Source organism: Xenopus tropicalis, chromosome 3, assembly GCF_000004195.4.
Source record: "Xenopus tropicalis strain Nigerian chromosome 3, UCB_Xtro_10.0, whole genome shotgun sequence".
NCBI lineage: Eukaryota > Metazoa > Chordata > Amphibia > Anura > Pipidae > Xenopus > Xenopus tropicalis.
Window position 1 is genome coordinate 75075810 of NC_030679.2, and position 117785 is coordinate 75193594.

Here is a 117785-nt window from a genome sequence, read left to right on the forward strand (position 1 = left end):
ATTACATTAAAATATCATTCACTTGTATGCTACTATACCCTATTCATATGTAAGGTTATAGCATCATTTCCATTTATTATTATTAAGCAAAGAACTGTTAAGGCAAGGGTATTGCACATTCAAAACGTTTTTCCATTCAGCAGTAAAGTCAATGCTGAAACAATCAATAGAGCTGCAAATATGCACAGAAGCATAAAACAGGCTTTGCATGGGTACTTAGCTGTCTAATTATGCAAAAGAAATTATAAGATAAATGACTTATCAACTAGTTATTGCTCACGTTTAATAAAATACTGCCTGCCTTAGAGGATTTTACTGCCCTTTATATAGATTTTGAGGTGTAAGGGATGGACTAGGTGTAACTAGTGGTTATCACGTGCATTCTATATACTGGATTCTCCATCAATATGCCATTGCACTTTATGGGCTATATAGACAGTAATAACAGAAGATATCTTTCTTTTTATGCTCTTACTCATAAAAAGGGCTCATTTACAAAGCAAGTGCAAATTGCAAAATGAAGACACAAATTGCAGTATTTACCCAGCATTCCAGTAAAACAGCAGGTTCTGCAACTTGTTCAAATGTTTGGTTCTATTGGTTCTAGGTGCTATCTGTATTTTTTAAACAAAAACACAAGAACAAATGGTGGGGTGGATGAAATCTCTGTCACTTCACCCTCACATCCATTTAATCCACAGAGTAAATTTAAAAGTTCGCCTTTTAGACAAGTGACTGAAAGTTCTAGTTATGTTATTAAAGGGGTGGATCACTTTCAGGTTAAATTTTAGTATGTTATAGAATGGCATATTCTTTGCAACCTTTCAATTGGTCTTAATTTTTTATACTTTTTGAATTATTCTGACTCTTTGCAGCTTTCAAACTGGGGGTCACTGACCCCAGCAGCTATAAAACTTGCTTTTTTTTTTACTTATCTTTCTATGTATGGCCTCCTCTATTGATATTCCAGCTTCTCTTTCAAATCATTGCCTGGTTGCTAGGTTAAAGGAATACTGTCATGGGAAAACATATTGTTTTCAAAAGGCATCAGTTAATAAACCTCCTCCAGCAGAATCCTGCATTGAAATCCATTTTTCAAAAACACAAAGAGTTTTGTTATATTTCATTTTGAAATTTCACATGGGACTAGCCATATTCTTCATTTCCCAGGGTGCCATGTGACCTGTACTCTGATAAACTTCAGTCATGCTTTTCTGCTGAGCTGCAAGTTTGAGTGATATCACTCTCCTCCCAGTAGCAAATCAGCTGAGCAATGGGAAGGGAGCAAGATAGCAGCTCCCAGTAAATATCAGAATAACACTCAACAGTAGGAAATCCAAGTCCGGCTTGGGACTCCTCCAGTTACATGGGAGTAGGAGAAACAATAGGTTACCTGAAAGCAGTTCTAATGTGTAGTGCTGGCTTCTTCTGAAAGCTCAGACTCAGGCACAATGCACTGAGATGGCGCCTAAACACCAATATTACAACTAAAAAATAAAATACATTTGTTGGTTCAAAAAAACTGCAAATAAAAACAATGATGGCCAATTGCACAACTCTCCACATTATACTAAAAGTTTGTTTAAAGGTGAACAGCCCCTTTAAAATTACGCCAGTTATTCATCTTCAGTCACTTATCTGACAGGTGAACATTCCCTTTAAAATTATCTGTAAATGAAATTACATTAAATCAGAGCAATTTTTGAAAGGAGCAAAATGATTGGTTTAAAGCCTAATGTCCTTGTTAGTTGCTCATATAGGAAAATTGCTACTTAGCCACTCAGTAGGACAGCAGAGCAGCTATACCTCCCCTATGCCATGGCTATATAACTGATATCACTGGGTCAGCAAGGTACAAGATACAGAAATAATCCTAGAGGGAAATCACAGCTGCAAAAACATGAACATGAAATTTAAAAAAATGGTTCTATAATTTGCCTTTGAAAGACTGCCTTGCAAATCATGCCTCTATTGCAGCAACCACTTATCCTCCACTCCCCCCAGTTTAGGTTTTTTTAGTTACTCCTTAGGTTTTCTGCATTCCCTGCAGGCGAATCTGTTGTTATTTGCAAATGATAGACACAGATTTCCTTTTTGGAAGTCCACAGCTCTGTTCATCATCCCCTTACAACTTTGAACTCTTTTCTGCCACATCCATGGCTAGAATAAAAAGCAGCAGTTTATACTGTACTGTGTGCCGCTTCCTGTTCTATCCATTTTTCCCCACATGGCCAATTTTATCAGGAGCCAGTTTACTTGCCTGTAAGTTTTTGGAGTGAGCGAGAGAAAGTACAAACTAATTGCAGATAGTGTTCAAGCCAGTATCAAACTCAGGACCCCAGCGCCTCTAGGCTGGAATGCTACCCACTAAGCTACCATGTTGGCCACAAAATAGGCAACCTGTTAAGGCTGATAGTTGCTATGGGTTACTAAAACAGATGCAAATTCTGCTCTATTTATAACATTACCCTGCATGAGCTTTAGTGAGGAGACGTACTCACTGTACCTAGAATTGATTGTAGGCTATTTGCCACTTAGCAGCATTATTAGACATTGTCATGATCTACTGCAACAGCAATCTAGTACATAACACCATCAGTGGTTGTATTGTTACAGTCACACAGCATGGACACCACACAAGTGGCTTTTTGGAGTTTTTAACTGCAATCCAGCCAGGATCATTTAGGCTCTGATGTGCTTTGTTTTCAGTCGCATTGTGCCACCTAGTGGATCACATGGATATTTTGTAGATGAACATGTACAGAAAACTATAGCAGAATTTTTGTATAATATAATAAAAAGACCTACTTTTACCTACATATTCTTTTTTTAATAACTTTTCTGTGCATAAAGAGTTAAGGTAGTGTCAGCGACTGAACATGCGCTATTGCCTCTTCACTTGGAGCCAACAGTAGCACTTGAACTTGCTCTGCCCAGGTTCTTCCTGGCAAAATAATGCCAAACCCTGCACCTAGGCTATAAAGAGGGAGGTGGTAACCCCCCCCCCATCTCCAGTGGGAATGCAGAACCCCAGGATTAGGTAAGTGTTTGCTTATGCACAAGCCTTTATTCGGATTTGTTGGATGGAAGTACTAAGAGACGAATGTAGATTTTTTTTCCCTTTGCGAATATACCCCAGGCTTGTGTAAATGCAGTACTGGCTCAGCTTGCAATTTCAGCCTAGCCTAAAGAAATATTTTCTATAAGGCTGATGCCACACATAGCGTATGGTGTATATTTTCGGCAAGCGGAAAAGCTCCTACCTGTGCCTGCACCCGAATGAATGAAATACGCTCAGGTGCAGGCACATGTAGCCAATATCAGCCGAAGATATGAAGTCTCGCGTTTTTTGCCGGATATTGTGCCTGCACCCGAGCGTATTTCATTCATTCGGGTGCAGGCACAGGTAGGAGCGTATGGCGATATATTGCTGAAAATACACGCAATACGCTATGTGTAGCATCAGCCTAAGGGTAAAAAAATTGCAATCCCTCTTTTATAAACCCTAACAAGAAGCCAAAGGCCTAACATCAGTAGGGCCCAAACAAAACACTCAACAGCAACAACCTGCTAGGTTTTCTAATAGCCTGTAAAGAGAGACAACATGAATAAATGCTGTCCAATGTATTATTCTGTACTAATCATAGCTCTGCTGAACAATTGAAGGTTATAGCAGAATAAAGGGTTCATTTACTAATGGGATTATGATGCAAAGCACCTGCTCCCCATATTTGTGTCTGCCTGTGAAGACAAGGTGAATACAAACATGAATACAAACATAAATACAAACCCTGATCTGGGTGCATCTTGGCAGAAAGTTGCAAGGTGTATGGCATAATAATGAGCACAATTTTGTACCAGCCAGCAAACTAATGCTTTTACCTGACCGACCATAAATGATAACTTGTGTCTTTACACTTTAAACACACCATGTAGCACATACTTTTGTCTCCGGTCTGAGCACCTACAGGCAAGCATTCACTTTTTTTCTATGTTCACTTGCCCCAATACTTTTACATTCTGCACGCATCAACTCATTCAAACTCGCCGGCACTTCTTTTCTATAACTATGTGATGGAGCATTCTCCAAAATGTATTTAAGGATGTAAACTCAATGAACACCTCTTACCATATTTACTGTGTGTTTATTGTAAAGTGAAGAACATCAACAAACATCAGATGTTTTCCAGAGAAATTTGTTATTCAGTTTAACATTCATTTTCAATGTCCCTGCCAGGGACATAAGAAGAGTCTGCGATAAGAGAACTCATTCTGGGGTGTTTTAATTACATTATGTTTTTCTGAAACATGTGGAAACTATAGAATTATTATGGTGCTGCAAGGGATGACAGCAGTCAAGAAGAAAGAGGCACTTGTGTAGCACTATAATAAGATGTCTGGAAAACAGAAAATTTTGATGACAAAAAAAAATTATATATTTATGTAGATATAAATGTTATATATGTATGTATCTATGATTATCTGATGTTATTTATAGAGTTGTTTGTGATGAGACAGTAGAAAATGGGATCCATGGAAACCTGGTTATTCAGACATTTGTACAGTTCTAAATTAAATACATGTAAATGCTAAGGATTGATGTTATAACTGAACTCTGTATTTCATTAAAGGCATAGCATTCCTTATTCATAAGTAGGCTTTCATTTTTTATTTGCCCTCTATATTGGAGTCTACAGAGAGAGAGAGATTATTATTACAGCAAACTCCTTTAGAGCATCCTCATAGAGCAGAGAATGTTTAAGAATCCCTGCCATAGTTTAATGTAATGATGTGCTGTGTTTTGGTGGTTTCCTTTTCAAAAGTTCCTAAAGATTTCCCATATGAGTGAGGCCTGATAAAAAAAAAGAAAGCCATGTACAATATATCACCATTGCTTGCTCTTTCTTGGACTTCAGATGCTTTTGGTACAATTTCGGCGCTAAGAATTAGTATTCTGTATGAAAATAAAAGCTACACAGTACAATATAAAACAATATGGATAACAATATATAATCTGCAGAAGAGTAGGACTTCTCTTTGGTCAGTGTGTATCAGATTTTGTTCCTGTTATTTATTAATGTAGCACCTATATAAATAAATAATAGGGGTTTATATATCATTCACATCAGTCCCTACCCGAGAGGCTTACAATCTCTGGTACCAATCACATTCACACACTAAGGTCAATTTAGTCAGAAGCCAATTAATCTGCCTGTATGTTTTTGGAGTGTGGGAGGAAACCACTGTACAAACAGACACAGGGAGAATAGACTCCTTGTAGATATTGCCCTGGGCTGAGATTGGAGCCCAGTAAGGCATGGCAGAAGCGCTACACACAGAGCTAACGTACTGCCCCATCCAGTATAAAGTGGCCATACACAGTCGATAAAAGCTGCAGACTTGGTCATTACATGGCAGCATGTATGGAGCCTACCAAAAGGCCTTCCCAACTGATATCTGGCAGAAAATCTTCCAAATATCAATCAAGCAGGTTTGATTTTCCCATCCAATAAGGACCCAATAAGCATGCTGTAAGTCCCTCTGTTTTATTCTGTAAAGAAGACCTTCTAAATATTACAACTTTCAACCAGTGGTTTAAATTTATTGTCACTGGAAAAGTGGAATGGAAACTGCTACTATCCTATGGCAGATACTGAGTTACCTAATCATGGACATACTCCATGGGTATAACAAAGCAAAATATTTTTTCTCCTTACTTTATTACAGACATACAAACACTGACCATAAAGACCATTTTGTTATTGGGGAGAGAAAGATTCACCTAATCATGGGAGTTCCAGCTTGGGGATGTGCAACATTGTGTATGTCTTGATTTTTTGCCCTGTGATCATACCTCCTTGCAATAACTGCTTTGTTACATAAGGAGCACCAACATGCATATTTATAAATCGCCAGATTACTTTTATTAAGTGATTTGTTGCAATCTTTCAGATTTACATGATTTGCCAGTTTCTGTTGATATTGGAAATTGTTTTTATTGTAGCAATTTGTTGCTGAAATCCCAGTGTTTAACTAGCATTGCTGCAACAGTTATATTTACTAAAGATCAGTAAAATATTGTTGATTTCTTCTCACTTTCTGCCCAGAAGAACTTCTCCATATCCCCCAAAAGGTACAATGGAATTTTGCCAGCTCTGTTCCGGTAAAGTAATTTCAGTGACATTTTGGGCAGTTAAGAATGAAATGATGCTCTTTTTTGAAGTTCTGACTAAAGGTCCCCAAGGAGAGAGATGGATGAAATGGCCACAGCATTTATTCTCCATTTGTACAGGTACATGTACTAGACTGAAATAATTGCTTCTATACAACACTGTTTTTCATTGAATGGGTACAGGTATGGGACCAGTTATCCAGAATGCTCGGGACCTGGGGTTTTCCAGATAAGGGGTCTTTCCTTAATTTGGATCTCCTACCTTAAGTCTACAAAAAAATTATTTAAACAGTAAATTAAACCCAATAGGATTGTTTTTCCTCCTATAAAGCTATATCATATCTTATTTGGGATCACGTACAAGGTACTGTTTTATTATTACAGAGAAAAAGGAAATAATTTTAAAAAATTTAAATTATTTGATTAAAATTAAGTCTATGGCCTTCCCATAATTTGAAACTTTCTGGATAATGGGTTTCCGGACAAGGGGTCCTATACTTCAGCACTAATTTGAATTAGGCTGAGAAAACCAGTTGTTTGCAATTCATTCCCCCAACCAAAACCTAACTCATAAATATTTAAACGTATCAAACAACTTCTCTATCCTTTCAAATACAGTCATGAAGCATTTTTATCATCCCTTACCTGTTCATCCACATACCACTAACCACTTTGCAGTGAGCTCCCACTTGGGGCAAATCTAAGGAATAAATTAGAGACTGAATAGTCAGGAATAGCAACGGCTGGATGAGTTAGGAAAGGCACTGGAATGAAGAATACTCTCTTCAGTTTCCAACGTGCTATTTCTAGGGTAAAATCTAAATGGAAAAAGCCATTATGCATGCCCAGGAGCAATAAGGGTTGTCTGGCAGCCCATCATAACAACCCGTTTATAAGATTCAGACAGTGCTAAGTGTTATGGGTTTGATATAAGATTACAGTAAAAAGGATTATTTAAGACCCATTTGGGCCTGGGCATACCAAGCCTTCCACTGGTATTCTGTCAGGCCAGGGCAGAAAGTATGGGTAGTCAGAAAAGGCAAATAGCTAGGGTGCAATGGTTGAGGGGCTCCAGGACCCTAACCATATACTGTACTTCTTCTGCATCTGTTACATGCATGTGCTCAAATACTACTTGGTCCAGCTTTGTGTCAGGCAAAGCCAATCCCATAAAAAATAAACCTGGAAATCTACTCAGGTTCTAGGTGTAGAACCAAAGGGTAATACAAAGGACTAAATGTCCAGGAACAGTCAGGCTAGGCAGGATTGGAAAAACCTTTGGACCTGGAAATCCACCCTACAACTTCCAGGTTGCCAGTAGGACAAGAAAGGAATTGGCCTAAATAACCATAAAGGACCACTAAGGAGAGACCCAAAGGGAAAAAGTCAGGATAAAATGCAGGAATGAGAGCTAGGTGGCTGAGAGAAAAAAGGTAGGTTGGGAGGAGAAACAATAAACAAAGGGAAAGGAGTGAGAATATACTGGAAAGGCGTTACATATGAAGGACTCTCCCCGTACTGTGCTCCTTAACAATGCTAGTTAGTTGGTAGGATTATTTTAGGGAAAAGCTATTTCTTTCCCAACACACACTTTTTGTTTCACAGATTCTCCTAATTCCCAGATACATATATTCATTCAGTTTCAACTCTTTGTATTTGTGCATGTGTTTATTCATGCATTAGCTTTGCAGAACTTAACAAGCTATTTTGCAACCATTGACAGAATTAAAATGTGAAAAATTTACAAAAATAAGATTTAAAAAAATCATCAATTAAGTCTTTTCTCTAAGACACTACAGTATATTAAGATAAAAATCAGAAGCAACAAATTATCTTTTTACAACCAAATAATTTACATAGCTTTCTACCACAGGTAAAGTTCTACTAGGAACTCTTCAGTAAGGAACAGTTTTTAAAATATATTTAGCAGCATATTAAATAAGATAAAAGCAAGATTATGCAGCTGTGAAGAAAATAAACTTTCGGAACAAATAAGTTAGACAGTAACAAGCACACAGCAAGGCATATCCTCCCAACAGTTAGGGTGTAGCAGTCCGACGGAAAACATGAAGACATAATACACATCACATCTTGCTCTTAATGCTAGAAAGTAGAGCTTTGGTCCAACACCACAGCATTAGGCAGTTGCTGATTTTCAAAGCCACAGGCACACAGTTTGAACTCAATTTCAGGTGTGATGTTGGAAAGAAGAAAAGAACTTCAAGTAAACAGTATGCTATACTTGCTTAAATACAACATTGCTTCACATAATACAGTTGAGCTATGGTTAAATAGCAAACTTCCTGCTTCTAAAGAGGAAGGTTGAGACGCCGAGATTATATTTTCCCCTTCACGGGGTGATTCTGTCCTAAAGGGTAAGCAAGCAGCAGAGTTGTTAACCTTTTGGCAGGTTATTAAACACGGCTTAAATGGGCCTTTATATTTAAAAACTTTCTTTAGATATTTTTCAACAGCTCAAGAATTTCAGAGCATTTTTACTTAGCAAATCCTTTTATTGGCTATGCACAATAGCTAGTGTCTGATGAATGTACCATGGCAAATGTTTTCTTAAAGGAACAGTAACACCAAAATATGGCAGTGTTTTAAAGTAATTAAAATATAACATATTGTTGCCCTACACTGTTAACACTGGTCTGCTTGCTTTAGAAACTGTACTATAGTTTATATAAATACCCTACTGTATAGTCATAGGAGCAGCCATTCAAGCTGGAATGGAGAAAAGGCACAGTAGATAACAGATAAAACACAATTTTATTCTACATGACTTATTTGTTAGCTACTATGTAAACTGTGCCTTTTCTCCTTTTTTCTAGTTTAAATGGCTGCCCCCATGACTATACATTTTCATTTCTTGGTGTTACTGTTCCTTTAAGCTAACTTCTGCAACAGTTTAATCTGAGTGATGGATTTGAATGAACTACACATTAAGGGGCAGATTTATCAAAATGTGAGTTTAAAGCTTAATACATAAAAAGTCACCCACGTTTTATTCATTCCTATGTGGTTTTCGAAAGGTGTTTATAAAATGGTGAGTTCTAACTTTCACCCATTGAATTGATAAATATGCTTCTAAAAATCCCATAGAAATGAATAGAACATGGGTGAGTTTTTATATATTAAGCTCTAAACTCACATGTTGATAAATCTGCCCCTAAGGTTGCAAATACATTTTTTCCCCATTATGCCTTAGCGTTAGGGTGCATTACTTGGCTACTCCGTAGGTATTTGTATAAGTATGTTATGAATAGTAGAGTTTTATAATACTTTGATACTTATAATTGCTTAAATATTTCCAGCTACTTCCTTTAACCAAAATGCCCAAATTAGTTTAAATTGTAAACAGTTACAAATATATGTTGTAAATCATTAAGTCTCCAGGATTTTTGGCTTCCAACTGGTGAAGGAAAGCAATCATCACTGAAAATGAGGTCATAGCTTCAGTAAGTCCAGCGCAACAAGGTGCCGATTCTTGGCCTGAGAATAAATGCAGGCCGGAAATTAGCCCCTACACTCAGAAAAGCTTTTGGCTGTGCCTGTACGCGCAGCCATTGCATCGGCCCGGGTGCAGGCAGACTGAGTGGAATTTAGCCTGAAACTGCTTATGTGAACAGTTTTGTGCCTGCACCAAGGCGGATGCCATGGCTCCCATTGTAGGCACAGCCAAAAGCTTTTCTTTTGGTTGAAGAAATTGATTTTTGGCCAAGAATCCACCCTGTGTGGCACTGGCCTAATTGTCTTGTAATGACACAGGACATGTTATAGGCAACTACTATGGCCTAACAGTCTGAAAGCTGGAGCGACCGGCTATGTGAGGATGATTTCATAAGTGTCTGACAAAAGATACTTTTGTCTGTGGATCGGTTTATTAGATCCACACCTCAATAAATGCAGAGACCATCATAAGAATTATTCTCTATAACCAGGTTAGAAGCATATAACGTAATAAAGCAAGTTTTGCACATCTTCTTCCTGTTCTGAGGAGTTCAGTTCTGGTTATTTTATACTTTCTGCTCCAAAGAGATCAGCTCCACTTCCTTATACTCTGATCTTTTAGCTGCTTTCAAAACTAAACTTAAAAAATCAGCTTCAGTTGCTGGCTACATCTTCACTCGTATCGCCAGTATCCGACATCTGTCCATCCAATGAACCATGAGCCTTCCAAATTCGTACAGTCTGATCACTGCATTACAGACAAAACATAGAACATAATTAACTTTTACTGAAACACAAGACATAAAAGTAACATCAGCAAATATCCTTGAAAATTATTATATCCTTTCCCATTTAACACTGGTATCAATCATTATTTTCACTGGCTCAGCTGGTATAATATCAGCCAAATACAAACCCTGTTTAGCAGGTATTGTCAACATTTAGTCCTTGACATGTGGCAGGTGGAAATCTGATAACACTTCCAGAATTAAAAGTTTCCAGACATAGAAATATGCCTCTTGCAGGGGATACTACAGTTTTACATAGTTTCGCTTTTTTGACATTTTTATTTTCATCTATTTCATCTGAGTTTCACTCAGAACCAACAAAAATATACTGTTATAACAAATTTTTCATTGAAGGCAGCAATGCACAGTATGTTTGTAAACACACAACGTTTGTATAGATTTCTAGCAACCATCCTAAAGTTAAACTGCTTTGTTTATTTTTATGCAATAGCATTACAAATTCCTTACTCTGATGCTGTGAAAATGTGACTCGAATTTGTACAAATTGCATTAATGGGACTATCATGTCCTTTGATTTCTCCAATAGCAAAGAATGTGTCCACATTCCAAAGTTTCAGAATGCCTCCACGACAGCCGCTCAAAAGGACAGGGCAACCAGGCACTAAACCGAGGGCACACACCCAGTCTTTGTGTGCGTTTGGTACTTGCTGAAAAAGAAAAGACATTTTTTTTTCTTTCACAAAACTTTTTAAACCAAAGCAAACAGTTATTATCTGTAAAGTAACAATTGTGATTTAGAGTTGTATCCTATGCTTTGTTAAAACATTTCAGCTAATTCTTTCTTTCCTGTTCTTAGCAAGATTAAAAGGGCATTTTATGGATGCTTTTATAATAGGAATTGTGCTGGCATTTATTGATAATAGGGCTGGGCGATATACCGTTTAATACCGAATACCGGTGTTTTTTTAAAAAACTATATTAATTTTTCAGATACTGCAATACCGGGGTGTCAGGGTACTCACCCGTGCGGCCTGGTCTCGCGCGCCTCCTTGCATGCGCGCGCGTCCTGTTGTCCGCGGGACGTTGCACACGCGCGTCCAGGTGCGCGTGCGTCAAAGCGCACGTACATGTCAAAGCGTGCACGTCCGTTACACGCTGACGGCGCCGGTTCTGCGCATGCGTGGGGGGTATTTAAAGCTATCAAACGCCTCCTCCTGTGCTATGTTGTCTGCGGCCTTGCCTGGGAAACTAAGCCTGCCTGATTTACCTTACGACTTTCTGTTGCCGATCCTTCGCTTGCCTGACTCTGATTTTCAATACTGCAGTAATTATTCTCTAATTTATTAGGAAATGGGGTTAACACCGAATCATGCATGGAAAAAAAAATACCGTCAAATACCGTGACACCGATATAATTTTGAAAAATACCGTGATATAAATTTTTGGTCATACCGCCCAGCTCTAATTGATAAGTGACAATTACAAATCAAATACACATTTTTAATACTACAAGTATGGCATTCCTTATTCTGGCACCAGTTGAAGGCAACGCCATATAAGGGAAGGCCCAAACACGCTGGGCTTGTTGATTGACTGCTTTTATTCTGCTGTACATTGTAAGTAGCCTGCTTTGTGCAGGGGATTTATCCTATTAAATGGTTTTACACTATTTTTGTTTTCCTCTCTATTACTGTATACATTGAGGATTGAGGTTTCACTGCAATCAACATCTGATTTGACCTAATACACGTTCCATCCCTACTATGTCTGGTGAGCATACATATTGGACATATTGAGTGGGAACACACATTTATTCATTTAATTTCAAGCACTATTGGTGTTTGGTTTATATTGTATTTATACGTTTTGCACTAGATTTTTGTTTTTCAATTTTATGCGCTTCCATCAACGTTTTCGTACACATCTCCATGGATTCCATTTTAAGGAAAGAATTCTAATTTGTAAAACGATTTCGTTTTTCCCTGTATCAACAAAACAGTACCTTGTACTTGATCCTAACCAACCCACATGAATCCATATTGGTGGCAAAACAATCCTACCGGGTTTAATTAATATTTAAATTACTTTTAGCAGAGTTAAGTATGGTGAACCCTAAATCCAAAGCACCCTGGATATTAGATACTATACCTGTACTCGATACTTCTGGAACCCAGCTTAAAGGTCATTTAAGGTGAAGACACGCAGACCTACTTAGTAGCAGCTACTTGTCACAGCTACTAAATGCCAGAAACACCCTGCCATAGACAATACTGAGAATTGCCTCTGCTAAACACGAAGAGACAGTTATCAGTAAATAATCAGTATTGTCTATTTCTGTATCAGTGACAAGTGACACACGGGAAGATTAGCCGCCGTGCGACAAATCTTCATTGTCGTGGGCGACTAATCTCCCCGCAATGCCATCCCACCGGCTATAAGGTAAATCGCCGGTGGGATAGCATACGCGGCAGTGTGATTTGCCTAAGTCGCCCAAAGTTTCCTCTCAAGGCAACTTCGGCCAATTGCGGCGCCGCGTATGCTATCCCACCAGTGATTTACATTCTAGCCGGTGGGATGGCACTGCGGGGAGATTAGTTGCCCGCGACAACGAAGTGTGTCACTGCCCTTAGAGGGAGATTTGGAGTAAACAATGTTTTGATATCCTAGATATTCTTGGAACTATGGCTGAATGAATGAAAAATACATTTACCTTTGTATCAGCTGCTGTGCCTACTCAAAAGTAGACACATATTTAGAGGAAAAATACAGCTAGCCTGCTAGTATTTATAATATTTTTCTGCTGAAATAAGCACAAAACACTCAAAAGATATTTAAGTCAAAACACTTGTTCCCAAAACTACATACCTGTAGAAGGTCTTTGCGTGATAAATCCCATTTCTTAATTCCATTGTCTCGGGATCCACTAAACAAGTTATCTCCACTGATGATTAGAGCTTCAATACCATCATAATGAGGCGGTTCAAAACAATATGTGGGACTGACAGAACCCAAAGCCCCTTCTGTAATGTCAAACATCTTTGTGCAAACAATAAAAATATATTAGTATAATAAAAACAGTTACACTGCAGCAGTGAAATAGCCATGGCAGCCAGCATCTTTCATTTAACTGATCAAACTAAGTTGCTGGTTGGTTACTAGGGATTTCTACAATGGTGGAATATAGCAAATATATTAGTTTTAGTCCTACTATGCTATACTATGCCCTACCTGATATTTCAAGCGAGAAAGATCCCAGTTGGGACTGAACCGCCACATTGGCTTTACATAAATACACTGATTTTTTACAAATTTCTAGTGTTGCTGGTCATTTTAAGAAATATGTATATTTTTTACCTTGCTTTTATATAAATAATAAAATATTTCTCTGCCAGCTAAAATACGCTGTGGAAAAACTGCCCCATGTGCCATTAGCCTCAATTAGCTTGTACAGTAAAGGATATATAGGTATACACACACACAGATCCTAAACACATTATACAGTCAGGGGCAAAAAAAAAAAAAAAAGTGGCAGCCAAAATACATTAAAATACAGTGAGGGGCAGAAGAAGTGGCAACCAAAATACATTAAATACAGTAAGAGACAAAGGGTAGCGGCACCCAAAAAAACAGTGAGAAGCAGTGGGAACCTTAGCCCTAAACATATTAAATACAATAAAAGGCAATGACACCCCAGCCCCCCTACACTTCCAAAAAGTTTCTTGAAGGCTGGAAAAGATTTTAGCACCTTTGCCTTGCTAAACATGGTCCCATGTCTCACTTAGTGGTAGACTTGAGAATAGCACCTGTTTGCTATAACGCAACTTGGGTGATATTGACTGTACAAGGAGAAACAATATAGCTTATCTGAAAGCAGTTCTTTTGTACAGCGCTGGCTCTTTCTGAATGGTCAGAATCAGGCACAATGCACTGAGATGGCTGTCTATGCTCCAATATTACAGCAAAAAAAATTAAAAATAAAAAAATGATTGGTTTAAGAATAACATTGTAAATGGCAGAGTGAATTGTTTGCAGTGTAAAAACTGAAATTTAGAAATAAAAATTACAACCTAAAAATCATGACAGAATCCCTTTAAAGGAAAACTATACCACCAAAATGAATATGTAACCAACAGATAATATATATTTTAAGTAAGTGACATATTGATTTCCAAATTGGAATATATATTGGTAAATCTTGCCCTTTTATATAGTTAACCTTGTATCACTATTTTGTGATTGCTCTCTCAGAGATCACCTGACAGGAAGACAGACTTCTGTCAATTAATTGGCTGATGTAACCTAGCAGCTATGTCTGCCCATGGTTTGTTTGTGTGTCCTGTTAATTGTATGAGCCAAGGGACAGCTCTTTACACTTAAAATGGCACTTTTCTATTTAGGATAACCCAATTGTACATTACTGCTAAAAAAGTAGATTTTTGGGATATTTATTTAGATGAAGTAGGGTTTCACATATGCACTTTTATGCAATGCAATTTTATAGAGGCCTTCACTGTTCAGGGGTATAGTTTTGCTTTAATGTTTACGTGCCTTAACAAATCTTATTTTGTACCATTATATTTCTAACATGCGTATATAAAAATTCATATAGCTATTGAATTTAATTGTGACAACACTTCAGTTCTAGAAGTTATATTACCTTAATGTAATGGTCCTTTGAGCCTGAAATAATTAGGTCTTGCCCATTGGCACTCTGATCCACAGTAAGACACATAACGGGCCCAAGATGTCCAGTTAATTTCCCTGTTGATTGAAACCTTTAAAGACACAGTTAAGCTTTTCTGTTACAATGTAAGTAGTATGGCAACTTGAAAGGTAAATATTCTAAAACTTAATAAAAATATAACATTTATAATGAAAGATATTTATCACTGTACAGACAAGAGCATGAAAGCCTCTCACACTAAAGCTTAAATATTAAAAAGAACTAATACCTCCCCCATTGCCTTTATGACATAAGCACATTCAAGTAAATAAACACTGTCTGAGCTGCCAAAAATAAATAAATATATATTTGTTCATTCTTATACAGGTATAGGACCCATTATCCAGAATGCTCGGGACCAAGGGTATTCCGGATAAGGGGTCTTTCCGTAATTTGGATCTCAATACCTTAAGTCTACTAAAAAATCAATAAAACATTAATTAAACCCAATAGGATTGTTTTGCATCCAATACGGATTAATTATATCTTAATTGGAATCAATTACAAGGTACTGTTTTATTTCTACATAGAAAAAGGAAATCAGTTTTAAAATTCTGAATTATTTGATTAAAATGGAGTCTATGGGAGACGGGCATTCCGTAATTCGGAGCTTTCTGATAACGGGTCCGATACCTGTACAATACCACTGGCAGGAAAACAATGCTAGTCTGTTTTTAAAATAAAGGTACCATTTCTACCCAAATGCCACCCCCCCCCCCCTCCTCTTTGGCTTGTAGAGTTATTCAACAACAGGCACACTGGCAGATGCTTTATAGCAGGCCTAAATTGGCAATATAGATATTCTAGCAGCTGTAAGCTGCCACAGAACTGTAGTTTTAGTATGTCGTCTACATATTTCAGTCTGTGGGACATATAGGTCATTATTGTTAAGAGAGCGTGTTAAGCAAGAACTTAGAAACATATGACTTCATTCCACACAGGGGTTGGATAGGAAAGAGAGGCTGCAAACAGATAGATAGTATTCCCTTTTTTTTACCTTATAGGGCCTCTCGAGTTTTCTTGAAAACTTTTCACCACTCATCTATGTAGAAGCCACTCGGATGAGTGGTGAAACATTTTCAAGAAAACTCAGAAAAGTCCAGTTTTTTTACACTTAATTTTACTAGATACTGTATATCATGACCTGGATGAATGAGAATCTATATAGACATACATCTAGTATAAATAAATCTAAAAGCAACTAGACTTGTTAAGTAATCATTGAAGACGTTTCACTACTAATCCGAGCAGCTTCTTCAGTTCAAATGACATATATACTCTTCCACTAATCCAATCACAATGGCACTTTGTAACTCTTCAGAAAGGTGACATCTTTGAACACCAACAAGAAAAGGATACTTACTAAATGTCCAGTTTTATGTTAAGTACATGCATATGATTAAAATTAGTAATAAGTAGCCTACATATACATGGAAGTAGCTGCATCTGAATATAGATGTTAAATCATTTGCACTTAAATAAATACCTTTTAAGGTCCCACATTCTCACAGAATTTCCAGCTGCTGCATATAAGAAAGTGCCTGTTGGGTTTAGTGCAATTTGATTGATTTGATTTTCACCCGGTGGAATGGTTACGGTCCTGCTTTGACTTCCAGCACAAGAATCCCAAGTCATGACTTGCCCAGATGACCTAAAGCATAAGTACATATAATAAACATATTAATATATATAATATAATAAACAAATAAAAAAAATGAGTACCAATTGAACATAAGTATTATCACCTCATCTTGAAATATTAAGTATGTCAGCTTTAAGTAAATGGTGGCAAGCTTAAAATGTCATATTTGTATATCAAGTGTGAATGTTAGTTAAAGTAAGTCCTTTATTACAATATCTAACAAGTTAAGAATACAAGAACCATACCATATAGTTAAAAGAGAGTAAAAAGTATTAAAAGGATTGTCGAAATAAAAATGCAGAAGAAGTAAAAGCACACTTATGCATTGCTTATTAGAACTATTCTCTTCCAATTCCCTCCCAAACTATACTGCAAAGAAAAAACTTTGTCTGGCTCCATATCACAGGCAAGAAATGCAGAAATTGGCAGCCTTTGTCACATTTTCAATCTTAGGTACATTAGAGTAGTTCCAGAAGTGACAATACAAAACATCTAAAAAGGGACCTGTCACCCATTTAAAAAGTCCTTTGCAAATTAAGCATGAAACCCAAATTCTATTTTTTTCCATACTTATTTTAAATATATTTAAAAATCTGAGCGGTCAATCATATATTTCCTGCCCCACCTCTATGTCTCAGACATAAAGGTGGAGCAGGCAATTACTTTTACTTTCCATTCAGCACTTCCTAGATGTCATTGCATTTATGTATGCTGTATATGGGCATAGGCATAGGCATCAGATGCCAGACTGTGGAGCATAAGCAAGATTTTGGGATGATACAGCTTGTCTTAATAAGTGTTTACAAAATGGCAGCTGCCTGCTTGGTGTGATTGTTACTTACAAGACTGAGCACAAGACGAACATAATTTATGTAGAGTAAGTAAAGTTTATTTTGCTCAACTAAAGTGATAAGAAAGGTTTTGTAAATATTGTGACAGGTCCACTTTAACCCTTTAAGTGCCACAGGACGTAGAATCTACGTCCTGCTGCACTTCCAGGTTTGGGATCGGAGGAGCAGCTTTTCAACGAGTGGCCCCTGGGGCGCGATCGCCCAGGGGCCCCATAGCAAAAGCCTGGCACGTGCATTCTATGTGCCAGGCTTTCCCTGCTCTCCCTTCCTCCACTCCACCTCTGCTCTCACCCCCCCTTTCTGCACTGCCCACTCACGATCGTCTGCAGCTGCCTCTCCTGTGTCTCCTCTCCCTTACACACACATACATTTTTGGGGGGGTTGGGGGTTTTCACACATTCACAGCACTTACAGCACTCACACTTACTTGCACACACAAAACACATTTTACCTAGTGTACACACATACTTACACACTTATGTAATATTTTTTTTTTTTATCGCATAGTTTTTATTCTTGCCTGAAAAAAATGTTTTATTGCCATTGCGGATAGCGTATTCGCTAACCGCACTGCGCAATACCTTTTGTGTATTATTTTGGTGTTTTTACTATATTTTCTGTGATTTTGGTGCATTTTTAACCATTTTATTGCATTTTTAACCATTATATTGCATTTTCAGTTGTGCATCATTGTTGTTCGCTTGACTTTGTCTGTAAAACTTATTTGCCCAACCAAAATACTCAAACTGTTATTCTGACCGCAGATATTACTAGGAAAAAAAAACCCATTGATTTTATTTTTAGCAATTTTATTGCATTTCACATTGTTCTTTGTTACTTGTCTTTGCACATGGACATCTTGTCTGCTGTATTTCACTTTGGCTTCCTCTGTACCCAACATAGTTTGATATATCTATGCATATTGGGCACCAAACTGTTCAGTAGACCCCTGGCGTTCATACTTAGAGTGTTTTATGTTGGTACATCACTAAATGTGGGGTACATAATGGGGCAACATGCAAGCTTTGTGACGATTTTCAGAAATGTCACAAAAACCGTTCTGTTTAGCATAGCTTTGTAGTTTGGTAGTTTGCAGTAGAAAGATGTATTTACCCATTTTTGTTTTGTCAGAATGTGTACTTTCGGAAAATGTATAGTTTTCTAGGGTCTCCGTACTGTTAGGGGGTCTTATGGCACATAATGCACATACCGGTAGCTTATATTGCAGCGTATACACTTTGTATGCACTAACTTTCTTTTGGGGTCTCTAAATGCCATATACATTGGTGATCCTATGCACAATGGGCATCAAACTGTTCAGTGGACCCTTGGCTTTCATTTTTAAAACCTAAACTTAACCCTTCCCCTAGTAAAAGCCCCTAAATTGAGAGAGCACAGAATGTTTACAAAACGTCTGGCACTGAGCGGAACCGAAATGTCAAATTCTGCTGGCACTTAAAGGGTTAATTCCTGCAAATAATTTGGTGGAGATGGAAGTGTCCTGGCAGCTTATTCTAACCAAATGCTCCATTTGCAGGTTCATGTTTACAATGGGACTAAACAACTTCAAGGTACATTTCTTGTTCTTCACCTGCCATGGCTGTTGAATGGTGAAGACAAAGCTTGGACTTTAGACTATCAAACCATTCATCCTCATAATAATTTCTATAACATTTTCAATGTCAAAAGTGTTTTACAGACACACATCCATCATAAGTCAGAACTGTGAGGAAAGAAATTAAACAAGCATGGCTTCAAGCAATGCACCTAATAAAGCAGAGGTGAAAGCTACAGTGGCCACCTGCTCTTGCTTTCTGTCAAATTCTGTGTTTTTAAAATGAATTAGCTTATGTCTTCACATTCTTGATGCTGCTCTTTACTAGCCCATGAACATATTTCTTAAGGCATGAAACAAACTGTCAGATGCAATACTGCATCTGGCATCTCAAAAGCAATTTCACCTTTTTTAACTCAAGCTACCTAAAGGTGTAAATAAATGTTCACTTTATCATTAATGTACAGCGTCTTCATGGAACAGAAAAATGAAAGCATAAACATGACTGTGCATGTGTTACTGAGACTGAAATTTGCAGTTCTTATAACTAATTCCTAATAATAATGTAACACTACTTACGTAAGTGTTCGAATACATTTAGCAGAGTCTCTGATGTCCCACACCTTAATGTAAGATGTGGAAACAGTAAACACTAGGCTTGTGTAGTTACAATACTTTACAGACACAACATTATTGGGGTGGCCTCCAAGGGACATAATTTCTTGCCCAGTAACAAGATTCCATACTTTACAAGTACGATCTACAACAGAGAGTGTGAAACAAAAAAAAAAAAACAACATTAAGAGTTCTTATAAATTTAACAATCATGAGTATATATATATATATATGCACCATACTAAATGTTTTGTCACAAAATCTTAAGTCTAGTGTTTGAAAACATCACAACGTGGTTATATAAAGACATGACATTATAAGCAAAGTCATAATTATTTCTTACTATTTCAAGTAGGGATGCACCAAAACCACTATTTTTGGGCATTTTATTAAGGACATTTAGGAGCTGATTTACTAATCCGCGAATCCGAATGGGAAAAAATCGGATTGGAAACGAACATTTTGCGACTTTTTCGTATTTTTTTCGTCACAGTTGCGACTTTTTCGTGAATTGTCGCGACTTTTTCGTAGCCGTTACGACTTGCGCGAATTGTCGCGACTTTTTCATAGCCATTACGACTTTCGTGAATACCGATCATTATGAAAAAAACGCATTCGGACGCTTTTCGGACGTTCGTGGATTAGTAAATGTGCCACTTAGTCTTCATTATGGTCTTGGGTGTAGCAGTTCCAACTAAAAATCTTGCTTCTGTGTTACCCTGCGACTTTCCCTAAAATATAGACCTCAGGTCTGATCACTGGATGGTCCAGATATATTTTAGGACTAAAACCCTGTCAGGCAATTAAGCTTATTATTGTCTAGGAGGCCATAGTTGCTGCATCTACCTGTAATTTGGCCTGAAGGCAAGCAGATCATGGTAACCAAACAAATCAAACCCATTTTACAATGCATGTGCAAACTTTTAGACTGTAAGCTCTTTTGGACAGGGCCCTCTTTAACTATTGTATTGGTTCTAATTTGTTTGTACATCTGGAGTTGGAGGAATGGATGAAATATAATCAGAAAAACAATATATGGCAAGCTACTTTAGTTAATATACACAGAAATCAATATTTTAGATTATATGCTTTATTGAGCAGGGCCCTCTTTCCCTCATTTATCAGTCAATATTAGTTACTACTAATATTACTACTCAGCAACTGCAGAATATGTTGCCTTTTTTATAGCTATTAATAATAACAAAATATTTAAGCGCTGTCTAATAAATATAGTAAGGAATATTCTGTTTTAGGCTTCATTCCCAAAAAAAACATGTTTCCCTTCCATTTACAGGAAAAGTAAACCCTCAGTACTTATTTAAGATCGTAAAAAAAATCCTTTTTTTCTGTTTTCAAGATATTTGCAGCTTTTACACCACTAAAAATTTTTTTTTAAAAAAAATCACTTGCTGGTCATTTTGGCCACCTGTCTACAGTCAGCAATAAATTAAATCCAACAAAAGAAATCTGTGATGTTGCTCTGCTGAGAACTGATCAGGAAAACACCAGAAAGCTCTTCCAACTTAAGCAGAGCAACATCACAACAATCATTTCCTGATGGAAAAAAATGCATTTGGCCAGAAAGAGTAAGGTATATAAGGAAAATTAAAAGTGACAACATAAATAAAATATAAACACAGTGGCGATAGCATGCAACACTGATATGTCTGACCTTTGGAACCAGTGAATAATAGATCATCAGTAGCGTCCACACACAGCACAGCCTTGTTGTGCCCTTCAGCTATATGAATGCATTGTAGAAGTGATGTCTTACTGCTTTTAGCTGCAGGAAATGGGTTAATAACGCCCCTAGATATAAGGACAAACATAAAAGTCGTAAATTGACACATTAAAAAACGTATACTTGTAAGCCTTATTTGTCTATATAAGTAACACAACAGTGAAACTACTCCAATGTTCCCCAACCAGTGGCTCCTGAGCAACATGTGGCTCACCGATCCCTTGGATGTTGCTCCCAGTGGCCTCAAAGCAGGAGCTCATTTTTGAATTTCTGGCTTGGAGGCAAGTTTTGGTTGCATAAAAACCAAGTAAACTGCAAAACAGAACCTTCTGTAGGCTGCCAGTCCACATAGGGGCTATTAAGTGGCCAATTATAGCTCTTATTGGCACCCCCAGGAACATCTTTCATGCTTGTGTTGCTCTCCAACACTTTTCCATTTAAATGTGGCTCCCTGGTATAAAAGGTTGGGGATCCCTACTCCATACCACTGAGTGGAGTACTGCTGAAACTGAATTAACAGCATTAACTTTGTGGCTGCTCCCCAAACTGTGCAATCACCAATATTCCTTAAAAATACATTCAAAGAAAATCAATCATATGCATGTTACTGTAAATTAAATCATGCATGAAATGTGTGTAAGCGGGCAAAACTAAACAGTGACAGGTAGTGTAGCAAGAAGGTAAATGTGACACTTTTATGAGACAAAGTGCCCTATTTTGTGTCAAAAGCATTGCATACATTGTAGTTTCTAAGTTTCACTTTTACATAGAAAGCAGTACAGCATATTACCCCAGTATTTCACAAGAAGTATCTCCATGCATATTTTGAAATGTAAATTGCATTAATATGAATTTAAAAAATAAACATGCAAAACAGAGTACAAGCTGCCAAAAAAAGAAAATATGAAACTGAATGGTTAAATTGCTTTGATTTTGAAACAAAAAATGCAAATAAAAAAAAAATGTAGCTTTAAAAGGTGTTTATGCCATTTCTCCTCACAAAGAATGGATTAAATGACAAAAGCAGTTATAAACACAAGTAAGCATGCAGGTAAAAAAAAGCATTACTTGCGATGGGAACAAGTTCTACAAAGAAGAATTCTGTACCTGTGTACCTCGGACATAGAGGAATCACTTTCATCAGACCTATAAAGAACAGTAGTCAAGTGCAAGAGGAAAGAACATAGAGATCAGCAGGGTACAGTTTCTTTACTTAAAACTCATCAGTATACAGATGGAGCAAACTTTGTTCTGACATCACCACATTTATTTTAGTGAAGAAATGTGTGACAACTGTTTAACTGGAATGATTTGATGAGACATGATGAGCAATCTGAGCCAAATGTCACCCTACATAAAGTATGCTCCATCTGTAGGCCAGGCACCTTCAACCCATTCAGTGGGCTGAACTACAACTCTTGCATTTTAAGCTAACCAGTGGAGGTCAAACACAAATGTAGAGCAACAGATCAGCTTTCTGTGGATTAGGGGGCACAGAAACAATTAAAGATAAAGTAATATGTTCATAGTTTTGAACTGGCTTAGTGACCTATAGAAACCAAGCGCTGGCATGTCTGTGTGTGTGGGAGGGGGGGATGATTTATTAGCATTTGGATTTTTGTGGTTTTATATATATTTTTTAAACCACGACTAAACTCATTTCCATGAATGGCAGTCATTTACTAAAAAATTTTAAAAAGCACAAACAAATAGAACCCATGGAAAAAACAGAAAACCGCTCCTTTCTGGACTTGACATGCGAAAAAACAAAACTTTTTAGTTTTGTCGCACAAAAGTTTGCATCAAAAAAACCCAAAAACCTCTAAAACCATAAAGCAAAGAAAGATCTTCCAATTGTAAAAGTGGTACGTGCCGTCAAATTCTACATAGTCTCAACAGGTTTTTTAGCAGGCGTATTTTTGCACTCAGTTTTGTCGCATAATAAATTGCAACAAATTCCTGCTTTTTTTTCCGAGACAAAAAACCCAAACCGAAAAAAACAAGCATTAGTAAATACCCCCTTGGTATCATTAACTTGTCATTAACATCAAATTAAATGTTATGTGTTACTGCAACTGGTAAAACTGTGCGTTTTGATCTGCATATGGTGAAATGTTTTGAAAGAGTGCATCACAGAGGTTACTAGGTATTAGTGACACCAGCCTCCATTAACTAAGAGCAGGGCTCCCTATGTTAGTGATTTTACAGAGAATGATATGTTTTTAGTACAGATTTAAATTGAGGTCTTGGTGACAGAATAACACATCTTTCAAATGAACAGTCACTTAATGTTCTGACCAATAAAAACAATGGGCAAGGTATCAAATCATGATAATGTGATTAGTAGCACAGCATTATATAATATTATAAACCGCAGCATTCCCTGAAGTCTTTATTTTTTTATTTTCCCCAAATATGTTAAAATACTGGTTAAATCAAAAGTCAGTAAAGGGCATATTTATTAAAGGGAGAATGTAAAAAAGATATCACTTTCTGCAAAATATGCCAACTGGTGTAAGAGATACCCTGCTGTAGCATTCATACTATATATAAGCCATACACATGTAACTAGTGATGAGTGAATTTTTTTTTACCAGTCATGGATTCACATTAAAAATTTGTGGTTGTGTCAAAAAGTAACGAGGTACCCGCAAATGTTTTGCCACAAATTCGCTCATCACTACATGTAATAGACCCAAAAAGAGAGTTTGGTGTTTGAGCTGTTGCTGTACATGTCCCAACATAAAGTACATTTTATCATCTTGCTAAAAGATGTAGTTCTGCACAAGCTGAAGTGTTGAACATTATTGAGCACTGGCATTTTCAAAGAGAGAGAAAAAAGCACTTTGAACATATCTGAATATTCCAATAGGATATTTCAAATAATTCCAACCACAGACAGGCTTTAATGCATCTTTAAACCTCAGTAGACTCTAAACAACACTTTGCTGAGGTACCAATATTCTGTTACACGGAAATACATTCTAGAAGTTATCTCTTATCAAGGCTTCAGTCAATATAATGGTAAACTGCCTTCATTATTAATACTTAACATTAATTAAGTGTATAGGACTAAGGTCAGTCATGGTAGCAGACACATATAGTGCAAAACAGTCTAATCCCTTGTGAATGGCTTAATTTTTCTAGTTCAAATATTCCTTGTGTATGCCTCATAGGTAAAACCGAGAAGTGCTCTGCACATCGATATTTTCTCTAAGTGAAAAATCCAATGTAATGAGCAATAAAGCTGGTTCGGGTAAGAAATGGGTTTATAGCCTTATAGTGCACAGCAAGCACAGAACAAATCAATTATTCACAGTTTCAAAGAAAGCCATGACAGATATATAGGAAATATATTTATTTCTGAAAATATAAGTAAGAGAAGGGGAGTAAATTTGTTAAAATGTAGTATTAGTAATAGCTAAATTTTGAAAATCTAAAATGAATAAATTAGCAATGGCTGAAATGATCTAATTCTGAATTAGTATGAGTTAATTAGACATACATGCTCACTTTTAGAACAGTACAGAAACATTGTATAAGAAAGCAAACTAAGAAAATCCATTAGAACACATCACAAATACAGTCTTCCTTCTTTCTCCTTTCTATCAGTCAATATGACCCAATATGACCCATAAAATATCTGTCCTTCCCTATGAAAGATAGGGTGATCCAGTAAGAGAGTGCCAGTAAGGAGGTGGATAAATGGACTTTAGCAGCATGCCTCAGGCTGATAAGAAACTAAACTAATTGAAATATGTGAAAAAAGCATGCCAACTTGAGTGGGCTCTTTTATGCAATAAATAAACGAATTCTTTTAAATGCATACTAAAAAGTAATTTCATACTTAAATGGGTACATGCTGGTTACAGTGTTGTGTTAGCTATTTAAGTAGGTTTTTTAAATGTAGGAAGAAAAAAAGATATTTATTTGTGTGTTTCAATTCAATGGCAATATTCTTTAACGCTTTATTTACCAGTATGTCTTTCAAACTGACACGAGGGCACCCATTCTGATTAGAAGTTTAAATATATGTAAAGGATTTTTTACTGTGAGAGCTGTGAAGTTCTGAAATTCCCTCCCTGAATCAGTCGTGCTGGCTGATACATTAGATAGCTTCAAGAAGGGGTTGGATGGCCTTTTAGCAAATGAGGGAATACAAGGTTATGGGAGATAGCTCTTAGTACAAGTTGATCCAGGGACTGGTCAGATTGCCATCTTGGAGACAGGAAGGAATTTTTCCCCCTCTGCAGCAAATTAGAGGCAACAGATGGGGTTTTTGCCTTAAGGTGTGTCTTTTTTTCAAGCTAACTTACTATGTTACACGAGACACTGTGGAAAACAGAGGGGTAGATACAACATAATGGTTAGATGGCTAAGACTTCATGAGAATATTTAAAAAGATAGCCACATGATTTGAGAAATTTGAGGCACGTCAACCCTGCAACAAAAACTTAAAGCAGCCTTTAGAAGGGCCTACCTACCTCCTCCTTTTGGCTTTAAGGAAACCAAGCCCACAGTTGGGAAACCTATGCTCAATCAAAACTAACTTATTCATGATCAGGTATTAAAGCCTATGGATCGATTGACACTATTATGGGCTTATTTGTAGGTACCTTCAAACAGAAAACTCTCAATTCATTGCAAGTTTAGTTTACTGATACTGAACATTCTTTTCATGACTAATTTTTAGCCTGTTTCTGACACTTAATCACCAGCAACTATGTGGACATAGTGACTATACCTTTAATTGTATGGTTGTTTACTAAGGCATTTTTGTTTATTTCTGAAGAGTACTCCTATAACTGACATTTTACAAACAAAAAACAATTTTGCAAAACAAAAAAAAAAAAATTGATCCTATTTTGTTAAAGATGTAACAACACATTCACAGGCAAATGCCAGGTACATCAGCTAGTAGACAGTTGTGAACATGAAGTCTGAGAAGCATTCAATAAAATGCATAAATAAGGACAAGGGTACAAACAATATCCAGGTTTGTAGATGTCCCAGTGAGAACCATGGGTTAGAAAGTGGAATTTACTGAAATACCTTCCATATACTGCATCAAGACTGGAAGGAGCTTTCATGTAAGCCTAGTTTGAGCTGCCTGAAATTGCCAGCTCCACCGCTCACACCTTGTACCACTTAAATCTGAAAGACGTGAGCTACACTGTGTAATTTGGAGGCAGGAGGCATGACAGCTGTTTAACTCTACAGCCAGGCCTTTGAATATAAAATGCCAAAAATGTTCCTTATAGATTAACTATACTTATTAAAACATACAATGCAAAACAAACAAACAACCCAAACAAATAGGGGTTTCATTATTATGTAATAATTATTTAAAATGCAACATTAGTCTGTAAAACTTAGATACAACAACAGAGGTTGGAAAGACTAAATCCAACAGATTATCAAACTAAATTAATACAAAATAGTTTCATATAAGGCACTTACTAGTAATATATTTAACAAGTAGATAGTCAATCATTTGCCCATGCATCTAACAACCCTATGGGGCTTAAAGCTATTAATATATTTAACAAAAAATACTTAGTTCCAGTAATTGCCTTGAGAGCAGCTGGAGTTTTACGCCAGTTAAAGTTTTAGACAATCATTTGCCCATACATCTACTTGTTTTCTAAGAAGAACGTTCACTCCTAAAGGATCGATTGCTCTAAAATATGCTATGACGCTGTTTAAATCTTACAGAATTTATTGCCATAAAGTTAAGAATTTTAACTTTTAAATAGTTTATTTCAGGTTTTAATATAAATAAACGTTCAATTTATGGGTTGGGAGATTTTTGCCCCTACAATTCCATTACAGACTGAATATTATTAAAATATTTGAGGTAAGCTTAATTTCTTACCTTATTAAAAAACAATATATTTTATGATATCTTATACTGTATATGCATCTTGCCAGTTTGGCAAAATATTTTAAAAATTAATTGCATGTTAAAAATTCTCCTTTGTGTCTTCTAATTTTACAGAATTGAATCTTTCTCCTGTCACTTACTTATCCTGCTGAAATGCTGTGTCTGCCTGAGAAACTGTGAGACGGCTAAAAACATTCTTTTCATTACGGGGCCGGCTTGTTGGGGAAGAAGGAGGAGACAAACTAGCCTCCGAGGTTCCAGAATCTGAGCTACAAGAAAAAAGAACATTGAATGCTCAGTGCAACGTGTCATGCAATATTCAAGTCAGTAGTGATTTAGCGATAACTGGTGTGCCCTCCAAATGATTTGCACATGCATGTCTGGTGAATGGCATATGATCAAGCCTATGAATGAATATTAGAGATAGGCTAAAGAAGCAGAGGCTTACACAAGGATAAATATACCAAAATGAATCTGCAAGGTAATTCCACACACTGGGCAAAAGCAGAAACGAAATGTCCCTTATGACATAATGATGTCCAGCCTTGGAGATAACTTTCAGTGCAACACATTACCTGAGCTATATTTAATTGTTCAAATACTCAAGTGTAAAATACACAAATTCTAATACACATATCTCTATTGTGACAGTTTGGCATACTGGTATACTTACAACTTTTGTTCTTTGTTTTTTATTGATTTATCACCACCTTTGTCATATACTCTCCTTCTTGTTGCTGGTGATTGTTCTGGAATTCTTTTGTCAGTCAAAGTTACCGGTTTTGATCTTAAGAAAATAGATCTTTAAGTCAATAGGGAGCAGAGAATTACAGTTACATGAAAACAATGATGCAGCAGGCAACTGGCAGGGCTTTCAGCATCATGTAATGTCAGTAGGTGACTTCAGTAAAGCTATAGCTTGCTACAATATTTCACTAATCGAACCATGGCAATCTCCATAAAGGAGCAGAATATGTAAGGGCTCAGTTTTCAAATCTGTAGATGATGGGGATAGTTTTTTTAAAGGATATTATAAAGAAACAGTGCATGCTAGGTTAATGCAAGGACAGACTTACATGCTGCCTGTTCTAGAAGGTATGCCAGAATGCAGCATCTCTTTCTCCTTAACAGTATTGACACTTGATTCTATATTCAGCCCAGACACTTGCATTTCTGAAACAGGGGGGAGGGAAGTTGGTATACATGTCTCTCCAGTGCCAGCATCTGGAGTAGACTCGCTGCTGTCTGCATAGAGTAACTCAAGCTGGGTTGTGGTTCTTCTCCGTGCCTGGTAACAAATGAGAAAAATCTTATCAATAAATATTCTTAATTTACTTTAAGATATTGTTTATCTTAATAATCTTAAATAACGTTAATTTACCATGGATATTTTACAAAGGCTTGTTTCTCTTTCTTTAACATATATATTTCTATCTTGATGTGCAATGAAATGTAACCATAATTATGAAATTGATACTGATATTGTTATTAAACGATGGATAAAATTTCTCCATAGGAAAGAATCTACACCTATGGTCAATAAAAGCACTAGAATAGTTGCTAATATTTTTCAAGTAAAAAAGCTTCAGACATGTGGTGTCTCACAATGGAAAAAATAAATGATAAACCTAAGACTGAATGGATGTTTTTAGGAAACAAATTTAGAATCATCTGCTGTACTGCTACTTCCACTTGGAAAGCATTTGCTTGAGACTTTTATCAAAACTGCGCACTTACACTGTGGTTAAAAAAAGGGGGAAAACAGATGCTTCCTGCTTTCTGACAATTAAATCTAACCTACAGATAAGCCTATAAAGTGTAAGAAAATTAGAACTACTTCTAAATTCTCTTGAAAACAAACTTTGAGCAAAGTTTATAGTCTGTTAATTTACTATAGATCCAATGAACATACACATATGCAAAGACTGTAGAAATCTTACCTTGCTTTTTGGCTTGACTTCACCACACAGTTTCATGAGATCAGAGGTCAAGGAACTTTATAAAAAGGAAAAAAAGATATTGATATTTTGTGTGTATAATATCTATCATCCAAAAATACATTATTCACAGAGCCAGCATTGATTATATTTCCCATTGTGCAGTATAAACTGATTCCTCAAAAAAGATAGTACAGGTATGGGACCCGTTATCCAAAATGTTCAGGGCCTGGGGTTTTCCAAATAAGAAATCTTTACATAATTTATATTTCCATACTTTGAGTCTACTAAAAAATTATTTAAACATTAAATAAACCCAACAGAATTGTTTTGCCTCCAATAATACATTGTTCACACCTTAGGCTCAGATTTTAATCGTCCACATTATTCACCTGTTCACACAGATCACTGTCACTGTATATACTGCCTGCCCTATGCTGCCTGTATGTGCCATACTCTGCCTGCCCTATGCTGCCTGTGTGTGCCATACACAGGCTAGCTGAATACTTTGGTGGGTTTTATTTCGCTTTCTAGGGTAAGGGCACATGGGTCTATCAATAATCATCTGCATTAAACTGTTTCTTGTTCTTCTACCCCTGCAGTTAAAAAATGCTCCAAATTACCACATGACCAAATCACACCCTTAAACTAAAATACTTACAAAAGGACAATAAAAACTGAATACTAAAAAAACAGTACATACCCGCCTTCTGTACTGGGACTCTGTAATGATCCATCATCATCACTGCTGTTTTCTGCATTTTCTGTCAAAAATATGCAAAACAAAAATGAAAAACTGATAAACAGAATGCATTAATGAACTTTTGTACTTACAATAAAAAGAAAAATTTGACAATACACAATTTGTGTAAGTGCAACATGTTAAGACCATTAATTGGGGCCACTATACCCTCAAAACTTACAGCAGGGTTTTGTTTAGTTAGGTTTTTGTTTAGTTTTGTTAAGAGTAATACTTGGCTTAGATTTATAGAATCTCCCATTTGAAAAACCTAGAGAGAGAAAACCTAGTCACTCTGTTTTAGTTTGTAAAAGTCTATTATACGTTCTCTATACCTATATAGATAAAGCACCTTGCTTCTAAAATGAAAAGTAAAAATGTTCTAGTTAATGGATAATTATAAAAAAAACAAATAAATACAGAATTGTAAAATATTAAATCACATCAAAAATAAGTAACAAGAAAGACAAATATGTAAATATGAAATAATCATTACAAGCAGATGCCATTTCAACATAAGAATCAATGAATGTGCCTGCGGCTGAAATTAACATCAACTATAAACTTAGCAAAGGCTACAAAGTCAGGATTTGTCTGCATTTGAAAATGCAACACTGCAATTACCACTAAAAACAAGACTGAAAGCATACCTGGGCATAAATCATGCCTTGAATTTATACTTAGTTAAATCTTAGAAACTGGGTGACACCTTACCTTTTGAGAACACACATGAAGACAAAATGTAGAGCAATGTCCACATTATAACCCATATGCAATGTGATAAAAAAAAATATAAATTATTTTTGTTCTGATATGCAACTATGCTGAGTTTAATTTTAAAAAAACAGGAGATAGCAGACACTTGGGCAGGTTGTTTATTTACAGCAAACACTAAGCAAAAGAGCCCAGGAGACTTCACACCACAGACCCTGTACCCCACCCAGAATCTGTTTTATGATATCCCTACATCTTTCTTCCACTATTTGAGAGGGGGAGTTTGCTCTAGATTATTATACAGGAATATGGGAGGGATTATCAGTTTGTTCTGATAGGTCCCTATGTTACAGGCAGAGTTAGCGTGCTTAGATTGTGATGTTAGATTGGTTCAGAGTACCCAAGAAACGAACTTGCACATGATTGTTCAGTGGAATCCCATTTAGGACTTTAAGAGTGCCTAGACAATTAATCTTCCATTGAAGTTTACTATTTTGACCAAAGGCCCAAGGGATTCTAACTTCATATAAAGACTGCAGCTCTTCTGGAAACGTGTTGAACTTCACTACCTAAACAAAGGTAAGTATTAGGTGTTAATAACTGTTTAGCATTAGTGTTGTTTTGTTTAGGATTGTTTGTCGGTAGCCATTTTGCTTAGTAAAGTAGTAGTGTTATAAGTGTGTGGGGTTTATCTCAACATATTACTTAACAAATTATTTAACATATTACTTCAATTTCTGAACTTAATAGTGCTTAGCACAATACCATAACATCAAGAAAGCTTGCATTTGGCCCCTCTGTGTTATCATTTCTGAAGTGGCATAGCTGTGGTACATCTGTTTTTTTTTCAAAGCAAGTCTGAATGCCAAATGAGCACATTTCTAATACTGTTTGGTGGGAAAAATACTTGTGTTTCTTCAAGTAACTGAAGGAGCCAACTTTGCCTTTATAAAAATAGTGTTGATTAAATCTCAATCCATAATAAGAAAGAATTAGGAACAGATTTGTCTAAACAAAACATGTTACAGGAAGAAAATAGCAAAACTCCCTAAATGCTCCTCACTCCACAGTGATCGCATACATAATAGGGCAGTTGAAAGTACACAGTGGGGTTACTTAAATATGGTTTACTTAAATGAACAAGTGATTTACAAGGCTTTTATTGCAACAAATTTGTTGGAGGAGAGCAACTGGAGAGTGTGGCCAGCATTAGAAATGTAAACAAATCTGTGTTAGTTTATTGGGCAGTCCAATATTACACAACTAAGTGTACCACAAGTTCACACACACTTATTTCAGGAGCACAGTAGCTTTTGTATCATGCTACATCTAGTAAGGATCTATGTTGGAATGTATTTTATGGCACACTGCAACTCTTATTTTTTTTCTCTAATGCAAATATATATGCCAATATCCTCAGCTCTGTGGAGCCGCATCTAATTCTAAAAGAACAATGTGCCATTGTTCTATTTCTGACATGTATTTCTAGTTTTCTTGCAGTCATGTATGGCAAACCTATGCAAATTCATAACTGCATATCATAGTTATGGTAAAGCTACAAGCAGGCCTCTAAGTTTTCTAACAGCCTGTACTTACAGAGAATGTATATATTTAGTTGTATTTAATCTGTAACTATGGAAGCAGAGAATACACAGCAATGCTTTAACAATCTGTACTAGAAGAAACTCAGTAATGTAGCTCATGACCTCTCATACAGTAGAAAGTATCAGTAGTAATCTGTAACATTCAGTCCCACTCCATAACTGCTTTACTGTCACAGACTGGTCCTATCCTAGCAATACCTGACCAGTCAAATCAATCAAACTCCAGCCCAGTAATCCATAGCATACATGCAAGGTAGCTTTTTTATGCAGTGAAGCCTTCTGATGTGTGACAAACATAGTCGCCATTTTCTACACCACATAGTAAATCTGCCTCTTCGGGTACTTAAAGCACAAGGCAGGCCTGTGAGGCAGTGAAAGGCATTTTTGACTATAGTAGACACTTGATATTTATTCATGAGGCAAGTTAAAAAAAAAAACGAAGCACCACGTGTGCTTTCCGTCCTGCAATAATGTAAATCAACAGTGAGAAAGCATTTCGTGGTGATTAGTGGCGCACGGTAGTAAAAAATTATCACGGGCGACTAATCTCCCCCTGTGCGCCAGTACCCTAAGTGAATCAATGCACTGCCAATTCACACTGACACTACTGCAATGGTATTTTTCTAACATTTTTATCTCCTGCTCTGGAGGAGTTGCAACAAGTAACATGAGAAAGAAACTGCAACTTCATATACAAAACACTTTAAAACATTGCAAATTTAAGATTTTAAACATATTTAAGATTGTAATATATTGGTGTAATGATCTAGTGGACCAGTGGTTAACGTCACATAGGGGTACATTCATCAAAGTACAGGTTTAAATCCCAAAATGGGTAATATTCGGATTGGATACGATAATTTCTGATTATCTCAAATATCACAAAATGGTTATGAAAAAATCGGAATAGTCACGATAATATCGTATTGGCGATCCGAAAGTCACAAAATTTTCATATCGAACTATCGTAAACGGTGGGAAAACCTTTCCGACTTTGATCCTTCTGTGCATGATTTTGGAAGCCTCCCATAGGCCTCAATAGCACTCTACTTTGGTACAAAAAAGTCGCGCAAAGGTACAAAATTGTCACAGAAAATACGCTCAGTACAAAAAGTCGGATTCGGACCGATCATACATTAATAAATCTGCCCCATAGTGTCAGATTTTTTTCTTGATGAGTAAGGCCAATAAAATGAGAACCAAAATAATGAACATTAATGGGCCATGACATATTCATCTATGAAAGTGATTGCACACACCATTATACACAGTTTGATCAAAAGTGTAAAGTACAGCTGTCTCCATTTAATAATCTGGGGGACTAGAATATCTCTTGCTAGCACTCGTGCTAGGTAGGGATATTCAGTGAAATAATAAGCATTTGTGCTATGAAGTAAGAAAAAAAATAGAATTTTACTCAATACACTTTGCCAACTGTTCACGGATTTGGCTTACCTTAAATGAAATTTGGTTTGCCTTACATGTTAACAAATACAGATACATTGGAGCAAGACACTAGTATTATTTGTTAAAGAGAGAGATGGTGCTTTTTTGGCAAAAGGATTATTTAAGGAAAAACCTAATGTTATGGAGTATAGCTGTTATAAATTTCACGTTAACAATTGTTAATGGTATGTATAATCTATTATAAGGGCAATAATAATTAGCATTTAACAGTTAACGTGTTCTGCATTTCAAGAGAAATGAAGTTCATAGACTATGAGTTAAGAATGCTTTCCATAAAAATACATGCAGAATGTGCACATGGTCAGAAACTCTGCGTGGTCTTCTAGTTAGTGCTTATGAAAAATTAGTAAGTCATGCATCTGCATAACATGGAGTAAGCTAAAATACTTACCTAGCGGTATGCTATCTAGATCTGTGTAAGTTTGAGCAACAAGGGAACAAAAACACTGCAATCAAAATCTAATCAGCCAAACAATACAAAGCACAATTTAACAAATTTTAATTAAAGATCACATGAAAGGAATACTGCAAGAAAATATTTATTCTGAAAAGGACAGAAACCAACACACTGCTTCTGCAATAAAGTAGGTATGGATAGTATTAGTGCATAAAACTGGCTATACACAGCCAGATACACCCAATCTGGCCACCCACAAGCTTGGCCAAATTGGGCTGATACAATCTTTACAGCCAATGACTGGATCACCCAGTGGGGCCTAAGGAGACCCGTTGGATAAGGGCTGCATCAGCGTGCTAATGTTCTTATTGTCCAACAGGATTTTTAAACCTGTCCAAATCATATATTGCGGATTTTGGACCAAATATTGATCAGGCAGGTCTGTTAGTGGGCCCCATGCACTGGCCTATAGGTTGCCAACTTGGCCTAGAGGGACAAAGTAAACAACTTTTTTTGGACCGTGTTTGGAGTGTAGACAGTGACTTAACTTGTGTGCAGCAGACCCCATCACCATGGGGCCCAGACATGCATCCCTCGCGTTTGCTGCATGCTGAGAGCGAGACAACACAGAGCATGAGGCAGGGCAGAAGGAAGTAAGTGACACTGAGGATAACAAGAAGTAGAGGGGGCCTGAAAATCTTTTTGCAAGGTGGCCCAACTGCAGTATGTCACCAAGTTGTTGAGAAGCACCACAACAGAAACATGTCTTCTTTAAACAATGTAACCACAACCCAAAAATAAACTTATATATATATATATATATATAATATACACACACACACACACACAGGTATGGGATCTCTTATCCGGCAACCCATTATCCAGAAAGCTCCGAATTACAGAAAGTCTGTCTCCCATTTTAATCAAATAATTCACAATTTTTAAACTGATTTTCTTTTTTCTGTAGTAATAAAACAGTGCCTTGTAATTCATCCCAATTAAGATATAAATAATTCTTATTGGATGCAAAACAATCCTATTGGGTTTAATTAATGGTTTATTGATTTTTTTAGTAGACTTAAGGTATGGAGATCCAAATTACGGAAAGACCCCTTATCCGGAATTTCCTTGGTCCCAAACATTCTGGATAATGGGTCCATTACCTGTAATACATTTCACCAATATCTGTTAAATAAATGCCATCTGTACTATTTCCTGAACTGCTCACTGTCCCCGAAAGTCCCTTAAGGGGGGATTGATAACATTATTAACAGGCTCTAATCCCACTAGTTCCAGTTTTCAGTTCATCAATCACATTTTTTCTCTATTCCCTAAGGTGGCTGTATTTTAGTTCCTGCCAAACTGTTTTATGAACTGCTACATTTAGATGAACTTTATCCTTGATGAACTGCTGTAACTATTTTAATATTTTTCAACCTCTCTTTTTTAAAAGCACAATTTATTATTATTATATGAATTTAAGACCTAGTTATGTTTTAATCAGACTTTTTAATGTAAGGGTAGGCTAGCTAATCACTTTTTTAATGTAATACATTTTGATAAAATTTAAGAATTATATGGTAGTGTGCAGGATATATTTAATTTCACCTTTTACAGCTTCAAAACAAATTACAGCATATTAAAATGCTAAAACCAAATTTTTTGTGCAACATTTTGCAATTCTGTTTGACTTTGCATAGTCCATTGAGGTGCAAAATTCTGAAGTAAATTTTTTTCTCCTTTAAAGAAAACCAAATAAACCAAGGGTGTCCTCTCTAAAAAAAAATATATATATATAATAAAGTTGATCATTTAATGTTGGATTCAGTGGTAGTTTTAACATTTAAACTGGTTCAAATTTTAGTAAATTTATTAACACTTCCCAATGAAATGTCTTTCATATGATCTTTAATAAAACAAGGAGTAGATGCTAGAAGGTTATTTACTTAATATCGCTTAAAAAATAAATGTATACAGGTATAAATGTCAGATTTCTGACTACAAATAAAGCTAAATCTATTTTTAGAATAACAGATTTCCAGCGAAGCTACATATGTACAATTTTCTGATTTAATTAATAAAACTCTGTAAAGACCTATTGCTAGCCCCTTTAAAAGTATAAACAATAAGTAAATAAAAAGGAGAAAAAAAAAAGCTTCTTATACATAATACTAATGTTAGGGACGAGGGAACTACCAAATGTGATACTAGCCTTAGGGGCAAATTTCTTAAAATATAAGATTAGAGCTCATATACTGCAAAACAGAAGCAACTAAATTATGATTAAAGGATAAATGTCCCTTTGCACTGCCAATATAACATGCGGTAATTTACACTAGCATGCATAAAAACATAACTACAAAAGTAATAACCTTGTAAGGCATGACCAAGAAGCGCATCAAGTTCTGGATTTAGTTCTGCTTTTTCTTTTAACATATGAAACAAGAGCTGATTTTGGGTTGCACTTGTTATTTCTGTTTGTTTAAGACGTCCTTCAAGAACTTTAATTTGAGCCTCTCTTTGTGCTGCTTGAAGACTCTGAAAGAAAAGTATTAATCAAATTGAACTGATTGCCTTTGTCTATCAGAAATAATCAAATATTTCAGTTAGTGTCACATTGTTAAGGGACATTAATAAAAATGGTAGATGAAATTTCCTTGGCTGTTGACATATGCAGACTGAAATGTGTATACTGATAGTAAAAAAGAAATCAATCATGGCACTCAAATGATTCAAATGATGCACCTTTTTATGTTCTAATAATTCTTGAGAAAATGTATTTTTTTTTTCTCAAATATTTTCCTGCAATCCCAGTATTGCTTTCTTTTTCTGGCTTCTGCATCCCCTTGTCCAATGAGTAACCTCCCTCTTGCTTTCTTTCTCGCTGCCTATATTCAGCTACTACTCGGATTTACTTCCACTATAACCTTGCTTGCTTCATTTTGAGTCATCCCTCTTGCATGCTTGCTACCTGTTTTCTTGCTCTTTGCCAATTAGTTTTTCCTTTCCATTGACTATATTAGCCCATGGTTACTCTGTTGCAGAATTTGTTTACTTGTTTTTTTTATCCCTAAGTTTGTTATATTTCTCTGCCTCTCTGCTTATTTGCTTATTCTTATTTTCAACAGCTTCTCTCTCTCTTTCTTTCTACCAAAGCCGAGATATATTGTTCTGTTTCTAAATATAATTTCTCCTAGGCTGCCCAAATATTGTTAGTCTCTCTCACACCTCCTCACTGGTATCATGTATAATAATAAGAGTAAAACATTTTCTTTACCTTACTAACAGCCATGTTCAGAAAATGATCAAGAAGATAACGTGCTTCAGTTAAAGTGCAGGAACTAATCACTGCTGTTACATCCAGTGTATCACCTTCTTCCTGTAAAACACCACAGGCAGAATAGATAATGAGGGTAAAAGGTTTATATCAGGTAAACAGTTTGTAATCCAAATAAGTCCTTCTAAAAGTCTGGGCTTTCAGAAGGACTTATTTAAATGTTACCCAAAAATGCTTTGTTACCAAGATAGCTAGAATCTCAGTCATAAAACTTGTCTGGATGGCTCCTGTCTGAAAAAAGGAAGCATACAGAGAAGCGGAATAACTGGAAATTCAAGTCCATAAGTGACATTTGAAAATAAGAGTAGGTATATTCATATAGCCCTTTACTCTATAATCAATTGTTTTCAGACACAAAAACAAACATATGTCTTAAAGACAATGACACATGGGACATTTTCTTGCCAACATCTTAACGCTCTTCCATTGGTAAGCCTCAAGTACATACATAAAAATGTATAATCATGCACAAACGCAGGGGTAAGCATTTAATGGAATGCTTTTGATGTTTCCAATGCTAACTTACATAAGGGTATTTTCTGTGTTTTGTTGCCCTTATATAGTATTTAACTACTTATCCTTCAGTTGCAATCAAGCAAATATCTTATGCATTCTAAAATATATTTACATTTTTCAGACTTTGTACTTAATGAACTATATTACACCTATTCTGTTTCTAAACTTTTGTTCCATTTTCGTGCACAGCCATAATGGTTTTTAAGCACTCCTCGCTTGCATTTTATTTACATTTTAAAATAAATGTTAAAGAAACCTATGCTGTTGTTGTTGTCATATAATGGCTCCACAAAATGGTCCCCGAGAATTACACTACACTCTGTTAACATGGTATGTTGGGCAATCAGTCAGCTCTATTATTGAGATTATAATGACTAGGGATGCACCAAATCCACTGTTTTGGGATTCAGCTGAACCATAAATCCTTAGTTTGCTTAGCTGGAGAAGCTCTATTAACTGATGCGTTTAAAAAAAAAAAAAAAAAAAAAAATTATATATATATATATATATATATATATATGCTTTTCCATGACAGTATTTCTGTAAGAATTGGGTTTGTCCAGGCACATGGATTTGGCCTTAACTGACAGGTTGAGAAGGGATAGTAAGGTTGGCAAAACAGGTTTAGGAAGTAAAAGTAACAATTACTTACAAAAGCAACCCTATCAGAGAAAAAAAGACCAATACATCAGGTAACTTTTCATGTACATTTATATTTTGAAACATAGTTTTTTTGTCTTAATATCACTAAAAAAAAAAAAAAAAAAAAAACATTCAAAGGCCGAAAGATTTCAGCATCAGATTTGGTCTTAAACATGAAGAAAATACAATTAAAGGTAGAATGTTAACTAGTACAAACCAAAATTGAAAACAGTTACAAATACAAAGCTTGTCTCCACTGATGATCATCTGACATCACTAACTTGTGTGCATGTACAATAACATGTGGAATGCAAATGCTTTTCATGGTCAAGTTTGCATGCATGTAAAATTTTGGGCAGCTCTGTCACAAGCACTTGCTAACAAATCCAATCCTGTGTAAGTGCACTTGACTGATGTGTGTTCCATACAGTACATTATTGTGCATGCACACAAGCCTACCATGGAGATAGGAAACAATAACTGTCACACGCTATCATTGTGTCGCAGGCTTTTTATTTATAAAAGTAAACATTTTGGTTAGTACTACTGTACATTCTGCAGTTCTTTTAATGTATTCCCTTAATGAAGTTCTCATTTAAGGAAGACATTTGTTGGCATTGGTATGTGGCAATTATACAGTATATTCTCAGTAGCATTGACCCAGCAAAATACATCTTATTTAATAAGACAGCACTATAACTAAGGATCTGTAGTTTCCAGTATTCCATTACAGACTGAAAATTAAAAATGCAAGGAGTCTTCATATAAATATTGAAAAAGCTTGTGAATAAAAACTTTCATTACACTGTAATAATAAAACAGAACCTTGTACTTGATCCCAACTACAATATAATTAATCTTTATAGGGGGCAAAACAAGCCTATTGGGTTTATTAAATATTTAAATGATTTTTAGCAGACTTTTTTAGCAGACTTAAAGTGGACCTGTCACCCAGACATAAAAAAGCTGTATAATAAAAGCCCTTTTCAAATGAAACATGAAACCCAAATTCATTTTTATATTAACACATCCAAACCCATTATAAAGGCATTTAAATATCCCAGCTGTCAATCACATATTGCTTGCCCCGCCTCTATGCCTTAGGCATAGAGGCGGGGCAGGCAATAACTTTAGCTTTCTGTTCAGCACTACCTAGATGTCACTGCACATCTCACATTCCCCCTCCCTCCTCATCATCTAATTGTGTAGCCAGTGCATTGATTCTGGCACAGAAACAAGATTTTGGCAGGATGCACAGCTTGCCTTACTAACAGTGCCCACAAAATGGCAGCTGCCTGCTTGCTTTGATTGAGTAATTCCAAGACGAAAGGAAACAAGATTTATATTATTTATATAGAGTAAGTAAAGTTTATTTTGCTTAACTAACAATATATAAAATAATTTGAAGTTATGTCTTAGGGTGACAGGTCCCCTTTAAGTTATGGAGATCCAAATTACGGAAAGATCCCTTATCCGGAAAACCCCAGGTTCCCAGCATTCTGGATAACAGGTCCTATACCGGAACTAATAAAATAAATTAATAGTATACCTTTGCCTCCTCCATTTGCATAATGCTAGCTTGGCAGTCAGATATGCTATCATTAAGGTAGTCAATATTTGCATTAAGGGACTCCATTTCTTCACTGAGGCTATGAATATTTTTGTCTGCATCTCCAGATTCCTTTAAAATGCGATCTCTTTTTTTTGACACCTTTTCCTTCCTTTTTGTGAGTTCCTCCCGTTGCTATAAAGACAAAAATATATAGATGAAGCCATTTTATATAAACAGTTACAACTCATACAGCATTACATTATAGCTCACTGACAGGCCATTAAGTTGACCAGGGATTGCCAACCTAATAGGCTACTATGTTAACATTCAAAGCTAATGCAGTTACATGCAGTTAATGCAGTTTTATAATCTATTATATATATAGCTGAAAACAGTTAGTTATATATATTGCTGAAAACACATTCTGTTCATAGTTTTTACTGCATGAATTAATTGTATTTGCGTTAATTCTTAGGGCATGTTGTGTGGATCAATATATAAAAAATTTATGACAGTTAACTGCAGCTTAAAGAGAAAAAATATCCCCTTTTGACATAAACTTATGCAAAAAGTGCATAAACATATGAACTTCCAAAATTAATAGAATGTATTTACATACTGCATTTTTCACACAGACATACATGATTCCACAGATTGAAAGGAAACCATGATAGTCTAACTCCAAGGAACTAATTCCCAATCCCCCTTAGACTCACAGGGTCATTCACCCCCTTCCTCAACTTAGTGACTTTTGAGGTGATGGACTCTGGGACTTGAGAGACTTAAATTCTGAAAACCAATTATGTCACAAGAAAAGTGAGGGAGATAAAGAAGCATCTCTTAACATGAGAGTATCCTTGTTTTACAATAGAAGAAAACTCATACATGCCACAAACTTATTTACCTTTAGTAGTCTGTTCATATCAACTTCCATATTGGAAATAGTCATTCTCTGCATCACAATGTCTGTTATTCTGCGCTCCAGTGATTGCCATTTCTGTCTGGCTGCCTTTGAAGTGTAACTACTTACTCCTTTTCTCTGATATTTCTTCCTGTTAACAAAAGATGAGGGGCAATTGCAATTAGAAAATACATTTTAGACAAAATTAAGCGTCTGTAGCACAATCTATGATCATCTATGATGTAAGTCTGCTCCACAGACAGCTAAGAAACATCTTGCAGTGCTATCGCATACACAAGCAGGGTCGGACTGGGGGGTGGTGGGCCCAACGGGACTACCGCCCCTGGGGCCCCACACTCCCCAAGTTATCCTCCCTGGCAGTGTAATAGCAATTCAATAGTAAAAAATCCAAGTCCAACTCATGACTCCTTCAGTTACATAGGCGTAGGAGAAAGAATAGGTTAACTAAAAACAGTTCTAATGTGTAGCGCTGGCTCCTTCCAAAAGCTCAGACTCGGGCACAATGCACCGAGATTAAGCTGTAGATATATTAATTATTTAAATAGATAACCATATGGTTATCTGCAAATTGAGAGGATTAATGAGCACACCTAGAGTTATATGTTGAATGAACTTGATACATATTCAATATTTTGGTTTTATTAGGGGTCATAACAGATAGTTATTCTATGGCATTGTGCATAGGCAGTTATTAACAGTGTTGTAATTTACATTTTTGCCCACTTTTTCAGTTTCAGTCCTATACAAACTGTTGTGACTTCATTTTTATGAGCCTACGATTAAGGGCATGACGCCGAAACGCGTTAGGCCCATGTCTGCAGTATTTCCATAATAATCTTTTCATGGCTTTTTACTCTGGAGTGCTGCTCATTGATCTTTCATCATGACAATGCCCATAACTTAGCCTATCAGCCCTACAACTTCTATTGCAGCTTTGCATTGGTTTCTCCTTTTAATAGTATGTGCTTATTAGAGAGTATTACTTGTCCCAGCTGGCAATTCTACAAGTGTAGAATAACAACTACTTCGAAGAAGTGGTGCTTCCAAATGTGCTATATGCCATCACTGCAATATCTTTGCTTGTCATGGAAACACAGGACACATATTCATGCCAAACTTTTTCTGTAGCTAAAAGCAACAGTCAGGTTGTCAGACTCAATGCAATATAGTCACCAACAAACAGCATTAGTCTCTTTGCTGTACAAGGAGTACATGAGGATGGTGTTGTTGTAAGGGGGGTTTTAACTCAAAATTAGAATGAATTAGTTTAAATAGGCTGTTGTTTATGTATTTGAATTCTGTTCTATAACACAGAATTTTCATTCTGGTAACTGCTACCCTTTACAATGAAGTCTTTTTGCCCATATCTCACCAAAAGGAATAAGGAGGCCTGTATGTACATAGGCAGGCACTCAATATAATGACAACCAAGGCAGGAAGTAAAATCAATGTAAGTGTATTGGTACCAACAGCAGAGACAAGACAGCCTTATGTTTTTTGTGTTGTCATATGCTCCTGCCGTAACGGATGGCTCACTGAGTGTCTGCCTATCTGCATACTGAGTGTCTGCCTATCTACATACAGTGCGTACAGTTACCCTTTAAATTAATTTTAATAATACTGGTTGAAATTGTATACATTATCTTATGTTAAATACACACCCAGGAGAATACAATACATTCTAAAGGGGCATGTGAACAACAGAACAATATGCAGAGGTGTCATAAGCTTTGAAATATGGTGCTGTTTTAAACACAAAAACATAAGGGTTGAGGGATAATATTTATATAATATTTGTAGACTTTAATTTTAGACTTTTACCTTGTCCCATTTAAGGCAGTTGACGTGGCAGGCTGGACTCTGGCAACAGGAATTCTTGGTTTCTGCTGTAACCCATGTTTGGTTGAATCCAGTTCCTCAGGCATATTTGAAATATGTTCGGCAATAGGCTCAGGCAAACTTATTTTACGGCCTACCCTTCCTGCAACCCTATCAGACATGGGTCTTACTTGGCGACGAAGTGCTGTAACCTATGGGAAAATAAGTGATATTTTACGTCTACAGGATTAAAAAATTATGTAATTAAAAACTGTATCAAGAGCAAATATAATACCATGCATTTCTATTAAATAAAAAATAACATCACCTCTTCAGTTTTACGACGCAGCACAACTTCTTGTTGTTTTTTCTGGGCTTCTAAAAGTCGTAACTGACTCTGTAGGGGAAAATAAAAGTCATCACCATCTTGAATTATTTCAGTATCATAAATGGGACACCCTAAAAAAGAAGTATCACAAGCATTTGATACAGTTCCCCACAAATGACTGCTTTCTAAACTAAGGTCTGTTGGTCTTAGTGAAGTTGTTTTCACGTGGGTAGGAAACTGGCTACAGGATCGGGTTGTTAATGGTAAATTCTCTACTTGGAGTAAGGTTATCAGTGGGGTCCCTCAGGGTTCTGTACTGTTCATAGATGACTTAGGGGAGGGCATTGTAAGTAATGTATCGGTGTTTTCAGATGACACAAAACTCTGCAGCACAGTCAATTCTATCCAGGATGTGGCATCCTGGCATCAAGATCTTGACAAACTAGCAATCTGGGTGGCTAAGTGGCAGATTAAATTTAATGTGGATAAATGTAAGGTCATGCACCTGGGATGTAAAAATATGCAAGCCACTTATACCCTTAATGGGACTGCACTAGGCAAATCCATAATGGAAAAGGACCTTGGAGTCCTTGTGGATAATAAACTTGGCTGTAGAAAGCAATACCAGGCAGCAGCTGGCTGCTAGCAGCAGCTAGGGCAAACAAGGTTTTTAGCTGTATTAAAAAAGACACAGATTCGCAGGAGGAGGGTGTTATTCTTCCCCTTTACAGAGCGCTGGTAAGGCCCCATCTAGAATATGCTGTTTAGTTTTGGTCTCCAGTGCTCAAACTAACTAAGCTGGTAAAGGGTATGGAAAGTCTCAGTTATGGAGAAAGACCGGCCAAGTTGGGTTTGTTTACTCTGGAGAAGAGACGCTTAAGAGGTGACATGATAACTATGTCTAAATATATAAGGGGATCATATAATAACCTCTCTAATGCTGTATTTACCAGTAGGTCCATCCAACTGACACGAGGGCACCCATTACGTTTAGAAGAAAGGAGGTTCCGTTTAAATATTCGGAAAGGATTTTTTACTGCGAGAGCTGTGAAGCTGTGGAATTCCCTCCCTGAACTAGTACTGGCTGATACATTATATAGCTTTAACAAGGGGTTGGATGACTTTTAGCAAGTAAGGGAATACAGGGTTATGTGTGATAGCTCTTAGTACAAGTTGATCCAGGGACTGGTCCGATTGCCATCTTGGAGTCAGGAAGGAATTTTTTCCCCTCTGCGGCAAATTAGAGGCTTCAAATGGGGTTTTTAGCCTTCCTCTGGATCAAATAGCAGTAGGTAAGTCCATGGTTAATGGACTTACGTCTTTTTTCGACCTAACTTTATATCTTACTATGTTACAAGGCAGTTCTTAAAATGCTAATTGTGTATTTCTACCGACAAATAAATGGAAGGTGTACAAAGGCTTAATTATGATCAGAGCAAGTAAAACTGTGCCATAACAGTTTTACATAAAGCGCCTGTGCCTACATTTACCAATTTACACACTGCCTTACCAAGATAAATGAGGTGCAAGGTTGTCTGGTACTTTACACATGTAAAGGCCCCCTAAAACTTAGCACACACAAGAGTTTTAGGTATGCACCCTTGGACAAATCATCATGATGAGCTGACAAGCAAGGATAGCTGCTCTTACTAATAGTAGATGTTTAGACCCTAAACATTTATTTGAAAATGCCATCTTAACTGCAAGATTATGGCACTACATTAAAGAGCAACTAGGAAAAAAAGTTGCTCCCACTTAGACCAGACCCTTAGACTGATTCGGCAGCTTATTGGCCCATGTGTGGGCACTAACGACAATCCCACCTGACCGAGATCTGGCCTGAAATTGGCCAGATCTCGATCGGGCAGGACTGATTTTTAGTCACATCAGGGAACACGTCGGCTCATTTATGTGGTCCCTGAACAGACGGACACCTATACCGGATGTTCTAATTTGTTCGTTTGGCCCCAGGGCCAAGACGAATTAGCCCGATATTGCCCACCCGCAGGCGAGGATATCGGGAGAAGATCCGCTCGCTTGGCAACCACGCCGAGCGAGCAGATCTTAGCGTGTATACTTTACTTTAGAAATTATAGTGTCTTATCACTTTGAACCTTTAACAGTATAGTAACAAGAGAACATAAAGCAACATAAAATATATACTTTAATATTTAAAAAAAAAAAAAAAAAAAAGGGGGGGGAATATATTATAATATAGTTGTTCTTTAGGGAACAAAGCTAGTTGTACAATCAAATGTAAACATTTCAAACATTATTCACCAAACTCACATCTCGTTTACGCTGGTCTTTTTTCAGCTGTGCAATTTCTCTGTTTCTGCGGGTTTCAGTTACTCTTGCTTTTTCTTGCTCTTCTTTCATCTGTTTCATTAGACGAACCTGGGCCAAAACAACGTTGCAAGTGTATTTAAAAACATCAGTATTAAACTTGCAAGAACAATACAGTACATAAGCAATATAGGTACTTTATCTTATTTATTAAAAAAAATAGAGGAAAAGAGGGTTAAAATGGTCCATCCTGTTTACAAAAACGGTTTTCCCCTCTTTATCCCAGGGCTGTGGAGTCGGTAGATAAATTCTCCGACTCCTCTGTTTTTAATATGCTAATGTATTTTATACATCCAGGAAGGGGCAGGGGGGAAGGGGCACTTAAAACACAACTGAACTGATAGACAATTTTATCTATACTCCTATTCCTAATGATTTCCCTAGAATCCCATAGTCATGCTTAAAGTTTAAGCTAACATTACAGCTGAATTACAGCAGTTTTTCAAATGTTTTAAAGCTTCAGTCTTAAATTATTGACTATCCATTCCCTTCACGTATACAAGTATTTCTAGTCCTGCAAATTTTTTTTACTTAGTTATCAGTGAGAGTTAGGCTAGGTTCACAGTGGGCATTGTGTTCCCCGTAACAGAGGAACACGACGCAGTGGAGCTGCCGCACCTTAAGGGCTCTGGCACACGGGGGAGATTAGTTGCCCGCGACAAAACTCCCTGTTCGCGGGCGACTAATCTCCCCGAGTTGCCATGACCCGCCATCCCGCCGCCGAACATGTAAGTCGCCGGCGGGATGGTACACGCGGCGGCGCGATTTCCCGAAATCGCCAAAAAAGACTCGCGAGTGTGCGGTGTGCCATGCCACCGGCGACTTACATGTTCGCCGGCGGGATGGCGGGTCATGGCAACTCGGGGAGATTAGTCGCCTGCGAACAGGGAGTTTTGTCGCGGGCGACTAATCTCCCCCGTGTGCCAGAGCCCTAACTGTGCGTTACGTCCCATTTAGTGAAGCATACAGTCAATGAAAAGCATGCTTCATGGTCACTCAACGTGTTTGTTTATGCACTGCGTGCATTGGGCTTTATTCTTATAGCAGAGAAGTAATTAATTATGACTGTTTGTGAATTGGGACATTTAAACTTGCTTTATTTTTTTTATTCCCATTTAAATTTAGTAGGAGTCGGAGTCGGTTCATTTTTTGCTGACTCCGACTCCAGGTACCCAAAATTGCCTCCGACTCCACAGCCCTCCTTTATCCTTCCAACACTTAAGGCCCCCATACACGGGCCAATAGAAGCTGCCGATATCGGTCCCTTAGACCGACTCGGCAGCTTATCTGCCTGTGTAGGGGCAGAAACGAGCGGGCTGGCCAACCGATATCTGGCCTGAAATTGGCCAGATATCGATCGGCCAGGTTAAAAGATTTAGTCGGATCGGGGGCCGCATCGGCTCGTTGATGCGGTCCCCGAACCAACTGCCCCATTGCTGCCTACATAATTATTTTTTTTTTTTTTTAACTTCAAGCTCCCCGATATCGCACACCCGTAGGTGGGGATATCGGGGGAAGATCCGCTCGCTTGGCGATCTCGCCAAGCAAGCGGATCTTACCGTGTATGGGGACCTTAACTCCTATATGTAATTAAAGGTACTAAGTTTTCCTAGGTGCAGTAACTCATAGCAACCCTTAAGATGTTTGCTTTTAAACAGGTGACTAGTAAATGCTTGATTTGTTGCTATGGTTGTTTGTGCATGTTTTCCCTTAAATGCTTACATTTTGCACTTCAGTGCCCATGCACAAAAATTTGCAAATTAAATTACAATTTGCATGAGCATGCCCTCTATGCACTTTTATGTTTCTCTTTGCAAATGTGAATTTGTAATTTGCTAAATCAATTTAGCGAATATTGTATGTGCCACTAAAGTTGCGGCATAACTCGAACGCAGACTGTGCACATAAATATTTGCAATTTGCCATATTTAAAAAGCATTAAAGGAACAGTAACACAAAAATATTTAAATACCTTATAAGGCACAAAACATCTCTAATATTAGGTGTAGTGTAGTTTTCCCAAATGTTACCATTTTATTAGTTCCACTGGCAGGGGCCGGTGTAGTGGGGGGTGGAGAAGGGACAGCAGAGGTTAATGAGTGAGACAGGTTTGTGACGGATAAGAGGGGAAGTAGGGGACGCAGGGGTAGGGGGGCTGGTTCACAGCTTGTACAAACCAACAGATTTGCCGCTTTAGGTGAAGATGCTGGGGAAGACAGCTCTGAGCTAGCATGTATGGAGCAGGCTGACTCTCAGAGCACCCTGGGAGCCGGCACCTCTAATACAGGTGGGGGGAATAGTGCTAGGAAGGGAAGGCAGGCTATAGTTGTAGGGGATTCAATTATTAGAAAGGTGGATAGGGTAATTTGTCACAAAGACCCTACATGCCGAACTGTGTGTTGCTTGCCTGGTGCTAGGGTTCGGCATGTGGTGGAACGAGTGGATAAACTGTTGGGAGGGGCTGGGGAAGACCCGGCGGTTTTGGTACACATAGGTACTAATAACAAAGTTAGAGGAGCGGGGGAAGTCCTCAAGAACGATTTTAAAAAGCTAGGCGAGAAGTTGAGGGCGAGGACTTCCAAGGTAATTTTCTCAGAGATATTACCTGTGCCACGAGCAGCGGGAGCTTAGGGAGATTAATGCGTGGCTGAGAGATTGGTGCAGGGAGGAGGGCTTTGGGTTTCTCGAGAACTGGGCTGATTTCTCAATCAGCTACAGGCTCTTTGCCAGGGATGGGCTGCACCTCAATGATGATGGGGCAGCTGCTTTGGGGGAAAAGATGGCTAGAGGGTTGGAGAAGATTTTAAACTAGGAGTGGGGGGGGGGGGGGGGGGGAGGGTGCAGCGGGAAATTCTGTGGTAGACAGGATAGATGAGGTAGTGGGCATAGTAAGGGAAAATGGGGGAGGAGACTTGCTTCGGGATACTGATAATGGCAGGGAGGCCCATAAGTTGTTTACACGTCATTCTCACGCCGGTACCAGTATTAAATGTATGTTTACCAATGCAAGGAGTCTGACTGGTAAAATGGGAGAGCTGGAGGTACTGGCATTGGAGCGGAAATATGATGTGATTGGCGTTGCTGAATGAGTCTCATGACTGGGCTGTTAATATTGGGGGTTATACATTGTTTCGGAAGGACAGGGGCAATAGAAAAGGAGGAGGAGTGTGTCTGTTCGTTAAGCAAGAATTAAAAGCAAATATTAAAGCGGAAGTGATGGGTGTAACAGAGGGAGCTGAATGTTTATAGGTTGAGCTTCTCACAGATAGTAAAGAATCTACCAAATTAATTGTAGGGGTATGCTATAGACCCCCTAATGTAAGTGAGGAGGAGGAGGCTCAGCTCCTGTTGCAAATAGAAAAGGCTGCTAGTTTGGGGCAAGTGATAATAATACAAGGAAAGCAGTCTCATAATTGCCTTAGCTCTAATTCTCCCTTAGCTAATGTAAACATCAGAGGGAGAAGTAATAATCTCCGCTGCATGCTGGCTAATGCGCGTAGCTTGTCGGGTAAATTAGGGGAGCTGCAAGCTATTGCATGTATTGAAAATTATGATTTAATAGGTATCACTGAGACCTGGTGGGATGATGTGACTGGGCTGTGAATTTAAATGGTTATACACTTTTTAGGAGGGACAGAGAGATTAAAAAGGGTGGAGGGGTTTGTCTTTACGTAAAGTCAGACTTAAAGCCATGTAATAAAGACATTACCAATGAAAACGTCGAATCTCTTTGGGTAGAAATTTCAGTAGGGCTGAAGGTCACAAAGAAAATGATCATTGGTGTATGTTATAAACCACCCCGTATAGATGAGGGGGATGAGGCCCAGCTATTGTTGCAAATGGAGGAGGCTTCAAAACTGGGTCAAGTTGTTGTTATGGGGGACTTTAATTATCCGGACATTGACTGGAGTAATGGGGTGGCTAAGTCAGAAAAAGCTAGTAGGTTTGTAAATATGCTAAATGACAACTTTTTATTTCAGGCAGTTCAAGAACCCACTAGGAATGACGCTATTTTGGACCTGGTGATTTCTAATAATAATGAACTTATCTCTAACATTTGTGTGGGTGAGCATTTGGGGAACAGTGATCACAACATGGTCTCCTTTGAGATAATGCTGCAGAGACAGCGCTATAAGGGAGTAACTAAAACACTCAATTTTAGACGTGCAGACTTTGCCAGTATAAGGGCATCTCTGCAATGTGTCAACTGGGAAAGGCTTTTCATGGGGTTAGACAGGAAAATGGAACATCTTTAAAACATTGCTTTGTAGGTATACACAACAGTATATCCCCCTTGTAAGCAAGGAGAGGCATCACAAAGCAAAACCTTTATGGCTGAATAAAAGTGTTATTGTCGAGGTTGGTAAGAAAAAACGTGCTTTTAGGGCATTCAAGTTAGCTGGGACAGCGGAAACTTTCATCAGGTACAAGGAAGCAAATAAAGCATGCAAAAAAGCTATCAGGCAAGCTAAAATAGAGATGGAAAGGGATATTGCAGCTAGGAGTAAAAAGAATCCAAAATTATTTTTTAATTATGTGAATAGTAAAAAAATGAAGCAAGAAGGGGTGGGAACTTTATTATCACGGGGGGGTACGTTGGTTGATGAAAACGGGGAAAAAGCTGAAATTTTGAACTCTTATTTTTCATCTGTCTATACATCTGAGGAGCCAGATAATGAAGGCTTCCCTTGTAATATGCCCAGTTCTAGTAATTTAGCTACTGACGCATGGGTCACTCGGGAGGAAATTCAAAAGAGACTTGAACATGTAAAGGTAAACAAAGGTCCAGGGCCGGATGGGATTCATCCCAGGGTATTAAATGAGCTGAGCGCTGTGATTGCCAAACCTCTTCACTTAATTTTTCAGGATTCATTGAGGTCTGGCATGGTGCCAAGAGACTGGCGGATTGCTAATGTGGTGCCGTTATTTAAAAAGGGATCCCGTTCTCAGCCTGAAAACTATAGGCCTGTTAGTCTGACATCAGTAGTAGGAAAACTTTTGGAAGGGGTAATAAGGGATAGGGTACTTGAATACATTGCAGTTCACAATACTATTAGTTTGTGCCAGCATGGTTTTATGCGTAACAGATCTTGCCAGACTAATTTAGTTGCCTTTTATGAGGAGGTGAGTAGGAACCTTGATGCTGGAATGGCAGTTGATGTCATCTACTTGGACTTTGCTAAAGCGTTTGATACAGTACCTCACAGAAGGTTAATGATCAAATTAAGGAATATTGGCCTAGAACATAATATTTGTAATTGGATAGAGAACTGGCTGAAGGATAGAGTACAAAGAGTGGTGGTAAATGGAACATTTTCTAATTGGACCAGTGTGGTTAGTGGAGTACCGCAGGGGTCAGTCCTGGGGCCTTTGCTGTTTAACTTGTTTATTAATGACCTGGAGGTGGGCATAGACAGTATTGTTTCTATTTTTGCTGATGACACTAAATTGTGCAAAACTATAAGTTCCATGCAGGATGCTGCCGCTTTGCAGAGCGATTTGACAAAATTAGATAACTGGGCAGCAAACTGGAAAATGAGGTTCAATGTTGATAAGTGCAAAGTTATGCACTTTGGTAGAAATAATATAAACGCAAACTATCTACTGAATGGTAGTGTGTTGGGGGTATCCTTAATGGAGAAGGATCTAGGGGTTTTTGTTGATAACAAGTTGTCTAATGCCAGGCAGTGTCATTCTGTGGCTACTAAAGCAAATAAAGTGCTGTCTTGTATAAAAAAGGGCATTGACTCAAGGGATGAGAACATAATTTTGCCCCTTTATAGGTCGCTGGTAAGGCCTCACCTTGAGTATGCAGTGCAGTTTTGGGCTCCAGTCCTTAAGAAGGATATTAATGAGCTGGAGAGAGTGCAGAGACGTGCAACTAAACTGGTTAAGGGGATGGAAGATTTAAACTATGAGGTGAGACTGTCGAGGTTGTTTTCTCTGGAAAAGAGGCGCTTGCGAGGGGACATGATTACTCTGTACAAGTACATTAGAGGGGATTATAGGCAGTTGGGGGATGTTCTTTTTTCCCATAAAAACAATCAACGCACCAGAGGTCACCCCTTTAGATTAGAGGAAAGGAGTTTCCATTTGAAGCAGCGTAGGTGGTTTTTCACGGTGAGGGCAGTGAGGTTATGGAATGCCCTTCCTAGTGATGTGGTAATGGCAGATTCTGTTAATGCCTTTAAGAGGGGCCTGGATGAGTTCTTGATCAATCAGAATATCCAAGGCTATTGTGATACTAATATCTACAGTTAGTACTAGTGGTTGTATTTATAGTTTATGTATGTGAGTGTATAGATTGGTAGGTGTGGGTTAGGTGTGCTGGGTTTACTTGGATGGGTTGAACTTGATGGACACAGGTCTTTTTTCAACCCTATGTAACTATGTAACTATGTAATGGGGGGATTTTAATTATCCTGATATTGACTGGAGCCATAGTACTGCCAGGACAGTAAATGGGAACAAGTTTATAAACTTGCTGCATGACAACTTTATGTCACAGGTTGTTGAGGAGCCAACCAGGAACCATGCTATATTGGATCTAGTGATCTCTAATGACCCAGAACGTATAGCAAATGTGCAAGTGGTTGAACCCCTGGGTAATAGTGATCATAATGTTATTTCATTTGATGTTTGGTGCAGGAAACTAATTTACACGGGGGCAACAAAGACACTGAATTTTAGGAAGGCAAATTTTACCCCCATAAGGGCAGCGCTTCAGGGCATAGATTGGGGCATTATGTTTTCTGATAAAAACACAGAGCAGAAATGGTTGTCATTTAAAATGATATTAAATCATTACTGTTCTCAGTTTATTCCATTAATAAGAAAAAGTAGAAGTGTTAAGAATCACCCTATGTGGCTTAACTCTGAGGTAAAGAAGTTAATAGGGAAAAAAAGGAAAGCTTTTAAGAAATATAAGTCAGAGGGGACAGAAGCTGCGTTTAATGAATATAAACACTATAACAAGTGTTAAAAAAACAGCAATCCGGAAGGCAAAGATAGAAAATGAGGAGTGCATTGCGGCAGAGGCCAAGACTAACCCCAAAAAGTTTTTTAAGTATATTAATAGTAAAAAGATGCAGGTTGAGGGTGTGGCCCCATTGAGTTATAGTAACAATATGGTTCCAGCGGATACAGAAAAGGCAGATGTGCTTAACCAGTTCTTTTCTTCTGTGTATACAGTAGAGGAGCCAGAGTGCCAAGTCCCCACCCAATAGCTGCACTGTTGCCTCAGCTCTAACTACACAGTGGTTGGCACAGGATATGGTGCTTAAAGGGTTACACAAGATAAATGTAAACAAGGCACCTGGGCCAGATGGAATACACCCTCAGGTACTGAGAGAGCTAGGGTCAGATTTACAGAGGCCCTTGTTTCTGATATTCTCAGACTTGCTTTCATCAGGTATGGTACCTACGGATTGGAAGAAGGCGAATGTCATTCCTATATTTAAAAAGGGAGTAAGATCTCAGCCTGGCAATTATAGGCCTGTAAGCTTGACATCCGTGGTGGGCAAGTTATTTGAAGGCTTGTTAAGGGATCACATACAAAATTATGTAGTGGAGAATACCATTATGAGCAGTAATCAGCATGGCTTTATGGACAGGTCATGTCAGACCAATTTAATTGCTTTTTATGATGAGGTAAGTAAGAAGCTGGACAGTGGGGATGCAGTAGATATAATCTATTTGGATTTTGCCAAAGCATTTGATACAGTTCCCCACAAACTAAGGTCTATTGGTCTTAGTGAAGTCGTTTGCACATGGATAGAAAACTGGCTACAGGATCGGGTACAGAGGATGGTTGTTAATGATACATTCTCTACTTGGAGTAAGGTTCTCAGTGGGGTCCCTCAGGGTTCTGTACGGGGTCCACTTTTGATTAATTTGTTCATAAATGACTTGGGGGAGGGTATTATGAGTAATGTATCAGTGTTTGCAGATGACACAAAACTCTGCAGACCAGTCAATTCTATCCAGGATGTGGCATCCTTGCAGCAGGATCTTGACCAACTGGCAATCTGGGAGGCTAAGTGGCAGATGAGATTTAATGTGGATAAATGTAAGGTCATGCACCTGGGCTGTAAAAATATGCAAGCCACTTATACCCCTTAATGGGACTGCACTAGGCAAATCCATAATGGAGAAGGACCTTGGAGTCCTTGTAGATAATAAACTTGGCTGTAGCAAGCAATGCCAGGCAGCAGCTGCAAGGGCAAACAAGGTTTTGAGCTGTATTAAAAGGGGTATAGATTCACGGGAGGAGGGGGTTATTCTTCCCCTTTACAGAGCGCTGGTAAGGCCCCATCTAGAATATGCTGTCCAGTTCTGGTCTCCAGTGCTCAAACGGGACATGATTGAGTTAGAGAGGGTCCAAAGAAGGGCAACTAAGTTGGTAAAGGGTATGGAAAGTCTCAGTTATGAAGAAAGACTGGCCAAGTTGGGTCTGTTTACACTGGAGAAGAGGTGCTTAAGAGGTGACATGATAACTATGTATAAATATATAAGGGGATCATATAATAACCTTTCTAATGTTTTATTTACCAGTAGGTCCTTCCAACGGACACGAGGGCACCCACTCCATTTAGAAGAAGGGAGGTTCCGTTTAAATATTCGGAAAGGATTTTTTACTGTGAGAGCTGTGAAGTTGTGAAATTCCCTCCCCGAATCAGTTGTGCTGGCTGATACATTATATAACTTTAAGAAGGGGCTGAATGGATTCTTAGCAAGTGAGGGAATACAGGGTTATGGGAGATAGCTCTTAGTACAGGTTGATCCAGGGACTGGTCCGATTGCCATCTTGGAGTCAGGAAGGAATTTTTTCCCCTCTGCAGCAAATTAGAGATAATAATGCCTATATATAACCTGCCTAACTACTAGTTTGCCTTCCTCTGGATCAACTAGTAGTTAGGCAGGTTATATATAGGCATTATGGTTGAATGTGATGGACGTATGTCTTTTTTCAACCCAATTTACTATGTTACCATGTTACTATGCTACTAAAGATTGATACAAGAAATCTTGTCAGCTATATTTTAGCTCTAAATTATATTTTGAACACATTTTATTAAAACCTGTATGTAATAAAAGACACTTTTATTATGCTGTGCAGAATTATTCAAACAGTGCAAATAAAATTTTGCAATTATGTTTGAACATTAAATGCACCAGTCTTGTCCAGCTTTAAAAATATCAACATGGGCAGGGCAAATATGTACACTGTTTGAATAATTCTGCACAGCATGAATTTTATAAATGACCCCCAGTGTCTTTTATTACATACAGGTTTCAATAAAATGTGTTCAAATTATAATTTAGAGCTAAAATATAGCTGACAAGATTTCTTGCATCAATCTTTAGTAACTGGAACTAATAAAATGGTAACATTTGGGAAAACTACACTTTCACGCCAGTACACTTAAATTACCTTTGTTTTCTTCATTTCTACAACCTCCTGCTGCAGTTTCTTCATTTGTTTTTCATACTGTGACTGGTTTTTCAGCAAACGAGCATGTTCCTTTTGGGCAGCCTGAAGTTTCTGAAGTTCCTTATTCATTGTCTGCAGTTTCTTTTCATACTCCACTTTAATTTTTTTTGCTTTTTCCTCTGTGCATGTTTCCATTGATCCTAGGAAGGTATAAACATACAATATGGCAATTTCACATACTAATCGGTTTAAATAATAAAGGGTATCAATAAAAGAAATAACTACAATAAAAGCTGTAGGAAGTACTACTGAAGCCCCAAAAGAGGACTATATATTGCAGTCGATGAAGCAAATATCATACTGCTTGACTCATCCAAAAACACCCATAAACAATAATCATTTAACATCGTCTACAATATACAATATACTATCACTACTTCTACCATATAAAAGCCACAAGTTCCATATCCTTTCCAGTAAAACCCCATCTCAGTACATAGGCATGTGATCCAAACTACAGTTTAGTAGATGAAAACTAACAAATATGCATACAACGAAAAAAAAAAAATAATTTAAGACAGCTGACCAAGAAAAATTATAGGTTACCCATGTTTTGAAGAACACGATCTCTTTCTAGTTGAGTGTCCTTTATTTTATTTTGCAGAGTCATCAGTTTTTCTTCATACTGCTGTTTTAGTGTATGCAGTCTCCGCTGGCTGTTTTCTAATTCATCAATTAGCTTCTGCTTTATAGCAATTTCACAAGTAATATTTGCCAGATCAGCCTGGTAATTCTCTGTAACGGAATCAAAAACATATTAATGTCCATATAAATTGGTTGTTATACACATTTCACAAATAAAATGAAGATTAAAGGTAAATTATACCACCCTTTTTTACATGGGCAGGGGTTATGTCCAAAAAGGTGTGTAAACACTATCTGAACTTCCAAAAATAAATATAAAAATAATGTAATTTTGTATTAATTTATTTCTTTGACAGACATATCTTGATTCCACAGACTGAAACTATGATACTCAGATGAACCATTTCCCAACAACCCCTAGGCTCACAGTGTAACACAACCCCACTTCAACTTGTTCCATTATGAAGGTGATGGATTCTGGGACTTGAAGTCCCCCTGGCTTTCCATAATGAGGGGTGCATAGATTCTCTGAAAAGCAGAGGGACACATTGTTCCATGTTTAGTGATGTATTCTGAGACTTGGGGGCAGATTTATGAAAATGTGAGATTAGAGTTTACAACAGAAAAACTCACCCCGTTCTATTCAGATTTTTAGAAGTGCATTTATCAATTGATGAACATTAGAGTTCATCATTAAATAAATACACTTCTCAAGATCCCATAGGAATGAATAGAAAGTGGTTGAGTTTTTCTGTGGTAAACTCTAATCTCACATTCTGATAAATCTGCCCCAAGTCTCAAACACTCAAACAAGGTGTGGCACTATTTGTATGAAACTGTAAGCCTAAAGAAAGACAGTCTATCATGGTTTTCTTTCAGTCTTGAGAATCAGCCTGTGTATTAAAAACAAAAAACAATATTTATTACCTGTAGTTCAGATAGTGTTTATACACTAAATGAGCTCATGTCAAAAAGGAGAATGTTCCCCCTTTAAATGTGCTGCTTTCAAATACATGAGGCCAGAACATCATGACATTTAATAATATGTGTCGCTTCAGCTTTCTGAAGTTGCCTCATGGGCCAATGTAAAAATGAAGGAAAATAAAATCATGGTATGCAAAACTGAGGTTTCACTGTATCACCTTTTTCCTCCAGTTCAGAATCTGAATCATCTGAACTTTCAGCAGCATCTACATCTTCATCCTCTTCCTCCTCTTCTTCCTCTTCATCTTCCTCATGGTCACTCCTTTCCTCCTACATCATAGAGAAACACAACATATAGAAATATATTTGACACAAAAAAAAGGCATCCCACCTTTCATAAAATGATAAAATGAACCACCCTCTAAGCTAAAATTTTAGATTTTGGCCCTTTGCTTTAAGTCACAAGGTTAATGTTAATCAAGCTGAAACAAAATCTTAAAATATGTGCTCATTAAGAGAATATAACCACAGATATATATTCCGTACTGAACAGGGCCAAGATGTTTAGGATATTCAGAACATAGAAGGGAATACAGTATTACATTTTATTAAGGGTAGAAACTATTTATATTGAAAATATGTGCAGCTTCAATAATTTTGCATGCTTTAATATCTTGGTAAACATGAATTTCAATATCTGTCTTCATTTAAAGGGGAAGTTCACCTTTTGATTAACTTTCAATGTGTTAGTTAGGGATCAACTCCAAGTAATTATTTAATTTGTATAATTTATTTTGAATGATTGTCTGATTTCAAATGGAAAATGTGAAGAGAATCAAAGACATCATTAAAAGGAAATTCTCTGTAGTCTTTTCTACTTACTATTACCAAATCATGGCATTCCTTTTCTGTATTGTCCTTTTCTTCTAACTTCTCATTATCAGGATTCTCTTCTTTGACAATGCTGGTTAACAGAATTCAGACAGATGTTAAAACTTGGAATATACATCAGATACATATCCTACAGAATGTTTTGAGATTTTCTAGATTAATACTTTTTTGCATTCAACTGGAATCACAGATTTTTACCTCACCTAAATTGTTTGTTGTGAATATTTCTGACTTTCTGCAGAAATATTCTTTAGTAGGACTTGGGTATCAAACATAAATAATAACTTTTAAACTTCAAAAACCTTGGGCAAACCTACTATTAGCTGAAAATATAAATCACAGTGCAGTTAAATACACTTTTCCTCCAGAATTCATTAAGACACTGGCATTTAGATTTGTTGGGCTAAATTGTTCCCCATCCCTTAGCAGTCAGTGATCCCCAACCAGTGGCTCATGAGCAACAGGTTTCTCTCCAACCCCTTGGATGTTGCTCCCAGTGGCCTTAAAGCAGGTGCTTATTTTTGAATTCTTGGCTTGTAGGCAAGTTTTGGAGGCATAAAAACCAGGTATACTTCCAAACAGAGTCTCCTATAGGCTGGCAGTCCAAATAGCCAATAACAGTCCCTATCTGGCACCCCCAGGAACATGTTTTATGCTTTTTACATTTTAATGTAGCTCACGGGTAAAAAAGGTTGGGGATCCCTGCCTGAGCTTATAATAAAAAGAACTATTGCTATAATAATCACCCAGCTGTGGGTTTTAGGATTATCTAGTATAGCAACAATCTCCCTAATCTCCCTCTAACAGTCATTCCGGCTGTGCCCTTTAGCAACTGGGGTGTTGCACTGATATAGCTACATGGTTATCCAGTAAAACAAATAACACAAATTTCACCCTACCCAGTCCTCAACCATGGCCCTCTTAAATTTACAACAAGCTGACCATTAGCTTGCTATAGATTTTGGAGATACCTCGATGAATCCAGCTCAGTGCGATCTTACTTAAGTACTAATAAGAAAACTGTATTGTGGTATTTGATTCAGCTACTGGGTTATTATTGCCACAATGTTTGTTCTGCCTAAAAGATGTTCCTAAACTGTGCTACTTTTTCCTACAGCAAGTCTCAAAATGAATGGCAATTAAGTTAAAATATTGCGCTGTCTGAGATTCTACATGACAACTTCATTGTAAGATCTGAGACAGCCTTAATAAGAAGGTACAACCATTCATTTTGTGCTGATATACAGTACAGCGCAGGAACAAAGAGATGCATGCAGTTCTAGAGAAACAGACCACTGAATGGCATGCAAAACAGCTAAGACCAGAGCTAGAGTTTAGCATAGAAGGCACTAGCAACCTAAGTGCGACCACAAACTGTTTGCTAGAATGCTTACCTTTTCTTCTTCTTTTTCTCAATTTTTTTCAGTTTTTCAAGATCTTTTTTGGCCATATCTATTATTTCATTGGTCTCTTGTTCTGCAGCAATTAAAGATGTGGGGAAAGGAGTATGGGCAGGAAAGTATGATGACCTTGAAGAAGCTCTGGATAAGCTCTTTCGCAGATTTTCATTTACTGCTTCACTTTCTAACAGTTTTGCTCTAAAAAATTTTTAAAAAAGAAATTAAGAAATCAGACTGAACATAGACATAGTCACAAAGTAGATGATGTTTGAAAAAAAGACACACGTCCATGAAATTACTTAAGCTTTCCTTCAGTTTATTGGTTCCAAACCACATGATTGGGAGCCTGAGAAAATCAAAATTAAAAAAGTGGCCTGGCTGTTACCTCAGGGAGTCTTACATGTGCCATATTATATATATATATATATATATATATATATATATATATATATATGCAAAATCAGCACACAGTTTTAGGGATGGTCATTATTCTTCAATACATATGGCAGGCAATCACAGATCCAAAGAGCAGGCAGTAGTAGATAAAAACAAAGAAGCTTTATTGTAGACAATTAGACCGCATAATATAATATTTTTCTACAGAAAAATCAGAGCTGCCTCTTAATGCTACTTAGAGATTTGGTTTGAGTTCCAAGCAAGCAGTATATAAAGGTAGCAGTGTATATGAAAGAGGGGCAGAAGACTGACATCTAGCAATTTTCATCACTGTATACCCCAAAAAAGCCATTACAGTGATCAGAAAATGTGGTGGACAGATGTCCTTTCTTTCAGGAAGGACAGTTTTGCTTTTGAGCACTCTGTTATTAGTCCTGTGCCTGTCTACAGAGAATTATATAATTTACCTTACTTATATACAGGTATGGGATCCCTTATCCGGAAACCCGTTATGCAGAAAGTTACAAATTACGGAAAGGCCATCTCATCCCATAGATCCTATAATAAGCAAATAATTCTAATTTTTAAAAATGATTTCCTTTTTCTCTGTAATTATAAACCAGTACCTTGTACTTGATCCCAGCTAAGAATAATCATTATTGGGGCAAAACAAGCCTATGGCTTTTATTCAATATTTGAATGATTTTTAGCAGAGAAATTATGGAGACCCAAATTACGGAAAGATCCCTTATCCGGAAGACCCCAGGTCCCGAGCATTCTGGAAAACAGATCCCATACCTGTACTAAAACAGCGGGGTCTGAAGGCCACAATTACCATTTTTATTTTTTTTACAAAATAATTTTATGTAGTCTGTATTGGCAACACAGTGTTATTTTTGACAAAAAAAAAATAAAATAAAGAATATTTAAGAAAGTATATTTCCTGTAACTTTATTTTAAGACTACCCTTTAGCCTTGAGAATTTTGTTATTAATTTAGGTGCCATAATAATTCATATCAAAACATTATCTAATTTATACTTGAAAATTGCTGTTTATTTACAGAAAATACTAGTATCCTATTTAAGCAATAAACTAAGAACCCTCTTTTGTACATGAAATAATACTAACCAACACTGAATATAGTGGATAAGCATGTGCAGATTGTTTTTTGCCACTGGATGGAGTCATGCATTTTTTTTGCACTTTTGCAAAAAAAATATGTTTTTACAACATCAGTCATCCAGTATACCATAGGGCCAACACGAGAAAACACTGCAGAAATAAGACTGTAAACATCCAGCACAACTACCTGAAAATAAAGGTCAAATACAATGAACCTACTAGTCCTGATATATGTGCAGTATGAATGAACTCTACATACTGCATGAATAATGAAACTGAAATACCTAAAGGGAGAAAATATCATGATTATTCTACACACAATGCCATAAAATGTAATTATCAATATGTTTAAAGGAAAGGTAAAAACTAAGTAAGCTTTATCAGAAATGTCTATGTAAATACAGCCATGAATGTGTGATCTAAGCCATTCAGCAGGAAACTTCTGGGTCTTGGTGCAGGAGAGTGGCATTATGAGAATTTTTTTTTTTTTTACAGAGCTCAGCGGTTTTTTTTTTTTTTTTTTTTTTTTCCTATGAGGCTTCTGATCATCTGAATTGGAGAAATATGGGGAAACTGAAGGGCACTATTGAGACAACTGAAGGTATGCCTGCAGCTTGAGAATAACTCTTTATCAGCCTTTCCTTCTCCTTTAAAGCACTTTACTCATTTGACCTTCTTTTCCATGATTTTACGCCATAGTTTATTAAAGTTTAACTCAATTAACAATGCACACATCTTATATTTGATGAATGCATGTGACTGAGAAGAATCAAATAAATCAATAAATTCAGAATTCCCTGGCACTGATGCTCCAAAAATGTCTATATGGCTCATGATTTTTTTTCGCTAAAAGATTTGGGGGGGTTGTCGTATTTTCTTTTAATACCTGAGATCTTCAATCTCTTTAATATAATTGTGAATCATGTTGCTTATCTCTTCATTTCCATCCCCTGCAGAATATAAAACAAAATGTTATTTTAAATATTTTCTTAAAAAAAGTTACATTATCTGTACAGACTAGAATGACCAATAAACAAAAAGTAATAGGACCAATTATTTTAAATTTTGATAGTTTAGAAGGCACCTGATTAATTAGTGCTAGGGTAAAATGAAAAATACATTTCTCCAAAAGCAAAATGAACCAAGACAAAATCAACATTGTCAAATTCCATTCATCATTTCCTTTCATTCATGTACTTTCTATAAACAAAACTCAAACAGAAAATTGTGCCCTTGCCTGGAAAATGAGGGAGGGCACCCAGGAAAAAAATACATGGACAATGTGGACAAACAGGTAATATTCCTTGTTGATATACATTCTATCCACTTCAGATATAAGGGATTACTCTTAATTTAATGACCATTATACTATTTTACACAGTCGCACAGTGCTATAATGTTATCAATTATTGATTTAAAATACATTCTAATTTGGTTTGCTAACTGTATGTAAACACCTTGTGGCCTAATTCAATTAAAAGGTTACTGTAGTCACTAGGCACTATATACATAGCTGTTTAGCCCCATCTTCTACTGAAGACATGCAGCCCAGTTTCCTGTATCTTGCCTGGATACTTAAAACATACCAAATGTCATTATTGCCTATTTACTGCTGTCATGACAAAAAATATTATTGGTTTATTCAATAAAAAATATCATTAAATGCGCCATTAAAAATGATAATTGATATGTGGACTCTGGTAATTATATTATAGCAAAAAATAATGGACATTTTCCAGACAGATAAAATCTGCTAATATCATGACATCAGTAGCAAACAAAACAACATGACCCCATGGTACTCTGCCTTGCGCGTTTCATACCTTATGGTTCTTATTCATAGGCAGTCATGAATAAGTAACAAAGGCAAAGGGTACAAAAGCAACTGCAAAAAATGTAACTGCACACTATGCAAAAAGTATAAATAAGCACATATAAAGTAGGACACATTATAATGGATCTATTAAGTAAATGATAGGAAAGGCTTACAACATTTACTTAGGTAAGTTTGAAAAAAAGTTACTGATCTTTACTATAACTTCTAAACATGTTTGGGGGCCTACATACATTAAAGGGGGCATTTACAATTGCTCTTTTTTTTGTGGTTCGGGTTTTCGTCAAAAACCCAATTTTGTTGCAGAAAAAAAACAATTTTTTCATGATTTATTATGGAACAAAACAAATCCGAATAAAAACAATACAGCAGCTAAAACATGTCAAGATCACATGGAAGTCAAAGGCAGATGTCCCTTTTACAACTGGAAGATATTTCTTTGCTTTGTGGTTTGAGAGGTTTTTGTTTGTTTTTTTTTATGCTGGCTTTTGTGCGACAAAGTCATGGTTTTTGTGGACAAATCCAAAAAGTAATGGATTTTGCTTTTGCCCACACAACTTTTATTTGTTCGTGCATTTTTTTTTTTTTTTTGTTACCTGATCTAGAAAGGACCTGATTGGCTTGATCACTCATGAGCTGTGTTATCCTGGATCTCAGAGCATCAATAGTTTCTTGCATTGCTTTAATTCTCACACGCAGATTGTTGTTTTCTGTCTGTAGCATTGCATTCTCGTGAAACATGTCGTTAATGCTCTCAACTCCCTCCTCGTCAATAATCCTTTTACCCTGAAACAAAAAGTATATATATTGTCGCATAATTTTAGGGGTTATTTTAGATGTAAAATTACTTCTTAAAAAAAGCTATATTACAAAATTCTCTAAAAAGCACAATAAAGGAATATGTCATACAATAGTTTTTCCATTCATAAACTATAGGATATTGATGCCAGTGCTTAAAAGGGGATCGAAACCGAAAAAATAAATTAATGTAAACTTAATTGGGGTGCATCTCTCGGCACTCTGAACTTTACATTCATTTTTAGTTTGCAAATACCAGGCTCTCGGCTTAACTGGGAGTCAGCAACCTTATGGTTAACTGAATCCAGGAAATGTACAGACAAAGTCAATGCCACTCTGGGCCTCCAAAGCTTGCTGTTAAGCTCTCTTTGAAGGCCCAGCAGTAAAACTGCCTAAGCTATATAAAAGGGTCTAAACCTGTGTATATCTAAGAAACCATTTAAAACAGGAAATTAATATAAATTAAAACGTACTGTGATGACTCTGATTACGTTTACACCAATTCGTATTTTGGGTTTTATATCCCTTTTAACTGGCAGCCAAAGACTAAACGTTGCCAAGAAAATGAGCTACTGCCATCATATATAGATTTTGACTACAGTTTTATCATATTAGTTTAAGTGATACAGGCTCAAAAACTGATATTAAAAGGGGGAGAGATGTGTGCTGTCTGTAAATAAAAACAGGCCCATACATTTCTGGCGATGCAACAACTGATGAAAAAAAAAAAGTGGGGCAACTGACTGGAAACAGAAGTTTTTCTATAGATAAACTACAAGTAGAAATTTTAGAGCTGCTAAATTCCTTTAAACTGTACACCTTAATTACTTCAGGTACTAACAAAACAGGCAAATGTGGCTTGAATCCTACCTCAGTTTTCTTTAATGTCCCAAACAAAGTCCAACACTAGATGCAATTACCTCATACTTTGGCAACAGTCAGTTTTTCTATAACTGCAAAGGTACTAGTTGACCTTCTGGTTCAATAGTACATACAGGATCAACTTCTAAAACTCTCGATGAAAATCTGACAGTCATGCAGTTGTCCTTCCAGAACATCTCTAGCTTTAGACTAAATTTAAAGACAAGACAAGCATTCAGGCTGAAATCCTTGGCCTATTGTCCAAAACCATCAAGATACTGGACTGGGCCTAGACTTCGAATGCTTCACTAAACCCTTTAAAAATGTATGGCTATCTAGGGACCCTCAGTTTTTAATTCTACCACAAACAATCCATCATTCTGAAAAGGACCACAAAAGGTGCTCACACCTATCAAAGTTGGCCAGTGCCACAACACATAGCATTTAAAGTCATAAAGTATCAAATTAACCAACACTTCCTGACACACTTACTGAGTGAAAAAAAAAATTAACTATATACTTTAAAGCAATAACATGATGTGGAGTGCTGCATGGGGAGACTAAGTAGTAAGTACTTGCTATTCAAGTAATAGCCAAAAATATGTAAAATATGTGTAAATTTGTAGTAACCCAAAGGCATACTCCATCTTCCACACAGCCAATCCTAAATTCATATTTCTTTAATCTCATTCCCAACCTACTTTTAGAAAGAGAAGGTTTCAAACTGCCCAGAATGCACCTGCTTTTTTGGGGAGACCAATGGCATAGGCTATATGAGTAAACTCTACTAAGGGGGTGGGGGAAAAGCTCTTACCATGTTGCCAAGCACAAGTTCTTTGGAAAGCTTCTCAATGAGTAACTCATTTTAAATGCAAATTTCATCAATGACTCTGGAACTTTAGTGTCAGCACTGTGGATTTTATGATAGCGTAATTGTGAGTGTGACTTTTTCATTACAAAGTTTTATTACATTCACTGCACACATTAGCAAACTAAAAAATTTGCAATTGCAAAACTTCTGTCACAAGAAATGCAAAGAGTTTGGAAATGTTTCTTTTTTGTTACGCAAACACAAAATTTGTTTCAAAGCACCATTTTGATCCCATTGCAACGGTTTTATTCCATTAGTGATACATAATAAATTCCCCCAAAAATGACTTATTGGCAAAGCATTCTGCACTCACCGTTTTGTACTCCATGAGCTCCATCTGAAGCCGTGCAATCTCATTGCGCAGTGCATTTATCTGTTGACTTGTTCGGTCTTGATTAACCATCACTTTATTTTTTATATTACGTGCCCGATTTGCATATTTAAGTGTGTTTAAGGTTTCCATGAAATCTCTGTCTGAAGGACTTACACAAGCTATCATAACAGTTTGGCTAGAAAATTAAGAAATGCCTTTATTGATTATGGTATTTAGTCTCTAAAAATAAGAAAAGAGGCAAATAACTGCAGGGTTTTTTTTGCAGTTTCTATGGCTGTCTAGCAGTTCTTATATTTACATGCCACAGTCAGAAAAAAGTATAAAGATAAATATACAGTTTTATATTTATTTTTTTGCCTAATAAAAGAAAACAATTCAAAGTAACTTTACAATATACATTCAATACAAATCTGTAATGGTCTTTAAGTTATTTGTATATATAACTGCTTTTAAAAGCAGTGTTTGCCAGTCCTTTTCTATTCTCTGCCCTGGTGGCTCTGACTTTTGAGACAGTGTAACACAACTTGGCAGATTGGTACACCTGTCTTGCTCAAGGAGACTGACTTTTACAACATTGTCATAAAAATCATAACCAGGACTAAAGAAAATGTCTACTTTCAGTAGCAATTACCTTTACGAATGACTTTTAAAGCACTAAAATGTAATAAAGTCATATTAGTAAGTTGCTTAGAATTATGCTTCCTTTTTTGACATATCCTTTAATACAGAAAACAAAAAAGAGCTTCTTACTAACACTGATTAACAAATTAAACTGCACAGTTTGGGGAGTATATTATACATTATAACAGAACTGCAGAATAGGTTGGTGGCCTTATAAACATCTGTTGATACTAATAATAGACGGATTTTAGATTTTGAGGTATAAAATATATATATAAGCTTATTTGAACACAAACATTTGTATAAATATTTCAGTAGGCATTCTGTCTTTCAAAAGACCAAATCAATGGCTAAGAGGAACCAAAACAGCATATATACAAGGCACTCACCAATTATGACCCAAAAATTATTTGTTCAAAAAGTGCTCTTAGTCTTTAATAATGTTCACAGTACAGCTATGACTACATCTTAAAATATTTTTGGAGGCCTCCAGCTATTATTGTGCAAGCAGTAACCTTATTGCCTTATATCAATACAATCATTTTACCCATAATGAATCAGCAAATCCTTACGTAGTATATTTAAACTGCATGATGCTTTAAGTCCTCCTTAATGTTAAATTACTGGAAGGCCAATGGTATGATATATTTGAGATACTTTGGATGTCCTGCCACTGATCATTATAGTCTGTAAAAAACCATATCACTTTTTTTTGTCATAAATAATATCTTCTTGTAGTGTTATTAGGGCCTATTTAAAGTCCTTCAATTTATACCGACACACGTTGTGCTAGCTCTTTAAAATATACTATTTTCAGTACAGTTCCTGTGAATACACAGAGACTGCCCAGCAGGGAAATTTGAAATGAATGCAAAAGGATAATGGCTGTGAGCCTTTAAATGACATGTAAACCCCACACACAAAAATGTAATCAGTGAACAGCCTCTTTGAAATCTTTCAATACCTGCCACACTGGTTGTCCAGAGGTTAATAGTAAGGCGGCAACATCCCCTTAATCACTTAGATTTCCTTCTCCTCCTGTAACCCACTCGGCCCCCTCCCCCAGGAATTTGCTTTGACTTCTGGCTTGCCAGGCATGCTCAGTTGTTCTAAGCTCAGATTACTAAACACGCTCTCTAGTCTAGCAGCCAGTGAAGAGATGGCATTGCTGGTTCCCATAGAAACTCGGTTCTAGCGGTCTGCTTCAATTTTTTTCTCCCAACCAACTCTCCTGAGCTCAGCTCAAACAAAGCAGAACTTTTATCAGACAGTTGTGTCTGTGTGAGCCTGTATTCTTGAGAAATGTACACTGAATAAGGGTCTGTGTGTGTGTGTGTATATGCTGTTTGCAGATTTAAATGTATCCAGTTATGTATCAGAGGGAAAATGGCCACCGAGTGAAAGCTGCTATTTGGTTTAAGAAAATGTGATGGTGCTAGCAAATGGAGGGGATATATGCAGTACAAATTATGCCATTTGGGTGGGGGAGACGTGCCCAACTGATATACATTGTAGGCAAATGCAGGCTTTACATATCCTTTAAGGGCCTTAATGACACCACAGGAAAATCTTGTTTACGGCAAAAGATAAAAAGTAAAAAAAAAAAAAAAATAATATGGTTTATTACAGACTACAATCAGCAGTGGTAGGACATACAGAATATCTTAATGGAACATAGGGATTTACTGTGTTGCTCACATTTTGAGCAGGGTGGTCAGAACATGACTCTCTTGACTGAATAACATGCCAGAAATGTGAGGGATTCCTTATGCAAAAGCCACTTCAGAGGGATTCCTTATGCAAAAGCCACTTCAGAGGGCTTCAAAAACCAACCCATCGACATGATTTGAGCCAGATAGGTGGGTTTAGGGTTGCCACCTTTTATAGTAAAACAATACCAGCCTTCAGGTTGGTGAATAGGTGGTGATGTCACATTGGGGATGGGGCAATGACACCACGGGGCAGGGAAATGAGGGCTTGGGCGTGGAAATAGGTGGACTGGGCATAGGCAGCTCTATCCTTATAAGTGGGGAATCTGGCAGCTGATGATTAATCAGCTGGGCCGGTCAAATGCCAGCTGGGTGGCAACTCTAGGCCTGCAGCTGTATACCTAGTGACAGAAATGGCCAAGGTGGAGATTTATGTGTTGACATGTGGCTGCCTCAAACAATATGTTCAAGAAAACTTTTAGTTTAGGAACTAGAATTTTGGAAAATGTGATATATTCAGATAATAAAAAATGACAACGTAGTGTAGCTAGACATTTTGTGAAGTGCATAGCAGTAGTTCAAGTAAAGTAGGTTTGCACCAAATGTATTCGTACATCTGGATTAAGCCTTTTTGTGCGCTGAAACAGGGTGGATCTAACGAATGGAAACTTCAAGTCCCAAAGGGTTGAATGAAGAGTAGAGTTTTTCTCCCTACTACTATCTTATTTTTTTTATTAAAAAAACAAGCCATAATCCATGCTCTTTTCTTGAATTATGGGTTTTCTTGCTTAATGCTAGGTTAGTGTGAAGTTTTGTAGCACAATATATACTGGTGGCATGAGTGTGACCTAATGAATTTTAGGCATGTATCAGTGTCCTTAAGTGTAAATGCCTAATGCGGGTTATGTTAGAGTATAATTAACACGGAATGGTTTTAGCTTTATGACAATAGGTGGGACAATGTGAGGGTGTTTCAGATCTAGAAAGCGATGTGATGTAGTTTATGCAGTCCCAATGAAGCCCACTTGATGATAGAGAAATGTGCATTTGTGTATGCTGGAGGCAATTAGATGTGGTTACTGTTGAACTATGTGAAAATTAAAGTCACGGCCCTTTTTTGGATCAAATTTGGTAAGTGCCTTGTATAGATGCCTGTCAGCCATCAATCTGGCCTATTGTACAATTTAATACATCCATGCACTGCCCATAATTTTTAAAGGAAATAAGATACACCCTGTGAAAACTGGTATAGCGCACCTAATCAATTATTTTATAGGCATCTTATATTTACCTTGCAATGAAATAAGTCCTGTTCTCTAAGTAATAAATCCTGACCAGTCCAAAATCTCTCCAACCTAATAGCCTCCTTGCACAACAGTGCTAGGTGGATCACTTTCTAGTCAGTTGTTGTACACTTGGGGGCTGATTTACTAACCCACGAATCCGACCCGAATTGGAAAAGTTCCGACTTGAAAACGAACATTTTGCGACTTTTTCGTATGTTTTGCGATTTTTTCGGATTCTGTACGAATTTTTCGTTACCAATACGATTTTTGCGTAAAAACGCGAGTTTTTCGTATCCATTACGAAAGTTGCGTAAAAAGTTGCGCATTTTTCGTAGCGTTAAAACTTACGCGAAAAGTTGCGCATTTTTCGCGTAAGTTTTAACGCTACGCAAAAAACGCAATCGGACTCCATTCGACCCGTTCATGGGTAAGTAAATCAGCCCCTTGGGGTAGAAAGCTGGCCACACTGGTATGTTCTCCACCCACAGATAATGATGGGATAGAGATTTATATTAAGGTGTATCCAACAAAGACAAATATCAAATTTTACCTACCTGTTTCCACCAAGTGAGTCCTGCAGCAGCCGTGTTAACTTGGAATCTCTATAAGGCACGTGAGTGGCCTTTTTACTCTTGTCTCCTAAAGCACTTATAACATTTCCCAGGGCCAGCTAAGATATATGAAATTGAAAAGCACGCAATTGTCATTACACACTATAAATATAAATGATGCACATAAAGGGGAAAATTGGGAATTAGAAATAATCTAGGAAGGAGAGCATTTTTTTTTTTTTAAAAAAAAGTGTTCTCAGGGTAGAATAGATACAAAATATGATGTTTTCTAGGGATGCACCAAATGCAGGATTCAGTTCAGGATTCAGACAAGATTTGGTCTTTTTCGCCAGGATTCGGATTTGATCGAATCCATGCTCCTGGCCAAACCGAATCCTTAAAATCACATGACTTTTTGACATGTGAACACAGAAGTTAAAAAATTTTCAGCGCGCACTGAGCAAGCAGCAACATTTAAGCCTTCCGTAGCCTAATTTGCAAATGTAAATTACGATTCGGTATTCTGCCGAATCTCTCCAAAAGAATTGGATTTGGTGCATCCTTAGTGTTTTCACGCAAAATTCTTTGTGCGCCCCACAGTTTTTTGTGGTTCCTCAGAGAGAACATTGCCACTGACCACGTCATTCTTAGTGACAATAATATGGATTAAATGTAAAGTTAGGTTTAAAAAAAAAAAAAAAACAGAGTAAAGTGATACATAGTAATATATGTGTGCAAGAAAAGCAGTGTATGGGCCAGCTTTATACCAAATTTAAAAAGTTCTTATTTGTAGAACTTACCAGCCCACAGTTAATTGAAATGCCTTCCTTGGCCCTCTCTCCTGTAGCACCTGTGCGCTTTAAACGTTCAGAGCCAGCCAAATCAACAAAATGGAATTTTGCAGTTAGTGTTTCAAATTCATTTATTTGATTAGATTCTGAGGCCATCCTGTTATCCAAATCATTCTCCTGTTAAACAAATGAACATATTGTGTTCCATGACAACAGTTCTGATTTTATTTTGTTCCATGACAGCAGTTTAATTTTATAATACAAGCACTAAACTGTTCTACTGCAGACTCCCTGTGTATTATACTTAGCTTATACAACATCAACAGCTGAACTACAATCATACAAACACACTTTCATTTGTCCTTCCTTGCTACTGAGTGTTAACAGAAGCTTGCCAGAGTGTCTCCTGAGTTTTTCCATTCTCAGGTTCTGACTACATGCACCATTGACCATATATCTTTGCACAAATTTAATGTAGGTTTTTTTTTTTGTTTTTTTTTTACAAGAAAAATATAACAACCTCATGCTGCAGTGGGAAAAAAAGACTGCAAATGTAACAGTCTGCAGCAGTGCATATAGTGTACGCAACAAAACATCATACTAAAAGTACCTCTTATTTTCCTTTACAAAAACATGCCACCTGTCACTTTTTGTCCTTAAGGCCTTAAGAATGCACTGTGAAATAAATGTTGATGTGTATTAAATTAAAAAAAGATGGCATTGTGAAATGCAAATATGTATTCTTATTTGTGCAAATGTATTTATCTGTTTATAACTTTATTACATTTTCTCCTATGATGGGGATTTCATGTTTAATTTGAAAAGTGCTTTCATCACACAGTGTTCCCTTTTGAAAAACACTTAGTGGAACAATACTTACATTGTCTATTTTAGGGCAAACTCGATTTTGACATAAATGAATGGTGAAAATTGCATGCGAACGGGAACTCTGAACATTCATCTGTGTACTTGCTGTAGTTCTAGATAAGGCACCAATCTTCAAGCACTGTATCATCTGCAAAAAAAAAAAAAAAGAAAAAGAAAAAAAAAATTATTTGGTACAAATTTATTTTGTGTGTGTGTGTACACACACACACACACACACACACACACATATTATATATATATATATATATATATATATATATATATATATATATATATATATATATATATATATATATATATATATATATACACACACACAAACTTTTTTCATCTCTACAATACAGTCAAATATTAAGCTAGAATGTGTTCTGTCTCTCCCAACAGGAATGATACTTGTGGTTGACAGTGTAAAGTACAGTGCAGAAGATAAGACAGAATTGTAAGGCAAGTGGAACACAGAGCACTTTCTCCATTGGTGCTCCTGTTTATGTCCACTGACAGGCATGGACACGGCCCACATGGGGCAAATTTTAGAACTAAAATGGATAGTTTAACATTTCCATGCCAAAATGTGTTCTTTGTGCACACAGATAGGCCAATGCCATGCCTATCAGTGCAAACACAAGACAGGGTATAACAGAGCAAAGTAGCCTTTTCTTGGCTGGCTTTTCTACACCAGTGGAGAAAACACAGAGTGTGCCACTGGCCTAAGGCTTCATTCTTTTTGGCACTTCAACCATCGTATAAAGAGAAAAGTCAAGGCAATTCTTATTTGCCTAATACCTGTGCACAGATCGATATATATGTCACAAATAGACAAAAAGGTTTAAAGCTGCCATACACCAGTCAGTGAAATCTTTGTGGCTGACCTTTTCTTTGGAAGATTTTCAATAGATCCAACCACCACCTGAATCACTTCCCAGACAATTAATTCAATAAATAAGTGGCAAAAGAATAATAACTGTACAATACAAAAATGTATGTTGTTTGACCTACAAGGCCTCGTTTACTTTTACCAAGTGCTGCAAGGGAGGTCTGTACTTCAGACCTGCCATTTCCCAGGCATAGTGTACCTTGCTTGCAAATATGCTCAGTTTTGCTGTGGCATGTGTTGTGCACAAATGGTTAGGAACAAAACTGTTTACCAATTTATGTCATGCACAACCAAGCTTAAACAGGTACTGTATGGTGGAAAAATATTGTAAAATCAATATTTTTGCATTAGTTAGCATTTAGCCCTTGTATAGCCTCCTTAATAGGAACATGATTATCAGTTACTGTAGAGATTCTTCAGATACCTCTATCCAGCTACTTATGGGAGCAGGACTGGTCTCATCAACTTCAGGGTCCATATTCTGACATTTTAATGGGGGGGCTACCTATGCTTGCTTTTCCTAGCTGGCAGGCCATGGGGGCTCTGCGAACAAATTATGCCTGTCTCATCCTCTCTTCTGCTGACTGCCACTGTAACAAAAATATTAAGGAGGTTATGCACTGGCTAAATACTAACTTATGCAAAGTGCAAAAAAATTACCCACAATGCAGTATTTTTTCAAATATATGTATTTACTTTATTTATTAATGAACCGACTAGAACCAATAGATTCAGCCGGCCTAAGACAAGCCCTGTTTGGGACCTGGTCCTGTTGTGAAAGCCTAGAACTTAAGTTCTATGTCTGGCAAGGCAAGCACTGGAGGTGAATGATGACTGGCCCTCACTGTTCTCCTGGGTAGTGAGAAGACAACAGGTGCATCCGGCCTCTTGCAAAATATCCATGAAGGATAACGGCAGAAGTTATAAAGAAACAAAATTACTTAAATAATGCTAAACACATTAAACACTTACCTCTGTTTCTGAGCTGACATTTCGTGTTGTGACTCCAACTGTATAAATTCCCCCAGATGAATCTTCATGTATTCTGATGTTGGATTTTTTATTTCGTGCATCAATATCCCTTGTAGTATCAAACAAATCAAGAACTTCTTCATTGTAAAGCTAAATATATTTTACAAAAATACATTAGTACAGTGTAGTAATATAACTATGTCACAATTCAATAAAGCAATGAATAGGAGCAACAGTGTCCTGTTAGATATTAAAACACAATATGGGTTATGCAATAAAGGATACAAAGTTTGCTTAGGTGCAGTAACCCATACCAACCAATAAGCAGGCAGCATTTACTAGTCACCTGTTTAAAAGCAATCATCTTATTAGTTCCTATAGGGTACTGCATCTGGGCAAACTTAGTTCCTTTTATTACATGGAAATCTGTCTAAAGGAACCACAGCCACAGCCACAATTTGTAAAACAGCACCATGTTTTACAAACTGTTTTATTATGGCTGTAAAATTACTATAAGACAAACAAGGTGGGGGGAAAAATTCAGCATCTGCATTTAGCAATTCTGATGGGAGGTCATAAGAGTGTAGAAATTGTAGAAACTCCATTTGAAATTAAATTCTATGTAAAGTCAGCTAAATTGTATGCTGTCTATCTCTACATATATCTGCATGGCTAAAGAAATGTCCAATATTCATGGGAGATTCATGGGGCCATTTCCTTGAAAACAGTTGTTCCAAAACCATTACGTAACCATGTATCTAACAGTAACACTATGGGACATATTTATTATAGTGTGTAAGCCAAAATCATTAGTGATGTTGCCTACAGCAACCAATCAGATCTTTGATTTTGTTTTTTAACTTGTAGGTGACCGTTTAAATTTAATTGCTGATTGGTTGCTATGAGCAACATCCCCACTATTATACATATGACCCTATGTATATAAACTCCATTAGTCTTTTGGGGTAAGTATGAACAAACTTTGCACAGTCTGTGCAACGGGCCAGTATACCTGGTGGATTATCTGCAGTTTGTTCAGTCTAGTTAGTTAACATTTGTGCACCTTCATTAAAAATAAATAAAAACCAAAAACAGCATAGACTAAACACATTGTGGATTAAAAACTAATAAAAAGAAATGTGTTTTAACACTAATGAAATACACACATTTTAACAGGTAGATTTAAAAAAAAGAGAAAGAGAAAACAAACCTCCAGGAACTGAGCATTAACTTTAAAATCAGGGGGTGGGAGGCCTTGTTCCAATGCAAACTGTTTCTTTTCCTCGATGCGCCGAAAAAGATGTGTAACAGCACGGGGAATTATACCATGCTCTTCCTCAGATATGTTAACATCAAATCCTGTTCCCATTGTGTAGGTTTTGCCTGCACCTGTCTTAAGACAAAATAAAATGTTGAAATGTAGCAAGCAACAATGTAAATTTAAAAACTGAATATTCAAAAAGGCCTCAATCCGGCATCAAACTGTTAATATATTTTTTTTTTTTTTATCATGCTGGTGGAGTTTGTGGTTTGAAAAATATTATTCAATAATAATATTTTGATCTTAGCTGTTTCACTTGTGTAGAGATTGCCATACACAGACCGATTTAAGCTGCCAATTCAGCCTCTGAAGTTATTTGCATACATTTCAGTTTCACTGTGTAGAAATAAAAACACTTTTTATACATAGTACCCCTCATTTCAGGGCACCATAATGTTTGGGACAAAGTAATGGTAGGTATATTAATGCAGCCAGCAGTCATTAGTACTTAGTTGCATATCCCTTGCATGCAATGACTATTTGAAGTCTGGGACTCATAGACATCACAAGGTGCTGAGTATATTCTTCTCTGGTGATGCTCTGCCAAGCCTCTACTGCAGACACCTTCAGCTTGTTCCCAGGGCATGCCCCTTTGAGTTTCCTCTTCAGCATATAGAAGGCATTTTCAATTGGATATAAATCAGGTAACTGGCTTGGCCACTCAAAAATTTTCCATTTTTTATCTTTGAGAAACTCCTGTGTTGCCAGTATGTTTGGGATCATTATTTAGTTGCAGGATGAAGCACCGAGTTTGGAGGCATTTAAAGGGGCTTGAGCAGATAAGATGTTTCTATACACCTCAGAATTCATTGTGCAACTGTCATCAGCAGTTACATCATCAACAAAGATAAGTGTGCCAGTACCTGTGGCAGCCATACATGCCCAAGAGGTAACATCCCCACCACCACCATGTTTAACAGAGGGGCCGGTATGCTTTAGAGATGTCTCTAATGGTTTTATTCTTGTTTTTCAGCCTCATAATAGGTTTCCTGACTTGCTTTGGCACAGCTTTTCTCCTCATGTTGAGCAATAGCAACTACAGACTCCAAATGGTAGAAGCAGCCTGGGTATCTTAAACCTGCACTAATGCAATAAGCAATATCTAAATTTCCTTCAAGATCTAGCATGAGCATAGTTTACTTACTTGGCCATAAGCAAAAACAGTGGCATTGTATCCTTCAAAACAGCCTTCAATAAGCTTTTCAGTGCACTGCATATAGATTTCCTCCTGCCTTGAATCAATATCGAAGACATAGTCAAAAGTAAAAGCCTTGTCTTTTCCTAGGACTACTTGAGGCTCCCCGGGGGTAACAGATGTGCAAATATGGCAGCCTTCAATTTTTTCTTTTGCTAGTTGTGGCCGAATTCTGCAAGCAACATTGAAAGAAAAGTATTAAAATTAAATTAACAATGTTAATTGTTTTGAAATAAATGTGTATAGAAGTTATTAGTCACAGTTTTGGTTTAACCAACATTAAACTGCAAAAAAATCATCCCATTATAACATTCCCATACACTATAGAATTTTTCTTATATACAGCTTACTAAAAGATATTAGCAATGTTTAAAAATCAAGATAATAATAGATATTACATTGACATATAGTGATAGGGATTAAATTACTAAATGCTGTGATAGGGGCTAAATTGCTTAATGTTGAATTTACACAATTTTGTTTTCAATCATGAAGGCCTGTGTATGTGTTACTTCAATTGTTATGATTATCCTCATTATCTTGTCTTTGTCCAAGTTGCTCTGGCCTTGGGTATCTCAGCTTATTTTCAAGGCTAAGAAACCATAATAAGCTTCAGTAGCCATTTTAATGAATTTCTGTTATTTGCTAATAACTGTAAGGCATATGTGCCCACCCATGCTACGTAAGCATAATGGGATGTGTTTACCTATCTACTATAAAAGTAATATCAAAACAAAATAAATTGGTACTTGTTTGCAATACACATATTGGTTGTATCGTTTGTACAAGTTCCCTGATCAGCGCACATGCGCAGACGATATCAGATGTTTCGCCGACGCACAGATTAAATCGGACCGGTCCGTGACTGCTTATAGGGACAGTGCTACAGGTGCACAGAGTTACAGAGATTTACCCTAACAGTTCGTGCTACAGGTGTTACGAACAGAGATTACATGATTTAACCCTTTCAATATAGTTTAAATCACGACCTTATAACTATGAGCCATTTGGGTTTAAGCATTATATATCATAGCGGACAAATATAACTTCTTTTAATGAGGAGGGGAAAAGAAGCTTCAATCTCAAGAGGAGTATCTAACACAGATAAAATCAGCATGGTCCGTATAATGTCAGAAAATACCCAGTCCTTAAAGGAGAAAGAAAGGTAAAAACTAAGTAAGCTTTATCAGAATGGTCTATGTAAATACAGCCATAAGCACTCGCAGAAACATTGAACTGAGTTCTCTGTCAAAAGATTTGTTGTGTCTGTTTTCCTGTGCAGAAACGCACAGCTCTCTCCTCTCCTGCTCCCCCCCTCCCTCAAGAATGCTAAGAACTCACTCCCCCCTTAGGAATGTGGATCTGAGCCAATCAACAGGAAGCTTCCTCATAGTCTAACTAACTGAGCATGTACACAGGTCTTGTTCTTGGTGCAGGAGCGAGGTATTATGGGAACTTTTTTTACACAGCTCAGCGTTTTTTCTTCCTGTTTGGCTTCTGATCATCTGAACAGGTGAAATATGTGGAGACTTAAGGGCACTATTGAGACAACTGAAGGTATGCCTGCAGCTTAACTCTTTATTAGCCTTTCCTTCTCCTTTAAAGACTTTCTTGAATGGAAATGCTTTTATGTACAATGCAGAGAAAGAAACTTGTACAGCAATCAAATGGGGTCGGGTGTATTTGGCCCTTAAATAGAATATCCTGGTTTTCTTTTTAGTAAATTATCACAAAATCCTAATGCCATGAAAGTATGCATCTCAAAAGCACTATGGTCTATTAAATCAGAAGACTATATAGAATATTTTTATCTTTCTGAGTATCCTTTTTCAAAGTCAATACTTTGTTTTTATTTACTGTTCAAATCATATTTAAAAATAAGAATTATTTGGTTAAAATAGATGATAATAGGTTTCAGACCTGTACAGCAATATATGGACAAACAGTTCCTGTTTATTTGAGGACAGTGTCACACGTAGCACTTTAGTGCCTGGCTGGAAATCTTCCAGAAGGCAATGAAGCCCCCAACAATACATGCCCCTTTACTTTACTTTCAGTAGGTACATGGAAAACATATTATAATCTGCAATTCTGGTTAATTACTCAAAAGTGCCTCCATCTGCATTTTTGGGAGAGGGATGAGGTGATTACTGTGGTGCCTAATAAATAGAACAACCATTTGAAAGTTTTAACCTTGAAAAGCAAGTTTCAGGTAAAAATTGGTGCCTATGAAAAATGTATAATGAAATAGGAGAATTGTTATTGAATTCAATGAATTGCCCCCACCACTCCACAGAAACAGCCCCCAGAGTATAAAAGGGAGTGCTCTCTGCTAAATCTAACGGTATTTAAAAAAAAAAAACAAACTCACACCCATGATTTGGCCCAGCCATGCTCCATAATGCTAAAACCCATACCACTTCACTACACCAGATAGTATTTTAGGTTTCAGTCTGGAAATAAAAATAATAAGTCTAATAATGCTAAATAAATACAAGCAACTGAAAAGCTACTTAGTATTGGTCCAACATACTAAAAGCAAACTTCACCTTTAAGCCATATTTTTTATTATATATTCTGCATGTGGAAACATTTGAATTCTACAAATTAATAGAAGACTTCTGCATTCTAACATGGAACTCAAATGAGCATCTGTTTTCATAAATGAAACCCAAAGAACACAAGAGCTCTGTTAGCTAACAGAAGCCGAGCTGTTCACTCTCAGGCTTGTAAGGCGTTCAAGTGATGTCACTGACAAAACTCCAGTTCATAACATTTATTTTAAGCTGACTAAACTGGAAAAAAGTATACAAACATCATCTTGTACTTACATTTCCAAAGCGGTACAAGGACTTTTTAACTAGCAAGGTAATCTTTGATGAGGGATCCTTAGACATGTTAATGAATAGAATATCTCAATAAATTGCTTCTGTGAACATGTAGTAGAAGTTGCAGCATTTTTTATATACATATAATCACAACAGTGCTTTGTATTTATACCAAAACTGATGTGCCTTTTTCTCTGGATACAAGTACATACAAGGAATTAAGAAAATAAGGTGTTCGTGAGTTGTGACATTTACCAGCTCAAGGCCTCCATAAAAGCCAGAAACCAAGGATGTTCCTTTCCTAAGCAATTGTCACCAGTCTGAAAACTCAAGGGAAATGTTCCTGCCAATGGAAAATGCATTATAATACAACATCTACAGAGAACGGTGTCACTACTTCCGTTGGTAACATACGGAAAACACTCTATGCACATACTCATTTCGAAGAGGATTCTGCCTGTCAGTAGCTGCTTCTGTCACAGGTAGTGAATATCTAATATTCTGCTATAGGATGCAGTGACAGATGAAATAAGGATAAGTATATTTTATAAAATATTCTTGCCCTTTATACCAATGGGGCAAAATGGAATGTTTGTTGAGCTATTAATGCCAATTAAAGCATGTAAACTAGAGAATGCATTACCCTTAAACTTGCAAATACACACTTTTCTTCACTGGATTTGCTTAAACCATGAGCTGACAGCGTAAGGCCTACTGCAGAAGGATTTCAGTTAACATAGTAACAATGTAACCAGCGGTGTAACTAAAGAGGATGCAGGCCTCCTGATCACAGAGGGGCCAGGGTCTCTTTTGTTCTTTGGGGAACTTTCTTGGCCTGGGGGGAGGGGGGGAGACCCAAGGGAAAAAAAATTGCGGGTAAAAGCTGACTAACTGCTAGTTGATGGAGAAAAAGGAAGAGGAGAGTGTTACGGTCTCTGCACTGTGCAGAAAACTCTAGTATATGTTTACATGCTGAAAAGCACAATAGCTGGTGATTTCAGGCATTTCACATATACACAAACCATTTCCCCCACTGAAGGTGTAGGCTATTACAGCCCGCATTCCAGTTGGGGAAACAAAAGTATTGTGCTAAGAATGTAGGCTTGTTGGGGCTGCTCTCATGTGCATGCATGTAATGCTAGATTGGGAAAGCATGCAATGGGAAATCTTGGTTTTACCTACAACCATTCTGAAAAGCACAAGAGATCATATAGTCCAACCTGTGTGCTAAGAATAAGGCCAATGTAGGCTCAAGGCTAATGTTAGGCAAGGCGGTTATTGCACTAGCATATGTACCCCAAGAGAGGTGTCACTGGTGGGTATAGACTTTTAGAGTTGAAGAAAAACCTGTAACAGGCAGTTTTCATTCTAAAAAATGCATTGTTGGAGAAATTGCTTTGTCTACAGTAATCTGAAGGCAAAGGGTAGAGTGACACTGGAATGGGAGTATTATTGTCACAGGAGATGGGGGGGGTAATTTACTAACATTGGAGATTAATATCAAGGGTGTTGTTTCCCATAGCAACCCTTTCGTGAAGTTTCAAGAGGAACGTGTTAAAGGAAAACTATACCCCCAACATATACCATATACCAACAGATAGTTTATATTGTTAAGTGACCTATTAAAGAATCTTGCCAAGCTGTAATATAGTCATATGAAAAAGTTTGGGAACCCCCCTCAGCCTGCATAATAATTTACTCCACGTTCAACAAAAAATTCAACAGTGGTATGTCTTTCATTTCCCAGGAACATCTGAGTACTGGGGTGTTTTCTGAACAAAGATTTTTAATGAAGCAGTATTTAGTTGTATGGAGTTAAATCTATTAGTTTGTGCCAGCATGGTTTTATGCGTAACAGATCTTGCCAGACTAATTTAGTTGCCTTTTATGAGGAGGTGAGTAGGAACCTCGATGCTGGAATGGCAGTTGATGTCATCTACTTGGACTTTGCTAAAGCGTTTGATACAGTACCTCACAGAAGGTTAATGATCAAATTAAGGAATATTGGCCTAGAACATAATATTTGTAATTGGATAGAGAACTGGCTGAAGGATAGAGTACAAAGAGTGGTGGTAAATGGAACATTTTCTAATTGGACCAGTGTGGTTAGTGGAGTACCGCAGGGGTCAGTCCTTGGGCCTTTGCTGTTTAACTTGTTTATTAATGACCTGGAGGTGGGCATAGACAGTATTGTTTCTATTTTTGCTGATGACACTAAATTGTGCAAAACTATAAGTTCCATGCAGGATGCTGCCGCTTTGCAGAGCGATTTGACAAAATTAGATAACTGGGCAGCAAACTGGAAAATGAGGTTCAATGTTGATAAGTGCAAAGTTATGCACTTTGGTAGAAATAATATAAACGCAAACTATCTACTGAATGGTAGTGTGTTGGGGGTATCCTTAATGGAGAAGGATCTGGGGGTTTTTGTTGATAACAAGTTGTCTAATTCCAGGCAGTGTCATTCTGTGGCTACTAAAGCAAATAAAGTGCTGTCTTGTATAAAAAAGGGCATTGACTCAAGGGATGAGAACATAATTTTGCCCCTTTATAGGTCCCTGGTAAGGCCTCACCTTGAGTATGCAGTGCAGTTTTGGGCTCCAGTCCTTAAGAAGGATATTAATGAGCTGGAGAGAGTGCAGAGACGTGCAACTAAACTGGTTAAGGGGATGGAAGATTTAAACTATGAGGTGAGACTGTCGAGGTTGGGGTTGTTTTCTCTGGAAAAGAGGCGCTTGCGAGGGGACATGATTACTCTGTACAAGTACATTAGGGGGGATTATAGGCAGTTGGGGGATGTTCTTTTTTCCCATAAAAACAATCAATGCACCAGAGGTCACCCCTTTAGATTAGAGGAAAGGAGTTTCCATTTGAAGCAGCGTAGGTGTTTTTTCACGGTGAGGGCAGTGAGGTTATGGAATGCCCTTCCTAGTGATGTGGTAATGGCAGATTCTGTTAATGCCTTTAAGAGGGGCCTGGATGAGTTCTTGATCAATCAGAATATCCAAGGCTATTGTGATACTAATATCTACAGTTAGTACTAGTGGTTGTATTTATAGTTTATGTATGTGAGTGTATAGATTGGTAGGTGTGGGTTAGGTGTGCTGGGTTTACTTGGATGGGTTGAACTTGATGGACACAGGTCTTTTTTCAACCCTATGTAACTATGTAACTATGTAAATCAAATGTGAAAAACTGGCTGTGCAAAAATGTGGGGTACCCTTGTAATTTTGCTAATTTGAATGCATGTAACTGCTCAATACTGATTAGTGACAACACCAATTTGGTTGGATTAGCTCGTTAAGACTTAAACCTCATAGGCAGGTTTGTCCAATCATGAGAAAAAGGTATTTAAGGTAGGCAATTGCCAGTTGTGCTTCTGTTTGACTCTCCTCTGAAGAGTGACAGCATGGGATCCTCAAAGCAACTCTCAAAAGATCTGAAAACAAAGATTGTTCAGTATCATGGTTTAGCAGAAGGCTACAAAAAGCTATCTCAGAGGTTTAAACTGGTAGTTTCAACTGTAAGGAATGGAATAAGGAAATGGAAGGCCACAAGCACAGTTGATGTAAAACCCAGGTCTGTCAGGCCAATAAAAATACAGGAGCGGCATATGCGGATGATTACGAGAATGGTTACAAACAAGCCAAAGATCACCTCCAAAGACCTGCAAGGACATCTTGCTGCAAATGTGTATCTGTGGATCGTTCTACAATTCAGGGCAATTTGCACAAAGTGCTTTGGACTAGTGAGACATAAATGGAGTTATTTGGTCATAACAAAAAGCACTTTGCATGGCAGAAGAACACCACCACATTCCAAGAAAAACACGTGCTACCTACTGTCAAATTTGGTGGAGGTTCCATCATGCTGTTGGGCTGTGCGGCTAGTTCAGGGACTGGGGCCCTTGTTAAAGTCGAGGGTCGGATGAATTCAACCCAATATCGACAAATTCTTCAGGATAATGTTCAAGCATCAGTCGCAAAGTTGGATATTCCAACAAGACAATGACCCTAAACAGAGTTGAAAATCTAAAAAAAGCATTTACAGTATGCAGAGGGAGAAGTAAAATATTCTGGAATGGCCGTCAAAGTCCCCCGATTTGAAAATCATCGAAAATCTATGGGATGATTTGAAGCAGGCTGTCCATGCTCGCCAGCCATCAAATTTAACTGAACTGGAGAGATTTTGTATGAACGAATGGTCAAAAATACCGCCATCCAGAATCCAGACACTCATCAAAGGCTGTAGGAGGCATCTAGAAGCCGTTACATTTGCAAAAGGAGGCTCAACTAAGTATTGATGTAAAATCTCTGTGGGGTGCCCAAATTTATGCACATGTGCATAACATATATGCAGTATATATACTGCATACCTCCCACTTGTCCCGTTTTTCACACAGTCCCCATTTTGATAGCTCAGCCCGCAGTCCGGATTCTTACTGAAAAATCCCTCATTTCCCTTTTATCTCCTGCACTGAACGCTTAAAAAGACACAATGTTTCTCAAACTTAATTTAAAAAGTAGCTTTTGGCAGAGAGCCCAGAAACTTAACAAGCTACACCTGCACTTAGATATAGTTCTAACTAATAAGCTAAAAAGCTTGCGTGGGGGAACTTGCATTTTAAAGGGCAATTTCTGTAATAACACATAAATCAAGACCCCAAAACCCCAGAAGTGTTCAAACTTTAAATAACCTGCCAAATTTTGTAAAATGGGAGTGGTATTTAGGAGGGTGTGGTCACAAAAATGGGTGTAGTCTAAAAATGTAACCGCACTACGCACACCATTTTTTTTTTTTTTTTTGTCCCTCTTTACATTTTTCAAATGTTGGCAGGTATGATACGGTTTTCTTTTTAAGTTTATTGACTTTCAGGAATTTCACTAAATATTTTTTCTGATGTCAAGGTGTTCAGCAAATCTCATGTTTTAAGTTAACAGCAGTTTGGCTGCTAGGCCTTAATTACCATAGCAACCCAAAAGTGTTTTTGAAGTCAGATCAGAACAAAGCAAAGAGAAATGAGAATAAAATAAGCATTTTGTAACAAAAGAAACAAAGAATTGATCTGGGGTTTTTTTGTTGTTTGTTTGTTTGATGGGGTCAGTGACCATGAATACCAGAGAACATATTTGCTGAAGCTGGAAATGAGCAGATTCAGAATGCTAATAATGAAATAATAATGATAATACGACTACTACTACTACTACTAATAATAATAATAATAAAAAACGGCAACTGAAAACTGCTTAGAATTTAAACAAGTTTTAATACCTACATTTTCATATAATAAACCTGTTAACCCTTTCAATGCCAGACATTTTGGTCAAAGCAGAACTTTTATTGCCAGACAGTTTTTGAACATTTTGCACTGTTTCACTTTAGGGGCCTTTCCTCGGGGGGACTTTTAGTTTACCCAGGAAAACAATATATTGTATGGTAGAATTTTGGTGTAATTCCAATTCTGTAACAAGATATAGGCTTCTAAATGTCTAAAAAAATTTTAAAAAAACGTATTTTCCATAATATAAACACACATACCAGAATGCACAAAAATACAACTGATTTGGAAAGTCCCATGTCTCCTGAACATGCCAATACCAAATAAATTTAGTTTTATGAAGATTTCTCACTTGTCTAGGTCAAAAACTCCCAGCAGTACACTACCAAATTTCCAAAGCACTGCTCCAGAAAACTGCATACTTTAGATTTCAAGGCCAAAAAATCCACTAACAGAAGGTTTATCCCAGAAAATTACACATTTCTGGAGAGAACAGATTCTGGGGAATCCAGAGTAGGCACAATTGTCTGTCTACTTTAAACTATCAAGTTGCAATGCTTTCCTAAAGTTATTGGTTTTTATCAAAATTTGTGAAATTTTTAACAAAAATCGCTTCAAAGCTTCCAGTCTATAGTATCGTATCTCCTATAGGTCATAAAGTAACCAAATAAAACACCCTAAATATGAACGCCAGGGGTCCGCTGAACAGTTTGATGCCCAATATGTATAGGTTTACCTAAGTATGTGGCATGTAGGGGCCCCAATGGGAACATACCCCATATGATCTATCATTTCTGTCATTTGAGCTCCTGCAAAATAAACACCTTTACATCATTATATGTGGAATAAAGCTAGTATAAAGTACGCTCACCCCAGAAAGCCATATATTTTTGGAAAGTACACATTCCCCCGAATCTAAAATGGGTACCCATGTCATTCTTCTCCAAAGTACCAAGCTGCAAAGCTTTTTTAAATGTAGCAATTTTGATGACATTTCCAAAAATCCCCTCAGGCTTCCACTTTGCAGCATCTTATCTCCCACACAGCATGAGGTACCAAGATAAAACACCATAAATTTGAACACCAGGGGTCCACTGAACAGTTTGATACCCAATATGTATAGGTTTACCCAAATATGTGGCATGTAGGGCCCCCCAATGGGAACATACCCCCATATGATCAATCATTTCAGCTCCTGCAAAATCAACACATTTTCATCCTTTATGTGGGAAAACACTACAAAAAAAGTACGCTAACCCCTGAAAGCCCTATATTTTTGGAAAGTACAAATTCCCCCAAATCTATAATGGGTACACATTTCTTTATACTCCAAAGTACCAAGCAGTAAAGCTTTCCTGTTTGCCAATTTTTATGACATTTCAGAAAATCGCCTAAAAATGTTGCAATTTGCCGCATTTAGCTCACACAATTTCTTGCATACAGAGGCAAATCACCCCAAATAGAAACATCTACGGTCTACTGAACAGTTTGATGCCCAATATGCATTGATATACCAAAGTCTGCGGTATGTACTGACCCCAAAATGAAAATAGCACATAAGGATTTCTCGCCTGCCAACTCAGCTTTTGCATGCAGAGCCCCCTGTCAGCGTATTATGTGCCGTAACACCCCCTAACTATACAGAAAAACCCAGAAAACCATATAGTTTTGGAAAGTACACATTCTGACAAGGAGTCCTTTCTACACCAAAGTACCAATCTGCAAAGCTTTCCTAAAATTATTGTTTTTTTTGACATTTCAGAAAATCGCCTAAAAATTTTGCAATTTGCTGCATTTATCTCACACAATTTCTTGCGTACAAAGGCAAATCACCCCAAATAGAAACAACAGAGGTCTGCTGAATAGTATGCATAGATATACCAAAGTCTGCGTAATGTACTGCCCCTGACAGCGTATTTTGTGCCGTAACACCCCCTAACTAATAGAGAGACCACCAGAAAACCATATATTTTTGGAAAATACACATTCTGATGAATTCAAAATAGGTAAAATTATTTTTGTACACCAAAGTTACACATAGCAAAGCTATGATCAGGAGTACTAATACACGGATAAAAATGCAATATAACCACAAAAATTGTGCAAATTAGTGAAACGACAAAATAAGTCACACGACAGTGTAATTAGTGGTCAGAATATCTGATCCAATAGTCACGCTGTCAAAATAAACAGTTTTTAGGGAAAAGAAACTAAAAACAAAGTGGTAACAAAAAAAACATTTTTTTTTAAAAAGTGTTTGTGTATACATGTGTGTACATGTGTAAAAGTTGTGTGACAGTTGTGTAAGTTTGTATATTAGTGTATATAAGTGTATATAAGTGTGAAAAATGGAAAAAAAAAAGAAAAAACTGCTAAATTGTGTGCTGTAAGTGTGTGTAAATGTATGTAAGTGTGTGTAAGTGCAAAGAAAACTCCACCTTACCTGTCCTGAAGCAGGGATTGCAGTCCTGGTCCTCCTGCTGCAGTCCTCATCCGTGGGCCGGCGCTTGGGGGGGGGGAGCAGGAAGCGAAGACAAAGCAGCAGACACAATGCAATCGCATCTGCTGCTTGGGGGTCGGCCCTGCGACGATCATGTTGCAGGGCCGACATGACAGCCCCCCTGGCTCATTGCCCAGGGGGCTGTCATCGCTAAAAGCTCTCTATCTGCCAAACAAAGTACAGCACAAGTTGTTGGCAGATCTTTACTGCAACGATGTACGCCGTACGTCGTTGGCAGTAAAAGAGTTAAAGGAGTTGTTCACCTTTGAGTTAACTTTTAGTATGAAGTAGAGAGTAATATTCAGAAACAATTTTCAATTGGTCTTCATTTTTTATTATTATTAGTTTTTTTAATTATTTCACTTTTTATTCAGCAGCTCTATTGTTGAACACAAACTGACCCTATTATCATCACCCACTGTGGAAACGCTAAAATTACTGCCACATCTAAAGTGGCTGCGGCTCCACGATTCCCCAGATTATATAAGGGCCATGTTAGACAATGTGTTTTCTCCACCAGTGTAACTAAGCTGATCTGCTTCCTTCTGACTTTTATTTACTGTGAGTTTGTCAGGCACCGCACTTTGGAGCAAAAATGCATACTTAAACTTAAATACTTAAATATACCTGTATGCAATTTTCTGCAAAATCCACACTCTGTGTACTAACAGCCAATGCTATGTCTGGGGCTAAAGGAAACGGATCGGAGCTTTCTTCCCAGGTGTGGCTACACCAGCTGAGAGAAGCCTTGTCTGACATGGCCTTAAGAACACTCTTTATTATCTGTTATTAATATAGCACTAAAATTTTTTTACGCATCACTTTTCAGAGATTAGCTGTAAAATCTGTAGTAGAGGAAAACACACGCATTCATGGTGAGAACACTTGCGCGTGATTCAGCAAATAAGCAGCAAAATGGTGCGTACCACAACTATACAGAAGTGCAAGGAGCATGCTTAAAAGCAAGTATCTTTAATAATGCCATCAGTCCAAGCAACACTTGAATCCATTTCAGCGTAACCACATTTTAAGTTACAAATTACCCTTAAAATGTGCAATACATTTCAAAAAGAATCCTCCGGAACCACTTCAAAGACTCAACACTCACAAACTGGCCAGACTTTGCAGGTGTTTCTGAAATTCCTAGAATACAGCTGATAAAACTACTTTAATGTAGAGTTGCCCTTCTTGTTCTGTCACTGCTCATTAAACTATATTGCACCTGTCATACCAGTATTTTATTGAGGGGAAAGGGGTTTAGACAAAACAAATAAATGGAGAAGCCTGTTCATTTATTTCTGTTTTTACTCCTTCTCATTGTGTACCTGGGTATATTCACATAGAGCTCCTCAGTTAAAACAATTACTAAGTACACTGAAATCAGAAATACCCTTATACCTAATTTATTATCTAAGCAGATAGTAAAAAAACACTCAGTCTAGGAAGGCAGAAGCTTAATTTTTAATCATCAACAGGGAGTCAAAGTAAGGTAGGGGACAGTTAGATTATTTAAAGGTTATTTGGATTTGAAAAAGTTACAAAGATTATTTACAGGGAATTTGGGAAAGTATGAGCCTGAGGTGATCTATGAGTAGAGATGAGGAAAATTGTTTTCCAGGTTTGAATTTGCGGCAATTCCACATTTTGCCATTGGCAAATATTTCTGGTAAACCACTGTAATTTTTTCCAAAAAGCATAGTGAAAAAATGTCTATAGACCCAAATGCATGAAAAAAAGTTGCAGTGAAGAATGCTCATAGACTCCAAAGTATTCTGTGCCGGAAAAAGTCACTAGGGAAAACATCACCATAAAAAGAAAAAACAGCCATAGAGTCGAATGTATTTTTGGTAAAAAAAAAAAAAAAGTTGCCACAAAAAAAAAATCCTATTTCAATGTGTTTCGTGCATTTTCACCATTTTGCTATTTTTCTGGTTTTGCTAATGCTAATGAAGCATAATGGGATATTTATTCATTACTATCCATGATGCATGGATCACTCAGGAGGAAATTCAAAAGAGACTTGAACATGTTTGTAAAGGTAAACAAAGGTCCAGGTCCAGATGGTATACATCCCAGGGTATTAAATGAGCTTAGCGATGTGATTGCCAAACCTCTTCATTTAATTTTTCAGGATTCATTGAGGTCTGGCATAGTGCCAAGAAACAGGTGAATTTCTCTCAGCCTGAAAGCTATAGGCCTGTTAGTCTGACATTAGTTGTAGGAAGGCTTTTGAAAGGGGTAATAAGGGATAGGGTACTTGAATACATTGCAAATAACAATACTATAAGTTTGTGCCAGCATGGTTTTATGCATAATAGATCTTGCCAGACTAATTTAGTCACCTTTTATGAAATGAGCAGGAACCTTGATGCTGGAATGTTAGTGGATGTCATCTACTTAGACTTTGCAAAAGCATTTGATAAAGTACCACGCAGAAAGTTAAAATTGAGGAATATTGGCCTGTAACATAATATTTGTACTTGGATAGAGAACTGGCTAAAGGATGTATTATAAAAAGAGTGGTGGTAGGTTAAAAAGCAAAGAACTAAGGTCAGTCCTTAGTCCTTTGCTTTTCAATTTTGATTTTTGCTGATGATACTAAATTGTGCAGGACACTGCCACTTTGCAGACCGATTTGACAAAATTGGAAAACTGGGCAGCAAAAAGGAAAATGAGGTTCAGTGTTGACAAATGCAAAGTTATGCACTTTGGTAAAAATAATATAAAAGCGAGCTATCTACTAAATGGTAGTTTGCTGGGGTATCCATGATGGAGAAGGATCTGGGGTTTTTGTAGATAACAAGTTGTCTAATTCCAAGCAGTGTCATTCGATGGCTACTAAAGCAAATAAATTGCTGTCTTGTATAAAAATGGGAATTGACTCTTTGTTGCCTCTTTATAGTTCTCAGGTAAGGCCTCACCTTGAGTATGCAGTGCAGTTTTGGGCTTCAGACCTTAAGAAGGATATTAATGAGCTGGAGAGAGTGCAGAGACGTGCAACTAAACTGGTAAAGGGGATGGAAGATTTCAACTATGAGGTTAGACTGTCAAGGTTGGGGTTGTTTTCTCTGGAAAAAAAAGCGCTTGCGAGGAGACCTGATTACTCTGTACAAGTACATTAGGGGGGGTTATAGGCAGATAGGGGATAGGTTTTTTTTGCATAATGAAAGAAAAGTTCATTTTTTATTTAAGTATAAGTTCAGTGGTTTTAAAGCTGTTTATAAATGTAGTTTCTACAGAAAACAGTATTTGCATATTTCTGTTACACTTGAAACTATGTAGAAGTCAGTTCATCTCCAAGTCTGTTATTTAACTGGCTTCTGCTACATTGTTTCAAGAGTCAGTAGGACAGAAAATATTTACAGCTAAACAGATACTGTTTTCATTTATAGTTACAAACATTTATAGTTATTGTTAGAAACAATAGAATTTATTAAAGCTGATTGGTGATTCTGTATTTGAAAGTTTTAAGAATTATATTTTATTAAGCAAAAAAAGATTTTTAGGGTGGCAAAACTTTTTCACATATACAGATATAAATACATACATGTACAGTGTATCAGAGAAGTACAGGGGAGCATTCCAAACTATAGTTTGTGACCAGGGTGCTAGCTTAAAGCCAAATGCATACACTGTCCATTACAGGCACCACACAAAGGAATTTTGAATTTATTCAAACATTTATTGTGGTGGCGTTTCAGGTCTCATTCAGGACACCTTGAAGTGCTGCTTGTAATGGATTGTAAATATAAAGAATTTCTAGGGATTCACCAAATCCAAGATTCAATTTGGGTTATGTCCAAATCCCAGCATATTTTTGCATTTTTAGAGGGGAACTCTAGCTTACAAAGCAGAATTGTTAAAGATCCCCACACAACACAGAAACAACTAAAATACCTATCACTGTAATCTGTTCCTTCAAAAAGTATAAATAAATATTTTTACATGTTGAAATCCAGCTGCAAAACAGTTTTTCTCTCTTTGCATCATTTAAAATCCTGGCAGGGGAGGAGGGACTAAAATATTGATGTTACAAATTGTAACAACTTCTCCACAGCTTACAGACAGCATGATTGAACTATATAACCTATGCATAATACATTGCACTGTGATGTTACATTCCTTATTGACATGATGGATGCAGGGAATTATGGGATTTGGAGGATGCAGGCTGATTACAGTTGCCTACAGTTTTTTTGAGTCTCAAAGTAGTCAAATCAGCAGGAGAACAAGAGGCCAGGCTTAGGTAACTGTCCAAAACATACTATTAAATTAAAAAAATCATGAAAAGGTGTTTTTTATTGAAAATTGCTTGAAACTATATTTACTTTTTAAAAAGCTTAAGTGGTTTGGGTGAAGTTCCCCTTTAAACTAAATGTTGAGGATTTGTATTCAGCTTAATTCAAGTATATTTTTCTAAAATGGTCGCTTATTTATGAATAAGGAATGTCCATTCAAATAGAAAACTCAAATATCTAGAATTTTTTGAGCTCGAAAAATATGGCTTGACTTTGCTTATGACAACTCCCACTGACTTCTATAGAAACTTGCAAGCTTTTAGTTGGCAAAATTTACATTAGAGTCTTCGGGTTATTTGCACTAAATACCAGATATTCGAGTTTTCGAACAATAACTTGAATTTGATTTTTTTTTAAGCGCAACTTGAATCGAGAAAAAAAATCAAACTCATAAAATCATTGATAAATCACCCACCTACTGTGGTAATTACATTTTACATCTCCAATTTTACATCAATATATGAAGAAAAAAAAAACTGTCACGCCCAGTGAACTTCTGCAGAGAACCATGTCGCAATTTTCTTTTCATCTTTCTTCACGCCCGGTGCAAACTCTAAGCACATATTTGCCTCTCAATGATTTTACATTTCCTTGTCCTTTAAGAGCTTAAGCAAAATAGACTTTTTTTATAATAACACCATTACAAAGAAGCATAAAAGTGAAATACACATTGGTTATTTTAACCATATGATAATACTTCCTATACAAAGTATGCAAAGAGGACAAAACTTCCCATCCCTGACAAAATAATACAATACAGTATTTATGCTGCAACAGTACTTCCTAAATGTTGTTTTTTTCTTTCACCAAGCAAGATTATCTGGTTTGTCGCTGTGGTGCAAAAATGTATACAGGTTAATAATAGATTCAGGCCCTATACTATAACTTCTGACAACAAAGTAACACAAAAATCCTTCCTGCAATATAAACGGTCATTATGCCTTGATTTTATGTTTGATGAAAGTACTAAAAAGTGAATCTATAATTTTTTTCACTCTTGCTTAGTTTTCTCTATCTTCTCAGAAAAGGTTACTGCACAGTTACATACGCATTTCCCCTCTGTGTGTTGCCCCAATATTTGTGCCCCCCTGTAAAGGGGAAATGGAATGTCAGAAGGTCTTCCTGCAACTTTTGGACAGCTGAAGAACACCCATTAGTGAGGTTAGGTTTTTAGCGACCCATAATAAGTACAATAAATCATAACAAGGGAAGGGATAACAAACACAGAGCTCATTGGAAAAACGCAGGCCAAGAAACAGCCCCTGTGCAGGCACCAGCCTCCTACCTTGCTTACACCCAGATGGAAACATTGGGGCTCATTTACCAACACATCGCAGCTCTGTAATAGTCGCATAGGCAAATCTTTTGCCCTGTGCATAAGCATATTTAACAGTATAGCGCAAACACGTCGCTTAAAGTTTCATGCACTAGTTTTGATGCAAACTGCTGCGCCATACAAACATGCGCATATGATGTCGCAGAACTGCACATATGACGACGCAGAACTTGTCATAAATTATGTGCATAGATGGCACAAGCTGATGCTCTAATAAATCCATACAAACTACATGCTGCCTAACTTAACAACCTAGTCAGTTTGTGTTTAAGGGCCCTGGCACACAGGGAGATTAGTCGCCCGCGACAAATCTCCCTGTTCGTGGGCGACTAATCCCCCCGAGTTGCCATCAGAGAGCCATCAGTTGCCATCCCACTGGCGAACATGTAAGTCGCCGGTGGGATGGCACACGCAGCAGCGCGATTTCAGCAAATCGACGAAAATGCCTCACGAGGCAACTTCGGCAATTTGCCGAAATCGCCTGCGCAGCGTGTACCATCCCACCGGTGACTTACATGTTCGCCGGTGGGATGGTAGTTCGGGGAGATTAGTCGCCTGTGACAAGGGAGATTTGTCGCAGGCGACTAATCTCCCCGTGTGCCAGAGCCCTTAATGGAAAAAAGATATGAAAGACTCAATCACATTAACAAGGGAAACTGCTTTTATAGATAAGAACAAAGTTAAAAAAGGGTAAATGTTATCAAAACATTGTAAACAAATTAACAATTATATTTCTATAATAATGCTAATTAACATCAGAAATTTGAGAAACATTAACATCGTTTTATTAATGACATACCTAAATTAGTTTATTGTAGCGCTAATCTGCGAATATACTATGCAAATGGTGAAGAACACGCAGTCGGAAATACACCACAAATGAACAGGCGTAAAGATTTCGATGCAGCTATGCCTGCACAAATCTGCCCATATATACACGCAAATAGCACATATATACGCGCAAGGGGGCACTTGCGCAAAAAACGGACACTTAAAACAGACCCCCTAGCCACACCCCCAAAAAACACATTGTTGCTTGCGACATTATTGCCCAGTATTTGCGACAAGCGCATAAAAAGAACTGGTGGAAAAATAAATGAACCGATGCAATGTAGCGCATATGCAATTGCGTGTGCGCACAAAATGGCGCATAATCATAATTGCGTCGTTTTGTGCCCTGCAATGCATTGATAAATGAGCCCCATTGTCTTTACCTCTAATTTAGAACCACTTGCCTTACCTGCACCTGGAACCACTGTGTTGGCCAGTTGTCAGCACATGCAACGCATATCTGCTCTGAAATCCGAACTCTTGTGTTTCAGCATGGATATGCGTTGTGTGTGTCTGCACTTGGGCTGACGCAATGTTTCCAGGTACAGTCAAGGAAGAAGGCTGATGCCAGCACACGGGCTGATAATTGGCCTGTGGCTTTCCACAGGCTGAGAATTAGCCCTTTGTGGCAACAGCCTTTTTTTCATGCTTCTTTCAGTCTGAAAAAAAAAAATGCAGGCTGAGAGCAGTGGACACAACACTCTGTGTGCCCTCAGCCATAGGAACACTATTAAAGTTTATATAAATAAGCTACTATGCAGCCATGGGGGGCAACGAATTCAAATTGAGTGGGGCAAAAAGGCACATATTTACACAGCAAACAACAGATAAGCTTGTAGTATTTACACAGATAAGATACAAAGGAGTCATATGGTATTTATGGCTGAACTACTGAATGAAAACCTCTAGGCCGTGGAAGACGTCGCCCGTGACAAATCTGCCTTGTTGCAAGCGACTAATCTCCCCAATATGCCATCCCACCGGCGATTTACTTTCAAGCCGGTGGGATGGCATATTGGGGAGATTAGTCACGGAAATCGCGGTGCCGTGTATGCCACCCCACCAGAAATTTACATTTTCGCTGGTGGGATGGCATTTCGGGGAGATTAGTCGCCCGCGACAAAGGAAATTTGTCGCGGGTGACTAATCTCCCCGTGTGTCACAGCCCTTATACAAAATCTTGTTTAGAAATAGTTTATTTGTTAGGGTAAAGTAACATGTGGCATTTTCTATGCTGCCTATTTTTCAGCAAAGGCTATTGAGGATTTCAGCACAAAAACTTGCACAAAACCTTGCTACTGTGTGGTAGCAGAATGGTGTTTTTTCTACTACAGAAATGCCATGTGTGACATCACATTTCTTTTAATACACTTGTTGAAATGTATTATAATGTGTATGCCCTGGAATTTTACATATAACTCTCACCTAAGTAGGAAGTGATTTGTTTTGGGTCTTAAATGGTTAATTTCTCAATTCGTAGCTGCTTTACAAGTAAACCTCGAGGCTACAAGACGTTTGCTTTCTTTGGAGTTCAAGCACGTGCCAAAATATGCAGGTTGGTACCTAGGGGCTACATAAAACAAACTGATAAATGACTAATTATTCTATTGTCAGAACTCACAAGTGCACAATTTATGTGTAATTTATTAGAGCTTTTTTCACACTCCAGAAAGGGCACTGTTGAATTTATAGCATCTTATCTAGCACGTCACCAGGGGTCTTCTGAACAACTTTAAAATCTATTTGTGCTGTAGAGGCCTCAAAATGAAAATATTACACAGGAAATGTTTGCGGACAAAATCAAATCATCAAGAACAATGCAGCATACAACAAAATGACTAATCCAATATAAACAATCAAAGAAATATTTTTTATATAGTAAGATAGGTTTCAATAGCATGACTGCTATAAAAATGAAAAACTAAAAATATCATAACTTTAAAATGCAATAAAAATTTGCAAAAATGCTACAGAATTACTGAAATAAAAGACAAGAGCACTTGCAATCTGTAATTAGAATTCATACTAGTGTCACTAGCAACAAAATATCTTTTTAGGGCAAAAAAAAAAAAAAAAAACACTAAACAATTCAAAAAATGATGAGAGTTAGTAACTTCTCAACTTGTAAGGACAAATATAATTAAACATCCTACAATTTAATCTTAATATACAGCCAGTACTTCATAACCAAGAGAAAAGATACAGCATTATGTCAGAGTGGTTTATTTAATATAACAAGATAATACCTACACAAGGATGGAGTTAAATACAGGGCTCAAAAAAATATCAAAATCTAAAACAGCAACAAATGGCCCAGTTGTCAAAATCACTTCCTTTGTATTCCATCCAAGTACAGAACTACAAAGTAGGGAAACTCAAGGCAGGGAAGACTTGAAAACCAGCAGAATAACTGCAATTAGCCCTTTATTATCACATACCTTTAATTAAATGTTTTAAGGCTCTTACACACCCGCGTTCACTCATCCATTGGCTTTTTATGCATTCTATTGCAAGGGAATACAGGAGCCCTTTCATTACAATAGAGGCTGTACTAATGCAGATCTGCTGAATGCAGGTGAGATACAACATACACACATTTAAACCCACATCACAGTTCAGGGTACATTAAAGCCCACAGCGGAGTGCAGCCCAAAAAAAACGAAAGCAGGCTTGTTTTTTAATGCAGGCACACAGAGCAGTGTAGGCTAGTGGTCCACTTCTCTCAGCCTGAAGGAAAAATGCAGGGCTGAGAGAAGAGGACAAACTTCCGTGTGCTCAGAGCCTAATAAAGCTTGATATATTTGTGATACGCAGAGGTTCTACCACAGGTACTCTGCTGAAAGAAAGCACCCCCTTGTAGGTTTTCATGTTTGATTGTCACAGAACATTTAATAAGCGTGGATTCAATTTTTTTTTTTAACACAGATCAATATAAAAAGACTTTCTCATGAAGCATAAACAGATTTCGGCAAATTCATTTTAATTACATAATAAAACAACAAAATAACCAATTGCATAAGTGTATAACCTCCTTAATATGATCTAAATTGTCATAGCCAATTATTTTCCAAAATCATGAGTTAAATTGAGATCACATGCATATACAGTGGCTTGCAAAAGTATTCGGCCCCCTTGAACTTTTCCACATTTTGTCACATTACAGCCACAAACATGAATCAATTTTATTGGAATTCCACGTGAAAGACCAATACAAAGTGGTGTACACGTGAGAAGTGGAACGAAAATCATACATGATTCCAAACATTTTTTACAAATAAATAACTGCAAAGTGGGGTGTGCGTAATTATTCAGCCCCCTGAATCAATACTTTGTAGAACCACCTTTTGCTGCAATTACAGCTGCCAGGCTTTTAGGGTATGTCTCTACCAGCTTTGCACATCTAGAGACTGAAATCCTTGCCCATTCTTCTTTGCAAAACAGCTCCAGCTCAGTCAGATTAGACAGACAGCGTTTGTGAACAGCAGTTTTCAGATCTTGCCACAGATTCTCGATTGGATTTAGATCTGGACTTTGACTGGGCCATTCTAACACATGGATATGTTTTGTTTATGTTTAGGGTCGTTGTCCAGTCTCAAGTCTTTTGCAGACTCCAAAAGGTTTTCTTCCAAGATTACATAGTAACATAGTAAGTTGGGTTGAAAAAAGACATACGTCCATCAAGTTCAACCATAATGCCTATATATAACCTGCCTAACTACTAGTTGATCCAGAGGAAGGCAAAAAACCCCATCTGAAGCCTCTCTAATTTGCCGCAGAGGGGAAAAAATTCCTTCCTGCCCTGTATTTGGCTCCATCCATCTTCCCATCAACTCTGACCAGCTTCCCAGTCCCTGCTGAAGAGAAGCACCCCCAGAGCATGATGCTGCCACCACCATATTTGACAGTGGGGATGGTGTGTTCAGAGTGATGTGCAGTGTTAGTTTTCCGCCACACATAGCGTTTTGCATTTTGGCCAAAAAGTTCCATTTTGGTCTCATCTGACCAGAGCACCTTCTTCCACATGTTTGCTGTGTCCCCCACATGGCTTGTGGCAAACTGCAAACGGGACTTCTTATGGTTTTCTGTTAACAATGGCTTTCTTCTTGCCACTCTTCCATAAAGGCCAACTTTGTGCAGTGCACGACAAATAGGTGTCCTATGGACAGATTCCCCCACGTGAGCTGTAGATCTCTGCAGCTCGTCCAGAGTCACCATGGGCCTCTTGGCTGCATTTCTGATCAGCGCTCTCCTTGTTCGGCCTGTGAGTTTAGGTGGAGGGCCTTGTCTTGGTAGGTTTACAGTTGTGCCATACTCTGAATGATCGCTTGAACAGTGCTCCGTGGGATGTTCAAGGCTTTGGAAATCCTTTTGTAGCCTAAGCCTGCTTTAAATTTCTCAATAACTTTATCCCTGACCTGTCTGGTGTGTTCTTTGGACTTCATGGTGTTGTTGCTCCCAATATTCTCTTAGACAACCTCTGAGGCCGTCACAGAGCAGCTGTATTTGTACTGACATTAGATTACACACAGGTGCACTCTATTTAGTCATTAGCACTCATCAGGCAATGTCTATGGGCAACTGACTGCACTCAGACCAAAGGGGGCTGAATAATTACGCACACCCCACTTTGCAGTTATTTATTTGTAAAAAATGTTTGGAATTATGTATGATTTTCGTTCCACTTCTCACGTGTACACCACTTTGTATTGGTCTTTCACGTGGAATTCCAATAAAATTGATTCATGTTTGTGGCTGTAATGTGACAAAATGTGGAAAAGTTAAAGGGGGCCGAATACTTTTGCAAGCCACTGTAGTTAAGGGGTTCCTATCAATTGTAGTACAGTTATCAGACCCCTTATCCGGAAACCCATTATCCAGAAAGTTCTGACGTATGGAAAGGCCATCTCCCATAGACTCCATTTTAATCAAATAATTCACATTTTTAAAAATGATTTCCTTTTTCTCTGTAATAATAAAACGCCACCTTGTACTTGATCCCAACTAAGATATAATTCAGTGCTGTCCAACTGGCGGCCCCCCTCTGTGTGGCCCCCCACCTGTCTGGCTGCTTTGATGGCTTACTTTTGAGTAAGCATTAAATGGTATCACTACGGAGATTAACTGGCCCCCTGCATGGTTCTTACCTCAGATTCAGGCTGTAATCCCTCTGAATTGTTTAAAAATGTAATCCCCTGTGTTTTTCACACCTTTTAGTTTCTGCATTGTTCAACCCCTGCAGTGTTCACACCTCAGGCTCAGACTGTAATCACTCCCATTATTCAGAGTATGGCACATACAGCCAGCATAGGGCAGGTAGAGTATGGCACACACAGGCAGCATAGGTCAGGGAGGGTATGGCACACACAGGCTGCATAGGTCAGGGAGGGTATGGCACACAGGAAGGGTAGGGCAGGCAGAGTATGGTACACACAGGCAGCATAGGGCAGGCAGAGTATGGCACACACAGGAAGGGTAGGGCAGGCAGAGTATGGCACACACAGTCAGGGTAGGGCAGGCAGAGTATGGCACACACAGGAAGGGTAGGGCAGGCAGAGTAGGGAAGGCAGAGTGCTGCCTGTGTGTGCCATACTCTGCTTGCCCTATGCTGCTTGTGGGAGGTGAACCTGGCAGGGGTTTGTTGTGGGAGTTTGTTAGCAGTTGGAAATAGCCATTAAATGGTCCCAAAGGTGTGTAATTATGTACTGGGGGTTGCTCTGCTATCCACAGGGGAGGAGGAGGCATATGGAATTTAAGGGTATATCTTAATATGACATAATTCTTTCACATATGAATGATGGTTGATATCCCCACAGTAAGGACCAAGCATTTGGGATTTTGCTGTGCTACCACCATTGTGATAAAATAGGTGTGGTTTGAAGTGGGTGTGGTTTCAAAAAGGGGAGTGGTCAAAACTGGCTTCCATTAGCGGTCCTCCACCATGTATGCTAGAGAAATCTCGGCCCTCGGCACCGTAGAAGTTGGACAGCACTGATATAATTAATCATTATTGGAGGCAAAACAATCCCACTGGGTTTAATTACCGTTTGAATAATGTTTTTAGTAGACTTTAGGTAGGAGATCCGAATTACGGAAAGGCCCCTTATCTGGAAAACACCAGGTCCCGAGCATTCTGGATAATGAGTTCCATACCCGTACAAATACATGTGTATCTGGTAGGTCAAACTTTTGATGAGTAAGTATCAAGGCATAATCTACACCATGAAGGCAGATAAAAACCACATATCAATTCATCAAAAAGGTGGTTGAAAAGCAAAAGTCAGGGTATGGGTATAATACAGTGACTGAATATCCCTAGAAATACACTTAAAGCAATCATTAAAGAACGGAAGAGTACGGCACAAGAAGGAAACTAGTAAGGGAGGCCTATGACAAGGAGATTGAGAAGACCTAAGCATACATCAAAGCTTTAATGAACAGTGGGAAAAAAAGAAAGCCACCCAGGTCTTTGGTCCTTTGGGTCAAAGAGACCAAAGCTGAGCTGTTTGTCCATAAGACTAAACATCATGTTTGGTAAAAACCAAATACTGCAAATCATCACAATAACAACATCCCCACCAGGCCCAGGAAAGCCTGAGATAATAGAGGGTATAATAATTACAGCAAAATACAATAAAATCCTGGAGGAAAACCTGATGAAGTCTGCAAGAGACCTGAACTTTTGGAGAAGATTTGCCTTAGGGCTGGGCGATATACCGTTTAATACCGAATACCGGTGTTTTTTTTAAAAACTATATTAATTTTTCAGATACCGCAATACCGGGGTGTCAGGGTACTCACCCGTGCGGCCTGGTCTCGCGCGCCTCCTTGCATGCGCGCGTCCTGTTGTCCGCGGGACGTTGCACACGCGTGTCCAGGTGCGCGTGCGTCAAAGCGCACGTACATGTCAAAGCGTGCACGTCCGTTACACGCGGATGGCGCCGGTTCTGCGCATGCGTGGGGGGTATTTAAAGCTATCAAACGCCTCCTCCTGTGCTATGTTGTCTGCGGCCTTGCCTGGGAAACTAAGCTTGCCTGATTTACCTTACGACTTTCTGTTGCCGATCCTTCGCTTGCCTGACTCTGATTTTCAATACTGCAGTAATTATTCTCTAATTTATTAGGAAATGGGGTTAACACCGAATCATGCATGGAAAAAAAAATACCGTCAAATACCGTGACACCGATATAATTTTGAAAAATACCGTGATATAAATTTTTGGTCATACCGCCCAGCTCTAATTTGCCTTCCAGCAAGGCAATGACCCCAAGCATAAAGTCAAAATACACAATTATATCTTAGCCTAATACCACACTTAGGGGCAGATTTATCAAAACACAAGTTCGAATCCCGAATGGGAAAAATTCGGACTGGAAACACAAATTTCTGAAGATCGCAAATATCACGAAAATGCTTACGAATTAGTCACGATAATATTGTATTGGCGATCTGAAAGTCACTAAATTTTCGTACAGAACGATTGTAAACAGCGGCAAAACCGATCAGATTTTTTTGCGCTAAAAATACGAAAAAGTTGCAAAAGTGTCGAAAAAGTCGCAAAAGCCCTGAAAAAGTTGTGCAGGCGTCAAAAAAGTCATGGAAAATACGACTGGACCGATCGAATGAACGCTCGAATCGTTCGTGGATAAGTAAATGTGCCCCTTAGTGTATTCTCGGCAAGCTGAAAAACGATTGCCTAGAACACGCCCCAACGCTTGAAAATCCTCCTACCTGTGCTTGCACCCAAAAGCATTGAATACACTCGGGTGCATGCACATATAACTGATATTGCCAAAAATGCAAAACGTTGCAGGAACAGGAGGGAGGACTTTCAATGTAGGGGCGTATACTTTGGTTTGCCAGGAATACGCTACGTGTGGCAATATTAATGCCTTGAGCCATATACAAGATCTCTGTCTGCGTGTCCAAATAGTTTGAGAGGCTATCCACCCAGACTCAAGGCTGTAATTGCTACCAAAGCTACATTTACAAAATACGGTCTTGAAGGGGTTGTATACAAAGGCAATTCGTTATTTTAAGGGGGGAGGGGGGGTTGTTGTTATTTATTATTATTACTATATATATATGCTGATTTTTGTAATAAAGTTTAGCTTTTCACTCTACTGCCCATGAAGCGCAAAGAAGAAGGCAGAGAATCGCTTTCTTGCAGCTACCCCAGTCTGGTGCAGTTTTCTCCTAAGAGGAGTACCAGCCTGGGGTATAAGGTAAGTGATTGTACCTTTACTTCTCCTTTAACAAAAATTAAGCCAGCCTATTACACAAACATGAACACACATGAAAATGTAGTCTTTAGGTTCAGTACTAATGAGTGGCAAAAACTATGAGAGCACACCCAATCCGAGTATGTGACAGATGTATGATCCCTTTTCTTAAACATAATTAACGAAGGAGCAGGAAAACTTGCTGTGGCTCGTTTCAAAAGGGTGTCAGTTGAGAAAATGCAAAAATACATATTGATTAAACATCAACATCACTGTCTTCTCATGCTTATTCTATAGGTTCTTTAAAACCTACTGCCAAGCATCACAACAAAACCACATATTTTATCTGACAAAGGAACTTGCACGGCCTAGTGAGTGGGTGTGTTGTGTGATGTGGTTTTTATGAATCTAAGGCCCAACCTTAGCACACCACTAATTGCATGCTACATGAATAGCCATTTCTGTCTTAAGCATTGCTCTTTTTTACTTTTGTTTTTAAATACTATATTTTCCTATAAGTTCCTAATGGCAGTTTATACATAATTGTGTGACAATGTTTCAGAAATAACACAGACTGCTCTCACAGGATGTATGCTGATGCTGCAGTGCACTGCAGGCTGCTTGTAAGCGGATATTCAAAGGATAAAAGGCAAGCTAATGCCTTGTGATTACATCCTTGTCGCAACATCAGCATGATTTTTTTTTCTATGTACTATTTAACATATCCAATAACAAAAGGTTATAAAGAGGTCCTCCAGTCAAAAAATGTTTTTTTGCATAATGAAAAATATTAAAGGAAAACTATACCCCCAGAATGAATACTTAACCAACAGATTGGTTTATATTATGTTAAATGACCTATTAAAGAATCTCACCAAACTCGAATATATATATATATATATATATATATATATATAAAAAAGGGAAAGTTGTGCTCAACCACTAAATTTTAAACCATTAGGCGGGGGTGCAATGAGGTTGTGACCATGAAATACATAGAAACAACAACAAGAGATCCTCTGCACTCACCCATTATCAATATATAGAACATGAAGACATTCGGTGCATTTAAGCTACTAAGAAATGCCCTTCCCTTTAAGCAAAACAGGGATTGTTTGTCCATATATTGCAATATACTTCAAGCTGGCCAACTGCGTCAAAGTCATCCCATATATATATATATATATATATATATATATATATATATATATATATATATATATATATATATATATATATATATATATAGTATAAAAAAAGACCAGCAACTCCTGGATTTCTTGTGAAAAATCAAAACATGTATTCAAAGTAGCATAAACAGCCGACGTAACGTTTCAGTCCCCATTGGGACCTTTCACAAGAAATCCCGGAGTTGCTGGTCTTTTTTATACTATTGGAACCCTTTACCGAGCACCCGAGGTATGTTATGTAGCGGTGTGCCATCCTTTGTGTATATATATATATATATTTAAATATTGCCCTTTCACATTGATACACCATTTAGTGATGGGCATGTAATGCAGCTCTAACTGTAACAGGAAGAAGTGTTGGAGCAAAACGCAGAACTCTGTCCATTCATTGGCTGATGTGGCCTAGCATGTATGTGTGCCTTGGCTTGTTTGTGTGCACTCTATTTAGAAGTTCCAATAGCATATGCTACATAAAAAGTATATTTTTAGGAAAATAGTTTATTTAGATGAAGCAGGGTTTCATATATGAGCTTGTTTATGAAATATTTTTTAATGACCTACATTGTTTCGGAGTATAGTTTTCCTTCAAATCTAAGCACCTTTCCTGTATGCATTAAACATTTTCATTGGTGATAAACTAATACATAAATGTAACTGAAAAAACACTGTTGACTCGTTATTTCTGAAATAAATAACTGTTTCTCTCTTTATCCCTTGTGTTTCTGGATCTGACTCATGAAACAATATACCAGAAGCCAGCTCATTATATGACCTGAAGAAGAAAGGATTTCTGCTGCAATGTTTTAGTTTTCAGACCAAAGAACAAAAAGGGATAAACAAATACCAGTTTTAATTACATTCACAAATACATAATGAAAAACATATTTAATTAAAAGCACAAAGATCTATCAAGTACTGCCACTCCAAAGCTCTTATGCCATGTTACTGTTTTGAGAAATTAATGAAATTTACACGCTTCATTTTTCAGACAAGGCTGCACATCTATTTTAAATAACTGGCCTGATTTACTAAGGAGCATATTTATTAGTAAAAAAAAAAAAAAAAGTTCACCACAGTTCACGAAAGGATAACTCAGCAGCCCTCTATTCCCTACTATAGGATTTTTAGTGTAATATTCACCAATAGGTGGGTTCGCTTCAATACACCCGGTGATAAACATGCCCCAAGGTGTTCATAACTGTCTCTGGGTGTGGTCTAAACTCCATTCCCCATTACAAAATCAGATAAAAATATATAATTTTTACATAATCAGCTGAAAAATGGTTAAAAACAGCAATTCCCACAAAACAAAAAATATGCATCACACAGAAGACAGCTATAAGTGAATCACATCTCTCTGTAAACTCCCCCAGGGATCATTAGAGTATGAAGCCATCAAACTCCAGGTTGTACTGAAGAAAGTAATAATGCAGTCTAACCAGTTACCTATTCTCTGTTCAGGTGGAGAACAGAGGCATACAATATACATGAGTGCACCACATTGTTGATTGGCCGAAAAGTCATCAGGTACCTTGAGGTTATTTTGTGATAATATATAATATATAAGATTAATTCTTTAATTTTTACGAACACTAAATTTGCCCAGGAGCAGTAACCCATAGCAACCAATCACTGGTCACCTGTTTAAAAGCAAACTTCTTATTGGTTCCTATGTGTTACTGCTACTGGGAAAACGTAGTGCCTTTTATTACATATGGGGATAAGTGTGTGGAATACATTTAGAAGCTGTTGTTTTGAGCCCTTAATATTAGATCCACAGAGTGGTCAGTGCAAGTAAAGCAGGTCATCATTAGGCTGACAACACATCAGAGAGATAGCAGAAACATTAAATCAACAATTTGGTACAAATAGTAAGGAATACACTGGTGAGTTCAGCATCACCAAATGGCCTGGATGACCACATAATTCAGCTGTACTAGATGATCCATGGTCCATGGTGAAAAAAACCCCTTTCAAAACATCTAGCCAAGTCAAAAACACTCTCCAGAAGGTAGAGGTGTAAATACAGAGGGTTTACCTCAAGGTGCAAACCACTTGTAATTCACAAGTCTAGGAAGGCAGGAAACGATTTTGCCAAAAAAATCTAGAAAAGTCTGCCTATTTCTGGAGAAATATGCTTTGGACAGATAAAACTAAGATCAACATGCACAAGAATGATAGGAAGAAAAGATAATGGAGAAGGGAAGCAATAGTTCTGGCTTATATCTGCTACCTGTTGCAGTTACATGATTTCTGGTCAGCCTTGATTTATAAACATTACATAGCACAATTCTTTTTTTATACTGCATAAACTTTAAAAACTAGAAAATTCAGATGTAGGGGAACGCCATTACCCACATTGCATTTTAAGCAAATAATACAAATGTTTAAAAATAATTTCCTTTTTCTGTAATAGAAAAACAGCACCTTGTACTTGGTTCTAACTAAGCAGCCTGAATCCAAACTAGTGGTAAAACAAGCCTGTTGGGTTTATTTAATGTTTAAATGATTTTTATCGGGCTTAAGACATGGTGATCTTAATTACAGAAAATTCCAGGTACCACCATGCTGGACAACGGGCTCTGTACCCACTGTCTTCAACAATAAATGACTATTTCTTCACAGGATGATGGTGGCAATGTACTTTTCACACCATAACATTTCAAAAAGCTTTAATGATATTTAAAGGAGACATATTGGATAAATGGAAAAAAACCTAACTTTGTAGTCAATTATGAATAATATGGTGCAGGTTTTACTTTGGGCTAAACATTAATCCTATCTGTAAAAATTGCCCCTTCATTGGAGCTCCCTATAGACCCTATCAGTTCTCTGTCCGTGTTTCAAATGAAGGGTGGGAGGGTCCTAACAGTCCCTGCCAGACGCACAGTAGGAGGGGGAGAGCCAATCACAGCCTTGCACTCACACAAGCAAAAACAGGCTTCAGTTCCCTATCAGGTCAGCCTAGCTGCTTTTCAAATTGCATGTTGAATTATCTATAGTAACATCACACGGAAATAGCATTTGCACCTTGTTGTATTAAATAGCTGCATAATACTTGGCTGTCTTAAAAAGATGAAGCAAAATAATTGAACCATAGTACAGGAATATAAAGGTGATGCATGTCCATGTCATTATGGATCCTCCATGTTTCATAGCTGGCAGCATAATTTGTGAACTGAAGTCATCCTTTGATTTTCTTTATACATAAACATGATTAGAAGAACGGTAAAACACAACTCATAAAACCAGGTTACCTTTTCCATTACACTGTCATCAATGTTTTGTGTTCTTAAGACCATATTACCCCAAACTGTGCCTTGGATAGAAAAGATATTTAAACTGAAGCCCTGAATTAAGTATCAGCTTTGTGAAGCCTACCACGTAATTTTTTTTTTAGAATGGGTCTCCAACTCCAAGGTGTTGATTTACTTTTATGGACATTTTTATGGCAAATTTTGTTGTTCTGAGCAACTAACCTGTTGTTAGGGGTCCCTGACTATCCCCCTCAGTTAACTATAGCTTCTAACCACTGCACTTTTTGCAGATAAAATTTATTTGTATTTGGAATATGTTGTTATGATGTTCAACACCTATGTATATGCAATTTGATATTCAATATTAATTTCCCATGCCATGGTTGTCTTGCCCACCCTGTCCTATAGGTCTGTTAATGGATAAGTGCCCTGTTGGGGTAAGAACCCACGGAACGAGTTACTCGATCATGATAGATCTCTGCTATCGAGGGCGAGCAACAGCTCCAAAAAGGCTTTCCACCGGCAACAACAGAAGTCACTGGTGGATAGCCCTTTGCTTGGCGACGGTTACCAAAGTCGCGCAAAGTTTCCTCCTGTAGAATAAATCCTAAATATTATTTCTCTCTGTTAAACAGGCTAAGAATCTGTAAATTCACTATAAGTGCCTCTACTTCATTCCATAAACCATAGTCTAAGTATAATTCTGCCTGGTTTAATTTGTATCCCCCAAAAAAATCCTTGTGTGGAAACTGCAGGCTACCTCTGAAAAACCAAAGCAATGAGTATGTTTTCCCACTGGCGATTAATTGCCAGTGGAAAAGCATATTCAGTAAATAAGTTGCCTGCAATAAATCTGTTTTATAGAGTCCTTTTAATCTCCCTGTGTGCCATCATCCTTAAGGTGGCCATACATGGGCTGCTAAGGGTTCTGGTACACGGGGAGCTTAGTTGCCCGCGACAAAACTCCCGAAAATCGCGCCGCCACGTATGCCATCCCACCGGCGATTTACATTTTCGCCCGTGGGATGTCATATTGGGAGATTAGTCGCCCGCAACAAGGGAGTTTTGTAGCGGGCGACTAATCTCCCTCGTGTGCCAGAGCCTTAAAAGCTGCTGACAGACACAGTCAGCAGCTTATCAGATAATGTGTGGGGCCCTCAGAGGTGCCTTCTTGTCCAATATCTGGCCAAAAATCATCTAGATGTCGATCGGCAGGTCTAAAAATCCTGTTGCCCCGGTGGTCTGCATCCCACCTCAAGGTTGGCATATCCAGGAAAGATCTGCTGAGTAATGGCAACATCAGGAATCCCCCAACAAGTGACTTTTGCTATGTAAAAATGTATATATCTATACATTTATTTATACAGCACTAGGATACACAGAGCTGTGTAATTTTACAATATAGAAAAGTAGACACAGGGAGGATAAGTATTGCAATAAATAAGTATAAATATACAGATGTGATAAGAGACACAAAAGGAAGGAGGTTTCTGCCCCGCATACCTTGGCTGGTAACCTACAGGAACAAATAGGAAAGCAAAAATGCACAAAGGTTTAAGCAAGACTGGACCATATATTTTCCTAGTGCTCCAAAAGGTAGGGACTAAGGTTTTTATTTGAAGAGGCTGAGCATGTGTTTATTATAAAGAGGTGCATTTACAGATGTTATATTGCATCTCAGTTCTCATTGGAGGTTATATGCAATCACTCTAATTATTAATCAAAATAATAATAAAATATGTAAAGCCAAGTACACTCACATGTCTTTAACAAAAAACATGCGTGCTCTTATTTTAAACTTCTGCCCTAAGGCCTATTGAATAGACAATATGGCTGAGTATCCACCTGAGACCAGGCACACGGAGCAGAGCATAGGTCGGTCCGCAAACTCCTGCTTTTGTGTTTTTCAGGCTGACCTACACTTTGCTTCCCTTTGTGTACCTGCACTCAGGTGAATATGGTACTTTTCAGTGCAGGCACATAGAGTAGTTCTGGGAAGTAGATCCGCTTCTCTCAGGCTGAAGGAAAAATGCAGGGCTGAGAGAAGCGGAGGATTATATGCTCTGTGTCCCTTAACCCTTTTGGCCTTTGAATTCACCAATCTTTTGATTATATATATATCAATCCAAATGGTGTCCGCACTCCAAGGCTCAATATTCTGCGGGGTGCTAGCCAAAATTATGTATGCATAGAAAATAATCATCTGTGGCCAGCACACCCTTCAATGTTTCATCAAAAATTTGTTATTGTAGATATATTGTTAAAACCAACGTTTCGGTCCTTGTTAGGTTTTAACAATATATCTACAATAAAAAATTTTTGATGAAACATTGAAGGGTGTGCTGCCACAGATGATTATTTTCTATATGTGTGTGTGTGTGTGTGTGTACATGCCTTGGACTTACATGTACAATTTGTTTATGACTACTTAGGCTAACTACAATTTTAAATAGGGCACTTTTCTTGTATAGGTTTTCATCTTACCTTTAGTAACGTTTAAATAATGTGTTCTATACATAATCATTTAGTTTTTAAATTAAATATGTAAAGGGTTCTTTGTTGATCCACTGCTAATGTACAGCCTATCAGCTTGGAAAAAAATTTAAAATACTCTGCTGCACTGATTTCTATGCCGGCCTGCAATGTGCAGCAAGCCCTGCAGTGTTTACTCATGTTCCATGGCTGCTTAGTTATTAATCTTCACACTACATAGTTGCACAGAGGTCAGTGCACATATAGTATGTATCTGACTTGAGCCATAATTTGAAGTTCCGTGTAATATCATGTAGAAATCTATGAAAGATCAATATTTTAAACATGGACAGTCTTGAAAATGCATCTCTTACTTATAGGCACTGAGCAACTATTTTGTCTTTACCACAGCTTAAATGGGTGACCATTTTTTTAGATGCCCACATGTTCATGCCATTGTTACAGATTTTCAAAACTAATTAGTAATTAGGCCAACAGAAGCAATATATTTGCCTGATTTTATTTTTTGCTTTCTGCAAAAATGTTATACCATGAGACAATAATTAATCTTAGTTGCTCTACAGTAGCACAGAGAATATTGAATATGTGGGAAGTCACTGCCTCCAAAAAGTTGGCAAGTTCAAGGGAACCACTTTGACAGGACTAATTGATAAGTGTTATGGTGGCTGCGCCTTTGGTCTAGTACAGCAAGTCGAGTATATAAAATACAGTGTTTGCGGCTTAAATTATTTTCAGGATTTACAATATGATTATACAAGAGGACACATTCTTTTACAATAGATTCTTACAGAGCCCCATCACTAAATAATTACATATAATGCACTAGGACAGAAACACTGCTATGCTTTGTCAGAAGCCATGTTGTTGATTAATAACAGCATTTATTGCCTTATTAGACTAAGCAATGTATAAAACACAAAAGTGTACAATACTACAAGTATTTCAATACATAAACCCATATTTAGTTTAACTACTGCATGTGAAAACAAGATAGGGTAACTGAAGATACTGGGCATTAATACAATGTTACAATTCTATAACACCTTTAAAATGTTGCAAAAAGAACAAAAGTGCACTGCAGATCTGTACCATTACAGTGCAAAATGCTAATGTCCAAGCTGTGGTCCAACAGCCTTTGATCCAAAAAGCCTATGGTTGGCCTTGTTACAGCAGTAAAATCAGGGCTGAATTCAATTTTCAATACAAGATGACAGGGGCACTGTGGACACACCCAGCTGTATTATTGTTGACATTAATAAGACTGCACAGTGAACACCGATGATGCTGATTAAAAACAAGATCAGTAAATTCCAGACAGGGGAAAAACAAGGCAAGAGCCTAATAATCCTAAATTGTTTTTACAGTAAATAAAAGGCAGGCCATTGCAGTCAGTCATTTTACATTCTATGGTGCAACTTTCAAAAATTCAATAAAGGTTAAAGACACAGAAGTGGGTAAGGTAAGTCTTGTATACTGTATAATGAAGTACTGTACTATCACTGTGCAATGAGGTATTGTGTCTGCAGCAACCACAAGAACATTAGCAAGAAGTCTCCTAGTAACAGTCAGGGGGGGGAATATAAGCAAGTTATGGCTTACTAGCTGCACTGTGCATTCTGGACCCAGTCTGACAGATCTTCCATCAGCATCAAACATGGGACATGACCTCTACCCACAATTCCTAGCAAGGCTCTTAAATCCTTTATTTTTCAGATTTATGCTGATACCTGTATTATAAATAAGCATACAGAAGGTACTTTTCTAAATAATTCGCAGAGAGAGTGCAATGTGAAAAGCAAGACAAGGCCAGAGGGGCGCACAGTACCTGGGCCCAATAATCACCTGCCTGCCATGGAACAAACCCATATCTATTGCGTGCAAGAGAGGGCACCAGAAGCCATGGAAACTTGCAGACAGCCAGGCCTTCCCAGGTGCAACAGAAAGGCACTTCTATACAACAGCCTGGCTCTGGCAGTGAGGAGGTTAATAGTGACCAAGAGATCCGTACAAGGTACAAATGGCCTGCGAGACCCAGGCAGCCATAGCGCAGCACATTGTCCCAGCCGCCCCCTCCCAGTACAGGTGCATCAATAAATCATGCCCAGCACAAGGCACAACAGCGCTTCCAGCACGACCCCCATACTCCCAATGAGGAAAACGAGTTGCAAGTGACTTACCGGAGGGCTACCCTAACCGCGCTGTCGTCCTGAGCGCCCGTCATTATTCACCGTGTCACCGGAGCTTGAGAGGTGAAATAACCCGGTGCCTCTGCTCCTCACCTCACCGCAGAACCTTCCATGCACTGAGAGCCCTCAGCCGCTCAATCGCCTCATTGTGAGGCAACCGATAGATTAAAGAGGAACAGCAGCAGTAATTGCCGCGGGGGAGCGCACTATTGAGAGATATCCATCGGTGGCCGGCTGCACTTCGCAGGACAGCCCCTACCCACAGGCTCCGCCCCCTGCAACGTCAGAGATACGCCCCCGTGACAATATGTGTTCTGCGTCATCCGTGTTTGTGTGGAGTGATGTTGCGGCTAAGAAGTGTTGCAGTGTTGGTACAACATTTTTTAGAATACGTATATTTTTTAGGAGTGCTGACAGTTCTAAAATCGTGTACCAGGTATAATAACTTTTCTCCCCTTTTGCCGTAAAGTTTCTTTTCAAATAGTTAAAAACCTGTAGATGAATGGTCTCGTCTGCTTATGTAGTAGAACGTTCCTGATTTAGACTAATGTTTTGAGTTTACTCTTTTAGGTTGGTATAGATTGGCAGGCAGGGTTAGAATTTTACTTGACTTGCACAGATTTATTATGAAAGCACAAACACACAATGGACACACTTCTTGTTGACGTGCAACACTTTTCATTAGGGATGCGCCAAATCCGCTATTTTAGAATTTGGCTGAACCCAGAGTCCTTCGTGAAAGATAAGGCTGATGCCACAAATAGCATATGGTGTATATTTTCGGCACGTGGAAAAATGCTTGCCGAAAATATTGCCATGCGCTCCTACCTGTGCCTGCACAGGAATGAATGAGATACGTTCGGGTGCAGGCACATGTAGCCGGAATAGGCATAAAAAGGCGAGACTTTGCATTCTCTCTCGTTTTTATGCGTATATCAGCTACATGTGTCTGCACCCGACCATATCTCATTCATTCCTGTGCAGGCACAGGTAGGAGCATATGGTGCGTGTGGCGTTCAGCTTGCCAAAACTATACGCCTGGTGTGGCTTCAGCCATAGGCCGAATACTGTACCAAACCTGAATTTGCATATGCAAACTAAGATAAGTAAGGGCTAAAGAGAACCGAGTACTCAGCAAAAAATGTTCAACTTCCGTGTTTTTGTAAAAAAAAAGTTACATGATTGTAAAGGAGACATATCCTATAAAAATTAAGAATGTACCAGTGAATTATACTCCTCTAGATATAGAAGGAATGTGCTTAAAAAAGTTGTGTTTTAGACTGATTTATTGAGAAATTCCCCCAAAACCCCACTAGTCCCGCCCTTCGTACACTGCACTGTAGGATAGGAACCAATCAGCAGCTAGGCTGACCTGATAGGGCAGCGTTTTTCAACCACTGTTCCGCGGCACACTAGAGATGTTGCCTGGTGTGCCGTAGGCAGGGCACCAATGTACTAGGGGGGCACTGCTCTTGGCACCAATGTACTAGGGGGGCACTGCTGCTGGGCACCAACGTACTAGGGGGGCACTGCTGCTGGGCACCAGTGTACTAGGGGGGCACTGCTCTTGGCACCAATGTACTAGGGGGGAACTGCTGCTGGGCACAGAGTTAAATTTTTTAACATTTTCTAATGGTGGTGTGCCTCGTGATTTTTTTCATGAAACAAGTGTGCCTTTGCCCAAAAAAGGTTGAAAAACACTGTGATAGGGTACTGAAGCCTGTCTTTGCTTGTGTGACTGCAGGGCTGTGATTGGCTCTCCCCCTCCTACTGTGCTTCTGGCAGGGACCGTTGGGACACGCCCACTCTTCATTTCAAACATGGTCAGAGAAGAGAGAGGATCTATAGGGAGCTCCAACAAAGGGGCCATTTTTACAGATAGGATTAATGTTTAGCCCAAAGGGAAACCAGCACCGTATATTATTCATAATTGCCTACAATATTAGGGTTTTTCCCATTTATCCAATGTCTCCTTTAAAGATTTGGATGTGGTTCGGCTAGAGGCATGGATTTGGCCGAATCCTGCTGAAAAAGGCTGAATCTTGGCCAAATCCCGAACCAAATCTTGGATTCGGTGCATCCCTACTTTTCATACTGGAGTGGATGCTAAAAGAATTTAAGGCAGCACGTTCTTAACCTCATTAAACAGAAACTCAGATCCTACCTTTTGAAGTACTACAACAATATCTGGCCCAGTCTTGGTACTTAAGGGCCAATGCCCAAACCCCCAACCAACAGCTTGTGAGCAACATGTTGCTCACCAACCCCTTGAATGTTGCTCCCAGAGACTCCTGTAGGCTGCTAGTTTACATAGGGGCTTTCAGATAGTCAATCATAGCTTATATGTGCCACCTTTAGAACTTTTTCATGCTTGTGTTGCTTCCCAATGCTTTTTCCTTTAGAATGTGGCTTACATATAACAGGTTAGGGACCCCTGCCCTTTGTACCTAGGGGCTTACACTGTAAGCTGTACAAGTCAGAGCTTACTCTTATATTTCTCTCATATTACTCTTATATTTCTTACAAATGTTTGTTTTACATTTTGTATTGTAAACATGTACAGCGCTGCATATAAAATTGATGCTATATAAAGTTATACATACAATATGATATACTCTTGACTAGGATTTTAGGTTTAGCAGAGGTCTCTCTGGGCAGTACAAACTTAGCAGCCCTGTCGGGTCTAACCTGTAATTATTTGATGCATTTGGGGCATGCATGGCAGCTGCCATGCCCACGGGGACAATATCCTAAAAAAAAACAAAAAAACTATTTCCTAGATTTGTATTACTTCCACTGCTACACTGACATTTGGTTATGCTTCATAATATTAAAACTGACCAGTGGTGATTATTTAGAAATACTTTTATCATGGAATTTATTTTTATAAATAAAAAAATCTGGAAATGTTCGCCTAAAATTTAGCTCTAATTGACTTTTCATATAGGCTCTGAGGGGTATCAGGGAAAGAAAATAAGTTCTAAATAAATTCTGACCAAATGTGTTCCTAACCGGCCGAGCAATTTGGGAACCACTTTCTCTGAGGGCACATAAATGAAAGTAGTGTTGTGCACATTAAAATACAATAAATATAGGGAGGAATGTAATAAAAGTTGGCAATAGAAAAAATTATTCGAAATGCGAAAATGTATGCCTCTGTGAGAACAGATTTGCCTTTGTGTGCATTTAATATGAGCTTTGCGAACATGGAAACTGTTTAGCAACCACTGCCGACAGTGGAAGAAAGTTTGCAATTGTTATTGTCTGCGACTGCGCACAGTGTATGTAATAAAACATTTTAATTAAAAAGTTGTTGTTTGTTTCAAAAGATTATGCCACCTTCAAGCATTTATTAAAAAGTCAGCAATGGGCAATTAAAATTTGCAATGCAATAAGAGTCTAATAAACAATATTACATTGCGAAATGCGAATAAAGCCCTTTTTTTTTTTTCTTTTAATGACTTTTATTACATTCCCCCAATAGTGCCTTCACCTAGAGGACTTGCAAGCAAGTATCCAAGAAGCTTGCATCAATTTTCTGTTTGCATCTGCTTTGGTGTTGGTGCTGCAGTGAGCTCCTTCACAGGGAAGCCCTGTATCTAACACCTGCCATGACTAGGCTAGGTAAGTAAGGAGCCATCCTTGCATAATTCACTCACAGGTGCACTATTTTGCCCACAATATTGAAGGGTGTGTGCACAAAAAACACGTACATTGGTTATTTTGCAGAGTGCAAGGAAAAACACTTTGCACACATTTAGTTATCTAGACCTCTAGTGTGATATACTGAAGTTACTCAAAAATTGTGTAGGAGTCAGTCCTGGGATGCAAAGCCTACACATCTGTTAGATCAGTGCAGTTTTAGCATGTGTAGTCAATGTTTATTTTTGCAACTTTTTAAACCAATATTTTAATACAATGCTGGAACAGTTGTGCTATAGGTTATTGGGTGTTTCATGCACCCCCTTACTTGTCCTGCACTTCAACAGGGCAAAATCTCTAAAGTTGCTCTCAGTGGTGTAACTATGGCAGAGCCTGTGGCTATGGACCAGAGCCTGTGGCTTTGGAGGAAAAAGAGCACCCCCCCCCCCCCCCCCCATGTACCTCTCTTGGCTTGTGCATTTATATGGATCAATAGTGTGCAACTTGGGAAAGGACTGTCAGAGGTATACAGTTTGTGACCTTTGGGTGGTGGGGTTGAGAATTCCAAGTTACACCCCTGTTGCTACCCCCTGTAAAGTTCCAGCTGAGGCAAGGTTCTCACCAAAACAGTAATGTTCCAGTGGGTTATAAGGATTCATGCCACCTCAAAGCACGTGAAAGACAAAGTTGAAAAATACTTACATTATTTAAAAAATAGCATTGGAGAATTGTATTAAAAGTTAGTAAATCAACCAGCATACTGTTCATTATATAGAAACAACCCTCCACAATTTTTTCTTGACAAAATGGTTTTATTTTAGAGTCTTTAATCCATACAAGTCTGTTTCTAACCTGCTTAGTACAGATTTATATGATCCATATTATGTATGTATATTACCCAACTCTAACAGTTCATTGTTATTATCATTTATTTATAAAGTGCCATTATATTAATTGTTGTTAGCCATGTTCAGGAGCATGCTCTTGCTCACATAGTGAATTATATTACTAAAAGTCCAGGCTGGTTAATAAGTAGGTCACAGCTCAAAATAAACATGACTAGGAACAGCTGCAGATATGTGCTCTTGGCTCCGGTGCCCCCTGTCTATCGTTACTTGCCTCTTACCTTTACCTTATCATTACCTTACTATGTTGCTGCATATTGCCAACAATGTTTTTATCTGTTTCTCTTAACCAACTAAATATAATGGTAATATATACATATGTATTCATTGTGAGTACAGTGTACTGAATAGACTTTATTTCTTGCACAGAGCAGTATGGAAAGACTTACATTTAAAAACTTCCTTGGTTGCTGGAATTGTGGGAGGAGGAACTTTATAAAATTATCGATCCTATAGAGCAGGGGTCCCCAACCTTTCTTACTCGTGAGTCATAGTCAAATGTAAAAAGACTTGGAGAGCAACACAAGCACCATATAAGTTCATGGAGGAGCCAAATAAGGGCTGTGAATGGTTATTTGGCAGCCTCTATGCACACTATAAGCTTACAGGGGGCTTTATTTGGCAGTAAATCTTGTTTTTATTCAATCTAAACTTGCCCCCAAGTCAGGAATTCAAAAATAACTACCTGGTTTGGGGGCACTGAGAGCAATATCCAAGGGGTTGGTGAGCAACATGTTGCCCCCGAGCCACTGGATGGGGATCACTGCTATAGAGTATAGGGTTTCTACCTGAACAGTATTTTACCAACCTGGATTGCAATAATCATATTGCTTAATAACATATTGTGAAATTGTTAATATCCAAAGACTTTCAATTTTGCATACAATTTTAAACAAACTATTAAGTTGTCAGTGTATCCAGCCTGTAAGCTGAGTATACAATTCTGGCTGCAAAGTAAAAAATTAGGATTGTTCTGTATTGCAGAAACATAGTTGTGTAGGGTGATTGTGGTCTGTGTCCTAGAGCTCTTGGAAAATGAGCATAGGCAGAGGATAACTTTTGTTTAGGGAGGCTAAAGATACATAGACTGACTTAAAGCTAATGTGAAACTTAATGGATTTGCTGCTGGCATAAAAAAGGAACCTCCCAACTACCTCTTGCGGTTCCCACTGACTTCCAGGGATACTGTGCAAAAGTGCAGGTGGGAGTGCTTTTTTCACTCTGAAATGCTTAGGATGTTAAAGTATTCATACACGTACTTCTGTAAGGGGTTCTCCTCCATTTCTGTTTGTGATAAGTTAGCTTAAATGTGTATAAGGTAGTTTTATAATGAGAAAGGCAGTGGGTACTGACACCCCAGGCACATTATATGCTGTGCGATGCAGTCTATATTTACAAAACTGGCACATTATATGTAGTGAGTTGCAGTGGGTACTAGCACCCCAGACACATTATATGCAGTGAGATGCAGTGGGCATTGATGCCAGATATTCAGTCATGCCCTTGCACTATAACACTGGCACTGAAACACAACATTGGTTGATCCAAGGCAGTTTCTGTAGCACAAATGCTCTTCTGTATAATTTTTAAATGTTGCACAATATTTGTATATACAGCTCTGAAACTGATCAATATCTCTCAGGTGGCCTGGAATCTGGAGGGTTGCTGTAACCAAGCAATTTACCAACAATCTTTTGCAACACTTACGATTGCTTTTCTTAAGAAACAGTAACACAAAATAAGTGTGATTTAGAACAGCACTAAATTAGGGCATGGGTGTACTTCCTCTTAATACATAATAGCTTCCTTTTTGCAGAGAGTGCAAAAATTTAACACTCATGCTTACACTGTCCTTACAACATTCTGTACAAATTGAATGGTGTACATAGTAGATTGCAGTCTACCTATAGATTATTAGAAGGTTATGGGGTAGAGCTCATAAACGGAGTATTGCACACAAAAGGCTTTATAAGGTTACCATACTGGTTGCTTTTAAAAAATTACCACTCCAGAAATTGGTGTTGTCTGTTTAAACTCTTCGCCAGAACAAAACAGGCAACATTAAGCATTTCTGTAATGATAGTAATGATGGTGCATATATTCTGCAACATCTAAATCTGAATTAATACAGTCTCTGGTGCAGAATGCAAATTTCACATATGATGTTAAATATATTTAGAATATTGAATTGAAATCCCTTTGTATAGAACACTACTAATATACTTGTTTACATCTTATATGCCCACTTGAAATGTCAGTATAAATGTTGATTTTGTATTGTATCTTATGTGCTAACCATAATAAATAAAATCAGTCTTGCTGACTGAATTGCTTGGGACCATGCTAGCCATCAGGGGTCTGTCTTGATAGCTAATCCAGTCTTCAGTCTCTACCACTGGCATGCATGGAGACAACTGGTCATCCATATAGCACAAAGGTTAAAACTCAATTTCCAGATCCTGTGTGATTGATTAGTAGAGCCTACAGCATGAACATACAGTTAGCTAAGGGAATCAACCTATGCATTCTGCAGATCACACCTAGTCATAGAACTTTCTCAATGGCTGGCTCACATAAAACAGTGATATAATACATATATGTATTGATATGATGTGCTTTTATTCTGAGCACACAGGTTAGATTGAAAAGCAAACTAGCTGAATAATTATGTCCCATATGAGTCACTGATTGGTTACTGACTGGTAAGAGTTTAGAGAGCTGCAAAAGAGGAAGTAGAGTTCTGGCTATTATGTTAGACATCCTTTTACTTCAGCCTTTATAGATTTTTTGGCTAACTAACTGTACTGAAAACATTTTTTAATTTTGCACAGTCTATCTATTTCATTTTTACACCCAACCATTCCTTTAAGGTTTGCTTAAACTGCAACTAGGGACCATAGACCTGAAAAACAGCCGCAAACCATTTCCCTCAACCTTTACAGTTGCCATTACTGTTCTCCTGTCATTTGCCAAACCTAGACTTGCCCATGCGCTATAGAAGCACGATTTGTTGCTCCAAAGAATTAAACAGCAATGACTTTTACACAACTCCAACAGATGCTTTCCAGTGCACATAATGATGTTAGGCTTGCATGCAGCTGTTTGGCTGTAAAAAAAATTCTCCCAACAAATAGCTTTTGTCTCCAAAGATAGTTTGGAACTTAGAAGTAGGTTTTTCAACTGAGAACATTCGATCCATGCCTGGATATTATCTGTAGCACTGGTTTTGAATTAGCTTTTTTTAGTGGATGTGTAATTATCAGCTAATATCTACTTTTTCTACCTTGTTCTTTTTGTTCTTTACGCATGAATGAGTTTGAAAAATATGTTGCCACCAGTATGCAGCTTTTGTTTTATTGGTACATTTTCTTTTCAACTACCTATTAAAATGTCTGTGG

General features: G+C 37.7%; 1 protein-coding gene across 8 annotated transcripts; it reads right to left on the bottom strand.

Moving 5' to 3' along the window:
* Positions 1-4125: 4125 nt before the first annotated feature.
* kif21a (kinesin family member 21A) lies at positions 4126-110145 on the bottom strand. Of its 8 annotated transcripts, none has more exon segments than NM_001195664.2 (36): positions 4126-10373; positions 10882-11081; positions 13240-13410; positions 15032-15149; positions 16584-16748; positions 19725-19905; positions 21433-21569; positions 22570-22647; positions 27526-27654; positions 28059-28172; positions 28462-28673; positions 29326-29380; positions 30026-30086; positions 34238-34258; positions 36616-36781; positions 37521-37622; positions 40288-40482; positions 41195-41342; positions 43034-43242; positions 43359-43427; positions 45648-45755; positions 55138-55337; positions 55744-55932; positions 56925-57036; positions 57589-57670; positions 58992-59195; positions 61404-61467; positions 62948-63137; positions 65195-65390; positions 69386-69501; positions 70183-70350; positions 71054-71188; positions 72908-73057; positions 74118-74300; positions 75373-75595; positions 109832-110107. In NM_001195664.2, coding segments are annotated over 36 exon segments (4989 nt in total). In that variant the 5' UTR covers positions 109876-110107; the 3' UTR covers positions 4126-10279.
* Positions 110146-117785: the final 7640 nt, after the last annotated feature.

What these genes read in the sequence shown, in the direction of transcription:
- kif21a (XM_012958727.3), bottom strand. Translation starts at nt 109,875, where the DNA reads ATGACGGGCGCTCAGGACGACAGCGCGGTTAGGGTAGCCCTCCG. An exon ending in TTCTGAACTGGAGGAAAAAG is followed by an intron (nt 55,933 to 56,924) that starts GTGATACAGTGA and finishes ATTCCGTTACAG; the next exon opens with AGAATTACCAGGCTGATCTG. An exon ending in CCTTCTAGAACAGGCAGCAT is followed by an intron (nt 28,173 to 28,461) that starts GTAAGTCTGTCC and finishes TATTTTCTTAAG; the next exon opens with ATCAAAACCGGTAACTTTGA.